The sequence below is a fragment of the Lepisosteus platostomus genome, chromosome 5 (genome assembly GCF_059453375.1).
Source record: "Lepisosteus platostomus isolate fLepPlt1 chromosome 5, fLepPlt1.hap1, whole genome shotgun sequence".
Classification (NCBI taxonomy): Eukaryota; Metazoa; Chordata; class Actinopteri; order Semionotiformes; family Lepisosteidae; genus Lepisosteus; species Lepisosteus platostomus.
Genome location: NC_142615.1, coordinates 63,400,500 through 63,544,678, shown reverse-complemented (window position 1 = coordinate 63,544,678; position 144,179 = coordinate 63,400,500). Strand labels below are relative to the sequence as shown.

At 44.6% G+C, this 144,179-nt stretch overlaps 2 protein-coding genes, 11 non-coding genes and 1 pseudogene across 13 annotated transcripts; 3 read left to right on the top strand and 11 right to left on the bottom strand.

Annotated features, from left to right (window-relative positions):
• Positions 1–16,269: 16,269 nt before the first annotated feature.
• On the bottom strand, positions 16,270–16,351 carry trnal-uag (transfer RNA leucine (anticodon UAG)). The gene has a single exon. It is a non-coding gene; the product is annotated as a tRNA-Leu (tRNA).
• Positions 16,352–39,802: 23,451 nt separating this feature from the next.
• trnat-cgu (transfer RNA threonine (anticodon CGU)) lies at positions 39,803–39,874 on the bottom strand. Its single transcript has one exon. It is a non-coding gene; the product is annotated as a tRNA-Thr (tRNA).
• A 1,827-nt stretch (positions 39,875–41,701) lies between these two features.
• On the bottom strand, positions 41,702–41,774 carry trnak-uuu (transfer RNA lysine (anticodon UUU)). Its single transcript has one exon. It is a non-coding gene; the product is annotated as a tRNA-Lys (tRNA).
• Positions 41,775–42,864: 1,090 nt separating this feature from the next.
• trnaa-cgc (transfer RNA alanine (anticodon CGC)) lies at positions 42,865–42,936 on the bottom strand. The gene has a single exon. It is a non-coding gene; the product is annotated as a tRNA-Ala (tRNA).
• Positions 42,937–62,255: 19,319 nt separating this feature from the next.
• Positions 62,256–62,327, bottom strand: trnam-cau (transfer RNA methionine (anticodon CAU)). Its single transcript has one exon. It is a non-coding gene; the product is annotated as a tRNA-Met (tRNA).
• A 3,757-nt stretch (positions 62,328–66,084) lies between these two features.
• On the top strand, positions 66,085–68,495 carry LOC148670988 (zona pellucida sperm-binding protein 3-like). The gene is made up of 9 exons (XM_088633097.1): positions 66,085–66,679; positions 66,781–66,896; positions 66,972–67,078; positions 67,156–67,330; positions 67,408–67,525; positions 67,724–67,824; positions 67,905–67,978; positions 68,146–68,328; positions 68,404–68,495. The coding sequence occupies exons 1-9, from the start codon at positions 66,122–66,124 to the stop codon at positions 68,409–68,411; spliced, it is 1,440 nt and encodes a 479-aa protein (XP_088489223.1). The 5' UTR covers positions 66,085–66,121; the 3' UTR covers positions 68,412–68,495.
• Positions 68,496–88,671: 20,176 nt separating this feature from the next.
• Positions 88,672–88,780, bottom strand: LOC148670987 (5S ribosomal RNA; annotated as a pseudogene).
• Positions 88,781–89,317: 537 nt separating this feature from the next.
• Positions 89,318–89,436, bottom strand: LOC148670986 (5S ribosomal RNA). Its single transcript, XR_015937887.1, has one exon. It is a non-coding gene; the product is annotated as a 5S ribosomal RNA (ribosomal RNA).
• A 537-nt stretch (positions 89,437–89,973) lies between these two features.
• LOC148670985 (5S ribosomal RNA) lies at positions 89,974–90,092 on the bottom strand. The gene has a single exon (XR_015937886.1). It is a non-coding gene; the product is annotated as a 5S ribosomal RNA (ribosomal RNA).
• Positions 90,093–90,629: 537 nt separating this feature from the next.
• LOC148670984 (5S ribosomal RNA) lies at positions 90,630–90,748 on the bottom strand. Its single transcript, XR_015938611.1, has one exon. It is a non-coding gene; the product is annotated as a 5S ribosomal RNA (ribosomal RNA).
• A 3,185-nt stretch (positions 90,749–93,933) lies between these two features.
• LOC148670983 (U1 spliceosomal RNA) lies at positions 93,934–94,098 on the top strand. The gene has a single exon (XR_015937890.1). It is a non-coding gene; the product is annotated as a U1 spliceosomal RNA (small nuclear RNA).
• Positions 94,099–114,746: 20,648 nt separating this feature from the next.
• Positions 114,747–114,819, bottom strand: trnae-uuc (transfer RNA glutamic acid (anticodon UUC)). Its single transcript has one exon. It is a non-coding gene; the product is annotated as a tRNA-Glu (tRNA).
• Positions 114,820–115,619: 800 nt separating this feature from the next.
• trnai-uau (transfer RNA isoleucine (anticodon UAU)) lies at positions 115,620–115,713 on the top strand. Its single transcript has 2 exons — positions 115,620–115,657; positions 115,678–115,713. It is a non-coding gene; the product is annotated as a tRNA-Ile (tRNA).
• Positions 115,714–129,736: 14,023 nt separating this feature from the next.
• LOC148670980 (uncharacterized) lies at positions 129,737–140,325 on the bottom strand. The gene is made up of 2 exons (XM_088631757.1): positions 139,705–140,325; positions 129,737–132,212 (listed from the first exon to the last, which is right to left on the bottom strand). The coding sequence occupies exons 1-2, from the start codon at positions 140,090–140,092 to the stop codon at positions 130,411–130,413; spliced, it is 2,190 nt and encodes a 729-aa protein (XP_088487883.1). The 5' UTR covers positions 140,093–140,325; the 3' UTR covers positions 129,737–130,410.
• Between the last annotated feature and the right edge of the window lie 3,854 nt (positions 140,326–144,179).

Here is a 144,179-nt window from a genome sequence, read left to right as displayed (position 1 = left end):
GAAGCCCACCTTTTGTCTTACATAAAGCACAATGTAGTGCAGCGGTCCTATTTATTTAAAACCCAGTTCGAAATCAAATCTCATTCCCATAGTCCTGTTTAGTTTGAATTTAAGCAGTTGTAGCAGCAATGCTTGGTAATAAGACAGAATTAAGCGTTGCTGTGCTTTCCTTAATGAGGCCCCATCTCATTCTCCATCTCTGTGGTGCAGCCACAGAGAAAGTATTCATGCAGGCTGATTTAAGATGTTTTCTTTTGATAAGGGACAGCTCCCAAACGGGGATGCACTTAGCTTAGCCTGGCTATCATGATCAATGGTCATCCATTGGCGCCTATCTGTCTAGGGAGTGCCAAATGGACATCTGGACTGCATTCCTAAGTGTCAGGAGTAAGTGACTCGTATCTCACCTTGATCAACCAATCAGAGACTGGCAGGGCGTGGTAACACCACGTGGGTCTCCAATGCCCACCAAACTCTCAACCAATCAGAACACATCTGTGTCTTGGTCAAAAAGGGAGCGCAAGCTCAGGTCGGGGCTCTCCTTGGCCATTTTCGCGCATCCTCAGAGACAATCACGTGACAAAGGCTGTTGTCTGCAAAGGGACTTGGACTTTGTTCTAAGCGCGGGGCCGAGGATCCCGTACGTACTCAGAATTCTACCAACGTGAACGCTCCGCTTGATCAACGGCAGCCCACAGTTGGACCCTCGTCGACAACCTGAATAGCTTATTCAGAAGCAGCGCTGGACTGGGAACAAACCAGCTTCTTCCTGGGCAAAAGAGTGACTTGTGAGGACTAGCGGTCACACTCTGTGCATAGAGACTTTCTACTAGCCAGCCGGACTGCTGGTAGATCCCCTCGGAGCAATGACTGCCCTGCACACCGCAGTCAGATTCCTCCGCCTCTCCTACTCCGAGCTGCACCTCGACTGGTTTGCCGGTAGCTAGAGGACGCCGGGACAACGCCCATTGGACAACCGCTGGAACCGAGGCTGCAACAGAGCCTGTCAGCTGGTTTGGTGTTCATGCCGGGAAATTCCAAATACATACACAGTGGATAAGTAAACCCCATGTTCTACATTGCATCTCGAGAATTCAGTTGTACCTCAACACAAGTTGTTATCAATTTAATTCATGAGTAATGCATTTACTTCCGAGTTTAGAGTAATAGTGGGTAATAACACTGATTAGCGATTTGGTAACCGAACGATATATATTGACATATATTCTCTGTTGTGTATCTTTTTGTGTTTGCATCTCTTCAAGATTATATACCTTGTATATTGATAACCCTCACAGTAAGGTCTGCCGCTTGTATCCAGGCAGACTAGTATATGTTTGGTGTACAGTTTATATTAATAAATGTATCTCATGTATTAATCCAATGTGTGTGTATTGTTAGTTGTTCTGACGATTGATTTCCTAAAAGCCCCAACGAACAACCTCGTGATTACTGCTACAATTAATAATTGTCTCAGTAAACCCATCAAACCACTACATTTAATGGCGTCCCTGTGAAGGCTGAGTTTAGAATGAAATGAGAATCAATCGCACAGAATAACTGATATTGCTGTGAGTTCAAGTTCAGCACAGCACCACAGCTTCTATACGCGAATACCAGGTGTGCTGATAACTGCGTAAAGAAATCCCCCTGTTTTCTAGCTTTTAGTGTAATGTGTGCTGATTGGAAATCCATCTGCTCGGGTGTTTAGATTCCATTCTGTAGTTTGGTGAAAGGAAAAAAAAGTAATACTCTTAAAGTTTCTCTGACGCAATGACAATGGTTGCTAAAATGTCTGAAGTGGAGTCGCTTATAAGTACTATTTCTAGCAACGACAATCCTGGTTACTGGAGCGGTATCGAAAAGTTGAACTTTGATGATATTGGGAAGCTGCAAGTAGATTTAGTAGCTAAGGTAGGGAACCAGCTTAACACAGGAGGGTCTGTGAACGCAGTTCAGGTCCTATCGAGTTTCGCCTTAAATCTAGCCAAACAGCTGGAACTGTCTTTGTCTGAGCTGACAAAGTTTCAAAAGCTTCAGGGAAAGCTAGAAAGATATAAGGCGGAGCGAGTTGAGTTGTTGGATATAATCAGAGAAAAGAGAGTGAAAAATGAGGAAAGGAAGTTTTAGGTAAATTAGATGACTTGTCTGCTAGAGAAACTGCGGCTGAGGTAGCTAGGAGAGACCTGGAAGCGAGCTTGAAAGAAAAAGAAAAAGAAATTGAGAGTTTAAATGAGCTCAGCCAGGAAAGGCAAAAGGAGCTAGATGCTGCCGTACTGGAAGCAAAACAGGCTAGATCCCACTTGCATGCCAGACCACCTAGCAGCCCGGAGCGCTCACCCAGCGCGCCAGGAGGGGGTTTCTCCCGGCCAGGGTCTGTGGTCGGATCGGCATGGGGGAGATCGCCAAGTCCTGTTCGGACGCTTCGGGCGATTCAATTCAGGCATAGACCCCCTGCTCCTGATCACGGCCGTCCTCCTGCCCGCGGAGAAACCGTAAAAATTAACCTCCACTCCCTGAGGCAGTTAGCCAAAGATGAAGAAAGGTTTGACCTGTCAGTGTCAGGAAATAATGTGGAAACCTACATCGATGAGCTGAGATATACTTTGCAGTTTATGCCCGAAGCGTCCGAACAGGAAAAGGCTATGTTAGTAAGGAAAACTACCAGCCGAGCGGTCCACGAGTGGATGTCTAGACAAGGACCGGAGGTCTGTAATAGCTTTGAGGAGCTGTGTCAGGCAATGATCGGAGAATTTTCGGCTTTTATCGATCCCATATCTGCCGTGGCCGCTGCGCACCATATTAAGCACAAAAAAGCTGAAGCCCCTCGCGACTACTATGAGAGGCTTAGGCGCACTTATTTTGCAGGGCGGAATGAAGAGGGTTGCGAAGAGAACGTGAATTTCAAAGGTTTATTCATTGCTAATCTGCATCCCTCAGTCAGGAAAATGATTGTGATGCACACTGATGCAAAAGCGATGAATATTATGGCTGATATTAGAAGGTTGGCTCAAAAAGCCTGGGGAGCTGAAGTCTCTGCTTCCTCAGAGCGAAAACCTGCTAAAACGGCTGTGTTCGCCACTAAAGCCAGCAGGGTTGACGACTCGCCTCAGCTCGAGGGAGCTGAGGCTCCTGAGCCCTATAAACCCCGGCGCAAAATAGGCAGGCAGGACCGCACTAAGCGTCAGAGCCGCCGTGAGTGCTACGGGGAAGGCAAGGGCTCAGGCAGAGCCTATCATAAGGCTGGACGAAGGGAGTCGACTGCAGCCCGCTTGGCCCGGCTTGAACAAGCCCTGCTTGAGAGATCAGGACAGGGTAAACCTTCCGCACCGAATGCCGGAAGCGTGAATGAGCTTAGGGGGACCACGCCCCTTCTCACTGGAGGAGGCGGGGATCCGTCCCAAGCCCCTCCCTCAGTCTATCTGATTGGGTGAGGGGTTCCTGCCTGGAAGAAGGCTGTGACTTTGAGTTGGGCGCTGACCCCGCCCCTGAAGTCAAAGAAAAGGCAGGCTTCCAACAATTCTTAGGGAATCTCAGCCAGAAAGGCAAAGCAAGGCGTATTTCTATCAAGTGGGTAGCTGCGTCAGCATGCGTAGGCTGCAAAGGAACAAGTAATAGGTTTATTCCATGCTGAAAAAAAGAAGAAAGAGAACACAACACCTGAAGAAGGCTCCACGGCCGAAACATTGTGTTCTCTTTCTTCTTATTTCAGCATGGAATAAACCTATTACTTGTATTTATATCAAGGTTTCTCTTGAAAACGTCTTAGATAGAGAAGCACTGATTGACACTGGGGCTGAAATTAGTTTGATGTCAGCCGATCTACTCAGCGAGCTCAAACGAGTAGCGAAAGGAAAAGGCATCAGACTTAAGGTAGAACTGTGTAAGATAGATATTTCCAGCTATACCCAGGATCATGCCAGGATCACACACCGAGTGTGGGTGGCACTTAGGTTCGGGCCAATGAATGTGGTGCATCCTGTTTACATCTCTAGGTTTAAAACAGAGCCACTACTCATTGGCCAAGACCTGCTTGACAGGCTGGAGCCTCTGGTGGACTGCCAGCGTGGAAAATTGTGGGCTCAGGTCAAAAACCCTAAGCCTGTCGCACAGCAAAAAGGGGGTTTCAGTGGTTATGCTGTGATCACACAGTGCCCACTGAACACTTTAGCTGAGTTGGAGGTTCCACCTGGTTCCTCTGGACGAGAAATAAATGTCTTGCTTTCCAAAACTACAGGGAAGTCCTGCCCAGGCCAGCACTCCCACGGTCTCCCAACTACAGGAGCAGTGCTCCGAGCAGCTGCTTGACCCGCCAGGTAAAGCACACCCCTTTTTCATCCCTGAAGAAGAGTGGATCTCCCTGTCCGGTAATGAATGGGAGTCCTTTCTGTGCATCCTGGCACCTAAGGGGGACCAGGACTACCACCCCATGGTGGTGGGAGGGGTCCAGGTGGCAGAAGTGCAGGTTGATGATGTAATTCTTAGCCTCAGCTCTGAGAAGTCCATAATCAGTGAAGTCTGTTCGAGGACCTGTCGCGAAGCCGTCAGGTGACCCTGGTGACACAGTCACAGGTTCTGTGGTGGGCACCCCCACCTCATAGGTCCATTTGGAGCAAAGGAAGCTGTGTAGCTTCAATCTCCATCGGAAAAAGGAAGTTTGCTCACTACTTCCAGGTAGCACCTCAGCTGACCCATTCGGTCTGTATTTAACAGACCTGTTGGTTCAACTGGGCGCCCAGCTGGACACAGTAAACAGTGTGCTGTGGACACGGGTGAACCCAGATGCCCACTCTCTAAGCGGCGACCCCGAGAACATTCGGTCAGGTCAGACGATTCCTCAGGCCTGCCAGGTAGTAAACAAATTGGACCTGATCGTTCCTGCATCATCAGTAGGGTTTCCGGTATGCCTTGTCCTAAAGAGGGGACAGAGAATGGATGCTGAGATGGTTTTCTTTCAACCATCAGCTCAGTTCATCAGACTGAACCTAGCAGTCTGTGGTACCCCCAGACTGGAACGGAATGGCCGAGCCACCTGCCTGTTGGTGCAGAACATAGCAAAACAAGATGTCAAAATCCCTGCTCGCACTGACATGGGACTGGTAATTTACAATGGTTTCTATGATTTCAAACTGGCCATCCCAGTACTGGGGCAGCTCCCTGGTCCCTTGGCCAGGGAAGGGGGAACCGAGCAGGTGTACTACACCTACCCCTGGCGGATGATTGCAATTATGCCAATAGAGGGATTCTGCAACCAGGAGGTGTGCAGGGTGGACCTTAGCTATAAGGATGAGATGGTTGTGTACACAGTACGCGCAAGTGTTCCGACGGACCACTCAGCCGAGAGTGCGACCCGGGATACCGCCATGCCGTCAAAAGCGGGGTTGCTAGAGCAGGTACAGGAACAGGTTGGTAAGGCAGATGCCCTGGAAATGGAAAGCCAGCGTCAGCAGCTGCGTCAGATCTTCCAGGATTTCCAGGAAGTGTTTGCACGGGACGCCTATGACTGCGGGGTGACGGATTTGCACACAGTGTGCATTCCCACGGCCCCTGGCGCCCGCCCAACCTATGTCAGGCAGTATCGCATTCCCCTCACGGCATACGAGTCCATAAAGCAGACGTTGGATGCTCTACTAGAGCGTCAGATCATAAGGGAGTGTAACTCCACTTATAACTCCCCACTGTGGCCGGTGTTGAAACCCAATGGTAAGTGGCGTCTGACCATTGACTACCAGAAGCTGAATAAACAGGTTCCTTTGTCACGATGGCCAATGATCTACCTAGATCAGGAGTTAGCCAAGGTGACAACAGCGAAATATTTCACCACAGTGGATGTGGCCAATGGGTTCTGGACCCTTAAGATAGAACCGACAGACCAGTACAAACTGGCCTTTTCCTTTGGAAACAGGCAGTTCACCTGGAATCGATAAGAAAATAAGGTCTTCTCCCTTGAAGCAGGGTTCTCAGAGCACTGCCTTGGGGCTGCTCTGAGTCAGGAATATGACCAAGAGCGAAGGGTGGTGGCGTATGCCAGTCGAGCCCTGAGCCCAGTGGAGCAAAAGTTCTTGGACTGCGAGAAGGCCCTGTTGTCTACGGTCTGGTCGGTAGAACACTTCCGTAGTTATGTTGGGGGACAAAAGATCATCATCGAAACCTGCCACCAACCTGTGACATTCCTGCATAGCCAGAGACTGAAAGCGGGCAGGGTGTCAAATAGCAGGATTGTGGCATGGATGATGGCCCTACAAGGCTATGAGATAGAGGTACGTTATGCACAGAGCAAGAAAATGTACCTGGGACAGGGCCTGGCTTTGGGCCAAGTGTGTCACGGCTGTGACACTGACATGGAAGCTCCAGAAACAATTCCCGCTGCTGAGCTACCGAACAATCATCGGTACTACGATGAGAACGTGGGCCAGGGCTTACCCATGGCCTATGTTGACGGTTGCTCTTTTCGCCACGAACAGCAGGTGCTAGCAGGGGTAGGAGTAGTCTGGCAAGACAATACTCCCTGTAGGGCGACCCGCTATAAGCTAGGACCAAAGACTAGTCAGTATGCGGAAGTAGCTGGGGTGCTGATCACCCTCCAGCAGGCCCTGACAAATGGCCTTAAACAGTTTGTCATCTGTAGTGACTCGAACTACGCCCGACATAGCTTCCTGTCCCATCTTCCGTATTGGAAGGGTAACGGCATGAAAAATGCCCGGGGCAAGGAAGTAAAGAACAAAGAGTTGTTCCTGGCCAGTGACAAGCTCACGACCGAGGCTGGAATGATGGTTTACTGGAGGAAGGTGAAGGGACACTCCCAGGTGAAGGGACCCGACAAAGACGGGAATGATGAGGCCGACCGGCTGGCCAAATCTGGCGCCTTAGAGGGTGAACCCTGGCAGTTCCAGCAGGAATGGCTACCCCCAGAAACCATGGCTGAGGTCAAGGCGGTCACCCGAAGCAGGGCTAGACAGGATGTCAGAGCTGACCCTCAATCTGTAGTGCTTGGGTCACAGGGTTTTAACACCGATCTTGCGGAAATGCAGAAACAGGACCCAGCAATTGGGCAAATGTATCAGCATATCGCTGACCCAGTGAGTCAACCTCTTTCCGAGCAGGTGCTGAGCCAGTCTCCGGAGCTGAAGGAGCTGGCAGAGTTGAAAGACAATCTAAAAATTATAAAGGGGTTGTTGGTTTGTATACCAGTTGCACAAGGTGTCCCAAAGTGGGTAGTTCCCCGCTGCCATCGGGGGGTCATGATCCAACACGCTCATGACGAGCCCTGTGGGGGTCACCGGGGAATCAAGGCCACATACGACACTATCCAGCAGGTGGCATTCTGGCCTCACATGGGCCAAGACATCGCCGCGTATGTAAAGGGGTGTCTGACGTGTAGCCAGTTCCAACCATCACGGCCCTTGCACCGGGCACCACTCCAGAAAAAGGGCATGACATTCCCCTGGTCCAATCTACAAATGGATTGGGTGGGGCCGCTGGTGAGGTCATCCAGAGGGAACAAATATTTCCTCACTTTTACGTGTGCATTCACAAAATGGATTGAGTGCCTCCCAGCACCCAACGACACGGCAGAGACAACTGCAGTGCTGTTGGTGAACCATGTGTTCAGTTGATGGGGACTCCCCCTGATCGGGGAACCCATTTCACAGCTACAGTAATGGCAACCCTGTGGAATATGCTTGGGGTCAAGGCCCAGTTGCATATCTCCTACCACCCTCAATCCTCGGGCCAGGCAGAAAGGGCAAACCGAACGGTGGTTAGTATGCTCAAAAAGTTTGTCTCCACCAGCAGTAGGGACTGGGACGTTAAGCTGCCCCTGGTTCTGATGGCCATCCGAGCCACGCCCCATTGCTCTACGGGGGTCCCACCTTTTGAGATGATGACAGGTCGGAAGATGACTCTTCCCCTACACTGTCTTTATGGGGTGGAGGACCTGAGCACGACGGGGGCTGCTACGGCCCATCAGTATGTGTCAGACCTGCGAGCACATCTGCAGGCAACCTTTGCTTTTGCCCAGAACAATCTGGGAAGGAGTGCAGAGGGTAGGAAAGCATACTATGACCGAAAGGCAGTTAACCAGGAACTCCAAGTAGGAGACAAGGTCCTGTACTTCCAATTTGCCAAACTCACAGGGGTGGCCCGGAAGTTCTTACCCAGTTGGACAGGACCCCAGGAGATTGTCGATAAGGTATCACCGGTAGCTTATCGAATTCGGATTGAAAAGGGAAGGCAATCTCTGGTCTACAAGTGGGTGCATCACAACCACCTCCGGTTGTATCGCCCACCTCAAATGGTGCCGGAGGACACAGAATAGGGTTAAAAGTCCAAACCCGATCAAAGAGGGGGGTGCCCCTTTGTAGCTGCAGGTAGTTGGGTACTGTAGTGTAGGTCCTGCTAGGAAAATATATTCAAAATTATAGTGGAACTGTACCATGTGCCTCATCTGTGTTCCAGAATGGGAATCCTAAAACTGCCATGGCTGGTCCTGAAAGTACTGTGGATCGCCTCGACACAGGCCCTTGAAGTTGTGGAACCCGGTCCTCCTACTGGCATAGTCCTGCAGGACGCTCCCGGATTGTTGTTAACAAATTGCAGAACATATACTCAGCGAGTGTATGTACGGCTGGACCCACATGATGTGTTTCAGAAGCACATCAACATGAACAGTAGGGTGTCCTATCATGGTAGGTAGTGGGCTGGGGATACTATATGGCATGCCCAGCTAGACACTATACACATGCTCCGCCAGCTGAGGAAGGCAACAGTCACCCAGGAGGAGATGACAGGCCTCAGCCGCCCCAAAAGGTTCTTGGGGGGTCTGATTGCTGCGGCCTCTGCCGTGGGTTCACTATTTTCAGCTGGTCTGTTTGCTGCTAACACTGTCACCCTGACCACCCTGAGTAGGCAGGTGTCTGGGTTACGTAAGGAAATGCCAGAAATTTATGACAGGCTGTATCAACAGCAGCAGCGGCTGAAAAGCCTAGGGAAAACCTTACAGGGCACAATTTTAGCAGTAAACCTTCATGCAGCAGTGTTAAATAACACCCTCCACACCGTGGGCAGGATTGTCGACGTGTTACAGTGGGACTATGCTTATGTGCAACAGGTCAGAATGCTGATGCAGGATCTGCTTAGGGAGCTTAGTGCCACGGTAACTAGCCTAGCCATGGGACAGATTCCAACCTACTTGGTTCCACTGTCCTTAGTAGAAGAAGTACTGAGGACAACCACTTCCGAGATGGTGCAGCCAGTGCAAGTACATCTTGCATACAGTCTAGGCAGTGCCATTCCCATACATGTCAACCCCGAAGCCAAGGAAATAGGTTTCCTGTTGAACCTTCCCATCGTGAGTAGCAAGGATATCTATAGACTCAAGTCTATATCGAACGTTGGCTTCTGGAGGGGGGACATGCATGTGAAGTTGACCACCCCACTGCTCGTAGCTTACCAGGAGGATGATCCGAATTTGTACCTTGTTCCAAACCTTGAACTGTGTATATCAACCAAGGATATCCACTGGGTATGCCCAAGTAAGCCATTCCTTAGGGACACAACTCAGAGGTTATGTGGTATCAGAAAGGGGACTGCCACTGAAAAGTGTAAAGCCACAGTGACGAGCAAAAGTGAGGTTAAGGAACTCCAGGTTGAGCAGGTGGGAAAGATTTGGCTGGTCAGCACACCACAGTTACCTGTTACAATAACCTATGACAGACATGATACAGCTACCGAAGTGCAGCTACCCAACCAAAAAGTTTTTCTACAAGTTCCTGAAGGAGCTTGTAATGTTGCCATAGCCAAAATGTAAATGTAGTGGCTCTCTGAAGGCACCAGTTCTGTAGGGTTTGGGCATTTACTGGAATAATTATTAATTGTAGCAGTAAATCACAAAGTTGATTCTTTTGATGGCTTTAGAATCCAACCATGCGACATAACTCAAACAACGCACACACACAGGTACTAATACACGAGGATACATTTATTAATACATAGAATACGCATGTAAACCTAACAGATCTTATCGAGAGGGTTATCAGAATACAAAAGATATATATTCAGTCAGTTACGAAGTGTTACACATATCAAGAGGACATACGTTCAGTATATCATTCATTAAGACCGTTTCGTAAATGAACTTGGTTATAACTTCTACATTAGATACTCAAAACAAGTACATAACTCTTAGGAATTAAATTGATATCAACTGGTTGGGATAACAATTAAATTCTCGCGCTGTAATGCATTGAAATTAAATACTCATCCAATCTCTGGGGATTCAGATCTCCTGCGGGCACAAAGAAACAGTTGCAGGCTGTTGCTGTCAACCGGCTAGTTAGTGTTGGCTTTAACTAGCAAAGTTTGTGCACAGGAGAAAAGATGACTGTGGGTCCCAGCAAGTCAGGAAGAGGACCGGTTCGTTCCTGATGAAGCGTTAGTTCTGAATAGTGATTCAGCTGTCCACAGTTCCGACCTGTTCACGAGGCCTGCTGCTGGTGCTAACGTCGGGTGGATCCTCTGCTTACTCTCTGGCAACCTCCGCTCTAGACTCTTAGAACAAAGGAAAGTTCTGGCACTCGGACACACTGGCCATTCCGGGGTTGTCCGGGCTGAGTCTCAGGATGGTCAGGAGGCGCGCTGCGAGAATGTCCTGCCCTTGGGAGCCTTCTGCTCCTGGGCCGTCCTGGCCTGGAATTCTCCTTTGAATTCCCTTTAGAAAAGTCCACAGAATTCTCCTGAATCCCTTCTGAATCTTACTGAATCTCTGTGTTGCCTGTTTTTACCTGGAGGAACTTCAGCTCATTGATTGGCTGAAAGTTCCATGGGCATCAGAGTCCCACGTGGGTTACTCGGCCCTACCAGTCCCTGGTTGGTTGATCAAGGTGAGATATGAGTCACTTACTCCTGACACTTAGGAATGCAGTCCAGATGTCCAACTGGCACTCCCTAGACAGATAGGCACCAATGGATGACCATTGATCATGATAGCCAGGCTTAGCTAAGTGCATCCCCATTTGGGAGCTGTCCCTTATCAAAAAAAACATCTTAAATCAGCCTGCATGAATAGTTTCTCTGTGGCTGCACCACAGAGATGAACAGAGAAATGAGGCCTAATTTGGGAAAGCTCAGAAACACTTAATTCTGCCTTATTAATAAGCCTCGTCGCTACACTTTCAATTCTAATAATACAGTGTGTCATTTCCTGCCCCAGTCAGAGGAACAGACAGTGAGCCTGTCTCTCAATAATAATAATACAGTGTGTCATCTCCTGTCCCAGCCTGAGGAACAGTGAGGTTGTCTCTCAATGATAATAATAATACAGTTTGAACTCCTGTCCCAGCCTGAGGAACAGTGAGCCTGTCCCTCAATAATAAAAATACAGTGTGTGATCTCCTGTCCCAGCCTGAGGAACAGACAGTGAGCCTGTCTCTAAATAATAATAATACTGTGTGAGCTCCTGACCCAGCCTGAGGAACAGTGAGCCTGTCAATCAATAATAATACAGTATGTGATGTCCTGTCTCAGCTTGAGGAACAGAGAGTAAGCCTGTCTCTCAATAATAATAATTCAGTGTGGGATCTCCTGTCCCAGTCTGAGGAACAAACAGTGAGCCTGTCTCGAAATAATAATAATACAGTGTGGGATCTCCTGTCCCAGCCTGGGGAACAGTGAGCCAGACTCTCAATAATATTAATAATAATAATACAGTGTGATCTACTGTCCCAGCCTGAGGTACAGACAGTGAGCCTGTCTCTCAATAATAATATAGTGTGTGACCACCTGTCCCAGACTGAGGAAAAGACAGTGAGTCTGTCTCTCAATAAGTATAATACAGTGTGTGACGTCCTGTCTCAGACTGAGGAAAAGACAGTGAGTCTGTCTATAAATAATAATGATACAGTGTGGGATCTCCTGTCCCAGCCTCGGGAACAGTGAGCCAGACTCTCAATAATAATAATACAGTGTGATCTACTGTCCCAGCCCAAACGAAACACAGTGAGCCTGTCTCTCAATAATAATAATACAGTGTGTGATCTCCTGTTCCAGTCTGGGGAACAGAAAGTGAGCCTGTCTCTCAGTAATAATAATATAGTGTGTGATCCACTGTCCCAGCCTGAGGAACAGACAGTGAGCCTGTCTCTCAATAATAATAATACAGTGTGTAACCTCCTGTCCCAGCCTGAGGAACAGTGAGCAGTCCTGATAGTTACCGCTTTCCTGATTTAGCTCAGCAGCTTTTATTTCGCCTGAAGCGCAGGCAACTTGTGAGAACAGGTTGGGTTTGCTGTGCTCAACTGGCTCGGCGTCTTCGTGTCGTAGCGCCGCAACGGTGTGTTTTCCTTCCTTCTCTTTTCAGCCCGGAAGAAACATTTTACTTGTTCCTTTTGTAGCCCACGCATGCCGACGCCTGTGTTGTGTTGTGGATTTTCTCCTTCTTGAATTTGTACTCCTCCTCCCTCTCTCTCCCTACCTCTACCTTTCCCTCTCTCTACCTCTCCCTTTTCCCCTCCCTCTCTCTACCTCTCCCTCTCTCTACCTCTCCCTCTCTCCCTAACCCCCTCTCTCTCCACCTCTCTCCCTCTCCCTCGCCCTCCACCTCTCTCCCTCTCTCTACCTCTCTACAGCACTACCTCTCTCTAACTCTCCCTACCCCTCTCTGCTCTCTCTCTCTCACTCTGGAGTTTATTTTCCAGACAGAAATCCAGCTCCGTCCCTCCTGTGGAAGATTGGTGATGCAGGATGAGAGCCCCTAACCGAGAGCACTGCAGCGGCAGGTTCTGTGGTCTGTTTCAAATCCGCCCGCGATGAGACACAGAGGAGAAATGAAGAGCCCCAGTTGCGCTAGAAAATCACCAGGGAAAGAGACTTTCAATGTAAGAAAAAAAAGTCGTTAGTAACAGACATAATATGTTTGTTTTGTTTTTTTAATCGCTGCGATGTGTGACTAAGCTCATACGACTAAGAGTTGCCCCCTTTGTCTAGATCTGGTAACCTGCTCGTCGCTGGTGGGCCAGATCGTGTCCCCCGTCACTATACTGGTGCATTAGGACCCACGCAGACCGCAGGGTGAGCGCCCCCTACTGGCCCCACAGAGAGGGAGAGGTAGAGGTAGGGAGAGAGGTAGGGAGGGGAAAAGGGAGAGGTAGGGAGAGAGGTATAGAGAGGGAGAGGTAGAGGTAGGGAGAGAGAGGAGGAGTACAAATTCAAGCAGAGGCCTGAGTGGAGCACTGTCGTATGGCCCTGACATCAATCCCTCAACTCTCTGCATAAAGCAGTGGCTTATGGCCATGACATCCCACCCCCACCACTCTCAATGGAAAGCACTGTCATTTAACCATGACATCCCACCTCCACCGCTCTCTACGTAAAGAAATGTCGTATGGCCCTGACACCCACCCCTCCACTCTCTGCGTAAAGCAGTATCGTCAGGCCCTGACATCCCACCCCCGCCACTCTCTGCATAAAGAAGTGTCGTATGGCCCTGACACCCACCCCTCCACTCTCTGCGTTAAGCTGTGTTGTCAGGCCCTGACATCCCACCCCCGCCACTCTCTGTGTAAAGCAGTGTCATATGGCCTGACACCAATCCCTCCACTCTCTGCATAAAGCAGTGTCTTATGGCCCTGAAACCCTCCCCTCCACTCTCTGCATAAAGCAGTGTTGTCAAGCCCTGACATCCCTCCCCCGCCACTCTCTGTGTAAAGCACTGTCGTATGGCCCTGACCCCCACCCCTCCACTCTCTGCATTAAGCTGTGTTGTCAGGCCCTGACATCCCACCCCCGCCACTCTCTGTGTAAAGCAGTGTCATATGGCCCTGAAACCCTCCCCTCCACTCTCTGCATAAAGCAGTGTCATCAAACCCTGGCATCCCACCCCCGCCACTCTCTACGTAAAGAAGTGTCGTATGGCCCTGACACCCACCCCTCCACTCTCTGTGTAAAGCACTGTTGTATGGCCCTGACATCACACCCCCACCACTCTCTACGGAAAGCACAGTCATATAGCCCTGACACCCACCCCTCCATTCTTTGCATAAAGCAGTGACGTCAAGCCCTGACATCCCATCCCCGCCACTCTCTATGTTAACCCCTGTTAACTCGCTTGCTGAATGATCTCTGGTGAGATTCAAGAGGTGTTTTCTTCAACAGCCACTAAAAGTCTGATGACCTTCTCTGGATTTCCTGAATATGACGTAAAATTAGTTCAAATCATTTGGTAGTTAACAGAACAAAATGCTTTGGAGGTACATTTAAAACAGCAGAGCAACACTGTAGCACTTCGTGTGTGACTGAATTTAATTGTGTAAACCTGGCTCTCTATGAACACGAGCAAAGAGTTCTCACTCAACAGAAGACTGCGATGTGAGCACAATAATATAAGACATCTGGAGACACCAGAGATTGAACTCAGGACTTCATACATGAAAAGCATGCACTCTACCACTGAGCTACATCCCCTATGGCACAGATGGTGGAACTGACTTAAAGATGTGCATATGTTTACTGACCACAATCCACCCTTCATGAATAATTGAAATGAATAATTTATTTTTATATCCAGTCACATGGGCGACGGTGGTTGATTCTTCAACGGGGGAGTGCGTTTTCCTACCTCCTTACTCGACTGTCTTTCAATTATGTTTTCTTTGAAACCTTTTTGCATCTTTTAAGTGCTTGCGATTAAATTACGCATAGAAAAACAGCAGTACAGTTGATGTTCATGGACCGATGCACACAACTCCAGTAATAAAGCCCTGTCTGTAAATATTGTAGAAGAACATTAAAGGGCGAAACAACGCTCCAACCACGGGAATGGTAACAAGAAGGATCGTGTTCTTATTTAATATGTGCTTTTGAATTGCCTTGTCAATACACACAGGCTTTAGAGATGGACCAATTATTTACAGTGGTGTTTGTAAACAAAGATGGAACATGTTATTTCTATACCAGGAAGAAAGGAGCAGACTCTTAAACTTCAAGAGACAGAAACAGCACCTCATCACAGCTAACATTAATTAAAACATCGTAACAGAAGAGTGAAGCCTTGAGTGAATCAAATTAGTTTTTGTTGGTCATCTGTGTCTTCATAACTTTGTAGGTGAGAGAGAGGATTGCGAAAATGTGCAGGTGGTTCTCAGAAGTGCGTTGGTGGTATAGGTTCCTTCAAATAACTGAGCCAGTGCATCCCCAAATCTTTTCAAGATGATCTGTGATTTCTGAGTTCTTGACGGATTCAGGCTCCTTCTCAGAGGTCCTTGCTCGCCAAATAACTTTGCATCTGAGGAAGAGCACCACGGAAAAAACCCATCTCAACAAGCGAGTGCGTTGGTTGCTCTTGCTCTTCATGCAAGGAGCTGTTTTTTTTTCCTCGCAATAATCATTATTAACCAGAAACAGCAGCACAGGTAGGTCGCATTTGTGATTATGTCACTTGTCTGCTTCAGCAAGGTCAATAAAAGACTCTGAAAGTAGTAAAGCAAAACTGAACTCAAAATCATATTAGGAATTCTGAGCGATATCTCCATACAGGTAATCCAATAAGAACGTTGAAATATTTGAATATCATCTATCTGTAGATTGCGCTGCTTTTTACCCAGAGTAAAACTATTGGATTGAAGGAATGCTAACCACTGGGTTTAAATGTATAGTTGTTATTTGGAGAAATCTGTAAACTCGTGATCGACAGTGCTGATTATTTTCCGGAGACGGAGCACTGATGACCTATCCGAGCTAATTGATAAAGCTCACCCAGTGGATACTCTAGCAGAACGTCAAAGAACATTCACCTTTGTACCCAAAGAAACCAAAGGAACAACATCAGGAAGCACAATCAATTCCCCTTTTAAATCTTTCCTGTAAGGTATGCTATGTGAATTCATGAAGTTAATCCTCTGATCTCTTTTGATCACGAACAAAGTACTTCTGATGGAGAGCTATGTTCAAAGATTTAATAAGCTTTACCCCTGCCAACGATTCGGGGTGAAGAATTAAAAGTTTCACAGACAAAAGCAGCTCACCACCACAGCCAATATTAAATGTACTGTACTTGCCGGTACACTATCATGTGCACTGCCTCAAAAGTGATCTTGGCAGATGTTGTTCCCTACATAAAGCTGAACTTGCCAAAGAGAATTTCTGTTGAGAAAACAAAATATTTTTTCTGCCTTGATGTTAAGCCTGTCTATTAGAAAGTCTATCTCTAAACACCTCCTGCAGCCTAACAAAAAGCACTTTTACTGATCGTATTACAGGTCTTAAAATATTAACATTTGGCAGCGGTGGGATTCAAACCCACACCCCCAGAGAGACTAGAGCCTAAATCCATCGCCTTAGACCGCTCGGCCACGCTACCTTCCTCCATGTTCATCTTCCTCACATTGCTGGCTTGGACTGGGGGGCTTCAGCTCTTGTCGTCGGATCTAATGATATCATGACATGTGGAAGTGACTGCACCTTCATCTTCCGAGATGCTTTCAATAGCACAAATGCTACTTTCACCGGCACAAACATAGCAATAACGAAGGAGGTGGGTTTCATCCTTTGTGCTGTTTGTAGGGGCACAACTCTACGGTGATCTACTGACTTGAAGAGCAAAAATCAAAATCCTCTGCTACTACTATTGCTTTTTTCATAGTTTCTTCAAATCCTTCATTTGAACGTCGATTTTGAAGGATATTGATGATAATACCACATAAATTGTGGTTTTCTTGTGATCGCCAATTTTATTCAAATACCAGCCTTTTTTACAGTTCCTTGCACGTTTCACAAGGTATAATAGCCCTCCTCGCATCCTCAGCTAACATATTTTAAAATTACAATAGATTATACAGCATGCATGTTTACATTTATATTAAAATTAAAGTAAATATACAAGAATACATACAGTGCTAACCCAATAATTCTTGTCAGGTTCTCCAAAAAATCTGCGTTGTTATTTTAACATGTTTCAGCTGAGGGTGCAACAGGAGTATAAATGAATTTTCCCGCCAGCCATTCAAAGACCAAATTCCATGAGTGAACATTATTTTCTCAGAAGTTGCCGGCATTGGACTTTGCCGGTGGTATTGAATTATTTCCACAACTGTTGTAGTAGTTCCTTCTTGAAATTCGACACGTGCAAAGCACTCGTAATATCATAGGTGTTAAAGTTCGCTGAGTCTATTCGAGTCATGGTGTGTATCCCTGCCTATCATTGGGAGACGGGTAGCTTTTTTACACTCAGATTCCAATCTTCAATGCTTTGTGTGAGAGCTTACATAACTTTCATTTTCTCACATTTTCTGACGACTGCTCCAAAGGGGCACCCTGTCAATTCCGAATACTTTTCAAAAATCTGCCTGCATGTTTGATTATTGTCATTTCATTTAGAAAAAGTTCAATATTGATCATAACTAAAGAAAATAATGATCATGAACAAAAAAGGGATAAAGATGCGAGTCAATCTTGAATCACAGCTGGGTGACACAGGCTTCTGTTCTGATATGGCTGTATGAGAAACAGGAGGAATTGCCAATCTCCTATAGAACATGAGTGGAATCAGGAGTGAGACATTTCGTATACTCGTGCATATGTCAACGCCTGACCTACATCGTAAAACTAACATTAAGTTGTCAGAGACATTCATTTATATACAAACAAGAGACAGACCAAGTAATAATTCTACATTAGTTCAGGTGGGTAAACCTGAACTAACTAACTTATAAACCTATTAATAATTCTACATTAACGTGTCCTACACTGATCAGACTAATTGACATGGTCTGATTCAGAGCCTGTGCAGTTCGTGCTAATTACAACAACGACAGTTCTGAACCCTCATCACCGAACTGAGCACAAGTTCAGCTGTTCTCCAGTTCTGTTACGCATGGTTTTTCATTGCAATTGAGTTGAGAGCTGGAGCTGACCTCCAGACAGTACAGTGTTTTGGGTAAGTTGTCGACGCATGAGGCTGCAGACAACTTACCCAAAGTGTTTTCTATAGCTTTCAGGTGCAGTTCATTTATATAAAAGAATGTAAGTGGTATAAACTCAACAAGCCAGATGGCAGTCGAACCTTTAATTTTCTGACACAAGGCCTAACGCGTTATTCATTACGCCACTGACCCTGCTATTATAGTGTTAAAAAAAACGCGTTTTCTACATTTATGTCTGTTTAAAAATCATTAAAAAAGACAAAGGGTTTGTGTGTCGCGCTAAAATTCCGCTTCATTTGGAATGCAAATAAAAACCGTTTTGTTCCGAGAAATCATACATTTGTCACATCCTTCATACTATACTTCTCTCTTGTATTAGTAAAGCATTTTGATTTAAACTGAACAATATATTGTAACGCCACAGGGGCTCAGGCGGGCACCCTCGCCGCATTAGGTCGGCCCCCCACCGTCGGGGGCTCGAAGCCAGGACTCCCATGTCTCTCTGCAGCGACCCAGCCCGGTGAGCTAAAGAGAGATCTCCCCACAACCCACGGGCACAATCACAGGGAAGGGCAGTGACGTCACCTGCTCTGGTACGCCGGCTCTTACACAGTGCCTGTCGGCCATAAGCGTTACACTATGAAAGGTTTCATCTATACACTTACACATAATAAGTATACGAATAAATACTCGGAAGAAGCCGCAGCTCAGGTATTAGAGAGATTTAAAATCGGATCGGAGGATTTAGAGTCCAGACTGCAAACCAACAGCTGACACAGGTCTTTTATAGAACCGTTTTGATCTCCTCTACTTTGTCCCCGTGACGTCATTGTCCTGCTCGCAGCCGAGCCCGACACACGTCTGGTTTCTGTCGCTGGGCGCATACCCTGCGGTCCATGCGGGTCCTGATGCCCCAGTACAATGACGGGGACGCTAAACTGTAAACAGGTGCCGTCCTTCGGCTGAGACGTAAAACCGAGGTCCTGACTCTCTGTGAGCATTCAGGAGAATGGTGGTGGTGGAGGGGAGTCCCCATTACCTGTAAAGCGCATTGAGTGTAGTATCCAGAACAGTGCTATATAAGTGTAAGCAATAATGATTATTATTATTATTATTATTATTATTATTATTATTATTATTATTATTATTATTATTATTATGTAAAATGCAATAAAAATTAAAACAAAATATCAAACTTTGATTCAAAATAGATTAATATAAAACTGATAAAGCTAATGCTTTTTTCAGGGCTATATCTACTTTTTTTTTAAAAAAGCGAAGTCTGTCGCGACTGAAAGTTATAGAAGGTATACCATCGGGTGCCTACATATCGTGAGCGTCAGCCTCGCCCGTAACTGCGAGAAGGTTAAAAGCGCACAAGTGATTTGTCTTTTGTCAAAGTAACTGCCGGAGCAGTAAGACGCAGAGCACAATCCAGCAGCTGTAGACGATGTTCGGGGAAGAGCTAATTCTGTTTTCAGCACAGGGAGTGAGAATGAGCTCAGTCCGGCCCCCAGCAGAATCCATCCTGGTTTGGTTACAGTGAGTCTGAGGCTCTTTGGATCGTAACGTAAAAAAAACAATTGCTCACATCGTGTGACTTCCACGACAGGAAGGAAAGATATCACTTAAAAAAATCAGAACTGAAGATTTGGATCCGGGGCCTCATACTTATAAAATTATTAAAATAATAATTATCAAAATATCAGATTGTGTTTCTGCAACATTTCGTGCACAGTACGCCATTTTTATCTAAAACAGTCACAACGAGGGCTTTACACGCAGTCTGGGGTATTTTCCCCTTTTATATTTTTGCCACTTTATATCGAACCTGTTATACTCCCAGAAGTGCACAGTAGATTGTACTTAATAAAAATGTACAATTCACCGCTGGTATAAACAGATGTGTGCCGTGTTTGCCTTTGTAAGCATTTGTTTAAAAAATAAGTTCACAATACGATAGAAACACAGAAAGCACAAACTTTATAATACAACGATACAAAATCAATACCAAATCATTATGCCAATTAAGTACCTATCCTTTGAAAACAGAGAACATCTTTACATCTACAAAAAACTTGACATTTGTATGTATTTTTGAATTACAATGCAGACAGTGTAGTCCCTTAATTCAAAGATCAGATCTTTGCCAAAACAAGACAATGTTTTGGCCAAAGTGTTTATTCGGAACAGGAACCTCTACTTCGTCGTTTATTGAGCTTTTGATCAATGTCTGAATGAAACAGATTCGCTTTTTTAACTCCTTGATTAAAGTACACAAAAAGCACCTGCCTTCAATCCGGAATCGAACCAGCGACCTAAGGATTCCCTACTGATTCCACTACACTCCTCGGCTCTAACAACTGAGCTACCAAAGGGATGTCAGTATACTTTCTGGCACAAACTGCCCAATGTAGTGAAATGTTCCGGGTGATATAAATCCCACTTCGACATCAAGTTTCCAACTTGAACTTTATTGCCATATTTAACCGGTACTGGTACAATGGAATTCTTACTTACAGAAAGTCTCTCGATTGTAAAACAAGTGTAAAAAACAAAACAAAGTGTTTTTTACTCGTTTCCTTAGTCTTGTTTACCTTGAATTTAAGCCACGAACCAGGATTCTACTGTATAAACTTCCAGGGATATTACAAAATGTTTGATGGGGCATCAATCATTCCAGGCGGAAATTGACTCCTTTTTTTTCTCGAGGGATCATATTAAACATTTCATTAGTATCGAGAGGAGGATCACCATGAGACACAAAACAAACAGTTTCTTTCTGTCTTTATTAGAAAGTAGCATTTGTGCTACATTAATAATATTTTCGTGGAAATAAAGAAGTTGTAAATTTTAAAATGTATATTTGAATCGAAATGTGGTTTTGAGTTAAATATTAGCGTGTTCATGTAATTAGTTTGTGTTTGTCATTACTATATATATATATCACCATGTTACTAGAATTTGTAACTGAAGTTTACTAGTTGTGTTTTTTAATGATGATTAGACATTTGTTGATTACAATATTGTATATAATGTATAATTTGAACTACATATTTTTCAGGTGTGAATAATTGTATATTTTAAGAATACATTTCTAAAATAATTGGCTTTATTTACTAGTTTCTACACCTATAAAAATCTTTCTTTGATGTATAATAGACCTTTAAGTATATATGTATAATAGTCTTCTAAATGTATCCGTATAATAGAACTCCAACCATTTATGTATAATAAACATATAATCATAGATGTCTAATTGACGTATAACGCTATATGTATATTAGAATTTCATTCTAGACCAGTTACGGAGCACATTTACACGTCTAAGGTATGCGTTTAATAGTCGTATATTCTACATCGTTTGCCCACTGGGATGTGCCGATTTTAACTTAGCAAACCAAGATACACATTTTCTAATGAAGCCTTAATTAAAAGACAGTTTGTTTCTCGAAAGCGTGTTATGTAAAAAAAGAGAAAAACGAAAATATATGGATGGCAATCTTTCAAAGCTGAAGATTTTACTTTTGAAAAAACGACATTTTATGTATGCAGATGCATTCGCTGGTTTTAGAACTTTGCTGTACTTCCTGAATCATTTTCAGTATTATAAAGCGGGTGTAGATTTTTCTTTCAGGTTAGGACGCGAGTGTGTTTGATTTTCGTTTCACTGATTCTCATTGAAGATTTGGGAATTAACGACGAAAGAATCAGTTGCCTCGGAAAGCAGAAGGTTTGGTTCTCAACGATATTGAAGACGCCCATGTAGAGCAGCGTGTGATATTTGTACTATAAAAGACCAAGTGCTCAAAGTGACGTCTGCGTTTACCGTTTAGACTTTTCATCTCGGGCGCACTTTTAGAAAGCAAAGATAGAGCAGTTGTGTTGAATCACACTATGACAGCTGTCAGCAGAGTGGCGCAGCGGATGTGTGCTGGGCCCATAACCCAGAGGTCAATGGATTGAAACCATCCTCTGCTATGTACACTTTATGCACGATTGATAAGCACACCATCAATTTAATGAGGTGCATTAACACTGTTTTTTTCTCTCGTGTGTATGCAAGCTTCACACTTAAGGTACTCTTTCATCTTTACCAATAGCAGATGCCCAAATGTATCTTTGGTTGTTCTGCGATCCTTCATAGTTTCCTCAATTCCTTCAAATGAACATCCATATCAAAGCAATTATGTATATATATATATTACAATTAAGGTACATATTAAAAATATCAACGCACATTTGTATAATGCTCATTTAATAATGATTGTCAAGGATTGTCAAGTTCTCCAACAAATCTGTGTTCTAATTTTAAAATATTTTTGCTAAGGATACAACGGGTGTATAAATGAATTCTCCCAACAGCCAGTTAAAGAAAAATTCCACACGTGAAGATGGTTTCTTGGACATTGACTTAGGTACTTAATTGTTTACTTGTTGTAGTTGCACATGAGTAAAACACAAAGATTTCCTGCAACATTCAAGAGGGTTTGTGAAGAAATCCCTTCAATTTTTAGCAGAGATTATGTTTACATCATCACAATCTGAAGCGCGACCCTGAGTGCGTTTGACCCACCAGCCCTTTGTTTAACAGCTGATTTGTATTTTATCTTTCAGAAGTTGTATGAATTTCTTGAAGTTCAGAAACAACTTGTTCCAGAAAATAAATGAACACTTGCTTCAAAGTAAATCAAGATGTATGTGTCTCTTGCTGTGTGTGCTCTCATCTGTCCATCTCTCTCTCCTCTTCTCTCACTCTGGCAGTCTGTACAGAGTTTCTGAAGGAGATGTAACACCACTTGGAAAAGAAGAAAAATTCTCAGGCAGAATAAAAAATCATTATTCTCTTCTCAGTCAGATTCACAGCTGGGAATTTTATGGATGCCTCTTTTGCTAAGAAGTGGGATATTCCTCTTGCTCTGCTTTCACCCCCTATCTGCATTCAAACGTTGGATGGGTCACCGATCGCTCCTGGACGCATTTCCTGGCAGACCATTCCCCTATCCCTTACTGTTGGTGCCACTCACGTGGAGGACATTTCACTCCTTCTCCTGGACTCCCCTGCTTACCCTGTGATCCTGGGCCTTCCCTGGCTCAAGAAGCATGATCCCCACATCTCCTGGGCCAAGAATGAGATCATTGCCTGGAGCCATGCCTGTCGTGACAACTGTTGTCGTCCTCCACTCAAGGTTGCTGCTGCAGTAAACCCCTTGGAAGAGCAGTCTATTACCCCCCCCCCAATATGCACATTTGAAGCAAGCCTTTGACAAACAGAAAGCTCTATCGCTCCCCCCTCACCGCACCTATGACTGTGCAATAGATTTGCTTCCAGGAACACTCCCACCCAAAGGACGGATCTACCCTCTCACTCAGGCAGAGAATGAAGCCCTGCAGGATTATATCAAGGAGGCCCTGAATTCTGGTTTTATTCGTCCCTCCTCGTCCCCAGCCTGTGCTGGGTTCTTCTTCATAGGGAAGAAGGACGGCTCCTTGAGGCTTGTATTGACTACAGAGGCCTGAACTCCATTACAGTCAAACATCCCTACCCCTTGCCTTTAATCCCAGCCGCTCTGGAGTCCCTACGTGGAGCGTCCATCTTCTCAAAACTAGATCTACGGGGGGCTTATAATTTAATCAGGATCCGTGAAGGGGATGAGTGGAAGATGGCCTTTATGACCACGCACGGCCACTATGAATATCAGGTGATGCCTTTTGGACTCACTAATGCCCCGGCAGTCTTCCAATCCTTCATAAATGACATCTTTAGGGACATTATTGGAAAATTTGTTTTGGTATACTTGGACGACATCCTCATTTTTTCCGCTGACCCTCAGGAACATGTCCATCACGTCCAGGAGGTCTTGTCCAGACTCATCGACAACCAGCTCTACGCCAAGCTTGAGAAATGCATTTTTCATGCTTCTAAGATTCACTTTCTGGGCTACATTATTTCTCCTCTTGGAGTCGAGATAGACTCAGCCAAGGTTGCGGCTATCAATGTGCCTCGCAATTTGAAGCAAATCCAACGCTTCTAGGTTTTGCCAACTTCTACCGGCGATTCATCCGGAACTTTAGCTCCGTTGTGGCACCCATCTCGGTTCTGACCCGCAACCGACCTAGTCTGGGTAAATGGAATCCGGAGGCTAACCAGGCATTCCTGCGCTTGAAACGTCTCTTCAGCCCCGCTCCTCTCCTACGGCATCCGGATCCCTCCCAGCCTTTCATTGTTGAAGTTGACGCCTCTGCCCATGGGGTTGGTGCAGTCCTCTCCCAGCGCCTCGAAGAGGATCACCTTCCTCATCCATGTGCGTTCTTTTCCAAGAAGCTCTCTCCTGCCGAGGTTAACTATGATGTGGGCAATCGTGAACTCCTAGCTATCAAGCTGGCCCTCGAGGAATGGAGACACTGGCTGGAGGGGGCTCATCACCCCTTTGTCATTATCACGGACCATAAGAACCTGTCCTATATTCAATCTGCCAAGCGCCTCAACTCGCGGCAGGCCCGTTGGTCACTTTTCTTCTCTCGTTTCAATTTTGTTATCACTTATACTCCTGGCTCCAAGACTGGGAGGGCTGATGCACTCTCTCGGCTCCATGACCCCCCAGACCTGGACGACACACCTGAACCAATCATCTCTCCCAACAGAATTGTGGCAGCGATTCATTGCTCCATTGAAGATCAGGTCAGGCGTGCCCTCAACGGAACTACAGTTCCTCTGTGCTGCCCCCCGGATAAGCTTTTCGTCCCGAACAACTTGCGTTCTGCCGTTTTGCAGTGGGGACATGATTCCCCGTTTGCCGGCCACCCTGGATGCAGACGCACTCTGGACCTCCTCACCAGGGACTTTTGGTGGCCTTTCATGCGATCTGATGCAGCAGAGTACGTCCGGGCTTGCACGGTCTGTGCCAGGAGCAAGACTCCACGCTCTAGGAAGGCTGGCCTCCTTCACCCCCTTCCAATCCCACACCGCCCTTGGTCCCACATAGCTGTTGACTTCATTACGGACCTTCCTAACAGTCAAGGTCATACGGTAATCATGGTGGTCTCCGATCATTTTTCCAAAGCAGCCCATTTTGTCCCCCTCCCAGCATTGCCCACAGCCCAGGAAATGGCATCTTTGTTTGTACAACAGGTCTTTAGGTTACATGGTTTGCCTGATGATGTTGTCTCGGACAGGGGACCTCAATTTATCTCGGCCTTTTGGAAGGCTTTCTGTCAAGCTCTAGGGACCCATGTATCTTTGACTTCTGGTTATCATCCTGAGGCCAATGGTCAGGTGGAAAGGACCAATCAAAGCCTCCTGACCTTTTTGAGAGCCTTCACCTCCAGCTCACAGGATGATTGGTCATCACTACTTCCCTGGGCAGAATATGCCCACAATTCTCTTACCTCCTCCTCCACAGGTCTCTCTCCCTTCCTTTGTTCATTAGGTTATCAGCCCACTCTCATCCCTATCACACCTCCAGTCACGGCAGTGCCGTCCGTGCAACAATATATTGCCAAACTGCGAAGGACCTGGAGAATGGCGAGGACAGCTCTTATTAAGTCAACCCAGCGCCACGCCAAATTCGCCAACTAACACCGTAGACCAGCCCCTCGTTTTCGGAAAGGACAGTTTGTTTGGTTATCTACACGGAACCTACCTATACATCAGCCTTCCAAAAAGCTTGGGCCTAGATATATCGGTCCCTTCCGGATTCTCTCCCGGATCACCCCGGTTACCTTCCGCCTTGCTCTCCCCCCTACCCTCAGAATCCACCCCTCATTTCATGTCTCCCTCCAGAAACCTGTTTACCGCTCGCCCCTTGTGGCTCCCAAACGTCGCCCGCCACCTCCTCGTCGCATTCAGGGGCGCCCGGCTTATACGGTCCACAAGATCATCGACTCCAGATGGAACCGCGGTACCCTTCAGTATTTAGTCGACTGGGAGGGTTTTGGTGCCGAGGAAAGATCTTGGGTTCCAGAGAAGGATAATTTGGACCCTACACTAATTGGCGACTTTCACAGGGACTATCCTGATCGGCCATCTCGGTCTCGGGAGCCGCCCGTGAAGGGGGGGGTACTGTCACGACCACCAGCCAGCAGAGATCAACACGTAAGCAAGCTAATCAGCACCAGCAGCGGATTAATACTAACAAGCGCCGCCGCGCGAGTTAACACACCTGCAATTGCTCTACCGTGCGGCACGCCAGGTTATTTATACCATTCTTACCTGATTCCCGTTGCTTGGTATTAAGTTCACTACTTGTGGCTCTGCCTAGCGTTCTTACCCCTCTTTTGCCTTCCTGGAATTCTGCCTACACCTTTTGCCTTCGGACTTCGGATCTCGTCACGCCCCTTGGATTGTTTGCTATCTTTGCCTGTTTTGGATTTGACCCTGTAGCTCTCTTTTCGACCACGATTCTGTCTCACGTTTTGGATTGTTCGCCACCAGTGCCTTTACCGGATCTCGACCCACCTTCGCTTTCGGACTACGACTAAGCTCCTGGATTTGCTCGGTACGCTTACTTACCTCCCTGCGACTCCTGCATCTGCATCGGATCCTTTACACCTCTACAAAGCAGTGTTACACACACTTTGTGGGGGGCGGGGGACCGCGTTCGCGCTCTGCCCCCGGTCTCTTGGGCGAGTACTAAATCTCACGGCGCCAGCCAGCGGCCAGGAGACAAGTACAATATCGCGGGACAGGGGGGCCTCGTCATTGATTATTACATATGAGACGGGGATTAGGAGGAGACCCCGACTGGTAAAGGGGAACACTAACACCAGAGTGACACCCCTGGCGTCTCTTTTTGAGAGACGCCCTGGGATTTCTTAATGGCCAAGGAGGGTCGGGACCTCGGTTTTACGCCTCCCCCGAAGGACGGCGCCTGTTTGTGCAGCAAAGTGTCGCCATCAGGATGCTGGGGCATAAGAAAGCCACACAGACCGCAGGGTGAGCGCTCCCTACTGTTCCCAGTCACACCTCTTGCAGGAGCAGCAGCAACCTGAGCTTTTCCGGGGGGAATCTCCCATCCGGGTGCCGGCTAGGCTCACACCTGCTGGGCTGCCTTGGGTGAGCCCAGTCGAGAGTCGCAGGGTGAGATCTAGTCACCGGGGAGAAACGATACAAGCGAAAGATTACTCGGCTCCCAGCACTTGAAAAGACCGACAAATGACTCATTCCCGCCAGAGCTGAATGTACCTGCATGTGTCGTGTCGTCTTCTTCCCCCGCCCCGCTGTGTTTGCTGTATTGTCTTTGAAGCCGGCCCCCGAGATGAGACGGGCTGTTCCTGTTCCCCAATTAACACTTTACAGGTGCCATTCCCCGGCATTGTGGCCATTGTCAGTGGTCACACGCGATAAGATAAGGTGGAGGAGAGCGGGGCATGCCCAGCGCCAGACATTCGAGGAGGGGGCTGTGCGAGGTGAGGTGAGGTGCGACACGCCGGAGCCCCGACGCTGCTAATGCGGAGCACTTGTTGAACTGGCATTGAAAGGACGTGTGCGCACGGAGCGAGCCTTCCCTGCGGCGGAGCGTGGAAACTTTCTCCCCGCGCTGCAGGAGTTGTGTGCGCTGCAGCGGTGCTGAGAGAACAGCACAGAAGGCAGCAGACTCTGGAGAGCGGGTAAGAGACGGAGCCTTGTGGGCAGGCGAGCAGGCCCGTTTTTTTGGAAATTGCTGAAAAGGCTCCGGTGTTTGTTCGGTGTGTGGCAGGCGCACGACGCGAGCTTGCGTAGCGATCTGCCGGTCTGGTGTTATGCAAATGAGGCCGAATTGCGTCCCGGGACATGCTGCGAATGCGCATTGGCGACTGCAGATGTGTAGGAAACGGCGCGCTTGTTTTCTCGTTTTGCCCATCCTTTTGAGTGTTAGTGTGGCGTGTGAGTGTGCGAAAGAGTGGGCCCAGCAGGAGGCAGTGGCGTGCGGGGCGAGGAGCTGGCCTAGGCTGCGCGCTTTGTGCTGTGGGTGCTGGCCGCTTGCAGGGCCTTATACAACTCATACTTACCTGGCAGGGGTGATACCTTGATCATCCTGTAGGTGGAGTAGTTGGATTGTTTTCTTGTTTTGTGGAAGCAGTGTTTGTTTTGCAGTTTACGAAATGGCAACTTTTGGATCCCGCAAGAATGCTGTGCGTTTTGAGATTTTGGATGACCTCTTCATGGATCGTATGCAGTTTAGCAGAAAAGTGTTGCAGAAGGAACTTGGCTTTGAACCTCAGCACTTGGATTTCATCTTCGCTCTCCCAGGTCAGAAAGCATTTGAGGTTGTATTTGCTACCTATCCTCTGTTTGAACAATGTGTGGATGTGTTTGAGGCAAAAAGAGGGAAAGTTCCTGCCCTTGAGAAGATCAACTTGCAGCCTCTGACACAGAGAGAGAGGAAAAAGGTGCATGTTGTTATGTTCTCGGAACTGGCAAAGACGGAGGACATTCACACCTGGCTTAACCAGTACTGCACCGTCCACCATGGAACTGAGGTTAGAGATGTTGACAGTATAAAAACAGGAGCAAGGAAATTCGAGGTTCGTTTGCTACCAGACAATGTAAATGGAGGCTTAAGGCACCTGCCCTCTACAATCCGGCTGGGCGCCTGCAATGGCTATGTTTTTTATGTGGGACAACCAAAGGTGTGTCGGCGCTGTGGCGCTGTGGGACACCTGGCATCATCCTGCACTGTGAAATGCTGCAAGACCTGTGGCAAACAGGGACATTTAGCCTCTGACTGTTCAATGCTGCCAAAGTGCAATTTATGTGGCTCGGAAGGACACGTTTTTAAGAAATGCCCTCACGCCTACGCCAATAAACTCAAAATGAGAAAGGATGAGGCAGTGCTTGTTTCAGCCAAACCGGCCCGAAAAGCCAAAGCAAACAACAAGTCAAACATAGAACCCTTGTTGGACAAAGACTCTCAGCCTCCAGCCAGGATCAGTCCTGCTGTGGCTCCGGGGCCGGTGGAAGAGAAATCCACTACGCCCCCACAACTGCAGACTGCACCAGAAAAGCACGAGGGTTTGAAAACCCCCGAGAACAGCGAGGACCCCTCCCCCACTCCTGCTCCTCAGAACAAGGGCCAGTGTGGAGCCCCCCGGTGGAGCGGGTCCAGCGAGGATACCCAGGATTCAGCGGAGCTGCTTTTCTCAGACTCTGCAAGTGCTACAGATGCCCTCCTCTCCTCCATCCAGTCCATCACGGAGGATCTGCAGCAGCTGGTGGGTGAGGGGGAAGAGGAGACTGGTGCATCGGCTGCACCCCTTTCCCCTCAGTGCTTTTGGACTTGAGGAAAAGAAAAAATGACTCTGTTTTTCCTCCCCCGAGCGAGGAGGAAGGAGAGCATGGTGATGGGGACAGCTGGAACCCCTCCACCCCTCCCTCTACCCCCTTCCTTGAAATGGACTCCGTGAACGCTTTTACTGCTGCCACCCTGATGAAGGCTCATTCAGAGGATGGCTGGCAGGAAATTGGTAAGAAGAAAAAGAAAAAGAAGAAGGTAACAGGTGAGACAGAAGAGAAATGTGTTTTGTAAAGACTGGTTCCACTTTCTTATGTAATATGGCTCTAAACATAATTTCTCTTAACACCAGAGGTATCAATGACAGAGTTAAATGCCAGTCTGTCTTTGATTACCTCCAGCAGAGAGAGGGAGATGTTGCAGGAGTGTGCTTTAGCCTATCAAGAGAGGTATAAAAGCTTTGAAGATAGGTGGGATAAAGGGCCTTCTGTTTGGTCAGGGGACAATAACAACAGAGCCTCTAGTGTGGCCATTCTTTTCAAAGGATGGGCTTTCAAATTGAAAAGTATTCAGAGGGTCATAGATGGCAGGTTGCTGTGTGTGGATGTGGAATGGGAGACCGTTAACCTTCGGCTAATCAATGTGTATTGCCCTACTGACGTGGGACGAAGGATGGAGCTACTCAAGGCACTCTCTCCCCTATTGTTATGTAGCACAGACGTGATAGTGGGAGGGGATTTTAATTGTATCTTAGAGCACACAGACAGGCAGTCTAGCTCTCCGATAAAATTGGATTCCATCTCACTGGCCCTGCAAAACTTAGTTCAAGACTTTAAACTCTCAGACACATATAGATGTATATATCCCACAACAGCAGGATATACATGGTCAGGGAGGAATAGCAGCTCCAGAATTGACTATTGCTTTGTCTCAGAGAGAGTGAAAGTTGTTGGGGTCACTCTTCAGCCTGTCTTCTTCTCAGATCATCAGGCTTTAGGGTGTAGAGTGGAACTCCAGAGCGGGACTGTCTTTGGCCCAGGCCTCTGGAAACTCAACACAAAGCTGCTAGAGAACGAGGGGGTAGTATCCCGCTACAAGGAGAAACTATCACAGTGGCTGTCCTTGCAGTGTCTGTATGGGTCAGTAGGAGAGTGGTGGGAGGAGGTGAAAGTGAGGACAAAGGCCTTTTTCATGGCTTAGGGAAGGAAGGCTGCTGCCAGACGGAGTGCTAGCCAGGAAACAGATAGGAGTGCTAGCCAGGAAACAGAGGCAGCTGCAGCGTCTCTACACGATGCTGCACAGTGGCTTCGATGTGCTCGAGGATATCACCCTTTTAAAAAAGGACATCCGGAGCATAGCCGAAGAAAGTAGTCGAGGAGTGCTGTTAAGAAGCAGAGTGCAGTTCTTGGAAGAAAATGAGAAGTGTACTCGCTTCTATTCCAGGAAAGTGGTAGGCTCCAAGTCTGTCATGGAAAGTATGAAGAAAGATGTGAAGACGGGGGTTTGAATTTAATCCTTTCTGTAGGGGGTTTAGACTTCTAAGTCACAAGCTGGGGTATATGGCAGGAAAGGGGGTTAACTGATAAGGATTGCAGATGCAAGCTAGGAACCCCCCTGGGTGTAATATTAAACTGACCATTTGTCCAGAACATCGTAAACTGGCCAAATACCATGAACCCCCCTCTTTACCATCAGACCGAGTGATGTCAGAAACGGAGAAGAAAACACTATATAACCCAAAAGTTTGTAACAGTACGTTGAACAATACTTCGGTTTTGTTGTTTCTTGCGGGAAACAAGACTTCGGCTTTATTGTTCCTTGCATGCAATAAACTCATCTGTTTTACTTCATCTCGGGATCAAGAACCTTATTTCTTCTGTTACAACAGAAAGTATAGTTGATGAGGAGGGACGAGAGAGAACAGAGCCGAGTGCTTTCCTCTCCTGCACCGAGGCCTTCTACTCAAGACTGTACAGCTCTACAGAGGTAAAGGATGAAGAAATTCATTTTTTTACCTCAAAGCTAGAAAACGTTTTGAGTGAAGAAGATAGGGAAGTACTTGAGGGGGATTGGACAGTAGAAGAGCTGAGAGGCTATGGAGAGCTTACAGAAAGGGAAAACTCCGGGTGCTGACAGGCTCCCTAAAGGGGTGTCTGCTTTTACTACTTGCACGAATGAAGGCAAAAAAAAGCCAATCGATGTAAACGAACGGCGCTTTACAGAGGAGTACTGCCTGACTGGATCGTTGATGAACGACAGAGGCCACTCCGACCTCTTCTCGGTTTTCTTCAATGACTTACTAAGCATTTTCTTCACATTCGACCATACAGGGGAAGCCAGGTACACCAAAGCAAACGCATGAAAGTGCATTTCAAGCAGAGACCAGGAGGGACTTGTTTACACCGAGAGTGGTCGGAGAATGGAACAATGCGCCCAGCCCTGTTGCTGGAGCCGATTCTTGATGAGATCTTGGGCTCACTAAGAGGCCCCCGCTGGATGCTAATCTTTCTGTTGTTCTTGCAGGTCCTGCGCTGCTTTTGAGCCAACAGAGCTCGTCCTGGTCTGTCGGCACAGTGCAATTGCAAATGATCGGCTCCGCGTACAGAAGGAACGTGCGTTTGGTACAAGAGTGCATGAAGGCACCGGAAATACATTGGCAACAAATGATCGGTCGCTCAAGACCTCTGTGAAGTACAGGAGCGTGCAAAACGAGGCTGTTTCCACCCAGGCTCGAACCGGGGACTTTTCAGGTGTTAAGCTGACGTGACAGCCGCTACACTACGGAAACCTGCAGGTACTGCTGCTTGTGTCTCGCTTGCGTTTCAGGCTGAGAAAGGGAAGCGTCACTTTAGGAAGGGGGCGCTGCAGAGAGGAACAGAGGGCTCAATGAAACAAAACGCTGAAACCCGAGATCGAACCAAGGACCTTTAGATCTTCAGTCTAACGCACTCCCAGCTGAGCTATTTCAGCAGTGCAGAAAGCACACACCCACCTGCTCCAGCCTTCCTGTGTTGCGGCATGAGCGCACCAAGAGGAGCGGGAGAGTGTTGCAGGAACGTCACTCAGAAGGAAAGCCACCCAGCTGTGCCCTCTGAGCTCTGTCCAGCGCATCTTCCTCGCATGGACTCCTGCCTGCGACGGGCAGGAAACAATTAGCAAGAACAGAACGACACCCCATGGGTGTCTCATGACCACACCTTAGGTTGTGACACGTGCAGGTGTGGGGGGTTGCCGGGCTACTTTGGAGCAGAGCTTGGGCGGAGGGGGGGTGGGAAAGCAGACAAAGAGGTGACACCTCAAGGTCTGCACGATCACAGCTCTCCGCCGCCCCAGGCTTCCGCTCGATAAGCTACTGGACACACCCGCCCCTCCTCACACAGACCGTGGAAAAGCCCCCGAGTGGGAGGGCTCTCTCTTCCTCCCAGGAGCTCTTGGACACGACGCACAGACAGGGCGCGGGGAGCCGCCGCCTGCAAACACGGCTCCAGGCAGGACTCCACTCCGCAGGAGCCGCAGAGCAGAGGAGATGAGGGCAGCTTAGCTCCTGTGCAGAGACCTGAGCTGTTGTTGCTGCGGACGCTGTCTTTTCTGCACTCGGGGTAGGAGTGAATGTTGAGTTGCCCTTAGAAATGAAGCAGAGCACTTCAACGGCACGGGTGTGTGTGTGTGCGTGCGCCCTGGTGATTCTGGGAGACAGATCGAACCTGGGCTAAAAGAGAGGGGGCTTAGCCCTCTTCCATTTGCTAGTTCAAAGTTGTACAACCCATTTGTATCTGCTAGGCGGCGCAGTCGTCGTGCACAAAGAACGCTTTGACAAGCTTCAAAAGCAAGTCATTCCGAGTTGGTCGTTTGTGTTTTCGAAATGCTGAATTGCTGCGAAATGCTGAAATGATCTCACGGCTCCTCGGATGTCATTTCTGCTCCGTAAAGGAATCACAGCAAGCGTCGCCTTCCAGCACGGTGGGTCGGGACACGATGCTGGGGGTCGGAGAGTGCGATGTCTTCCTCATTAGTATAGTGGTGTTGTAACAGAAAGAATAAGGTTCTTAATCCCGAGATGAAGTAAAACAGATAAGTTTATTGCATGCAAGGAACAATAAAGCCGAAGTCTTGTTTCCCGCAAGAAACAACAAAACCGAAGTATTGTTCCCTGTACCGGTACAAACTTTTGGGTTATATAGTATCTTCTTCTCCATTTCTGACGTCACTCGGTCTGATGGTAAAGAGGGGGGTTCATGGTATTTGGCCAGTTTACGAGGTCCTGGCCAAATGGTCAGTTTAAGATGTAGCGGCGAGGCTTATTAATAAGGCAGAATTAAGTGTTTCTGAGCTTTCCCAAATTAGGCCTCATTTCTCTGTTCATCTCTGTGGTGCAGCCACAGAGAAACCATGCAGGCTGATTTAGGGTTCCTTTGATAAAAGACAGCTCCCAAAGGGGGATGCACTTAGCTAAGCCTGGCTATCATGATCAATGGTCATCCATTGGCGCCTATCTGTCTAGGGAGTGCCAGTTGAACATCTGGACTGCATTACTAAGTGTCAGGTGTAAGTGACTCATATCTCACCTTGATCAACCAATCAGGGACTGGTAGGGCCGAGTAACCCACGTGGGACTCTGATGCCCATGGAACTTTCAGCCAATCAATGAGCTGAAGTTCCTCCAGGTAAAAACAGGCAACACAGAGAGCCTGTGAGATTCAGATTCAGTAAGATTCTGAGGGAATTCAAAGGAGAATTCCAGGGCAGGACGGCCCAGGAGCAGAAGGCTCCCAAGGGCAGTACATTCTCCCAGCGCACCTCCTGACCATCCTGAGACTCAGCCCGGACAACCACGGAATGGCCAGTGTGTCCGAGTACCAGAATTTTCCTTTGTTCTAAGAGTCTGGAGTGGAGGTTGCCAGAGAGTAACCAGCAGCAGGCCTCGTGAACAGGTCAGAACTGTGGACAGCTGAATCACTATTCAGAACTAGCTCTTCATCAGGAACGAACCGGTCCTCTTCCTGACTTGCTGGGACCCACAGTCATCTTTTCTCCTGTGCACAAACTGTGCTAGTTAAAGCCAACACTAACTAGCCGGTCAGTGAGCAACAGCAGCGCACCGTCGCAAGCCGCACAGCACAGCCTGGCACCGAGCCAGAGAGCGCAGATTGGACAGCAACAGCCTCCAACTGTTTCTTTGTGCCGCAGGAGATCTGAATCCCCAGAAATTGGATGAGTATTCAACTTCACTGCATTACAGCTCGAGAATTCAATTGTTATCCCAACCAGTTGATATCAATTTAATTCCTAAGAGTTATGTACTAGTTTTGAGTATCTAATGTAGAAGTTGTAACGAAGTTCACTTTACGAAACGGTCTTAATGAATGATATACTGAACGTATGTCCTCTTGATATGTGTAACTCTTTGTAACTGACCGAATATACCTTTTGTATTCTGATAACCCTCTCGATAAGATCTGTTAGGTTTACATGCATATTCTATGTATTCATAAATGTATCCTCGTGTATTAGTACCTGTGTGTGCGCGTTGTTTGAGTTATGTCGCATGGTTGAACTCTAAAGCCATCAAAAGAATCAAAAGTGACAGCTCAGTCTGTCAGTCTGAGTCTGACCAACAGTGGTTCAGCCAGACTGGAGCTGGATGGTCAAGTCACCCGCCTGCCAGTGCAGGACATCGCAAAGAGGGGTGTCAGAATCCCTGCCTGCACTGACATGGGCCTGGTGAGTGATAGTAAGTTCAAAGACAGTGAACTAGCTATCCCAGTGCTGGGGCAGCTCCCTGAACCCCTAGCGAGGGAAGGGGGGAGCGAGCAGGTGTCCTACACCTACCCCCAGCGAACAATTGTAAACATGCCGATAGAGGGATTACTGCGACAATTAATAATTGTCTCAGTAAATGCCCAAACCCTACAGAACTGGTGCCTTCAGAGAGCCACTACATTACATTTTGGCTATGGCAACATTACATATTTGGCGTCCCTGTGCCGGTTTTCTTACAATAGTATAATAAAGTCTGTGCATGCATTACCTGTAATTCAGCTACTAATACAGATAACATTAAACTTCAGTATTAAGATATTACACTTTTATTAATAAAATATGTATTGATAAAATTCCTTGTGAATAATTGTAGTGTCTGGAAAGCAATTGTTACTTAATGACGATATTATTTCCACTACATTCAGGACAGTTCCAATGTAATCTATTGTTCTGCTTAGTCTGCTTAGTCTCCTACTTTAGGTCTAATGGGCAGCAGCTGTTATTTTAGGTTTGTTGCAATTGAGAACAGGTTTGCTACAGAGCTGCTGACAAATTTCAGCAGCCAGTTTGTTGCAACTGACCCGTTGTAGCTACCAATCAGCAGCAAGGAGAAACAAACATTAGTTTTGCCTTTTTTTTTTAAAAAAAGGAAAACAGAGTAGTAGTTTATGTGGTAATTTCAGGTACAATGTATGAACTAAAGTTAACTAGTCCCACAGTAATGCGTGGGATCCTATCAACAGAAAAAAAAATAGTTGTAACCCGAAAAAACAACAAACACAAAACGAGAAGTCTCCCGGGAACCTAGGTAAATCCCTGTAGTAATCTAGCAACTATAAAAAAACAACCAAACGCAACAACTTTAAAAGAAAAAGAACATTAAAAACAAATCTGGGGAACAACAAAAACACAGAGTCTAATGCGAGAGCTTTTTCAAGTCTTCAGTGCTCCTCTCGTCTCAGTAGACCTCTCTCATATATTTGTGTACAGGTCAGCTGGAGGTACACAGCTGATGGTAATTTAAGTAGGGAGCTGGGTCAGCATGCATGGGCTTCAAAGGAAAAAGTCAAGGTTTATTCCATGCTGAAAAGAGAAGGAAACACAATGTTTCAGCTGTGGAGCCTTATTTGATTGTGACTCGAAGTAAACCTTTACTTCTTCATTTGATGTTAATTTATCTCCATCAGATACCTGATAGTATCTAAACTTGACAGTTGCTTTCAGTAGCTAAAGACACTGCTCCAGGTGAAGCACAAACTCACAGCCTCGGTATAACTCCGCTGTGCACTGTTGTATAAATACCGCGTGCTGACCAATTGCACCACTGGAGCTGTGCAAGGTGTGCAGTAACATAGGGTGAAAACGGTTTCGGTTGTGGATCCATCTATACATGGGGAACACTAAAATAGCAAGGAAAATACAAGAAAAGAAACTGAAAGAATTGTGCTAACAGCAAAGGGGGACGGAGGGAGGTGGTCGGATAAGTAAATCAGCCTCGCAGATTATTTGTATCGATATTTTTTGAGTCAATCAGCAAACAGATTTCTCTTCATGTGCCTTAAACTGTGCAGTTTGTATCTTCGTTGTAGATAGGTTTCTTCAGAAGTCCAGTAAACTGACAATAATGGAGAACTAGCTGACGCACCCCGTCGTGAAGACCCTCTGTAAGGTGATTACACGTTTCATTTTCAAGTCGTCTCCTTTACACGCAATTGCAGCCCGGACACTGAGAGAAAGCATGAGAAATGGCTTCAATTTCAATGTGAAAGCGCAGTACAGGCTCGATGGCATCAGATCTCCCATCAATCAAATTAAATTGCAGTAAAGCGATCTATATATGACTCTGAAGTACTGGGAAAGATGATTATTTTGAGCATGCCTCCCAGGGTCTGCTACGAGGCTGAAGTTACAGTAGCTTCTTATTCGCCAGCTTCTTATGCGTGTTTTTCGTTCCACCTTAAATGCTGCTGCTGTGATGTTATGTCGCTTTTCGCCTGTAGATGGCTCTCTTCAATCAGTACTAATCCGGCTGGAATACTGTAGACATCTTCACTGAAAGGGAATATCCAAATAGCGACTGTCCAAATTATATTTTTGTATGGAATATATTTCAGAAAATAGCAAACCAATTTTAAAAACTCACCACAACACGGACTTACACTGGGAAAAGGTGATTGCACTTTCTGCTTATTGCTACAGCCTTCCCCCCAATTATGAAAATGTCTCACAGTTCTGACACCAACGTTTGAAAGACAATGTAACAGACTATCAAAATCCTGAAGTACAAGAAATTTTAATGCACCAGTTTTTTAAATATGACCCTCTGATCCTGGCATGTCAGAATACATTTCGAAAAAGTATGGCACGAATTGCACGAATTGCAATGGCACAAATTGTTGAGAATATCACTGACCTTGCCGATATTTGCAGGGGATACGAGTGTTTTGCACATGTTGAACTACGACACGTCAAAATTGAGCTCCTTAGTCAAAATCACCGGGAATGTCCAATAATGACGAACATCAGTAGCTTCAAGGAAACTTAGACTCGCACATGGAGTTTTACCTTCGAATGGAGGGTGGGAGAATTCATTTATACTCTCGTTGCTCATTAGCTAAAATATTTTAAAAATATGACACAGATTTGTTTGAGAAACTTGTAATCGCTTTAAAGAGAGTCTTCTTGGAGATGTGCACCAGCTAGCTCTCCACTGTCAATTGACAGGACTTTAGAAGAACATGTTCTCATACAACCAACATACAAATTACACATCTTAAGGAACATGAAGAGAAATCCGTGTACTAAATAACATAAAACTGTCGCTGCAACTTATCACCAAGCTATTTTATGTGTCTGACCACCTCTTTGCTACTTTGCAGCGAGCACAAATCTTTCTGTTTCTTCATCGCTATTTTACTGTCTCATTCCCCTATGTGGAGATGGATCCACAGCCGAAACTTTAGGTCAGTTCCTGTTACTCTGTCCGATTGAAAGAGCTGTATTAAAGGCACTCCCATCTCTGCAGGAAAGTTATTGCTGCTCTCAACACAATATACTGCAGCCAAATATAGCGATACTGTCACTGCCTGTGGGCCACGTGTTCCTGCTGTCAGTCTATTATGTCATGTTCATCCACACCCAGAAACATTACTGCTGTAGCACAAGAGTTATATAGGTGCAGTCCATAGAGCAAAAATCTCTTAATCTCAGAACTGTGGGTTCAGTCCCCCACATTGATTAAAGCTTAAAACTACAGCAGGAGGAGTAACAATAATGGCAATAACATGTTTGGAGTTCGGCATTTCATTTATTCTGCGGAAACATCTTATCGGAATGAATGAATTGCCCGAGATAAAAGAGTAATTTTGGCTTCAGATCGTTTTTACAGAGCATTGCGTTGTTCTGTTCATGCTGACTACACGCTTTAAATTTGTCGTTTACTGCAAGCGTTGCTTTTCCAGGTTTTTCTGAAATTCCTCGCATTTGAGCCAGCACTAAAATATTTAATTCCCGTCGCTGAATACATCGTGGAAACGGTATTTTCAACAGAATGCTGTCACACATGAAATCTTTTCGTTATTCGGTTCTGAAGTTTGAAAATGAAAATAAAACGGGGGTCACTTCATAGGCTTGAAAGAAGTCCAAGCAGCATAAAAACCCGCGAATTCTCACAAAGGCTGCACCTTTCTTCTGCTGCTGTTATAAATCAGCCTTAAACATTTGAATGCATACCTTACTGCTGCTAATCACATTCACGTGTTTACAAAGCTTTTTTCTGTCCGTTATGTTTTTGCTAAGCAGTTTCTCCGTTTTCCTCGTACTGTGATTGTCAGCGAGCACAACAAGACTGAAACAGTGTAAAGGCAGGTAAAAAAGACAGGGTAAAACGCCTGATTGTCGGGAGTGGGATTTGAACCCGTGCCTCTATTTGGAGAGTGAAACACAAAGCTTAAAAGACACGAAGTTGCGAATTTGCTGTTTTAAACCGCTCGACTATCCTGAAGAAATAGGTGCTGACTGCACCAGTTGCATCCGATTTTCCGTAATTTTAGGACGATTGATACGACTGGACTAACAATTTGTGGCGTTTAGTATGACATGGAAAACGGTACCGGAGCATTCGGGTCCGGACTACTAGACTCAGAAACAGTTTTTACCCCCGCACTATCAAACTATCAAACTCCCAGCCTCTCGCTCACTCCTCACCTCTCACCTATGATCTGAACCTCACAGTGCCTTCTTTCTTACCAAAAACCCAAACACACATTGAAAATCTACCTCTACCATACATGTCAAAAGCTCACTCCCCATCATTTCTATCCCTTTATTTCATTCTTTTGATGCATGTTTTTGCACATAACCTGTTACCTTTTTGTTGTTTTGCACGCTGCCTGTTGTTTTTTGCACATTGGCTGTTGTCTCTGTCTTTCTTTTGTTAAACAATTGTATTGTTGTTGTGTTTTTTTCTTTGTACTACTTATGTCCGAGAGCTAGCTAAATAGCATTTCGTTATACCATATACCTGTGTATGAGTATAATGACAATAAACTTGAACTTTAAACTTGAACTTGAACTTGACATAGTCTTGCAGGCAGTATATTATTTTATCGTTTACTTGTTTAAAAAAACACGGTCTTCTCGTTCCTAAGTCAGATTTTTAGTGCTTTCGAGCGTTACTTCCAACCTGGACTGACAGCTCCCCCGATCTGTTTGTGATCAGACCATGGAGTCGGGGGCTGAGGCGATCATTCGGAAGATGGGTGTGAAGAGAAACAAGCTTTGTCGACATAAAAAACAAGGCAGGATATGCAAGAATACTAATCACTGGCGACAGTTAAGTTCTCTTACTATTGAGATCCCTACATTGCGAGTTTTTTTAAGACTTTGAAACTAAAGGAAAGCGGTGACAAATGAAACTGGCACAGGTGGGGTTTGAACCCACGCTCTTCGGTTTACGAGACCAACGCCTTACCACTTGGCCACCGCGCCCTTCAAGTACACATTTCTCCGCGGTGTAAAGGAAGCGTCTAAGGCAGCTACAGTCTTTTTCTCCAGGGAGGTTGGCGAAAATCCGCTGCACGGGAGCCCCGATACAGTGCAGTAATGTAGCACGTCTCACGGCATCCTGAGCTTCTGTAGATCCACTGGCTATTTAAAAAAAATCTGTACGACTCCATCCATATCTTGTATTCCGTATACAAATCCGGGGCTCCGAGGTTCAGTAGAAGCGGTGGAAAAAGCTGGGCATAAGCAAAGCTTCTCGGCGCGGCTACCATATCTTCCATGGCGCAAGCTAAACGAAAAGTCCGAAAATTCAGAAGTTCGTTTCTAACAGCAAGAGAACTAAAATCTGCACTGCACTCGCTTTGAGTCCGTCAAGCACTCATCTCTCGTCGCCTTCAATGTTGTGTATCTTAATAAAGAGACGTTTTTATATTATTTTAACTATTTTATTAACTACACAGATCACGCCCTTACACCATATATTCCTGCCTTCTACTCTCTCGTTCTGTTGTCTGGCGATGTCTACTCACTATACTACATTTAGCATGACTTCTTGTTGCAGTTGAGCTCAAAGCTGGAGATGATCTCCATATTCTACCGCACTATCTAGTCCGAAACGTAGTACACAGTACATACTTTTTTAAGTGAAGTCAGGTTGTTAAAAAATTAAACCAGCGCCCTGTCACAGAAATGTACCCCAGTCTCCCGCGCAACAAGCGGGGGTACTCAGCACTGTACTAACGAGGAGCGCTTGTCTGCAGCTGAGCGTCAGCTCTGTTTACTGTCAGCAGTCATTGCCTCATTTCCAAAGACTTTTTCACCTGCTCTCAGCTTTTAAAGACAGTCATAAACGCTCAAGAAGTAATTCATGTCAGTTGGAAGTCTGTTTCTGTTGTCTCAGCTCTTGATAAAGAAAAGCCGTGCGTGGGAGACTCCCTCTCTGAAGACGTTTGCCGTCACCCTGCGAGGGAGAAGAGCCATCAATCACCGAGGCAACCACTGAGACAGGTAACATTAAACACGTGAAATGCGAGATGTTGTGATTTTTTCCCCGCTTAAGGCTTCTATTGTTTCTACTCTAACGAGAAAGACCTCTTTATTAGAAGTGAGATTTTAACAAACGTCTCCAGGGTTAACTGCGACCTGAACGCAACGCCTTAGACCACCAGCCATCTTGCCTGTGGTACTAAGAGCAGCGCTCAATAAAAATGATCAGAAACCGAAAGCGCTTCTTATGCGGATCAGTATATTCCGATTCCACTGGTTCTGCAGAAGAAATAAGAAAAGCCAAACTCAAAGCACTGCGTTGCCATTACGGGTACTCTGCAGCTACTTTAAGATCTACTCACACCGTGTTGCCATTAAGGCTACCTAGTTAAAAAAAAAACTTATCGTCATCTTTTTGAACGTGATTATTAGACACCCGTTAAATCTCCACCGAGGTTTCTTGAGAGATCTTCAGCGAGCGAGTATTAAAAAACTACGTCGCTTCCAACCTCTGCTGTCACTGTAAACTCGGACATGATGTTCTGCAGATTTTCAGTGTGCCTTTCCTCTTGTCGTATTCAAGAGTACTCACTGTGTGAGCTCCTCACTGCGTGTTCTGTACTCTACTGTGATTTAATTTAGATGATTACGTGGAATAGAGTGACAAGATCTACTTGAACATTTTCGGTTTGTGAAATGAAACACTAAATACACTACTGTAAATACAAGTAATGGACATTTAAAATAACCACAGTACAGCTAGACCAGTGAAAGATAAAAGACTATTTAGAATGACATTCACAATAGATTTAAGAACAGCACATCTGCCCGAACAGGGACTTGAACCCTGGGCCCTCAGATTAAAAGTCTGATGCTCTACTGACTGAGCTATCCGGGCTCTGAAAGAAAATCGACACTGTCGGGATCCTCGCAAGTTACGTGTCTCTTGTTCCGAAGAGCACTCATACCTGACCCGTCTGGAATGACCACTGACAGACTTTATCATGAAGCGACGGCATCACTCCCAGTAGAATGAGTGAGAAATACAGCATGACATGGGTAGTTAAGGGGCTCCCACAATCCATCTTTCCTCACATTACTGATTTTTTTCAATAGCATTTGGACCTTTTTTCACATTCAGATTTTTTCTCATTTAATAAAATCTTTTTATCAACAACATTAAAAAGAAAACAAATGGAACATTTTTTGGAACAATAATTTTTAAAAAAATCTTTCAATGCCTTGGTTGTATACGTGTGCACACCCTTTATAAAGGGAGTTGCAACAGTGCTGAAATGTAAAGAGCATTTCTGTAGAGAAAACAGCATTTTTTCTGCCTTGATGTTAATCTTAGGGAGCCTGTCTTTTAGAAATTCTATTTCTTCACACCCTGCACAGCCTCCCGACAGACTAACGAATATTTTTGGGAGAAATTGGCTCACACACCGGAAGACACTAACGTTTATTTACGTTAGAGTATGTGAATAACAGTTTAACCGAAAAAGTTTGTAATTGTGATTTTGTTGAAATTTAATAAATCGTCTATCATCAGTAAGTAATTATTAAGAAATTGTTTTATTTCATAAACTATAAGACAATTTAGAGAGTTTATAGGTCATAAACGTCGCTTATGTTCTTTTAACTCTAGCGTTCAGGATCCAAACCCAGGTGCGGACGGTTGTGTTTCTTGAATCTCTTGTAATCATCAAAAGTCGATGTGTAGTCCTTCAGTACTTTCTCGAGTTGTGCCATGGATATTTTATACGATCAATACTTGTCATGCTCTTTTGCATTTTCCTTAACTAAATTAGTTCAAATAATTTAGGATTTAACAGAACTAAATGAGGTACATTTAAAACAGCAGCGCAACTCTGCAGCACGTCGAGTGTGCCTGCATTTAATTGTGTAAACCTGGCTCTCTCTGAACACGAGCAAAGAGTTCTCACTCAACAGAAGATTGCGATGTGAGTACTGTAATATAAAGCACCTGGAGATGCCAGGGATTGAACCCGGGACCTCATACATGCGAAGCATGCGCTCTACCACTGAGCTACATCCCCGATGAAAAATTTTATGGAACAGACTTAGAGATGTGCAAATGCTCACTGATCACACCACTCACGAAGAATGCCTGCAGTTTCCCACTTTCGCGTTTCTTCTACTACAGAGTAAATTCATTGGAATGAAAAAATAAGGAAGGAAAAATAATCGCATCGAAGCTTCAAGAGGCTGGGCACAAATTAATCTGTTATTTTTGCATCCAGTTACATGGGCGACGGTGGTTGATTCCCAGACGGGGGAGTGCTTTTTTTTCTACCTCCTTACTCGACTGTCCTTCAATTCTATTTTATTTGAAACCTATTTGCATCTTTTAAGTGCTCTTGATTAAACTATGCATAGAAAAACAGCAGTACTGATGATTTAACGTAAAAGGGTGAAACAACGCCCCAACCACAGGAATGGTAACAGGAAGGATCGTGTTCTTATTTAATATGTCCTTTTGAGATGTCTTGTCAATGCACACAGGCGGTAGAGCTGAATAATTTACTTTTAGTTCTTTCTATACCAGGAAGAAAGGAGCAGACTTTAACTTTAAGAGGCAAAAATGACACCTTGTCAAAGCTAATATTTATTAAAATGACATCACAACAAAAGAGTGGAGCCTTGAGTGAATAAAGCCTTGAGTGGAGCCTTGAGCTTTCATTGGATGTCTGTGTCTCCATAACTTTGTAGGTGAGAGAGAGGATTGTGATAATTTGCAGGTGCTTCTCGGGAGTGCGTTGGTGGTACAGGCGCCTTCCAAATAATTGAGTCAGTTTTTTAATCCCAGCCAGTGCAAACCCAAATCTTTTCAAGATAATCTGTGGTCCGCTAACACATCTTTTGAAACACTACAACAGGTAACACCCCGTGTGAAACATCATGAGCATCTATTAAACCTCTCTACCTACCCGTTCCTCACAGAGACATGACGAGGGTCTAAAGGGACATTTTGAGCCGTAGAAACATTTTAGCATTCCGTACTTTCCTGTGCAGTCAGGCCAGTTCCACTTTAACTGCGCCCGACAACGGAGGTCGTTTTGAAAACTACGAGAGTAAAGGAAGAGTAAAGGATTGGAAGCTAGGGAGTTTCAGGTCTGTGTTTTTATTATAGGTTCTCAAATCTGAATACCTTTTCAAGAAGGATTTCAGAATCCCAGTCAAATCCAGTACGAATGCTGCATAGATCTGCATTGTACAATTAGTATACTGTTTGTCCGTTGAATCAAACACGCCTTATGAAGCATTTCTAAAACAGGAGAGATTGTTAGGGAATGCGTCTTCCTGTAAAAATAAAATGACTTCAAGGGCACTATAAGCAGAGGTGCTCTACAGAAGAACTATAGCCAGAGATGCCAAAGAGGTCGAGATTTCACCACGTGAGAGAAAGCATCTCAGAAAACGAAGTTGCGGTCATTTCCACGCCTCATAAAACCACTAGGTCAAACAACAAGAGCTGAAGAGCCGCTGTTGAGAGTAACACGGCCGAGCGCTCTAAGGAGCTGGCTTAAACCTCCAGCCTCTTCAGGAGCATCTGTTGGAGTCACACTGCTACAGTGTATCGCCTTGTTAAGTATCCCTTTTATTGTTGTGCTACCTCCAGGCGATGTAAACCAGATTCAGAAAAAAAATAATTTGAACCACATTATTCCCACGTTTTTTCGAAGGTGCGGTGGCCAAGTGGTAAGGCGTCAGTCTCGTAAATCGACGATCGTTTTATCAAACCCCACCCGTGCCTATTTCGAAGTCTTCAAAAAAACTTGCAATGTAGGAGTCTCAATAGTAAGAGAACATAACTATCGCCAGTGATTAGTATCCGTGCATATCCTGCCTTGTTTTTTAGTCGACAAAGCTTGTCTCTCTTCACACCCATCTTCTGAATGATCGCCTCAGCATTGGGAAGGAACGTGCGCTTGGTACAGCCCCCGACTCCATGGTCTGATCACAAACAGATCTGGTGAGCTGTCAGTCCAGGTTGGAAGTAACGTTCGAAAGCACTAAAAATCTGACTTAGGAACGAGAAGACCGTGTTTTTTTAAACGAGTAAACGATAAAATAATATACTGCCTGCAAGACTATGTCAAGTTCAAGTTCAAGTTTATTGTCATTATACTCATACACAGGTATAAGGTATAACGAAATGCTATTTAGCTAGCTCTCGGACATAAGTAGTACAAAGAAAAAAAACACAACAACAATACAATTGTATAACAAAAGAAAGACAGAGACAACAGCCGATGTGCAAAAAACAACAACAGGCAGTGTGCAAAACAACAAAAAGGTAACAGGTTATGTGCAAAAACATGCATCAAAAGAATGAAATAAAGGGATAGAAATGATGGGGAGTGAGCTTTTGACATGTATGGTAGAGGTAAATGTTCAATGTGTGTTTGGGTTTTTGGTAAGAAAGAAGCAATCAGCACACATTTTTTTCAGGACAGTCGAGCAGTTTAAAACAGCAAATTCACAACTTCGTGTCTTTTAAGCTTTGTGTTTCACTCTCCAAATAGACGCACGGGTTCAAATCCCACTCCCGACAGTCAGGCGTTTTACCCTCTCTTCTTTACCTGCCTTTACACTGTTTCAGTCTTGTTGTGCTCGCTGACAATCACAGTACGAGGAAAACGGAGAAACTGCTTAGCGAAAACATACAGATGCAGCCATTCAAAATGGGTGAGGTATTTCGCGGCATACCCCGGTGGGCGTGTCACAGTATCACGCGGTATCACGTGTGTCACGTGTGTCACGTGACTAACTATCCGGCGTCGCCTTGTAAAACCGCCAGGGGGAGCTTAACCTCTCATGTACAGCATTTGAGCCTTTAATTTGGAACTGTGTATTACAGCATGTTAATCATCAGTCATTAAAATGTTGGTATATATTATGAAAGCAAGATTGCTCAGTTGGACAGAAGTACACAACCTACCTTTATCAGAAATATTTATGCATCAAAGCCTTTACTGAAGATATTACTAATAGTATTAATAATGGATGACTTTGGACAAGCTGTATACTCAAAGTATAATTTCTTTAGCACATTTGTACAAGCACTTGGAATCTGTCCAAGCCATACTTTGTCAGGCATTTTGTTTTACTTCAACGGGGCATAAAAACTTCCTTGCTTTTAACAGGGCGTTTCATAATTTCTAGCTACGAAAATGATTTAAAATGCGACACCTATCATTCAACTAGAGCTTAAAATATCACAAGGAAAAATACACACCGGTATTCCATTTCTCCCTAAACATTGTAAGCTTCGAAGTCTTTAACTAACGTGAAACCGGAGTCAACAAGCATACTTTTAGAATTTGATTAAAAGGGAATATAATATGGAATCGCATATCTCAATAATTTAATAACGGTATGATTATATCCGTGTACTGCGGCAGAGCTATGTAGGGCTGTTTCGCCTGCCTGATCATGTGAGCTCCCTTGTAGCCTACTGGTCTAGGTGCGTGACCACCAGCTGGTAGGTTGGGTGTTCGAATCCAGCTGGTACTGGACTTTTCATTTTTATTTATTTATTTTTTAATCGCGTAACATAAACATATTACCGTATGCAAACTGTACTGTATACGGTATGTATATGTATATTTAATGTCTTAACTGTGCCCGTTTAATTGAATTTAAAAAAAATATTTAACACGAACATTAAGCTGCTTACATCTTCCGCCTGAGAACAGTCACCCGTTGCTACCCAACGCAGAATGGTGATTGGCTGACACCATCTGACACCCCTCTGATTGGAGAAAAAAGACGTGCTGGTGTGCTATACCAGGAAGAGGATTCTTTCCATTCAAAACGTGTATTTTAAAAGTTTAAGAAGTAAAAACCTTACAGCGTACACAGATTTCTAAACTGATCAGGATCGTTATCTTTGTCTTATGCATAATAATGTTCACCGCTCTGTCCAGCAAATTAATAATAAACTTTATTTTATATAGCGTTTTAAACGAATAAGAAATTAGATTGCTCATAAACCTAATCACTTGCTTTTTCTTTTTATTTAGGCTCAGATTTCAACTATAGATCGTATTATTAATAACCATAATAACAACCAACCAACAAAAACAACCATATAAACATAATGGTGGTGCTGGACCTTCCAGTTTTATTTATTTATTTTTTAATCGCGTAACATAAACATATTACCGTATGCAAACTGTACTGTATACAATATGTATATGTATATTTAATGTCTTAACTGTGCCCGTTTAAGTATTGAATATTCATATCTAATTTTACCACTGAAGGGAAATCTTAACATAAACATACAGTATATGGCTGGTCTCGGTACTTTAAAGAAAAAAATACGCACCAGTATTCCATTTCTCCCTAAACATTGTAAGCTTCGAATGAAACCACTAAATAAAGACATAAATATAGAAATCTTAAGATTTGTTTTATTTAATGTTGGTAGCAGGATGAACTGTCAGAGTGTATATTTTGTCGCAAAGTTGCTACAAGATGTTAACAGTGAAAAAGGTATTTAGAAATGAGTTATTTCAAGATGAAAAAGAAAACATACACGAAACATGGTTTCATTACGACCAGAATCGTTCTTGAGATATTTTTAACTTGATTTACAGTATTTGAGAGGTATGTCTTAACACCGATACTACAGTGCTTAAGTACTGCTCACGTATATGTTTCTAGGTTTATATTATGCATTTCATACGGTCAAATTACTTTTGAGCAACTAATAAGAAGCGCGAAACGGTATGCGTTTTACTTTCGTTTTGTGCTGGGACCCGTGGATTGATTAGAGATATCAAGTACATACAAGTCATTTTTTAAATGTTGTAGTTCGTCTTGAAAAAATGTTACGAGTACATCATCTATCAACAATTACACAGGTTCTGTTTCCATATTGCGGATTTTGGTTAGGTACAGTATTATCAAATCCACTGGCGCTGTGTGTTACTTTACTGAGTCCCAATCTGTGATTGAAACCTGTAAAACCGGTTTAATTCGTCACAGCCAGCACTCTTCAGGTGTGAGGGTCTTCTGCTCAGAATGAAACGCTAAAATGTTTGTGTATATTCTAATGGTAGTGGGGGCAGGGTGTGTGGGAACAGGTTTGTTCTTCACACCTGAAACATTTTCTCTGAAAGGATTTTCTTCGAAGTTTAACCGATCTTGTTACAGCATGTTACAGTTTACTATTATTAACCATATTAATTTTAAGTGCTTAATGTAAAATCTTGTAAAAATATATTTTCATTGTTCAAATATACATTAATATACATTAAGTCTGACTATCATATAATAAGTTAAATACAAAACTAAAGAAAAAATAGGGTTAAATATAATTCAAAATATTTTGCTAACAATGTTAACTGTTTATGAATAATAAAATGTATTAACTAAGGAGTAGGATGGCACAGTTGTTAGTATGTTTTTTGTTTTGTTTCTTTTTCATAAATACAACAGTAGTACCTGATGTCTCAGTGGCTTTCAAAATTAAATTATGCATGCAAACCTGTGAACTAGAAAGATAACTAAGATTTTAATACTAATTAAATGACCGCGGGCACTTCCCACCCCCCCCCCCCTACATTCTCAGAGTAGAACAGACTTACCTTCTAATGAAAGACGGTCCACCCCCCACGGACAGGAAAAGTGCCCACAGGCACTTAAACTTAATATGGTCAGTAACGGTAAACAGTAACATGGTAAGAAGGAGCACGTACAAACGTTTTCGAAATAACCACATGTAAGACTCTGATCCTAAAAATGTTTAGGGAGAAAGTGGAATACTGGTGTGCTTCCAGAAGAATCAGTATGGCTCAGAGATTAAATAAAACTTCACAGACATTAACGAAGAGCATAACGCGTGTACTGTATACACTGCAAGTACAACCCAACTCTCTGCAGGAGTGCTGGCTGTGACGAATTGAACCGGTTTCACGGGTATTTTCAAAGTAGGAGGCGAGATTTCCAGCGAAAGACACCCCCCCCCCCCTCAAAAACCCAGTAAATACAGTACTTACTAGTTAAAGGCTAGGCTCTCGACTACGGCGAAAGGAACCCTTCTTTCATTAGAAGACAATGAACATATTTTAGCCCTGAATGAATTAATAGCAAACATGGTTTACATAGAAGACATTTTTCCAAGAAAGTTTAGCCTTTGTCACTAATGAAACCACTAAATAAAGACATAAATAGAAAAATCTTAAGATTTTTAAAATACATGACTTTGCTAAAATTTATTTGAAAATAAAAACAATTACAACCGCCAGGGGAGAGAGAGAACAGGGGAGGGATGTTGGTTTTGCATAAGGGGCGGGGCTATGGAAAGTAGGTATGTTTGGGAATGTGTAGTTACATGTTCTGGCTGTTTGTGAATTATCGTTGTTGAGTATGGAGTGTTGAGGTATTGATTTTGTGTAATGCTTTATGTTGAAAATTGAGGTGGATTTTGTTTATGATAAACAGGATAAACTGGGATGGGAGGAAGGTTTGGTTTTGCATAAGGGGCGGGATTATGATAATTGGATGACTTTGCGAGTGTAAAATGGTTTGATTATTTGATTTTGTATTGTGGTTGTTATCTATGTTTTTGGTTGGTATTATGTTTATATGGTTGTTTTTGTTGGTTGGTTGTTATTATGGTTATTAATAATACGATCTATAGTTGAAATCTGAGCCTAAATAAAAAGAAAAAGCAAGTGATTAGGTTTATGAGCAATCTAATTACTTATTCGTTTAAAAAGCTATATAAAATAAAGTTTATTATTAATTTGCTGGACAGAGCGGTGAACATTATTATGCATGAGACAAAGATAACGATCCTGATCAGTTTAGAAATCTGTGTACGCTGTAAGGTTTTTACTTCTTAAACTTTTAAAATACACGTTTTGAATGGAAAGAATCCTCTTCCTGGTATAGCACACCAGCACGTCTTTTTTCTCCAATCAGAGGGGTGTCAGATGGTGTCAGCCAATCACCATTCTGCGTTGGGTAGCAACGGGTGACTGTTCTCAGGCGGAAGATGTAAGCAGCTTAATGTTCGTGTTAAATATGTTTTTTAAATTCAATTAAACGGGCACAGTTAAGACATTAAATATACATATACATACTGTATACAGTACAGTTTGCATACGGTAATATGTTTATGTTACGCGATTAAAAAATAAATAAATAAAAATGAAAAGTCCAGTACCAGCTGGATTCGAACACCCAACCTACCAGCTGGTGGTCACGCACCTAGACCAGTAGGCTACAAGAGAGCTCACATGATCAGGCAGGCGAAACAGCCCTACATAGCTCTGCCGCAGTACACGGATATAATCATACCGTTATTAAATTATTGAGATACGCGATTCCATATTATATTCCCTTTTAATCAAATTCTAAAAGTATGCTTGTTGACTCCGGTATCACGTTAGTTAAAGACTTCGAAGCTTACAATGTTTAGGGAGAAATGGAATACTGGTGCGTATTTTTTTCTTTAAAGTACCAAGACCAGCCATATACTGTATGTTTACGTTCCAAAATTAATATCGTTTATGGCCTTCACACGCGTTACAGTATGCTCCTATTCTTTTTATGCTCAGCTACTAAGATTTCCCTTCAGTGGTAAAATTCAATATCTACAACGGGCACAGTAAAGACGTTTACAGTACAGTAAGTCTTTCTACGACAGACCAACGGACCACGAGTGCCCCTGTCGGTCAACCAATCACGCACCGCGGTATCGCGTGTCATCTTACCTGCGGTATCTGTACTGCGGTGTCTTTACCGCGCACTTTGAATGGCTGCATCTGTAACGGACAGAAAAAAGCTTCGTAAACACGTGAATGTGATTAGCAGTAGTAAGGTATGCATTCAAATGTTTAAGGCAGATTTATAAAAGCAGCAGAAGAAAGGTGCAGCCTTTGTGAGAATTCGCGGGTTTTTATGCTGCTTGGACTTCTTTCAAGCCTATGAATTGACCCCCGTTTTATTTTCATTTTCAAACTTCAGAACCGAATAACAAAAAGGTTTCATGTGTGACAGCATTCCGTTGCAAATACCGTTTCCACGATGTATTCAGCGACGGGAATGAAATGTTTTAGTGCTGGCTCAAATGCGAGGAATTTCAGAAAAACCTGGAAAAGCAACGCCTGCAGTAAATGACAAATCTAAAGCGTGTAGTCAGCATGAACAGAACAACGCAATGCTCTGTAAAAACGATCTGAAGCCGCAATTACTCTTTTATCTCGGGCAGTTCATTCCGATAAGATGTTTCCGCAGAATAAATGAAATGCCGAACTCCAAACATGTTGTTGTCATTATTGTTACTCCTGCTGCTGTAGTTTTAAGCTTTAATCAGTGGGTATGTAATGTTGTAAAGGGGCTGGACTGCTTTGTTCAGTCCAAATTCCACTATGTGAATTTATGCTTTTTTAATATAAGCATTAACAATACAATGCGTGCTCAAAAACCGTTACTTATTAGTTTAAGAAGCGGCAGTGTTTTGACAAACTGTGGTATTCGAACAGTAAATGCTGAAGTGTTTAATACTTGCTTGTGAGCAGATCTCCCTCGATTTAGCCAAACTCTTGTTCGGCCGATGATTTCAGATCAAAATCTGAATCAAGTGGAAAGAAAGCTGAATTACGCTGGGTACTGGGTATCACTGTTACGCCATCAGGTCATGCTAGGAGGATTGGGGGGATGAAATTGACACAGAGGGACCCAATGTGGGGGCTGAACCCACAGTTCTGAGATTAAGAGATTCTTGCTCTATGGACTGCGCCTATATAACTCTTGTGCTCCAGCAGTAATGTTTCTGGGTGTGGATGAACATGATATAATAGACTGACAGCAAGACACGTGGCCCACAGGCAGTGACAGTATCGCTATATTTGGTTGCAGTATATTGTGTTGAGAGCAGCAATAACTTTCCTGCAGAGATGGGAGTGCCTTTAATAAAGCTCTTTCAATCAGACAGAATAACAGGAACTGACCTAAAGTTTCGTCTGTGGATCCATCTCCACATGGGGGAAAGAGACAGTAAAATAGCGATGAAGAAACAGAAAGATTTGTGCTCGCTGCAAAGTAGAAAAGAGGTGGTCAGACACATAAAACAGCTTGGTGATAATTTGCAGTGACAGTTTTATGTTATTTAGTACACGGATTTCTTTTCATGTTCCTTAAGATGTGTAATTTGTATGTTGGTTGTATGAGAACAGTTTCTTCTCAAGTCCTGTCAATTGACAGTGGAGAGCTAGCTGGTGCACATCTTCAAGAAGACTCTCTTTAAGGCAATTACAATTTTCTCGAACAAATCCGTGTCATATATTTTTTAAATAGTTTAGCTAATGAGCAACGAGAGTATAAATGAATTCTCCCAACCTCCATTCGAAGATAAAACTCCATGTGCGAGTCTAAATTTCCTTGAAGCTACTGATGTTCGTCATTATTGGACATTCCCGTGATATTGACTTAGGCGCTCAATTATTAACTTCTTGTAGTTTGATTTGTGCCAAAAGTTTGAAATCTCTGCAACTATCAGGATGCTTAAGGACATCCAAAGAAACCCCATCACATTTAGGGGAGACGGTGTTGAGGTCGGATTAATTTGAAATGCGTCTCTGGGGACTTTTGATTTACCAACGTTATGTTTAACTGAAGGATACGCTGACTGACTGTGCCATAGAAACTAACGCACATCACCTTTCTTCTACATTCACAGGTTTTTGGCTAAAGACAAAAAAATCTTTTTCGTTTCCTTGCCAGCTGGCAGTAATTCCTCTGCACTGACAAAACAGATGAGTATTTTATCTTTTGCAATTTGTATGGATTTTTTTAAAAACAAGTTGCTCCAAAAATTAAATGAACACTTCCATTAAATTTAATGTAGAAGCATGTTGCTGTCCATAATGATAAACTGTGTGGCAAGACAGGCACCACTGGGACTCAACCCCAGGATCTCCTGTTTACTAGCCAGGCGCTTTAACCAACTAAGCCACAGCATTCTCGCATCCTAGTGTTAATCCTGCATCAGCAGGGTCAGCTTGTCGGCACGCCCGTCTCCATTTGGTGGTTTGAGCTGACGTTGCCATGACGTTGCCATTAAATGCGACCGAGAATACTCCAACCAGAGAACTAAGCCATGGCATTGGCATCAGATATCCCTTTTACAGCCACTTGGACACATCTCAATTGCTCTGAGACACCTGCATTCAGTGTGCGCTGAGCCTGCTCGCTGAGCAAGTGACGAGAAATGGCTTATGTCAAAGGAGTTCAATATGCTTTTTATGTTCAATGGGCTGTCCACTACAGCTAACACTGAAGCGCAGCACAGGCTCTGTGGTTTGACATCTCACAAGGTAAATGTTGAAATTGTAGGTGGAAGAGGAAAATTACCCTTGAGTATGGGGAAAGAGGCCAACTCATGTCCGGAGGGGGATAAAGTGTGTATGGAGGTGGCCTAGTGGTTAAAGCACTCTCCTCTTAGTACATGATACTCTGCACAAGTAGGTTTGAACCCCATCCTCCTCGAGGAAGGGCTTTGACACATTTTGACCTTTTTAAACTTGGTGTGCTTTCGTTTTGTTTCTTCGCTCCTGTACTACAGCAATAATATTTCTATAGGTGTATGATCATGGTAGGCTGACAGCAGGAACATGTGGCCCACAAACAGTGACAATATCAGAGGTGTCTGCAGTGTGTTGGTTTGTGAGCAATGATAAAATAACTTGACATGGAAGCAGGTGTGCCTGCATTAATACAGCTCCATTGAGAGGAAAAAGTAACACAAGAACCAACTTAAATTCAACAGCACGTTTCTGCAGCTGAAAACGGAACCTACTCCACGTGATGATTGAGCTCACAACCTTGGTATGACTCCACTACAAAAGCACCACAACCTGACCAATTGCGCTACTGGAGCAGCACAGCACAGTAGCACATTTTCCTCATTGCACTCAAACAGTGCTTCTTCCCTAGCCTACCAGCTTCAAGACTTTTTTAAATCGATCAAAGATTCATTGGAAAAGGTTTGTCGATGGGTCAGGTGGGAATCACACCCGGATTCACTGCTTGCAAGGCAGCTATGTTCATCATTATACCCAGGACTAGCGCCAGGGGAATGATCTGTAGGGGGGGGTCTGAAATCCTGAGGGGGGCAGTGATATTTTGGTTTAAACGGAGCCGTTGTAACCATCCAAGTGAATTCTCGTAAGCATGCCACTGATTAGTATTTCATGTTAGAAGATAACGACAAGCAATCTGGTATTTAGTGAGAAAGAACAGTTCCACGTTCATCAGAACTCACGTGATTATTTTTGCCTGGAGCATCAACCATATGTGTTCATTTTTTCAACAACATCAACGGTAACGAGGATCTGAATCATTAAGAAATCATTGTAAAACCAACAGAAAGTACAAACTTCTATAACTACAGTCCTAGTTATATAACGATTGTAAGTATAAGGATAAACTACTGCAAGGCATTGGTCCACCTGAGCAAATAAGGTCATAATAATGTTGACACCCCAAAACATAGACACTATGTAACGTGATGTTCCTGGATGGATAGCCCCCTGCACATCAAACAGTCTGATGTAGTAACTGTGAATTCGGGGTTAGTATAGTTATCTGACCATTGACAAAGTACAACTATTTTTTACGGCTCAAGTTAAGTAAGTGAAAGTGTTCAAAAACTTTTTATCCAAACCTTTTATCCAAAACTGAGGGGGGTGGAACTGTTCAGTTGAGGGGGCGATTTTGACATGCCAGTAATATTTTCACAAAACGTCCAAGAGTTACGAAAACACTTACTTTATGTATAAAGTACATTGTGTACACACTGTAAGTTCACAACGCGAGAAATACTGCTCAATATGGGATCCTGTCCAGGAATATCAGGGCTGTAAGGGGGTCAGATCTATAGATGTAGTAAACACATTAGTGGAGACAGTGTGTCTGTTCTCTGTATGAGAGCCGGACAGGAAGAATAATCTGTGGTCTGGGAAGAAGAGACCCTCGTTGGAAGAGCGACGCTTCTCACAGGAGAGAATGAAAAAAAAATCTTTTTCAGGGACGCTGATTTTTCTCCTTGGGGGAATTAAAAGCACTTACGGGGAGTGACCTTGTGGTGCAACGGTAGTGCATCTGATACCACATCAGAAGGTTGTGTGTTCAAATCATGTCGAGATTGGCTGATGTATGTTCAGGTTCAGCTGGTGCCGAACCCGGAAATTATACCATGCAGTTTGGTTTTATCTGTACACCACATAGATAATCTAAATGAAATAACAGAGCAGTACAGAACACGCATTCAGGAAATTACACAGCAAGTCATTTTGAACACGACAAGAGAAAGGGCACACTACACATCCGTGAAACATCACGTCCGACTTTAGAGACAGTTACATCACAGAATGGAAGTTTCAGGCCCCTTTTTCATTACAGGTTCAAACTAACCTGAAAGTTACAGAGTTTTAGGTCACTTTTGTATTAAAAAGTGTCTGAAGCCTGTAAATATAATTTGCCCTTTTTTAAATTGTGGATGAAATCCAATCCCATGTACCAAGACCTTACAGTATATTCATGTTAATTAAAATGACTAACGCTATTGGACATTAGCTGGTGCTTTTTGTAACGATTTGCTATTTCATGCTGGAAAGAAGGAAACCTGACCAACGTTTGCTTTCAGGTGCGGTTCATTCACATAATGGACATCTATTTCTGAGTAGCCTGATTTAAAAACACACGAACCCGGTAGAAGTCGAACCTACAATCTCATGATGCAAAATCAGACGCGTTATCCATTAAACCACTGGCCAATCATGTAACTGAATTGCACCATGGTAAGTTCAGAGCTGGAACTAGTAATACACCATCCCATCTAAAATTTCTAAGTGAGAAACGTGTTTTCTACATTTTTATCAGTTTTAAAATATCATCTCTTTAATACAGACAAAGGGTTTGTGTGTCACTTTGAAATTCTGATTGATTTAGAATTCAAAGAAAAAGATGTTTTCTTGAACAACGCAGTGAAATTATGATCTTTCACTCTACTTCTCTCTTGTAGTAAAGCAGACCTTGCAGTGTGAGCATTTACTCCAGTAAATTAGGTCATGTATCATGTTAAATCACTTCTTCAAAACAAAACATTTCCTGGTGCAGGTTTTCTCCATGAAAAAAAATACATTTTTCCCTTACATGATTTCTTGTTTTTTTTTTCCCATCAGAGTACAGAAAGAAGAAAAAAGGGAAAAGCAGTGTCGCAAAAAAACTCCATCGCCCTTGGGAGATGTCAAGCTCATCGGATATGAAAAGTGCCCAATAAAAGCAATTTCTCTTCATTTATCTTAGTTTCAGGGCTGCTATTGTGTGTAAAGGAAGCAACTTGCTCAGCCAGCAGACTCAGCGCTTACTGAATACAGGTATGTTTTGAGTGTCATGCTGATCGTCTTATAAATGCAAAAGAAACTTTTAAAGCTGATAAAGTAATTTGCATGTGGCTACAACATCCCTGGAAGAGAGATTTTATCAGTTGCACATAATCGATATTTTTTACTTTTTGTTCAGCACTGGAAATCTATTTTTTTAAGTTTTCTTAAGAAGATCTCATGAAGTATTGCCAGGATCTACCTTTAGCACTCAATAGCGATATTAATGGAGTAGAAATGTAAGATAAATTGATGATCTGAGCTAAAATAGTCCTTACGCGCCTCCTGTAACAGTGTTCGTATTCATAGCAAGTAATATTCTTTTTCAACCCCAAACGTTGCTATTGCATTAAGCTTTGTGCGACCATTGGAGGTTTCGGTAGCTTCTGGAGAGCGCACTTTTCCAAACTGAAACCTATAAGAACATTATTCAAGGTACACCATGTCCCAGAATCGTTCATCGGGACTAGGATTAATATCAATGGAAAGTACTTCAAGATTTAACTGAAATATTAAAAGAGTAGGAAAGCATTTAAAATAGAAAAAATCAGTTCAGATGATATTTAATTTTTGAGAAATGGGCACATACTGTACATCAGCTCAGTGAGCAGTGCGAGGTGCTCTCCTGGAGATGATGATAAATTAGTTAAAATCATGTGATAGTTGAAAAAGCTTAATACTTAGTGAAACAGCCAGCACAAATGGTTGTGTTTGTGATTATGTCACTTCTCTACTATAGCAGCGTTGATAAAAGACCCTCTGAAAGCAGTAAAGCACTGCACAACTGAATTCGTTGCTATTTGGAGAAATCCACAAACTCGTGTTTTTCATGTGCTTTAAAAGACAGCCATACTCACCGACAAAATAACGACACTGCAGCTGATTTTTTCCGAAGCACAGTTGACCTTTCTGAGCCAAATGATGAAGCTCACCCAGTGAATACTATAGCAGAAGGTGGAGGAAAGTGCAACTTTGTAACTACTGCAACCACAGGGACAACTGCAAGAAGCAGAATCAACTTCCCATCGAATGGTGTTGTTGTCTGAGGTACGCGATGTGAACGTGTGCAGAGAATCCCACAATCTCTTCAAAACTTGGACAAAGTATTTCTGATGGAGTGCTGTGCGCAAAGATTGAATAAGCTTTGCTCCTGCCGATGATTCTGCGTGAAAAAGCACAGCATTCAAGTTTCACAGAAAAATGCACCATGCCTACAAAACCAATTTAAAAAACAATTGCGGCACACTACGATTCACACTGACTCAAAAGTGATCACGGCAGATGTTGTTCCCTGCATAATGCTGAAGGGACCAAAGAGCATTGCTGTTGGGAACACAAAATGAGGCTTTTTTATGCCTTGATGTTAAGCTGACAAAGACTATCTTGAAACACCTAGTTCAGTCTCTCGACAGACTGTCAAGCAAAGCTTTTACCCATTGAACTCGCAATAGAAGGAAGGTCTTAACCCACCAACACTTAGCAGCGGCAAGATTCAAACCTAACCAAGCGAAGAAAATGGAGCACAAACCCAGCACTTAGACCACCCAGCCACACTCCCAACACCTTACTCTTTTGGAGAACGTCGGGTGGGTTCAGCTCTTGTTGTGCGATGCTTGGAAATGACTGCACCTTCGTTTTCCGAGATGTTTCCTATCACTTCTTTGTCAGCTCTGAATATAGTGCTTCTTTGGAGCAGGCTTCAGACCTTTTATTTTATTTATAAAGGAGGGCGCATTCAGAAACGTGTAATTCCTGTTTTAGAAATACTTTGGGCGGTGTGTTTTATATAACGCACAAACAGTATTCTGATTGTATACTGTAGACCTGTGTAGCAATCATACTGGACGTGACTGGGATTCTGAAATGTTTCTTGAAAAGGTATTCAGGGCTGCTTGAATCTATAATAAAAAAGTGACCCGAAACTTCCTACCTTCCAATCACTGATGTAGCTCTCCCTAAACCTGTATGTGATGTTTTGCAGATGTGCAATGTGCCTTTACTCCTGTATTAAAACTGACCTCTGTTGTTGGGCGGAGTTGAAGGAGAACTAACTGCACAGAAAATGTAACAATAAAATGTTTCTACACTTCAAAATGTCCCTTTAAATCCCTGCTCACACACGTCGGTGTGGGGAGTGGGCAGGTAGAGAGCTTTTACAGATGCTCATGATGTTTCTCATGGGGTGTTACCTGCAGTAGCATCTCTCTCCACGCCTTTGGAAAGAAAAGAGTGGCTCCAGTGCAAGGTATGGTCAGAACAGCTGGTCTGATTGTCTTAGAAAACAAGAAATTAAAATCAACAGGGAAATTGAACAATACAGAAATCAGTTCAGTATACAAAAGGAAGCAATCAAACAAAATGCTCAGCAAAAATTGTAGTTGAGTAAATTGGTGGAAAAAAAATATTTGTAAGCAAAGGAGAGCCCGCATTTCTGAAACATTTCATTGAATTGACAAAGAAGAGCCTTTAATGAACTATTCTTTACCCCTCTGTTCCTACTGTATTTAATACCACCATCTATTGTCTCCTCTAACTGTGTATTCTCATCCTGCTTATCTTGTTTATTTTTTTAACTTTATTGGTTTCATTCTGTAAAGCGCTTTGGAAAGCCACCTTTAAAGGCACTATATAATGTAAAGATTATTATTATTATGATTAATAATAATGAACAGTGCATTTAACACTGAGCACATGCGGTCCTTCTTTGCAAAGGATTGCAAAGGTTGGGAATTAGCCTTTCACTCGTGTTGTTGAAGATCGTATCCTGGCTTTGTTGCAGGAAATGTCTGGATGCCATCACTGGATCAAGGAGAGGATCAGGGTTTTGGGAAGTCTTTTTGATGCCTGACACTGTGTGTTGTAACGGGTGTCATTCTGGACCTAAACAACAGAGAACACTGTTGAAATCGCTGAACTGCCTAGCGGACACTTTGTCGCCTTCTTCTGACCTGTATTTAATGCGATTCTCTGAAAACGTGGCACGTTATATCTGCTACCTTTATGGAGGGCACACTCATAAGAATCATAGATTCGATCACAAGCATCTAAAAATGAGCATGAGAAAATGACATCACGCTATAAGGCTAAATGGCACAAATTCTCCTGTTACTTCTGCAGCAAATGTGTGTTTTTTGCTTCTTAACACTGAGATAGTTGGAGATATTTGGCAGCAGTGGGATTCCAACTCACACCCCCAAAGAGACTAGAGCTTTAATCCAGCTCTAAATTAAAAACTGGGTGACTTGTAAGGGCTGGTAGGAGAGGAAAGGTATAAATGCTTCTTTTTTGGACAAAGTCTTTATCTTTACTAAAAGAAGGAAAGAAATATTTGATTATTATTTTTTCACCAGTTGTTTTGATCAAATTATTGTAACGCAGTGCCATATTAAGGTATAATATGTACATGAACGTCATGTCTGAGTCGATGATGGCAGCTGAGTATCACTGGAGGACAGTTCATCATGAGTGGGTAAGCCTGCATAATGAGGGAGAAGAGATCGGCCTCTCTGACGCAGTGTCCAGTGACACTAACCTTCTGTCCTACTGTTCTCTACTTATGTAGAGGGTGAATGTTTATTTAGGTGAATGTTAGGTTTCATTCTTGTAAAATATTTCCGAGCACTTTTTTTGTTGCTGAAAATTAATCTTGTGCATTTGAATTAATTCCGATATTGTCACCTAATTCTATACATTGTTTCATCAGACTAGAACATTTAGAGGAGCTCAATTGCATTTATGAATTGCATAGTGATATTATTTCTTTCCGTTTAAATACTTCAGTCAAAAATGTAGAGAAGGTGCTCCTGTTTTCACCATTATAAGAACTGTGATGCACCAGTAATATTTACTCTCACAAAAGTATTGTAATTGTATTGTTCTGTTCTGTAACAATCTTGAGTGACACAAACCTTCTGTTTTACTGCACTACACTTCTCCAGAGGCCAGTTCAGCACACAAGGATCCTCAGTCAAACAAACACTGCAATCGCTTGATAAACGCCATTTCTCATCCTTTCTCTTAGTGTCGGTGCTACTATTGTATGCAAAGGAGGCGACTTGACAATGAAATCTTAAAGAGAGTCTTCATGAAGGTGTACGTCGGCAAGCTGGGCAATTGACTGGGCTTGTGAAGAAACCAATCTCATTCAACAACCATACAAATTGCACAGCTTAAGGCACATGAAGCGAAATCTGTGAGCTGATTGACACAAAACAATGTCACTTCACATTATTTGCAAAGTTGTTTTGCTTGTCTGACCACCTCTTCCTACTTCACAGTGAGCACATATATTTCAGTTTCTTTCCCCCATGTGGAGATGTATCCACTGCCAAAACTGCTGTCTGATTATTTATATTATCTGTAAAACTGTTACATGACTTCATCTAATTGTAAATTTATAAGACGGTCTATGAGACATTTGTTAGAGTAGCTGAATCCCAGGGCTCGTATGGAATCACACACAGACGGGTCTTCTGTGTGATCTGAGTCCCACTGCCCAGAGCTACAGACTGGTCAAATGGTCACTATTGTAGACACGACCATCGGACCATCGGCTACAAATAATCAATATACTGATCATAGTGTCACTACTGGTGTTTATTACATAAATACTATATATAAATAATACGATAATTCCACACTCATATGTGTTATAAAACATTTATAAACATTTTGGGAGGCTGACATACAGTAAAGAAAGTAATACTGAAGGGCTGGAAGTCCTGGAAAGCGTTTATAGAACCTTCTTGCTTTCAACCTGGAACAGAGCCCACAACTGCCAGATCAGTGACCCCTGAGCCCAGTTCACAGAGAGGAGAACCAGGAGGTCTTTTATGTCTCTAAGAGGGCTGGGAGGAAGGATAAAAGGGGGAAATGTGACATGAGTCCAGGCTGTTCTGTCTGATATTGTTCATGTAGCAGCACTGATTGTCTGAATATCTTCTAGTTCTGGATTGTGAGGATAGAGAGCAGTACGGAGTTGAGCTTCTGTCTGAGTGTGAGTCTGAGCTGTGAATCTGACTGAGAAGAGAATAATGATTTTTTATTCTGCCTGAGAATTTTTCCTGAGAATTTTTCTTCTTTTCCAAGTGGTGTTACATCCCCTTCAGATACTCTACACAGACTGCCAGAGAGAAGAGGAGCGAGAGATGGACAGATAAGAGCACACACAGCAAGAGACACATACGTCTTGATTTACTTTGAAGCAAGTGTTCATTTCTTTTCTGGAACAATTTGTTTCTGAACTTCAAGAAATTCATACAACTTCTGAAAGATAAAATACAAATCTTGCTTCTCGGGACAGAAGAAATGCTGCAAAAAAATGCCAGTGATTTGTGAAAAGCAATGGGAATGTGTCCCTGTGCAGCTGTTAAACAAAGGGCTGCTGGGTCAAACGCACTCAGGGACGCGCTTCAGATTGTGATGATGTAAACATAATCTCCGCTAAAAATTGAAGGGATTTCTTCGCAAACCCTCTTGAATATTGCAGGAAATCTTCGTGTTTTACTCGTGTGCAACTACAACAAGTAAACAATTAAGTACCTAAGTCAATGTCCAAGAAACCATCCTCACGTGTGGAATTTTTCTTTAACTGGCTGTTGGGAGAATTCATTTATACACCCGTTGTATCCTTAGCAAAAATATTTTAAAATTAGAACACAGATTTGTTGGAGAACTTGACAATCCTTGACAATCATTATTAAATGAGCATTATACAAATGTGCGTTGATATTTTTAATATGTACCTTAATTGTAATGTATATATATAATTGCTTTGATATGGATGTTCATTTGAAGGAATTGAGGAAACTATGAAGGATCGCAGAACAACCAAAGATACATTTGGGCATCTGCTATTGGTAAAGATTAACGAATACAGTAAGTGTGAAGCTTGCACACACACGAGAGAAAAAAATCAGTTTAAATTCACTTCATTAGACTGACGGTGTGTATAGCAGAGGATGGTTTCGATCCATCGACCTCTGGGTTATGGGCCCAGCACGCTTCCGCTGCGCCACTCTGCTGACAGCTGTCATATTGTGATTCAACACAACTGGTCTATCTTTGCTTTCTAAAAGTGCGCCCGAGATGAAAAGTCTAAACGGTAAACGCAGACGTCACTTTGAGCACTTGGTCTTTTATAGTACAAATATCACACGCTGCACTATATGGGCGTGTCTTCAAGATCGTTGAGAACCAAACCTTCTGCTTTCCCAAGCAACTGATTTTTCCTCCTTAATTCACAAATCTTCAATGAGAATCAGTGAAACGAAAACCAAACACATATGCACACTCGCGTCCTAGTGTGAAAGAAAAATGATGGAAGCATTTGAGAAATAAGAAGAGTAGTCTGAACAGCTCCAGTCTATCAACTGCTCTACAAAGTGATCGCTACTTCCACACCCAGTTTATAACACTGAAAATGATTCAGGAAGCACAGCAAAGTTCTAAAAGCAGTGGTTGAAAAGCGTCTAGATACATAAAATGACAATTTCTCAAAAGTAAAATCTTCAGCTTTTAAATATTGTCATCCACATATTTTCGTTTTTCTCTTTTTTACATAACACGCTTTCGAGAAATAGACTGTCTTGTAATGAAGGCTGCATTAGAAAATGTGTATCTAAATTAAAATCGGGTTTATGACTTCTGCGTTTTTCAGCTTTCTTAGCGCTTGGGTCTCGATTCAGATATTGCAATGAAAGCAACAGGGGAGTAAGTTTTCCTTTTCTAAATCAAAGGTGATCTGCTCACAAGGAAGTATAAAAACTTCAGCGTTTACTTTTTGAAGACCGCAAATTGTCGAAACACTATTGCTTCATAAGCTAATAAGTAACGTTTCTGAGCACGCATTGTACTACTAATGCTGTTATTAATTAAAAAAAAGCTGAAATTCACATAATGGAATTTGGACGGCTCAAAGTAGTCTATTCCTTGTACAACTAACTTGCCCGCTGAGTAGAGTTTTAAGCAACGGCAGCAGATATAGCAGTAATAGCAACAGCGTAGAGTGTCACAAGAATTGCGGCTTCAGATCGTTTTGTTCTGTTGAAGCTACCTACAGGCTCCGAATTGTTGACATTGGCTGTGATCTTCTTTTTTCAGGTTTCATGAAATTCTTCACATATTTGAAATATTTCATTCGGGTTCGCCCAATACATGGTGCAAACCGTACCTGCAGCAGAATGCTGTGGTACATGAAGCCCTTTTGTTTGCCGGTTGTAAGGATTGAGGTGCGTACTACAAATCGAGCAAGCGAAAAGAAAATTAAACAGGAGTCACTTTTTGGATTGCTAATCCATTGTGCTCTGCTCGTTTAGGTTCAAGTCCCATCCTTGTCATGGTTAAGGCCTGAGACGTGTGTGTTTTTTCTAAACGGTGTTTGCATTTGTTTCTTTTTTTACTCCTGTACTAGAGCAGTAATATTTCTAGCGGTGGAAGAACATGGTATCACATGCTGACAGCAGGAACACGTGGCCACAAGCTGCAGTACATTGGTTTGGAAACAGCAATAAATGTCCTGTGGAGACAGGTGCGCCGGTATTAATACAGCGCTTTCGAGCGGAAAGAGTTACAAGAACTGACTTAAACTTACCAGTTATGTTCAATAGCTAAAAACACAAAACCAACCTCTTCAGTGGTTGAATCTAAATAACAGAAGCCAATGCTGCCATCAAGGGAAAAAAAATCCTGAGTTATGTAGTTTTGAGACTACATATCTGACTTTCAGTTTGAAGCGGTACAATGGATTCTAGGTCACATTCGTTCTTGATTCAGGATATATATGAGTGTGGTAATAGTTAGAACTGTGTTTACATGAGGTACAAACGGTAACATTTTCATTGCGAGAAGAAAGTCAGTCCGTGCGCATTTCTCAGCATGCACATTGTCAGGAAAACTAAACCCACAGTGCCAGCAAACCTTTCGATAGCCTGTAGGTACTGCCATTGCAAATGTAACAGGTTGTTCATACACACAAATTACATCGTTGCTATCTCGTAATTAGGAGATAATTTGGTATTTATTAATTAAGATTTTTTTCCTGGGTGGCAACAATGCGCTTCCGCAATAAATCATAGACTCTGCTTTCAAAATAGCTGCACCAGGCACTTGGACACAGGGATTTAAACACAGGGATTTAAACACATGGATTTAAAATTCAGGAATATGAATGGTCAATTGCTTACAGTTGGGTTTTTACCTTTTCTTATTTAGCAATTTGTGTATCAATCTTTTAACAATTCATTAAAATGCTAACAACATGTAAAATAAAAACAACAGCAACGTTAAATGAAGGGGAGACAGGTAGTTTTTTTTTTTTTTACAATCAGATTCCAATCTCCAATGCTGTGTGTGAGAGCTTAGGTAACTTTCCTTTTCTCACATTTTCTGACGACTATTCCAAAGGGGCACCCTGTCAACTCCTAATACTTTGTATGTTTGATTATTGTCGTTTTATTTAGAAAAAGTTCAATATTGATCATAACTAAAGAAAATTAGGATCACGAATAAAAAAAGGGCTGAAGATGCGAGTCACTCTTGAATCAGAGCTGGGCGACACGGGCTTCTGTTCTAATATGATTGTACGAGAAGCAGGAGGAATCGCTTCTCTCCTATGGAGCATGAGCTGAATCAGGAGGGAGACATTTTGTATGCTTGTGCATATGTTAACGCATGACCTACATCGTAAAACTAAATTAAAAACTAACATTAAGTTGTCAAAGACATTCATTTATATACAAACAAGAGACAGACATAGCAATGGTTCTACATTAACTTGTCCTACACTGATCAGACTAATTGAAATGTATGAAAGCCCGTTTCTGCCAGGGAGTTAAAAAAACGCGCTATGGTATCGCAGAATTCCAACTAAGTAACTCAAAATTGCGACTTGGTAACTCAGAACTCCGACTTTATATCTAAAATGTTCTTTAGCTCAGCTAGCAAGGCCTGGATTCAAGCCAATACAGTGAGGCACGAAGTAGGGTGGGAGCGGCGAGGGCACAAGCCCTAGAACCCGAATCCGTTACAATAACAAAAGGACAGACAATGAAATAGGGGCTATTTCGAAGTCGCAAATGTGAGATATAAAGTCAAAATTCTGAGTTTTTAGGTCGCAATTCTGAGATACCATAGTGCGTTTTTTTTACTCCCTGGCGGAAACGGGCTTCCATTGGTTCTCAGTGCTGCGAAAAGCAAAAGCAATCTCTGAGAAATCAGACAAATTATTATCAGAACATGTCAAGCTGATCAGTATTTCTTTACTGGGAAGCAAAGAAATGCTTGTATTTCACATTTTAATATGACATGCAATTACACATGAAAATTAGTAAAATTATCATTGTAAAATTACGTGTTGATAGAACAGCCCCCTCGATAAAAGAAAGTGTGGACGGACGTGTCGCATGTTCCGTACTCTGTCTGACAGCGAGTTTAACACACTGTCCTTGGAAATTAGAAACGAATTGAACAATAAATTAATCTGAGCAAATTTTACACGTGTGGATGATTTCATTCTGTCGAAATTACGTGGAACTCCTCCGCTGGGGTCAGATACACACGGGAAAGTGTTCAGGCGGCTTCACAGAGTCCCGCCTCAGACTGGAAGCAGGTTCTAATTAGACGCTGAGAACAATTCGGGTCTCTGTGTGTAATTGATTGTGTTGATTGAGCGGCAGTGCGACCATGTGTGTGGTAGCATAGTCCTGCTAGTATAAAAACCTAGTCACCGCGTTCACACTTTATGCTCTCTTGCTTCAACACAGTTTGGTGGTTTAGGTGTCTTACTTCTGTAGCAGTTTAGCGGGACGTCAATTTGGCGATGCGCTCGTTTCTCTTTGTGCTGTGCCTGTGCGCAGGGGCCGGGCTCCCCGCACTGATCTCCGCCGGACCGGCTGGCTGGGACTCTCGGGAATTAGCGCTCCAGGCCGACCTCCCGGCTCCTGAAGACGCAGCCCAGTCGGAGGATTTGAACCTGGCAGATGCGCCCTCCGAAGACCTGTCTGCAAGCGAGAACGACTCGCGGTCCTTAGCTCCCGACTTCCGCCGCCTTCCCGTGTCCAGAGACGCGTACTCGCCCTACTTCGACAAGGAGAAGATGAAGCCCGAAGCCGGCAGCCGCCCCTTACCCGCCTACATCAAGAGCGTCCTGTTTCCTCCCCAGCGAGGGCGGCAGCCGGCTCGCCCGGCCATCGGGGGCACCCGAGGAGTGGCTGTGTGGTGCGACTCCAGCAGGATGTACGTGAGGGTCAGTCGGCTCCTGTTCGGCTTCAGCTGTCGGCCATCGGAGGTGACCTTGGGCAACTGCAGCGTCAGCCGAACCACACGCAGTTACTTCTACTTCATCTACGGGCTTCACGAGTGCGGCACCGAGCGATCGGTAAGCGGGTCTTCATCTACAGGCAATGTATCGATGTGAGCAGTAGGGCCAGTGTCGGGGTTGCCTTTCCTGGGAATATCCCTTCCTCTGTGACCCTGCAGGTTGTCCAGGGCCGCCTGGTGTACTCCAACACTCTCCGCTATGCCCCGCCCTCCTCCAGTGCACCTGTGCATCGCTTCATTCCCTTCTCTGTGCCTGTCAAGTGCTCCTACAACAGGTAGGCAGGGCTCTGCTGCTGCTGAGAAGCTGCTGGGAAAGTGTCCAGAAGCCCCTCATCCCCTCTGTCCTGCAGGTTCCACTACTCCTACAAGGTTGGCTATGTCCCCACGTGGGCCAGGAGAAGGACCTTCTTCAAGGACCTGAAGAACAAGCACAGCTTTGTCCTGCTCACCACCAACTGTAAGCTGCTTGAGCGAGTGGCTCCACCTGCCTGCAGGGGGTGCTGTGTGCAGGTGTAATGCTGCCTCTCTCTCCAGCCCACTGGGTCCGGCTCTCTCCCAAGGATGAGTACTTCCTGGGTCAGCCCATGTACTTCCAGGCCACTGCCTACTTTGCCACAGCGGAGCAGAGGCTATACATCCACTCGTGTTACGTAACGGAGAAACCAGACCAGCACTCCCAGCCCCGTTTCCCCGTGATCGACAACTTGGGGTACGGCCCCTTCTGGGAGGGGAGGTGGGCAGGAGCCCCGAGAGCCTGCAGGGGTTCATCCTTGTCCTTGTCCCCAGGTGCATGGTGGACAGCAAGGCAGATGGCTGCCTGTCCAGGTTTGTCCCCTCCAAGCAGAAGGATGTGCTCCGCTTCACAATTGATGCCTTCCTCTTCCAGAAGAAGCTGTCCAGGAAGGTACTGCTCTCAAAGGCTGCTCAGCCTTCTCGCTCTACTGATCCATTGTCTGCTTTTCCATCCATGATCTAGATGTGAACCAGACTGTGGCAGCTCTAGTGCCTAGAGCTGCCAGCTTGCCTTCACTGATGGCAGAAGGTCTTTCTCTGTCCCTCTATTGGCCTTGATCCCTTAATGCTGTGACCTTCCCTCTTGCAGCATGAAGTGACTGAGCTGTACATGCACTGTGTCATGGCTGTGGCTCCTGCTAAAGCAACACCAGGGACCAAGTCCTGCACCTACAACAGGGAGGCTAAGAGGTACTTCTGCAAGAAGCCTGCTGAGGGTGCTCTGGGACATGCCAGGTTTAGGCCTCACCTGTCCTCCTCCTCTCCTCCAGGTGGGAGGAGCTGTATGGTGACCATGAGGTCTGTGCCTGCTGTGAGTCCAGGTGTGCTGGCAGCCGGAATGAAGGTGGGTCTGGTTCTCTATCCCTTGTGGATGCATCTCTGCCCAAGAGACAACCATGCTTGGACAACTGAGGAATGATCCCGTGCTGGACAAAAGGACTGTGTAGATGAGTAGACTGTGGGTCTCTGGGTATAGCAGATCCCTCACTCCTGGGTGCTGCTTGTCCACAGGTACCAGGAGCCTGGTGACCAGAAGTCGGGTGGCTGTGGCACCAGTAGAAGCTCCTCTGGATGTGGGAGCTGACTGGACTGAAGATGAGGAAGGAGACCCTCAGAGCTCCAGTGAAGATGCTGAGAGCACCAGTGAGGATGTGGAGGGAGCAGAGGACTTTGGAGATGTTGGCCAGTGGAGAGGTAGGGTCTGGCAGGAGGAGCTCCTGTAGGGGTGGTGTCCTGCAGTGTAGCTGGATTGTTCTCCTTCCTCCCCAGGTGCCTGAATGAAGGCTCCAGCCTGGCCCTTGTGACTCTCCTGCCTCCACTTGCCTTGTAATGGCAACATCTCAATAAAGCTGTGAAAGACCCTTCTGCCTGCCCTTGTTTCTTTATGGTTTATAGGTTTGAATGGGGTGGAGGAATTCAAGGGAAGTGAGACCCATTAATCAATGGAAGTATTTGTGGGGGGGGTTCCCCTTTCAAGAATGCTTCCCATATTGCTGCCAATGAGGACTGAAAATGGCTGGAGTAATAAAGCGTTGTACTGGGGGAAGATGGCCGCACTATTCCTTGGGCAGGTCATTGTGACTTTTTTATTGGGGGAGAGACAGGTGTTCAATATACTGGCAGTCCTCCCATTTCCGAGAGGGGTAGTGCTTATGGAGTGTCAGTTGCTACTGTAGTGCCCAGTAAGAGTGAGATCTGGTGTCCTATTCTAGGCTGCACAAACTGACTAAAAGAAACACAAGGAAGGGATTGTCAACAGGGGCTTGGTGTAAAGTAGGCCTTCCCTTCCTTAGCAGAGGAACAATTCTGGTGCCCAAACATCAGTGAATAAAGGTACAGTTAGAATCTTGGAGGTCTTGTCTTATGGGTGTTGGTTTCACAGTATTGGACAGTCACGGGAAGTATTAGGATTGAAATTGGAGATCCCAGCACTTGACTGGGAAGACAGGTGTTCACAACCACCTCTACCAGCAGCACAGACTGTGTAGATTGAGACTGAACGCTTACTACACAAAGCCTCTCCCCTGTTTCAGTGTCCCATGTCATGAATTTCAAGTGAATCCTGGTCTCCCGTTGTGACTACCTATAATTTGCACAAATCCTGCTGGCCCACTAACACTATTAATTTTTAGCCCTACTGCAATGCCCTATTAAAGCTTCAAGGTTTTAGGATAAACTATTTTATATAATGGTTCCAAAGGTGGCTTCGCAAAGCACTTGAAATAATTACAATTAGAGCTTCTTACAAAGAACGCTTTGAAAAGTGTCAAAGGCAAGTCATTCCGAGTTGGTCGTTTGTGTTTTCCGTTCAGACGCGAAATGCTGAAATGATCTCTCGGCTCCTCGGTTGTCATTTCTGCTCCGTGAAGGGATCACAGCACGCGTCGGCTTCCAGCACGGTTGGTCGGGACACGATGCCGGGGGTCGGAGAGAGCGATGTCTTCCTCGTTAGTATAGGACCTGTCAACCTGTCACCTGTCCCCAGCTGTCACGCGGGAGACCGGGGTACATCAGGACGCGCATTGAAGTGAAAGCAGGATGCGCTGGACGTGCACTGTGCAGATCCCGCCACACTAAGAGGTGAGTTGGTCTGTTCGATCACAGCGCTAGGCGAATCCCCAATCCCCTTTTGTGCCTGGCGACAAAAGATGTCTGTTTCCGCCCAGTTTCGAGCCGGGGACCTTTCGCGTGTGAGGCGAACGTGAGAACCACTACACTACGGAAACGGTGGTAAGACGTGCCCAGCGGCCCAGCGCTGAGCTTCGCCAATGCGATTCAGCTGCTTCCAGTGCCTTTATTGGAGTGCGCTGATGGACCGTGCTCTCTCTCCAGAGACCAGCACGCCTGTCATGGACGGAGCAGGAAAGGCGGCGCCACATTCTACAGTCCTCTCCACGCAATCGACGAAATCGGGCTACTGAAGTGGAGAAAATCGCCTCTCCAGAAAGTGCAAATATCATCTTGGAGACTATAAATCCTATTGCCGAAGGTCAGCACTGTCTACCAGAGTAACCCTCCCACAGCGATGATCAGCTCGTCTCACACGCGAGAAGTTTCGGTTGGAAACAAGCGCCCCCTCTTCTCGCACGTTTTGCACGTTCGAGTAGTTTTAAAACGGCTCTTTCGTACACGGTGCTGATCTTTTGGAAAGCAGGAGGCAAAACCGAGTCGAACCGCCTGGGTGAAAACCAGGAACCCTAACCGCTAGACTATATGGCAGCGAACAACCATGCGGTTCCCGGCATCATGCAAGCAAACTACATAAATATGAGAAAACACGCAAGAGAGTTGTCACTCAGAGTGTCGAAGGGTCGATGTATACTGGGGCTCAGTTGAAATGCAACGTCAGGACTTTTCCGAATTATGTCACACGAAGAGAGCACAGCCCTTTCCGCCCTGCCGCGTGTGTCTCGGTAACTCGCTGTGATCGTATAGTGGTCAGTACTTTGCGTTGTGGCCGCAACAACCCTGGTTCGAATCCGGGTCACGGCAGAATAGGGGCGTCTGCTTTTACTACTCGCACGAATGAAGGCAAAAAAAAAGCCAATCGATGTGAACGAACGGCGCTTTGCAGAGGAGTACTGCCTGACTGGATCGTTGATGAACGACAGAGGCCACTCCGACCTCTTCTCGGTTTTCTTCAATGACTTACTAAGGATCTTCTTCACATTCGCCCATGCAGGGGAAGCCAGTTACACCAAAGCAAACGCAGGAAAGTGCATTTCAAGCAGAGACCAGGAGGGACTTGTTTACACCGAGAGTGGTCGGAGAATGGAACAATGCGTCCAGCCCTGTTGCTGGAGCCGATTCTTGATGAGCTCTTGGGCTCACTAAGAGGCCCCCGCTGGATGCTAATCTTTCTGTTGTTCTTGCAGGTCTTGCGCTGCTTTTGAGCCGACAGAGCTCGTCCTGGTCTGTGGGCACAGCCCAATTGCAAATGATCGGCTCCGCGTACAGAAGGAACGTGCGTTTGGTACAAGAGTGCACGAAGGCACCGGAAATACATTGGGAACAAATGACCGGTCGGTCAAGACCTCTGTGAAGTACAGGAGCGTGCAAAACGAGGCTGCTTCAACCCGGTCTCGAACCCGGGATCTTTCGTGTGTTAGGCGAACGTGATAGCCGCTACACTACAGAAACCTGCAGGGACTGCTGCTGGTGTCTCGCTTTCGTTTCGGGCTGAGAAAGGGACGCGTCACTTTAGGCAGGGGGCACTGGAGAGAGGAACAAAGGGCGCGATGAAACAAGATGCCGAAACCCGGGATCGAACCAGGGACCTTTAGATCTTCCTGAGGAACAGACAGTGAGCCTGTCTCTCAATAATAATAATCCAGTGTGTGATCTCCTATTCAAGCCCAAGCGAAGACACAGTGAGCCTATCTGTCAATAATAATAATACAGTGTGTGATCTCCTGTCCCAGCCTGAGAAACAGACAGTGAGCCTGTGTCTCAATAATAATAATACAGCGTGTGATCTCCTGTCCCAGCCTGAGGAACAGACAGTGAGCCTATCTCTCAATAATAATAATACAGCGTGTGATCTCCTGTCCCAGCCTGAGGAAGAGACAGTGAGCCTGCCTCTCAATAACAAGCCAATGTGTGATCTCCTGTCCCAGCCTGAGGAACAGAGAGTGAGCCTGTCTCTCAATAATAATACAGTTTGTGATCCTCTGTCCCAGCCTGAGGAACAGAGAGTAAGCCTGTCTCTCAATAATAATAATTCAGTGTGGGATCTCCTGTCCCAGTCTGATGAACAGACAGTGAGCCTCTCTCTCAATAATAATAATACAGTGTGTGATCTCCTGTCCCAGCCTGAGGAACAAACAGTGAGCCTGTCTCAAAATAATAATAATACAGTGTGGGATCTCCTGTCCCAGCCTGGGGAACAGAGTGCCAGACTCTCAATAATATAAATAATAATAATACAATGTGATCTACTGTCCCAGATTGAGGAACAGACAGTGAGCCTGTCTCAATAATAATACAGTGTGTGACCATCTGTCCCAGACCGAGGAAAAGACAGTGAGTCTGTCTCTAAATAATAATAATACAGTGTGGGATCTCCTGTCCCAGCCTGGGGAACAGTGAGCCAGACTCTCAATAATAATAATACAGTGTGATCTACTGTCCCAGCCTGGGGAACAGACAGTGAGCCTGTCTCTCAATAATAATAATACAGTGTGTGATCTCCTGTCCCAGACTGAGGAACAGACAGTGAGACTGTCTCTCAATAATTATAATAATACTGTGTGAGCTCCTGACCCAGCCTGGGGAACAGACAGTGAGCCTGTCTCTAAATAATAATAATACAGTGTGTGATCCTCTGTCCCAGCCTGAGGAACAGACAGTGAGCTTGTCTCTCAATAATAATAATACAGTGTGTGATCTCCTGTCCCAGCCTGAGGAACAGTGAGCCTGTCAATCAATAATAATACAGTATGTGATGTCCTGTCTCAGCTTGAGGAACAGAGAGTAAGCCTGTCTCTCAATAATAATAATACAGTGTGGGATCTCCTGTCCCAGCCTGGGGAACAGTGAGCCAGACTCTCAATAATATTAATAATAATAATACAGTGTGATCTACTGTCCCAGCCTGAGGTACAGTGAGCCTGTCTCTCAATAATAATATAGTGTGTGACCACCTTCTGTGGTCTGTTTCAAATCCGCCCGCGATGAGACACCGAGGAGAAATGAAGAGCCCCAGTCGCGCTAGAAAATCACCCGGGAAAGAGACTTTCAATGTAGGAAAAAAAAGTCGTTAGTAACAGACATAATATGTTTGTTTTGTTTTTTTAATCGCTGCGATGTGTGACTAAGCTCATACGACTAAGAGTTGCCCCCTTTGTCTAGATCTGGTAACCTGCTCGTCGCTGGTGGGCCAGATCGTGTCCCCCGTCACTACACTGGGGCATTAAGACCCACACAGACCACAGGGTGAGTGCCCCCTGCTGGCCCCACTGAGAGGTCGTATCCCACCTCCTCCGCTCTCTCCGAAAAGCAGTATCTTCAGGCCCTGACATCCCACCCCTGCCACTCTCTGCGTAAATAAGTATCGTCAGGCCCTGACATCCCACCCCTGCCACTCCCTGCGTAAAGAAGTGTCGGATGACCCTGACATCACACCCCCACCACTCTCTGCGGAAAGCACTGTTGTATAGCCCTGACACCCAACCCTCCACTCTCTGCATTAAGCACTGTCGTATAGCCCTGACACCCACCCCTCCACTCTTTGAATAAAGCAGTGTCGTCAGGCCCTGACATCCCACCCCCGCCACTGTCTACGTAAAGTAGTATCGTCAGGGCCTGACATCCCACTCCCACCACTCTCTGTGTAAAGTAGTGTCATATGGCCCTGACACCAATCCCTCCACTCTCTGCATAAAGCAGTGTCTTATGGCCCTGAAACCCTCCCCTCCACTCTCTACATAAAGCAGTGTTGTCAAGCCCTGATATCCCTCCCCCGCCACTCTCTGTGTAAAGCACTGTCGTATGGCCCTGACATCACACCCCCACCACTCTCTGCGTAAAGCACTGCCGTATAACCCTGACACCCACCCCTCCACACTCTGCATTAAGCAGTGTTGTCAGGCCCTGATATCCCACCCCCGCCACTCTCTGTGTAAACCAGTGTCATATGGCCCTGACATCTCACCCCCACCACTCTCTGTGTAAAGCACTGTTGAATGGCCCTGACATCACACCCCCACCACTCTCTGCGGAAAGCACTGTCGTATAGCCTTGACACCCACCCCTCCATTTCTTGCATAAAGCAGTGTCGTCAAGCCCTACCACTCTCTGCGTAAAGAAGTGTCATATGGCCCTGACATCCCACCCCCACCACTAACTGTGTAAAGTAGTATCGTCAGGCCCTGATCACCCCTGCCACTCCCTGCGTAAAGAAGTGTCCTATGGCCCTGACATCACACCCCCACCACTCTCTGCCGAAAGCACTGTCGTATAGCCCTGACATCCCACCCCTCCACTCTCTGCCGAAAGCACTGTCGTATAGCCCTGACATCCCACCCCTCCACTCTCTGCATAAAGCAGTGTCGTCAAGCCCTGACATCCCACCCCCACCACTCTCTGTGTAGAGCAGTGTCATATGGCCCTGACATCCTAGCCCCACCACTCTCTGTGTAAAGCAGTGTCATATGGCCCTGACATCTCACCCCCACCACTCTCTGTGTAAAGCACTGTTGTATGGCCCTGACATCCCACCCCCTCCACTCTCTGAATAAAGAAGTTTCGTATGGCCCTGACACCCACCCCTCCATTCTCTGCATAAAGCAGTGTCGTCAGGCCCTGACATCCCACCCCTCCACTCTCTGCGTAATGCGGTATCGTCAGGCCTTGACATCCAACCCCCGCCACTCTCTGCGTAAAGCAGACATGTTACAGACATTTGAAACAAAGGTATATTATAAAATATTGACATATACTGTAGGCGGCTGGAGCATTATTGGGAGACAGACTCACTGTTCCTCAGGCTGTGACAGGAGATCACATACTGGGCTGCCAGATCAACTGAGTTCCCTCCTCCCTCTTCCAGTAGGATTGGGACCCGTTGTGATTCTGGAAGGTGTGGGAACTCTGGGATTAGATTTCTGAATTTCGGGAAGAATGTTTCTCTAATCCCAGAGTATCTGTCACAGTGCAGTAGGAAGTGCACCTCTGTCTCTATTTCTCCCCGCTGGCAGTGGGAGCACAGCCTGTCCTCTCTGGGCAGCCAGGTCTGCCTGTGTCGCCCAGTTTCTATGGCCAGGTTGTGGTCACTGAGCCTGTACTTCGTCAGGGTCTGTTTCTGTTTGTTAATTTTTATTTTGGTCAAATATTCAGCTAGTGTGTATTGTCTGTTTAAGGTTCTGTAGCATTCCAGTTTATGTTGTGTTTGTGTGTGTCCCAGTGTGTGAGATATTGCTGTTTGATCTGTGCTGTGATGTGGTTGAGTCTGGGTTGTGGTGCTCTAGCACTGCTGTCCTGAGGCTGGTTAGTGTCGGTGTCACTCACTGCGAGTGTGATCTCAGCAGAGTCTCTGTACTCTTGGGACACTTGACTCACCTGTCTCTCTCTTTCTCTCCCTGTGCTGTCCCTCTCCTGCCCCCTCTCTCCCTCCTCGGACTCCAGCTGGAGGAGGTCCAATCACCACCTCCTGTGAGACAGAAGAAAAAGAAGGTGGGTAATGCTCTGATCCTCTCTTTACTCCTGTCCAGTGTCCAGTCAGTGTCCAGTCATGTGTCTGTATGAACCCCTCTCTCTCTCTCAGTGCAGTGTTCATGTCCTGGAGTGTCCAGTCCGACTCTTAAAGTGACACTCCTGTCTCTGCTTCAGAAGCGCTGGTGCGTCTTTTTAAACTCCCTGAGCTGCGTGTCAGTGGAGAGAGATGATCAGGACGAACCGATGGAGGCGGCGGAGACCGTGGATCAGGAGAGGAAGAGCGAGGGAGAGGAGGAGCAGGCTGCCGGGAAGGACAAGAAGAGGAAGAGGAGGTGCAGGTGAGCAGACAGGGGGGCGCCGCCCGGTCGTGTCTGTGATTCAAGGAGGAGTCTCCTCTTGCTGTTTGATGTCATGGTGACGTCTGTGTCTGTGTCCCTCACACCTGCAATAACAATATTCTTTCCAGGTTCCTTTCCTGGTTCTGTGCCAGCTAAGATCTGGACTGGACTGGACTGGACTGGACTGGAGCTGAGGGACACCAGATGACTGGACTGGAGCCTAGGGACACCAGACTGGACTGGACCGGAGCTGAGAGACACCAGACTGGACTGGACTGGAGCTGAGGGGCCCCAGAGTGGACTGGACCGGAGCTGAGAGACACCAGACTGGACTGGACTGGAGCTGAGGGACCCCAGACTGTGCTGGACCGAAGCTGAGGGACCCCAGTCTTTGCTGGGCCAAAGCTGAGGGACACCAGACTGTGCTGGACCGAAGCTGAGGGACCCCAGTCTGTGCTAGACCAAAGCTGAGGGACCCCAGTCTGGACTGCACTGGAGCTGAGGGACACCAGGTTGGACTGGAGCTGAGGGGCCCCATACTGGACTGGACTAAAGCTGAGGGGCCCCAAACTGGACTGGACTGAAGCTGAGGTACCCCAGACCCCAGTCTGGACTGAAGCTTGTAATTTTTGTTCTTTTGTTAAGCATCAATAAAAAACTTTTAAAAAAAATCTGTTTAGCTTTTGGTTTTTTCCCTCCCCCCCCAAAGTTGCTGCTGGGAGAGGTGTGAGTGGGGCCAGCAGTGGGCGCTCTCACCCTGCGGTCTGTGTGGGTCCTGATGCCCCAGTATAGTGACAGGGGACACTGGACTGTAAACAGGCACCGTCCTTCAGATGAGACGTCAAACCAAGGTCCTGACTCTCTGTGCTCATTAACAATCCCGGGGTGTTTCTGGAGAAGAGTAGGGGTGTTACCCCAGTATCCTGGCCTGATTCCCCCCCTGGTCTTGACCCATCATGGCCTCCTAATCACCCCCCTTTCTGAACTGGCTCCATCCCTCTGCTCTCCTCCCCACTGGATCCCCCTGACCTGGGAGGAGCTCTGAGTGGAGAGTCCAGACGGATTAATTATTATTATTATTATTCGTGCTGCACTGGGCTTCAGTCCTGGCAGTGAGAGGGGGACTCTGTGATCAGTACAGATACTTATGACTGTATAATAATACACGATAGAAATGGAAAACAGGGTAGCGCTGTAGTCTCTTCGAAACGTTTTGAACTGCCAGAAGAAGTTTTCACAACCCGGACTCGTGAAGGTACAGGTCTTCTCCCATCGTCCGGAGCAAGGTGTATGGTGTCCTGGTGATTTCTCCCGTTTTGAACAGAGTTTAATGTTAAGTTTGTAATTTATTAGAGAGAGGCACTGAACATCCTGTGATGGACTGGTGTCCTGTCCGGGGTGTGTGAGTGTGTGTGTGTCCTGTGATGGACTGCTGTCCTGTCCAGGAGGTGTGAGTGTGTGTGTGTCCTGTGATGGACTGGTGTCCTGTCCAGGGTGTGTGTGTGTACTGTGATGGACTGGTATCCTGTGAAGGACTGGTGTCCTGTCCAGGGTGTGTGTGTGTCCTGTGATGGACTGGTGGATCACAATATTAATTCTCCTCCTTGATTCCCTCCTTCATCGCCAGAGTGAAAGCGGGACACGGCAGTAAAAGCTCAGCCCTGCGGGTGGTGGTCCTCTCGGCCACACGGGGGCGCTGTGGCTCCACGGGGGGGGGGGGGTTATGTTCAAGTCCCGCTGGGAATCGCACCGACGCGGCGGAATTCGTGAACGTCCCAGACACCAAGAAAACGAGAGAGAGAAAAAAGGTCGTTTTCGGGGTTCAAGAAGCAACCCCGAGATTCAGGGAGTTTTCCCGCTGAGCTTACTCTGCCGAAAACACGCAGGTTTTATTTTTTTCCCGTGCCCCCCCTCACACAGGCCGTTTCTGTAGCGTGAAGTTGTGTTTTTTTGCACGGCAGTCGGTGAGGGGCGAAATTGTATTTATTTTTTTCCCACGGTCTGAAACAGAAACGGCCGGGTGGTGTTGTAGAGAGGTCGACGTGCCTGGTTTTCCTCGTCTCTGAAGCCCGTTTTTTTGGGGGGGGGTCATGAGGTCCCACGCAGCGCTCGGAAAAGAAAATGCCGTCTCTTTTCCCCGCAGGACGGGGGGGAACCCGTGTTTTTTGGACGTGGCATGGCCCGAAATTTCCGCCCTTGGCCGCTAGAGGGGTGTGGAGGTTGGTCTTTCTTTGACTTGGGGGTAGGGGGGGTACTAATTTCACTGAACCCCACCCCACGGAAACCCATGTTGGACGTGGGGGTGCTGAATGCGCCCTCGACGTGATCTTGTCTTTAAATTCAAGTGCAGCTTTTGTAACCCTTGGGCCGGAAACAGCTGGACCCGTTTCCCCTGCCTGTCCGAGGTGGCAACTACCGGGGTCGTACAGGGACACCCGGCTGGCCGCCGAGAGTTGGAAAAATAAAATGTCCACCTCAAAAAAAAACAACCGCGAAAAATGTCGGCCATTTTTTTTTCGCGGCTGAGCCGTGAGCGCGTCGGGGGCGACGTCACGGGGGCGTCACAATGAGCCGCCTGACGTCACAGAGCAGCGGATTCTAGCGGGGGGCGGCGCCGGAGCCCCGGGAGCTCAGAGGAGTGAAGAGAGAGGAGGAGGAAAGGACTATATAGCGCTTTCTAAACACGTGTTTCTTCTAAAAAAGATTCGCGGGTTACTTCGACTTCAATCAAATAATAGTTTAAGCTTCAGATTCACTCTGAAGTATCCCCGTGAAATCGGTAAGTCAGTTAAAAATGCCGCTGTCGAGAAATAACAAAATAAGTTGAGAAATAATTTGTTTTTTTTCCCGTTACTCCACTCTTATGGGTGTGATCGTGCTGTAAAAAGATATTGAGAGGAGGTGCACCTCTACACAGAGAGTGGTGGGGGTGGGGAACAAGCTGCCCAGCCCTGTGGTTGAAGCCGATACCCTGGCTTCTCTCCAGACACAGCTGGGTGAGCTCCTCCAGTCAGGACAGGAGGGTCTACTGTACACAGAGAGTGGCGGGGGTGTGGAACAAAGCTGATACCCTGGCTCCTCTCCAGACACAGCTGGGTGAGCTCCTCCAGTCAGGACAGGAGGCTCTACTGTACACAGAGGGGGCGGGGGTAGGGAACAAGCCTCCCAGCTGTGTGGCTCCGCCCCCTCCCCTCCCCTCTGTGACTCTGCTTGTCTCGGCAGGACGATTCACCAACAGAGATGCCGCACGGCCGTGCGCGGTCACAGCAGGACCCGGGCCCAGCGAGGCGTAGTAAGTCCACCCCGCCGTCCAGCGTCCAGTGTCCAGCGTCCAGCCCTCCTCCGACTGGCCTCTCCGCCCCCAGCAGCGCTCACTGTATTATAATAATAATAATAAACTTCACTGATAGAGCACCTTTCACACACATAGCAGCGCAAAGCGCTTGACAGACCAGGTCTCACGGTAACACCTCCAGACGAGGAGAGACACTTCCAGTGGTGATCTTGACTGAGGACACGCCTCGGCTCAAGAGACAGGGTCGCGGGTCCGAGGAAAACCAAGCTGCAGGTCCATTATGGCCTTTTGAGAGCACAGATTGCCTCTGGACGTCCTACACTCTTCCTGGACACACTGTAGAGACTCACCTGTCCGGACTCTCACTGGACACACTGTAGAGACTCACCTGTCCAGACTCTTACTGGACACACTGTACACACTCACGTGTCCAGACTCTTACTGGACACACTGTACACACTCACCTGTCCAGACTCTCACTGGACACCCTGTAGAGACTCACCTGTCCAGACTCTTACTGGACACACTGTACACACTCACCTGTCCAGACTCTCACTGGACACACTGTAGAGACTCACCTGTCCAGACTCTTACTGGACACACTGTACACACTCACCTGTCCAGACTCTTACTGGACACACTGTACACACTCACCTGTCCAGACTCTCACTGGACACCCTGTAGAGACTCACCTGTCCAGACTCTTACTGGACACACTGTACACACTCACCTGTCCAGACTCTCACTGGACACACTGTAGAGACTCACCTGTCCAGAGTCTTACTGGACACACTGTACATACTCACCTGTCCAGACTCACACTGGACACACTGTAGAGACTCACCTGTCCAGACTCTTACTGGACACACTGTACACACTCACCTGTCCAGACTCTTACTGGACACACTGTACACACTCACCTTTCCAGACTCTTACTGGACACACTGGTCAGACTCACCTGTCCAGACTCTCACTGGACACACTGGTCAGACTCACCTGTCCAGACTCTCACTGGACACACTGTACACACCCACCTGTCCACACTCTCACTGGACACACTGTAGAGACTCACCTGTCCACACTCTCACTGGACACACTGTAGAGAGTGCCCAAGGCCCCTAGTCTCAACACGACTGGGCTGGGCTATTTGGTCAGAGCTGTCTCGGAAATGGGCTGTTTGGCGTCTTCACAGGTCACACCGGTCAGGCCGAACCCGGACTGGCAGCGGGAGAGGTCCTGGCCCAAGTCCCGGTGCTTTTCCGTAAGTCTGACCCGGTCGCCTTCCGCGAGACTGGACCGGCCGCCCTGTGGTGGGCCCGGTGCCCCACATCTACCCTACAGCTCCCCCACTGACCCCTAAACTCCCGATACCCTACAGCTCCCCCCACTGACCCCTAAACTCCCGATACCCTACAGCTCCCCCCACTGACCCCTAAACTCCCGATACCCTACAGCTCCCCACACTGACCCCTAAACTCCCGATACCCTACAGCTCCACACTCTGACCCCCACAGTCCTGATGGCCGAGAGGTCTCTGCTTGCTGTAGTGATTGAGTGAGCTCTGTGGAACTAACCTCTGTCTTGTGTCCTCGTTTCCAGCATCTCCTAGTGGTCCGGCATTTCACCAGAGCTGAAGGTGAGATCTGGGTAGGAGACAGAGCACCCCCTAACACCCCTGAGCTAGGTTACAGGGTAAGACAGCTTCTTACTGTTGGACACACCTGTCCACACTCTTTCTGGACACACTTGACACACTCGCCTGTCCGGACTCTTACTGGACACACTGGACACACTCGCCTGTCCGGACTCTTACTGGACACACTGTACACACCCACCTGTCCAGACTCTTACTGGACACACTGTACACAACCACCTGTCCAGACTCTCACTGGACACACTGTCCACACTCACCTGTCTGGGCTCTTATTGGACACACTGTACACACCCACCTGTCCAGACTCTCACTGGACACACTGTCCACACTCACCTGTCTGGGCTCTTATTGGACACACTGTCCACACTCACCTGTCTGGGCTCTTATTGGACACACTGTACACACCCACCTGTCCAGACTCTCACTGGAGACACTGTCCACACTCACCTGTCTGGGCTCTTATTGGACACACTGTCCACACTCACCTGTCCAGACTCTTACTGGACACACTGTACACACTCACCTGTCCACACTCTCACTGGACACACTGGACACACTCACCTGTCCAGACTCTTACTGGACACACTGTACACACTCACCTGTCCAGGCGTAGTCTCTGCTCCTCATCCCCCCTGCGTTGTGTCTCCCCCTCTCCCCGCTGGACAGAATCCCGTGGTGTCTTCGTGTTTCCCCGAGCTCGTCCAGAAGCTGGAGAGGGTGGCCGAGCTGAAGCTGGAGCTCCCGGGGTCGTCCGGCTCGTCCCGCTCGGGCTTGCCCAGCTCGTTCCGCTCGGTGTCCCCCCCCTCCTCGCCCGAGAGCCCCCTCCGCTCCCCGGCCCCGGTGTCCCCCTCCGGCCCCCTCAGGCCCCTGCCCGCCCCGCCCCGCCGCGCCCCCTTCCTCCCCGCCATGCCCCTCGAGCCCCCCCTGCTGCCCGGGGCGGTGCCCCTGCCCCTGCCCCCGCCCGTCCTGCCCCCCATCGCCCGCCCGGCCCCGCCAGGCCCCGCCTGGGGCTCCCCGGTGCGGAGGGCAAGGAGAGAGGCTGAGATGTCTGACGAGGCAAGTGTGACAGAGTCTGTCCGTCTGTCTGTCTGTCTGTCTGTCCATCTGTCCTTCTGTCCGTCTATCCTTCAGTCCATCTGTCCCTCTGTCCATCTGTCCCTCTGTCTTTCTGTTCTTTTCTCTGTCCATCTGTCCATCTGTCTTTCTGTCCTTTTCTCTGCCTTTCTGTCCATCAGTCCATCTGTCCTTTTCTCTCTCTTTTTGTCCGTCTGTACTTCTCTCTTTCTGTCTTTCTGTCCTTCTGTCTGAGTCTCTCCATGTCTCCCTGCTCTCTGTCTGTCCTGCGTTGTCCCAGCTGGGTCTCTCTCCCTGTGTCTCTCCGTGTGTCTCCCTGCTCTCTGTCTGTCCTGCGTTGTCCCAGCTGGGCCTGTCTCCTCTGCTCTCTGCCTTCAGCTCTGTTCGCCGATGTCCCGCCAGCCCGTCACTCTCTCAGCCTGTCTCTTGACTTGCAGGAGGAAGAGGAGGTGGAGACAGCTCTTCCGGCAGGAGAGAGGAAGGAGGTCAGTGCTGGTCCCACCCTGCCCCCTGTCCTGTCTGTGGTGGAGTTTTGCCGTCTTGTCTGTCCCTGGGTCTCAGTGTCTCTCTCTCTTTCAGCCCTGTCTGTCAGTGTCTCTCTCGGCCTGCTGTCTGCCTCTCCCTGCCTCTCTGTCTCTCTCTCTTTCAGCCCTGTCTGTCAGTGTCTCTCTCCTCCTCCTCTCTGTCCTCAGTGTGTCTCTCTCCTCCTCTCTGTCCTGTGGTGTCCAGTGGGTCAGTATTAGTGGGCTACACCCAGGCTCACTCACTGCGAGTGTGATCTCAGCAGAGTCTCTGTGCTCTTGGGACACTTGACTCACCTGTCTCTCTCTTTCTCTCCCTGTGCTGTCCCTCTCCTGCCCCCTCTCTCCCTACTCGGACTCCAGCTGGAGGAGGTCCAATCACCACCTCCTGTGAGACAGAAGAAAAAGAAGGTGGGTAATGCTCTGATCCTCTCTTTACTCCTGTCCAGTGTCCAGTCAGTGTGTCTGTATGAACCCTTCTCTCTCTCAGTGCAGTGTTCATGTACTGGAGTGTCCAGTCAGTGTGTCTGTATGAACCCCTCTCTCTCTCAGTGCAGTGTTCATGTCCTGGAGTGTCCAGTCAGTGTGTCTGTATGAACCCCTCTCTCTCTCAGTGCAGTGTTCATGTCCTGGAGTGTCCAGTCAGTGTGTCTGTATGAACCCCTCTCTCTCTCAGTGCAGTGTTCATGTCCTGGAGTGTCCAGTCCGACTCTTAACGTGACTCTCCTGTCTCTGCTTCAGAAGCGCCGATGCGTCTTTTTGAAGTCCCTGAGCTGCGTGTCAGTGGAGACAGAAGATCAGGACGAGCCGATGGAGGCGGCGGAGACCGTAGCTCAGGAGAGGAAGAGCGAGGGAGAGGAGGAGCAGGCTGCCGGGAAGGACAAGAAGAGGAAGAGGAGGTGCAGGTGAGCAGACAGGGGGGCGCCGCCCGGTCGTGTCTGTGATTCAAGGAGGAGTCTTCTCTTGCTGTTTGATGTCATGGTGACGTCTGTGTCTGTGTCCCTCACACCTGCAATAACAATATTCTTTCCAGGTTCCTTTCCTGGTTCTGTGCCAGCTAAAATCTGGACTGGACTGGACTGGACTGAATTGGACTGGACCGGAGCTGAGGGACACCAGACGACTGGACTGCAGCCTAGGGACACCAGACTGGAATGGACCGGAGCTGAGAGACACCGGACTGGACCGAAGCTGAGGGACCCCAGACTGTGCTGGACCGAAGCTGAGGGACCCCAGACTGGACTGGACAGGAGCTGAGGGACACCAGACTGTGCTGGACCGAAGCTGAGGGACCCCAGTCTGGACTGAAGCTGAGGGACCCCAGACTGTGCTGGACCGAAGCTGAGGGACCCCAGTCTATGCTGGACAGAAGCTGAGGGACCCCAGTCTGTGCTGGACCGAAGCTGAGGGACCCCAGACTGTGCTGGTCTGAAGCTGAGGGACCCCAGACTGGACAGCACTGGAGCTGAGGGACACCAGACTGGACTGGACTGGAGCTGAGGGGCCCCAGACTGGACTAGACTGGAGCTGAGAGGCCCCAGACTGGACTGGACCAAAGCTGAGGGACCTCAGGCTGTGCTGTACCGAAGCTGAGGGACCCCAGACTGTGCTGGACCAAAGCTTAGGGACCACAGTCTGAACCGAAGCTGAGGGACCCCAGTCTTTGCTGGACCGAAGCTGAGGGACCCCAGACTGGACCGAAGCTGAGGGACCCCAGTCTGTGCTGGACCGAAGCTGAGGGACCCCAGACTGGACCGAAGCTGAGGGACCCCAGTCTGTGCTGGACCGAAGCTGAGGGACCCCAGACTGTGCTGGACCGATGCTGAGGGACCCCAGTCTGGACTGAAGCTGAGGGACCCCAGACTGCACTGGACTGAAGCTGAGGGGCCCCAGACTGGTCTGGACTGAAGCTGAGGGGCCCCAGACTGGACTGATGACCTTTTTTTAAGCATCAATAAAAAATTTTTTTTAAAAATCTGTTTAGCTTTTGGTTTTTTCCCTCTCCCCCCCCCCTAAGGTTCCTGCTGGGAGAGGTGTGAGTGGGGCCAGCAGGGGGCGCTCTCACCCTGCAGTCTGTGTGGGTCCTGATGCCCAAGTATAGTGACGGGGGACACTGGACTGTAAACGGGCGCCGTCCTTCGGATGAGACGTAAAACCGAGGTCCTGACTCTCTGTGCTCGTTAACAATCCCGGGGTGTTTCTGGAGAAGAGTAGGGGTGTTACCCCAGTGTCCTGGCCTGATTCCCCCCCTGGTCTTAACCCATCATGGCCTCCTTATCACCCCCCTCTCTGAACTGGCTCCATCCCTCTGCTCTCCTCCCCACTGAGAGCTGCTGTGTGCTGAGCGGACTGGAGCATCATCCAGGTAGGGGCTGCACACTGGGGGGGCTGGAGGGGATCCCCCTGACCTGGGAGGAGCTCTGAGTGGAGAGTCCAGACTTATTAATTATTATTATTATTCGTGCTGCACTGGTCTTCAGTCCTGGCAGTGAGAGGGGGACTCTGTGATCAGTACAGATACTCATGACTGTCTAATAATACACGATAGAAATGGAAAACAGGGTAGCGCTGTAGTCCTTTCGAAACGTTTTGAACTGCCAGAAGAAGTTTTCACAACCCGGTCTCGTGAAGGTACAGGTGTTCTCCCTTCGTCCGGAGTAAGGTGAGAGGTCACCCCCTCGGGGCGCAGTATCCTCGATGCACCCCCCCCACCACCACCCAAAACGACACACACTTCTGTGACGATTGGGAGACCCCGGTTCGACCAGCCCCCACGGTGGAGGAAACGACCCGCTGGAGAGAACACGCAGACTCCACACAGAAGGGTCACCTCGGCATTTATTCCAACAGCAAAACAACACCAGAGAGAAACGGTCTCCGAAAGATAAGCGCACACCGGGAAAAACACGACGGGGTCATTACAAATGGGAATAGGAGTTCTTTTTTTCTTTTCCGGACGTCAGTTGTATCGTGTCCTGGTGATTTCTCCCGTTTCGAACGGAGTTTAATGTCGCGTTTCTACTTTATTAGAGAGAGGCACTGAACTTTGGGGAACGTGACATCCACCCAGTATTACTAGTAGGTTGATAAAATATAAATGTTCTTTTTCCCCCCGTATGATACCTCGCGAAATATAACGATGGCCAACTCTATAAGTCGAAATTTAAACCCTTCTCACGCTACAAGACAGTTCGTCAACATCACCGCGGCCCAAAGCGCGACCTTCGGTATGATGTTGGCGGAAAAGGGGGTAGGGTAAGTGCGTCACAGCCGGGGGTAGCCCCTATCACGTGAGAGGGGTGCGGCGGGCGACGAGCCCCCGGGGGCGAAGAGAAGTTGATTTGCGTGGGGTGTGGAAACACTACACGACCGGGCAAGCGAGCCGTTTTTTTTTTGTTTTGTTTTTTCCAGAACATCAGAACAACCGCAGAGATGACCATCGATCCACCTCCAGACGTTTCCTTTTTTGTCCTCTTTGGCCTCCAAAATAAAAAAAAAAACTGGGATCCATCGTGGCGTTGCCAAATTAAAACGTCAACCACTTTTCGGGCTTTCGTGCTGTCCATGATGAAACCGTCATGGTTGTGTAAGCATACGTTACGTCACAGACCGGCGGCGCTCGGACGTGAGGAGTGTCGTTACGTTTTTGAAATGGCACGTCAGACAAGATCTCTGACAAGATCTCCGAAAAACCCAAACCTGTAAGATTCAATTTCAATTCAGTTTTTTTATATAGCACCTTTCACAACAAGAATGCCCCAAGGCCCCGAACAAAGGAGTTGTTCCACACCCCCGCCACCCTCTGTGTACAGTAGAGCCCCCTGTACTGACTGGAGGAGCTCACCCAGCTGTGTCTGGAGAGAAGCCGGGGTATCGGCTTCAACCACAGGGCTGGGCGGCTTGTTCCCCACCCCCACCCCCTTCTGTGTACAGAAGAGCCTCCTGTCCTGACTCCAGTAGGAAATGTCACCTGGAGGCAACACACCGGCTTCTTTTAACAGATCACCTCTGGAATCGGGAACAACGGAGCTGTGTGCGGCCGTCTGTACGGAGGGGTTCAGCGCGGGGGGGCTTCGGGCTCGGGTCTGGACCCGGGGGGGGGGGAGACTGTCTGTGTGGAGTCTGCATGTTCTCCCTGTGTTCTCCGGGTCCAAAGACAGGCTTTTGGGCTAATTGGCTTCTGGGAAAACTGGCCCTGGTGTGTGTGTGTCCTGTGATGGAGTGCTGTCCTGTCCAGGGTGTGTGAGTGAGTGCGTGTTTGTCATGTGATGGACTGGTTCCTGTCCAGGGTGTGTGAGTGTGTGTGTCTGAGTGTCCTGTGAGGGACTGGTGTCCTGTTCAGGGTGTGTGAGTGTGTGTGTGTGTCCTGTGAGTGACTGGTGTCCTGTCCAGGGTGTGTGAGTGTGTGTGTGTCCTGTGATGGACTGGTGTCCTATCTAGGGTGTGTGTATGTCCTGTGATGGACTGGTGTCCTGTCCAGGGTGTGTGAGTGAGTGTGTGTGTGTCCTGTGAAGGACTGGTGTCCTGTCCAGGGTGTGTGAGTGTGTGTGTCTGTGTGTCCTGTGATGGAAAGATGGTACCAAGCCTGGACACCCATGAGACACTGGCTTCCTCAGAAGACTCTCACGGAGGGCACACTGTCCCTAATCCGGGTCCAGAAGAAACTACAGTGATCTATAATTCCTGCGCCTCGGAAGGGTTTATGACGTCTATGTCCGGCGCCCGCGACCGTGGACCGGCGGTTTGGCGTCGTCCTCCGCAGCTCGAGCTTCGGTGCGAGGCAGGGCGGGAGGGAGTCGATGTGGCCTCGGTGCCATCTTTGCTGGTGAGTCAATTGTGACCGTTGCGGTACAATAAACCATCAATAAACATTTTCCCACCCCGTCCAGTATTTCTGTCGCGGCCCAAGTCCCTTACAATCGACAAACTATTAAAAAAAAACAGTAGCCCTTCGCAACATTACACGCCATTTTTTTATTTTAAACGTCCGCTAGATACGCAGGTGGCTCGATACCTGTCTTATCCTCGCCGGCGTCTTTATACCGGCAAGTGAATTTTATTTGGGGTCCCTCAGAATTGTGACAGAAATGTCAGTGAACCACAATAAAAAACGAAACTTTTTTTTGAAAGGCGGTGAATGGATTTTCTGAGTAACCGTGTAGCGACTAACGTAAGGAAAAAAAAGTTGTCTTTCCCTACGAAGACGTTTTGGTACAGGACTTTCTTTAAATATCAGTTGTGCATAGCGTTTTACAAAAAGTTGATGATGATCTTGGAGATAATTGCAAAGGAAAATTGAGATAACTACCAAAACGTTACGTGTGAAACGACAGGACAGAACTTTGAACCCACAAAGAAACAAAGGTATGAAATATTGCCTCGTCATGGGGGTTGATAATTGTAGTAAGTGTTCCTAATTTTCGTAAAGAAATGTATATTATGGGAGTCACACGTGAGATTTAGTGTATATACGTTTCATATTGTGCATATATACAGGGTTAAAAAGTGGAATGAGTATGATTATAAACTCGTGTGTCCTATAATCAGATAATTTTTTGGTGAAAAACAACATCAGATCCTTTTTTTAATATATTCTCACGTCTGAATATAAGCTTCTCCCCTCTGGCCAACATTTCAGGGCTCCCAGGTGTAGATCCCAAATTGAAACAAATATTAATTTGTTACCCAGTTAAACAGTTAATAGAAGTGAGTGATCAGGGTAAATAAAGGTGGGTCAGTGTAAACTGTTTATTCTGGACCAGACTTCGTCATGTGTGATATGTCATGACTTCTTATATTAAGTTTTATCTTTATATTTAGTTCTACATGTGTAATAGATGCGATGTGTGTCCATAAAAAGGTTTCTCCAGGGGAAAATCAAGTTCGTTTTAAAACCGTGTTTCCTTTTTAGGGTACGTTTGCATTCCAAGTGTGGGGTTTTTCCCTTTTTATCATATTTTGGATGTGAATCCGTGGTATTTTTGCTGAGACAAGTTGCCTTTCTTATACGCGGAGGGATCTGCTCGTGAGATGTCCGCTTGGTCCATTTCTGAGCTCAGTATAAGGTGTAGAAAGCATGACTGTCATCATAACCCGCCTCTCACCCAGGTGTGGAATAATGTTGTGACTATTGCTTCAGCAATAACATGCTGATTGCATGTTTCTAGATGGGTATAACAGAGATCTCAACTACTGAGGGGCCTTATTAATAAAGTCTCCACAGCCGAAGCGCTGTGTGGAAAACGATGTCAATACAATTCTGAAAAACGCGACTCTCCGAACGCCAGCCGAACAAGTCTCCACAGCCGAAGCGCTGTGTCTCTTTTCAGCTGGCGATAAACCTTTCCTCGATCCTTTGCGGACTTGTAAAACTGTTCCTGATCAGAATAAAAAACGCTCACGCTAATACACAAGCACCCGTGTCTCGCGGACAAGCCGCACTGCACGTGTGAACAGGGGAATGAGCGAGCGAGCGGGGATAGGGCGCCTCCTGCGCTTAAAAGCTTACAGCACCTGGTATTCCCAGGCGGTCTCCCATCCAAGTACTAACCAGGCCCATCCCTGTTTAGCTTCCGAGATCAGGCGTGCTCAAGGGGGTGTGGCCGTAAGCGAGAGTAAGGCTCGCTGGCACCCTTCTTATTGAGAGGACAGCTCCGTCACCTCTTTTACGACGCTGCTTTTTTTCCCTTGCGTTTTTCTCTTCTTCCCACGTTCTCTCTCTTCACTGCCTTCGTCCCCGCTCTATTTCACTTCAGCCTTTCACTCTTGCTTCCTTCCAATGAGGACGGAGCTGCGGGAGAAAGGGCGCTATAGAGGATCGCTGTGGAGAGCTGCTGCTGTGCTTTGACATCTGAGCTCTGTGGAAAAGGATCTCAATACAATTCTGAAAAACGCGACTCTCCGAACGCCAGCCGAACAAGTCTCCACAGCCGAAGCGCTTTGTCTCTTTTCAGCTGGCGATAAACCTTTCCTCGATCCTTTGCGGACTTGTAAAACTGTTCGTGATCAGAATAAAAAACGCTCACGCTAATACACAAGCACCCGTGTCTCGCCAAAGCTGACAAATAAACAGACGGACAAGCCGCACTGCACGTGTGAACAGGGGAAGGAGCGAGCGAGCGGGGATAGGGCGCCTCCTGCGCTTAAAAGCTTACAGCACCTGGTATTCCCAGGCGGTCTCCCATCCAAGTACTAACCAGGCCCATCCCTGTTTAGCTTCCGAGATCAGACGAGATCAGGCGTGCTCAAGGGGGTGTGGCCGTAAGCGAGAGCAAGGCTCGCTGGCACCCTTCTTATTGAGAGGACAGCTCCGTCACCTCTTTTACGACGCTGCTTTTTTTCCCTTGCGTTTTTCTCTTCTTTCCACGTTCTCTCTCTTCACTGCCTTCGTCCCCGCTCTATTTCACTTTAGCCTTTCACTATTGCTTCCATCCAATGAGGTTGGGGCTGCGGGAGAAAGGGCGCTATAGAGGATCGCTGTGGAGAGCTGCTGCTGTGCTTTGACATCTGAGCTCTGTGGAAAACGATCTCAATACAATTCTGAAAAACGCGACTCTCCGAACGCCAGCCGAACAAGTCTCCACAGCCGAAGCGCTGTGTCTCTTTTCAGCTGGCGATAAACCTTTCCTCGATCCTTTGCGGACTTGTAAAACTGTTCATGATCAGAATAAAAAACGCTCACGCTAATACACAAGCACCCGTGTCTCGCCAAAGCTGACAAATAAACAGACGGACAAGCCGCACTGCACGTGTGAACAGGGGAATGAGCGAGCGAGCGGGGATAGGGCACCTCCTGCGCTTAAAAGCTTACAGCACCTGGTATTCCCAGGCGGTCTCCCATCCAAGTACTAACCAGGCCCATCCCTGTTTAGCTTCCGAGATCAGACGAGATCAGGCGTGCTCAAGGGGGTGTGGCCGTAAGCGAGAGCAAGGCTCGCTGGCACCCTTCTTATTGAGAGGACAGCTCCGTCACCTCTTTTACGACGCTGCTTTTTTTCCCTTGCGTTTTTCTCTTCTTCCCACGTTCTCTCTCTTCACTGCCTTCGTCCCCGCTCTATTTCACTTCAGCCTTTCACTCTTGCTTCCTTCCAATGAGGACGGAGCTGCGGGAGAAAGGGCGCTACAGAGGATCGCTGTGGAGAGCTGCTGCTGTGCTTTGACATCTGAGCTCTGTGGAAAAGGATCTCAATACAATTCTGAAAAACGCGACTCTCCGAACGCCAGCCGAACAAGTCTCCACAGCCGAAGCGCTGTGTCTCTTTTCAGCTGGCGATAAACCTTTTCTCGATCCTTTGCGGACTTGTAAAACTGTTCATGATCAGAATAAAAAACGCTCACGCTAATACACAAGCACCCGTGTCTCGCCAAAGCTGACAAATAAACAGACGGACAAGCCGCACTGCACGTGTGAACAGGGGAATGAGCGAGCGAGCGGGGATAGGGCGCCTCCTGCGCTTAAAAGCTTACAGCACCTGGTATTCCCAGGCGGTCTCCCATCCAAGTACTAACCAGGTCCATCCCTGTTTTGCTTCCGAGATCAGACGAGATCAGGTGTGCTCAAGGGGGTGTGGCCGTAAGCAAGAGCAAGGTTCGCGGCACCCTTCTTATTGAGAGGACAGCTCCGTCACCTCTTTTACGACGCTGCTTTTTTTCCCTTGCGTTTTTCTCTTCTTCCCACGTTCTCTCTCTTCACTGCCTTCGTCCCCGCTCTATTTCACTTCAGGCTTTCACTCTTGCTTCCTTCCAATGAGGACGGAGCTGCGGGAGAAAGGGCGCTATAGAGGATCGCTGTGGAGAGCTGCTGCTGTTCTTTGACTTCTGAGCTCTGTGGAAAACGATCTCAATACAATTCTGAAAAACGCGACTCCCCGAACGCCAGCCGAACAAGTCTTTAAGTGGAAATCTAATAAGTAAATTGATTCTTAAAATGTACAGAGCTTTGCAAAGAAATATATTGGGGCTTTTAGATAATATATTTCAAGGATGTAATTGCTGTGCTACAGTACGTGCAGAATTTTAGAAAACAGTGCGTCAACAAAGTACACTGTTTAGGTTACTTTAGAAGACAATGTACCAAAACAATATATGCTGTCTGGGTCGTTAGAATTAGCTGAAAGTAACTGATAAGCTTTGAATAACATATCTAGTGCTTCTTCTTTCGCTTTTTGATGTAATCTGTTTTCTCTTAGGGAAAGTGGAAGTTTTAGAAGGGACAAAGCGCTGAGCTTTTTTACAGCGCAACGTCTTATGAAAACCCTGTACTGCTTGGAACAAATTGAGTCTCTGGGTGCTCCCAATATTGAAATAAAGACCTTACTCAGGTGAGAACTCTCTCTTGTGGCTTCCTTGATAGTTATATTTCCATGACACCGGTTTTAATGTCTGTAGATTGTATCTTATTTTTATTTTTTGTTTTGTTTCATGTTCATATTATGTGTTTTCACCCAGTTGACTCCAGTTAATAACAGTTCACCCAGTTAATAGCCACTTTTTATGCGCGAAAAACGGGTGATCTTTCTATCTCGTGATCAGCTTAGTATCTTTCTGTAAGTTTTTTTCTTCTTAATTAAACGTTTAAAATACATGAATTTCATAAAGACAACACACGTTTCGAACAGAAAAAAATCATATTCTGTTCTCTTCCTGGTATGTATAACAGATCAGCAGGTCTTATTTTCCCAATTGCTTTTTTCCACTGTATTTATCATAATGGCTAGCCAATGTCCTCTCTTAGCTAGGTAATGTTACTTGTGGATGTGCTTCTGCGTTGCGTAGAAGCACATGTATCCATAGAAAGTGTATTATACTACTATTTGAGCTACAGTACATAAAAATAATTATATCGTTATTAATTTCTTTAGGTTCGTGATTCCATATTATATTCCCTATTAATCAAATTCTAAAAGTATGCTTTTGTTTACTCTGATAACGAGCACATTCACAGAAAATGTGAATATCTTATGACTTTTCACAAAGTATATAAAGATAAGATGGTCAGAAGGAGCATGTAAAAACGTTTCCGAAACGTGGTAAAATCTTACTACATGTAAGACTTTGATGCTTAAAATGTTTAGGAAGAAAGTGGAATACTGGTGTGTTTTTTTTCTTTAAACTACCAATACCAGCCATATACAGTTTACACTATATGTTTATGTTCCTAAATTAATATAGTTTATGGTGGTGTATCGTGGTTGTAGAGGTTTGATGGGTTTACTGAGACAATTATTAATTGTAGCAGTAATCACGAGGTTGTTCGTTGTGGCTTTTAGAAAATCAATCGTCAGAACAACTAACAACGCACACACACGGGTTCAATACACGAGATACATTTATTCATATAAATTGTGCACCAAACATATACTAGTCTGCCTGGATACGAGCGGCAGACCTTACTGTGAGGGTTATCAATATACAAGGTATATAATCTCGAATAGATGCCAACACAAAGAGATACACAACAGAGAATATATGTCAATATATATCGTTCGGTTACCAAATCGCTAATCAGTGTTATTACCCACTGTTACTCTAAACTCGGAAGTAAATACATTACTCATGAATTAAATTGATAACAACTTGTGTTGAGGTACAATTGAATTCTCGAGACACAATGTAGAACATGGGGTTTACTTATCCACTGTGTATGGATTTGGAATCTCCCGGCACGAACACCAAGTCACTCTTTTGCCTGGAAAGAAGCTGGTTCGTTCCTGGTCCAGCGCTGCTTCTGAATAAGCTATTCAGGTTGTCGATGAGGGTCCAACTGTAGGCTGCCGTTGATCAAGCGGATCATTCACGTTGGTAGAATTCTGAGTACGTATGGGATCCTCGGCCTCGCGCTTAGAACAAAGTCCAAGTCCCTTTGCAGACAACAGCAGTTGTCACGTGATTGTCTCTGAGGATACGCGAAAATGGCCAAGGAGAGCCCCGATCTGAGCTTGCGCTCCCTTTTTGACCAAGACATAGATGTGTGCTGATTGGTTGAGAGTTTGGCGGGCATTAGAGACCCACGTGGTATTACCACGCCCTGCCAGTCCCTGATTGGTTGGTCATGGTGAGATATGAGTCACTTACTCTTGACACTTAGGAATGCAGTCCAGATGTCCATTCGGCACTCCCTAGACAGATAGGCACCAATGGATGACCATTGATCATGATAGCCAGGCTAAGCTAAGTGCATCCCCATCTGGGAGCTGTCCATTATCAAAAGAAAACATCTTAAATCAACCTGCATGAATACTTTCTCTGTGGCTGCACCACAAAGATGGAGGGTGAGATGGGGCCTCATTTAGGACAGAATACCACCGCCTAATTCTGTCTTATTAACAAGCATTGCCGCTACAACGGCATCTCTCCTGTCAAACTTCCTCCTGACGTGTTTGACAGGATCTGGGCCGTGGTGAACAGTGGGAAAGACGCCCTGTGGAGAGTGAGGAACATGGGGCTGTTCAAAGGCATCGAGGTCCCAGTCAAGGCAGCAGGTAGCCTGGCCCTGTTCATCACCCGAGAGAACTATTACCTCAGAGATCTGTGGAGAGAAGGGAGGGAGGAAGCAGAAAATCTGTGGGAAATTGAGAGCATAGGTCAATATCTCAAGAAACTGTGAAAAACATTATCATGTTTAAGTAAAGAATGTGATTTGCACCAGAAAAAAATAAATTGTTGCTATATAACTGGTACCGTGTCAATATGTAATGAGATGTGATTATATATACTGTTTTAAGTATGTATATTAATGTAAAGCTTTCTAATTTGTGATGTCCTGTATTTTTTTGTGAAAAGAAAATAAAGTTCTTAAAAAATCGGTTCACCCAGGGCGAGGCTCGGCCATTGCACTCCGGCTGTGCTGACCCCTGCGAATTCCCCAAATGTGGGAATCTCGACTGCATAATTTCTGGTAGTGGGGGACTGCGTTCGCGCTCTCTCCTGATGTGCTTGGTCCAATATCAGATACGGGAGAGTTAGGACACCACGAGCTGCGATAGGATCCCAGTTCGAAAGGAGTCGATGCCACTGCTGGTTCCCGGTTTCTTTTAGTTAGAGGTCCGGAGAAGCATTTCAAGCTGGTTACACTACTCCTTCCGGACATTCATTCCCTTTTCAAAGTCAGTCGTTTTGCTGTTGTCTGCATTATTTAGGCTGATTATCGAGGTTAGCCTTTATTTGGTCATGGGGACCTCGGTACTGTATGCTAATTCTCAAGACAGTTTCACCCGTTTTCTGATTGCTAGGTTCTGTACCAGTGCAGACATGTCAAACAGTGAATGGCTGTACCTCTATTGTATCCGTGCTCAATGAATGAAATCAGTAATAAATGAATATATGTATAGTTATACGAAAAACAAGTGGTTTATCGACTCATCTTCATTTGCAGATTTAGAGGCAGCTTCGATATTCGGGGGAGGCGTAAAACATGGTGCTGATCTTTGGAAAGCAGGAGGCAAAACTGACACGTTCTCATACAAGGAGCTGAAACCAGGCCACCTGGGTGAAGATCAGGTATCGTAACCGCTAGACCATATGGGAGCATACAGCCATGTTGTGCGTGCGTCATGTAAGCAAACTGTAATTGCTGCCTTCATGACCTGCTTGATGGAGAAAACACACAAGAGTGTTGGCACTCAGAGTGTCGAAGGGTTGATGTATACTAGGGCTCAGTTGAAATGCAGCGTCAGGACTTTTCCGACCAGTGTCACACAAAGAGAGTACATCCTTTCCTACTGGCTGTGTATGTCTCGGTAACTCGCTGTGATCGTATAGTGCTCAGAATTTGTGTTGTGGCCGCAACAACCCCGGTTCGAATCCGCATACTGGCAGAATAGGAGGAGTACTGCCTGACTGGATCGTTGATGAACGACAGAGGCCACTCCGACCTCTTCTTGGTTTTCTTCAATGACTTACTAAGGATCTTCTTCACATTCGCCCATGCAGGGGAAGCCAGTTACAACAAAGCAAACGCAGGAAAGTGCATTTCAAGCAGAGACCAGGAGGGACTTGTTTACACCGAGAGTGGTCGGAGAATGGAACAATGCGCCCAGCCCTGTTGCTGGAGCCGATTCTTGATGAGATCTTGGGCTCACTAAGAGGCCCCCGCTGGATGCTAATCTTTCTGTTGTTCTTGCAGGTCCTGCGCTGCTTTTGAGCCGACAGAGCTCGTCCTGGTCTGTCGGCACAGCCCAATTGCAAATGATCGGCTCCACGTACAGAAGGAACGTGCGTTTGGTACAAGAGTGCACGAAGGCACCGGAAATACATTGGGAACAAATGACCGGTCGTTCAAGACCTCTGTGAAGTACAGGAGCGTGCAAAACAAGGCTGCTTCCACCCGGTCTCGAACCGGGGACCTTTCGCGTGTTAGGCGAACGTGATAGCCGCTACACTACGGAAACCTGCAGGGACCGCTGCTGGTGTCTCGCTTGCGTTTCGGGCTGAGAAAGGGACGCGTCACTTTAGGCAGGGTGCGCTGGAGAGAGGAACAAAGGGCGCGATGAAACAAAATACCAAAACCCGGGATCAAACCAGGGACCTTTAGATCTTCAGTCTAACGCTCTCCCAACTTGGGCGGAGGGGGGGCGGGAAAGCAGACAAAGAGGTGACACCTCAAGGTCTGCACGATCACAGCTCTCCGCCGCCCCAGGCTTCCGCTCGATAAGCTACTTGACACACCCGCCCCTCCTCACACAGACCGTTGAAAAGCCCCCGAGTGGGAGGGCTCTCTCTTCCTCCCAGGAGCTCTTGGACACGACGCACAGACAGGGCGCGGGGAGCCGCCGCCTGCAAACACGGCTCCAGGAAGGACTCCACTCCGCAGGAGCTGCAGAGCAGAGGAGATGGGGGCAGCTTAGCTCCTGTGCAGAGACCTGAGCTGTTGTTGCTGCGGACGCTGTCTTTTCTGCACTCGGGGTAGGAGTGAATGTTGAGTTGCCCTTAGAAATGAAGCAGAGCACTTCAACGGCACGGGTGTGTGTGTGCGTGCGCCCTGGTGATTCTGGGAGACAGATCGAACCTGGGCTAAAAGAGAGGGGGCTTAGCCCTCTTCCATTTGCTAGTTCAAAGTTGTACAACCCATTTGTATCTGCTAGGCGGTGCAGTCGTCGTCCACAAAGAAGGCTTTGAAAAGCGTCAAAGGCAAGTCATTCCGAGTTGGTCGTCTGTGTTTTCCGTTCAGACGCGAAATGCTGAAATTTTCTCTCGGCTCCTCGGTTGTCATTTCTGCTCCGTAAAGGAATCAGAGGACGCGTTGGCTTCCAGCACGGTGGGTCGGGACACGATGCCGGGGGTCGGAGAGAGCGATGTCTTCCTCGTTAGTATAGTGGCAAGTATCCCCGCCTGTCACGCGGGAGACCGGGGTTTTCTTTCACCTCCTTAGAGAAAGGACTGCCTTTCACTTCTCTGTTTTCTTTCACAGCGTCGTGCACCTTTTCATTGCTCTCGCTTTCAGAGCCTCCGCACGGCACACGACTCGACATCAGGAAGCACATTGAAGTGAAAGCAGGAAGCGCTGCGACATGCACTGTGCAGATCCCGCCACACTAAGAGGTGAGTGGGTCTGTTCGATGCACAAAGAACGCTTTGATAAGTGTCAAAGGCAAGTCATTCCGAGTTGGTCGTCTGTGTTTTCCGATCAGACGCGAAATGCTGAAATGATCTCTCGGCTCCTCGGTTGTCATTTCTGCTCAGTAAAGGAATCACAGCACGCGTCGGCTTCCAGCACGGTGGGTCGGGACATGATGCCGGGGGTCGGAGAGAGCGATGTCTTCCTCATTAATATAGGACCTGTCACCTGTCCCCACCTGTCACGCGGGAGACCGGGGTACATCAGGACGCGCATTGAAGTGAAAGCAGGATGCGCTGCGACATGCACTGTGCAGATCCCGCCACACTAAGAGGTGAGTGGGTCTGTTCGATCACAGCGTTAGGCGAATCCCCAATCCCCTTTTGTGCGTGGCAACAAAAGAAGGCTGTTTCCGCCCGGTTTTGAACCGGGAACCTTTCGCGTGTGAGGCAAACGTGATAACCACTACACTACGGTAACGGTGGTAAGATGTGCCCAGCGGCCCAGCGCTGAGCTTCGCCAATGCGATTCAGCTGCTTCCAGTGCCTTTATTGGAGTGCGCTGATGGACCGTGCTCTCTCTCCAGAGACCAGCACGCCTGTCATGGACGGAGCAGGAAAGGCGGCGCCACATTCTACAGCCCTTTCCACGCAATCGACGAAATCGGGCTACTAAAGTGGAGAAAATCGCCTCTCCAGAAAGTGCAAATATCATCTTGGAGAGTATAAATCCTATTGCCGAAGGTCAGCCCTGTCTACCAGAGTAACCCTCCCTCCTCCTGCAGCGATGATCAGCTCGTCTCACATGCGAGAAGTCTTCGGTTGGAAACAAGCTCCCCCTCTTCTCGCACGTTTTGCACATTCGAGTGGTTTTAATGCGGCTCCTTCGTATGGTGCTGATCTTTTGGAAAGCAGGAGGCAAAACTGACACATTCCCATACCGGGAGTATGGAGTTTTCAACCCGGGCCGCCTGGGTGAAAATCAGGAATCCTAACCGCTAGACCATATGGGAGCACACAACCCCGCTGTTCTGGGCATCATGCAAGCAAACTACATAAATATGAGAAAACACGCAAGAGAGTTGTCACTCAGAGTGTCCAAGGGTCGATGTATACTGGGGCTCAGTTAAAATGCAACATCAGGACTTTTCCGAATTATGTCACACGAAGAGAGCACAGCCTTTTCCGCCCTGTCACGTGTGTATCGGTAACTCGCCGTGATCGTATAGGGGTCAGTACTTTGCGTTGTGGCCGTCCTGATGTACCCCGGTCTCCCGCGTGACAGGTGGGGATACTCGCCACTATACTAACGAGGAAGACATCGCTCTCTGCTTAGTGTGCAAAACACTTACTTGCAGCATTGTGGGTGCTGTGGTTTAAATGCTATTGGTTTGTGAACAGAATACCCTTATCCCAGTGCATTGTGCCACATTAAATAAACGCACGAGAAAAAGAGATTCAGAACGCAAAGCTGTGTCAGTGTTCTGTGTAAAAAATCGGTTTGAACATCACGGGAGCTGTTTTTAATAAGCTGCTGAGTAAAGAAAATTGTAGCATTTACAGGTTCTTTTCAGAACAACGGACGAGTGGAGACGCGATTAACAAACAAGCGCTTTGTTATTAATACTCACACTTTGTTATGAACACTACCATTAAAACTACCAGTTGTACTCTCACTAATGTTAAAATGAATACACTAGTAGTAGTATTAGTTGCTGCCCGTGACGTCACATACACTCTCTGTGACGAATGCGAGACACCTAGACACATACAGTGACGTGCCGGCTGTTGCCATGGTTACCATACTTATGATTTATAAACACTGAAAAAAATTCATTTAAACTGTTACTTACATACATTTATCAACTTGGAATATAATTTTCTAGCTCTAGGATAGAGTTACCTAAATAATAATATGAATAATCATTGTTTAATTTCGGATTGAACATTATTAACACTAAACGCACTATGGTAATTGATCGATACAGTCTTTATTGACTGTTTTCTAGATATTTAAACAGGGTCAAGAAAAGAATCAGTACTCAAGAATCAGAGAAGTTAATCGATTATTCTATGGTCCTTCAGTTGAATAAATTGGTTGTCGATACATAAGTGATCAATAATTCTCCTCCGTTCCCTCCGCGCGTCTCCCGCGGTCTCGCTCTCTGATCCCGGCGCTCTGGCTGGTGTGTGTGACGTCACAGCGCTCTTTCTGACAAAGCAGAGCTGGAGAAGACTCCTGTCCGGAGCCCGGGGGGCTTTTCTTCATATAAAATCTCCCCCCCCCAAAAAAAACACACCGGACTGTGAAGAGAAGCGAATCATCACAGTTGGAGAAGGAGAGCGACAAACCTTGGAATAAAATTCATTAAACAGAAAAAAAAAGTTTACATCGCAGATTATTGTGTTACAAAGCGTACCCGTGTGGAGCAGTAGAGGACAAGCACGAGTCCCTGAAATAAGCGCTTTTAAGAGTTTTACACGAATCTTCAGAGTAAAGAAGCCAGGAGGATCAGACTCCTGATCCTGGAGGTTAAAATGTGTATCCTGGTTTTATTTCCACCCAGCTCTCAGTTCCATTAGTGGTCTGATGATTTAAATTAACTGTAAAACTGTTACCAGACTTAATCTAAATTGTAAATTTATAAGACTGGCTACTAATAATAAATATACTGATCAAAGTGTCAATACTGGTGTTTATAAAGTAAATGCTGTAGCATTTGCAGGTTCTTTTCAGAACAAAGGACGAGTGAAGACGCGATTAACAAACAAGCATTAACAGAAAACCAAACACAGGATATACACACACATGAGGAGACTGACGGAACACGTACACATAGTTAGGGTGGTAATTACCTAACAACACACTATACTTTTACAAGACTACACAGGGCACTAGAACTACTAGGACATTATTTACACAGGTAGGGTCAGCCGCTGGTCATCGTGCTGACCTTCAGACTCTCCCCGGCTACCACTCCCAGCATGCCCAGCGGTTTCTACGAGCGCCTAGGGGCGCTTCCTCCTCACCACCAGGCGAGGGCGTTACAATATCATACAAATTGTGCTTTTCTTTTTAAAGCAAATTTTATGCTTTAAATTAAATAAATTTTATTTATTATGAATGTGCCTGAAATTTATCAGTACTTTAGAGGGTTCTACCATTTTAGACGTTACCTGGTTATGCTGTTCCTGTCTGATTTATCAAATGTGTCACTTAAATCTCCAGTCATTTCTATATCAGTCTGAAGGCCTTGCAGTAAGGATTGCAATTCATCCAAAAATGCCAAGTTTTCCACTGGTGATACATACAAGGAAATGAATGTACATTTTCCCCCAAAATCAAAAAAAATTAAAATCAAATACCTCCCTCATCTGCAGGTGGAGAGAATAATGTCAGAATAAATACAGGTTTAAAAGTCAGGAGCATTGATAGTCCTATTTTAAAATGACACTAAAATGCTCACAATATATTGGAAAAAAGCTCTGTAAAATGCAAAAATAATAAAAAATCCACTTACAGTATGCTAAAAATGGCAAGAATACTTAAAACAGGTGTGTAAAATTAAAATAAATAAAACAAATTAAAAATACATTCTAAATGGGTTTAAAATTCAGGAATGTGATTGGTCAGATGCTTACGATGAGTGCTGTTGGTGTTTCGTGTGATATACCGAATTGAAAAAAAAATCAATTTATAAACGGCAAGATCTCGTATGAAAAAAAAGTTCTTAAGTATCTTTGTTGTAACAGCTGCGCCAGAACTATTCAGATACATCAGAAAAGTACCTGAACTTGACTGGTTTATATTCAGTTATGTGCATTGGGAACGAAAGGGAGACTTAGATGGATTTTATTAGGTTTTAGGAATCAGAAAATTTATTTTTACACGTTTATGCCTACGAGCAGAAATAACTTCCTGCTTTCAGCGCCGTTTTTGTTTTTGCTTGTAACCTCGAACAGAGAAACCCAGTACTGACTCACAGAAACACCCCGGAGTTTCTGTGTTTCTGGGATTTAAGAGGGATGTATGCACCGGTGTTAGGAGTCTGGAAGGAGGAGACGCGCATTCCGCACGGGGAGCGTAGAGCAATGAGCCGCACCTGCAGCTCGTCGAGTCCTGTCCTATATAACCGCAGAGCCCGGACACACACAGCCTCTCCAGCCAGTGTTGGAGTTTCATGATTTCAATGATTTTTTCTTTTGAGCAGAAGCTGGGTTTCTTCCTCTAATTAAAGTTATTGGAGTTGTGGTTACTGTGCTAGACTGTTGGGAATAGCGCTTTTATTTATTTTTTTCTGCCAAACAGTCTGCTGTATACGTGAAATAAAGATGAGTGCTTTCTTGATACTTCACAAGAGTATACATACCTCATGAGCTGTATTAAAAAAAAATGAACTGGAAGAAAAGCAATAGGGCTGGAGTTTATAGACTGTGATGCAAATATAAGAGTAGGAAAGGTGGGGACTAATTCAGGAGCACAACCGCCCCTCCCCTGCCCATTCTCCCAGTAGGGTCTGTTGTAACCCAGTGTGAAATTCAGCTCCTTGCAGTTCAGCTTTTGATCACTCAGCTGAGAAGCCCTGAGAATATGGGGCAAATACAGGAGATACCAACCAGCCTGGAGGGAGAGTTTTTATTCCCAAGGGCTGACTTGTTTTACAACAAACAAACAAAAACCTCTGTTCTGCTGCTCCAGACTTGTTCCACTGTTTTATCTTGTCTCTTGTCCAGCCAGAATGTGACAAATTGTGATCCCTTAATGGAGGAAACTTTAGCTTTTGTAGGTTATTATACCACTTGACAGTGTTACAGGTGTTGGCGGGGGGGAACCCCAGTGATCTCACAGTCTTACATAGACAATGGCCAGTCTGCACAAACCTCCAGTCAGCACAGCCCTGATCCCTGTAGTGTCACCCAGGTCTTCACTGTGGGACAATGATTATTCAGGAAAACTGAGGAATGTATTCCAAAGCAGTCAATGGAAGTATGTAATTAAAAAAGTCAAGTCTTGATAAGTAGAGTATATTATCTATTTACTATACTTTTACATCGTGACAAACAAATTTCAAATCCACCACGAACACATGCAGCATATTAAAGATGGGTCGCTGCAGTGCACAGGAATCTCAGTTCACTTATAAAAACTGCCTGAAATGTCTTTTTTTTTTTTTTTTTACTGCTTGTTCTTTAAGGTACTAACTCATTGACATTATGTAAATCAAAATAAGACTATTCACAAAGAAAATGTTATCTAAAAATAAAAGTTATATGAAAAATTAATCACAATTGTATCATGCCAAATAATCTCTAGTAATCAAGAGCAATTAAGAAAAGAAAACAAAACCATCTTTTGAGAATGACGGATAGAAATGTAAACACACACACTTACACCTGGGGCCAATTTTACCAGAAACCAATTAACCCACCAATGATCTTGGACTGATGTCTGAAAACCAGAGCAAACAGTACAATATTAAAGTACTACAGCTATTAGTAGAACGGATCTAGCTTCTCAACATAATACTTATGTCTGAACTTCATAGAATGGTGACACTTCAATCTTTCAGATTCAATGTTTTTCACAACATCAACAGCTGAGAATAGACCGTCATATACCTTTATCCAGTGGTTTTCAGAGCAGAGACATCCATGTGAGCAAGAGTTCTTTCCCTGTGGTCTGCCGCACTTCAGTTAGCCATGTTTTGGCTGGGTCATGTGTACTCCTCGGAACGTGGGTTGTATTGAATATCGGGCACTTTGTACAAATGAATAATGTGAGCATATTAATATAACTTGTGTTGAAGCCAAACAGAGAATCACTGTTAAAACTTGAATTCAACCTCCAGTGTCAGTTTTTGAAGTGCTGATCATCACCCATCTTCTGGCTTCCAGATGCAGGTGTTAATGGATATTTCTTGTCGTCTTTTTTTTTTTCCCCCCCATATGCTCTTCTCTGCATCATTAAGTACTTCTGGGTCATTTCATGTACCTCGTGGCATCCTGGCTGGTGGTGAATGGCAGGCGGCTGCTATAAAAATAACATGCCTATTAGTATGATGTTGAAGACAAAACCAAAACAATACAACTTTGTTTTGCACTTTAAAATTTATCACAATTTATCACAAGCTTGTCATCTGATTTAGGCTGCTATTCCTGTGAAAAATGTCCTTTGTTTAAGAAAAAGATTTAATTTGAAATATTTAGATTTTAAATATAAACCACTGACAATATGGTAATCACTTTTACAACTTTTAAAAAGTTGCAAGATAGCTTTACAACTATGTTGTCCTTAATCTATTCAGAAACTACCACTAAAATTGTAAGAAATTGTTCTCTAGACTCATCTTGTGGACTCTGTTCTCAATTAATTGGATAGGTGTCGTTCATGAAGTCCAGTACTCCGTCGATCTCTCTCTTACCAAGAGACTACCCATCTAACGCTGCTGAGAAACTCCGGTGCCTGGTCTGGGAATGCTGTGCTACTCAGATTCTGTCAATAAATTTCAAAAATGAGGTTCACCTCTCAAAACTTTTTTTTTTTTGTTTACACTATGTGGCATTTCTTTGCAGTAGCAATTGAGTGGGATAGTTATTTGCCTTCTATGCTCTTCTGAAAATCATGTATCTTTTTGCCAGTCCCATATCCCTTCCTTATAGCCTTGCTAATGAGAATGAGAAATGCAATTTTTAAGACAATAACACAAACATAATTCTAACATTAATTTCAAGCTACAAGAAAATGAATATCTTCAGAATATGCCCTTTAATATACTTACTAAGTTTCTTTTTTGGAAATGGTCAGTGATCCAACCACTCCTGAGCTTGTCCTTCACCTTGAAATGTTGAGAGAGAAGAGCTCCTCTTTGATTACAACAATGTCACTTTCTGTCACGGACAGAATTATGACAGGCTGTTCATTTATTATAAATGACCCTCTTAAAGCCTTGATGTTGTCTTTTCTCTTTGGATTTATCCACCTTCTGATAGTCTCCATATCCGTGAGGCAGGCACAGTGTTCTTCACGGGCATCAATGCACAGTTTTTGTGCAGATCCATCAAAAAAAAAAAAAATATATATATATCTCTCCCTCTGCCATCTGTGTCGTTAGGGCTTTAGCGGCTGTCTCTGTGATGACCTTGCCAGGATAATCACACACCACATCTCCTTTCTGGAAACCTGGAAGTCACAACCTTCTTGCCCTTCACAGGATTCTCGGTGATGCTCAGGCCTCTCTTGGTTTGACGCTTTACTATCTTTTTAAGTTGCTGGTCATTTGGTGGTAGCCCTGTGTTAGGCTTCCACTTCTCAAAAACTTCAGACACTGTTGATGCATTGGCTGACCAGTCCATCTTTTGAATATAGTAGGTTACCTGGCAACTATCTAGTGTTAAGATCTGGAAGGAAAACTACAATATAAATCCTCAGAATATGTTCCAAACTTAGTGTTTGTCGGTGAAGATAATTGATTTGTAAACTTGCCATTAATGGTCTGCAGACATGTAAATCCTGCAGTGGCTGTAGTGGATCTTGGCCTTGATTCACTGTTGTAAAAACTTAAAATATCACAGGTCTCTGTAACACAATGTCAACACATAACTGAAAGGTTGCATTGTATTCAAACTTATTCTATAGCAGGTGTGCATTCTTGTGCAGGGTCTGATTGCTCCCCTGAACTTAAAAAAAAAGGAATAATTGTTGTTTTGTGAGGTATTGATTTTGAGATCGTGTTGATGCTTACTAAACACCTTCTTCTGCGAAGCCTTCAATTACTTCAATTGCTGAGCAGATGTTGGGATGTGTCGGCATTCTATAATAGTTCTCCACGGTCACATTGGAATGGGCTAAATAATCCACCACAATGTTCTTCTGTGCATTGGTGGCAGCGGTGGGGATGTCACCGGGAGGGCAGGAGGGGTGCCCAAGTGAGTCCTTTCAAAACAGAATGATGGCTCAGCTGCAATTGCACTTAGGTGCAAAAGTGATGGTATATTATGAAATTGCTCCCCACAAACAATTATATATATATAGCAAAACAAAAAAAAAAAACCAACAAAATAGAACTAGTACACACGCACAAAAAACAAACCCTTTCTCTAAGAAGAAGTCTCTAAGAAGACCAGGAGTCCTACCACACTTAGGTCCTATCAGCTCCACACTGCAGCTATAGCGAGACTAAGCTGTCAACCCATCGGCTGGCTCATGTTTTTTTACTGAAGTCCTGGTGTCATAAGGGAGGACACCTAGCAGCTGCTCCAAAATTATGGCCTTGCCAATCTCCTCTTTGGAACACTGTTCTGGGCGAATCCATCTTCTGTACAGACCCCTCAGGCGGTAGTAGGTTTCCATTGGCATTTCTCCTGGAAAAACTGGTCATCCTGAAGAGCTGTCTGTATGTTTCTGGGGATATGTCAAATTTAGTAAGTAGCGCCTCCTTCAGGTCACTGCATATGTTAGATCGGTCTTCATCCATGGCACTGTAAGCCTCCAAGGCCTTGCCTGTAAACAGAGGCACTAGCCGACAGGACCGCTCCTCCTCCTCTGGCCACTTCCAGGTTCTGGCCATGCGCTCAAATCGCAGGAGATGTCCTCGCCTTGCTGGTAGGGGGGCATCTTAGGCTCTTTCTGGAACATGCCCTCTGTTGAAGCACGTGTAGCAGACATGGGTATTGAACTTGGCGGAGCTTGGTCCTGACCTGATGTCACTGTAGTGCGTTGTCGTGGTGCCGGTGTAGGAAGAGCAAGCCGTGGACTTTCTGCTGTCTCCATGCTTCCTGGCGATGCTCCCTGAGCCTGCGATGCCGGTACAATTTAGATCTCTTGAAGGGAGGTTTTAAGTCCACATAGTCTTCAAACAATCCCTCCTCTCTCTTTTTTGCCCAGACTGAAAGTCTTGGAGCAGGCTCACCATCTCCCCTTGACGTTCTGTCTTGGACGCATGTCTTACACCTGTTACTTATTGAGAGGTGACTCTAGGTTGAGCTCCCAGCTCTTCACAGCATTCTTCTTCCTCTGATGAGGCCACCATGTCCCAAGGCTCATCTGCTTTGAGCTGTTGCAGTGCCTTTCCTTGTGAATGAAGGTCTGCCCGTTTTCTCCAGGGATGCACTGTCTTGCGGCTATCCATCCCACGTTTTTTGCTGCCATCTCTACCTCAGGGCTGGTAATGAATGGCAGGTGGCATCTACAAAATAAACAAGCAAGCATCTGTGATTGTTTCCAACCCACAGAAATTGAAGTAATATATTATTCTGCTTACTTCTCATGCAGTCTTCTCAAGTCGTTGGAAGGACTGTGAATTGGCCCTCCCGCAGATGAAATGAAAAACTTCTCCGTCTGCTGACCTGGGCATTACAGCGCAGTTTAGTGAAGTAAAGATGAAACATCCGATAAAACACAAATAAAATGCAATTAAGGTGCATTCCAGATTTTCTTAAATACTGTTCATGATGGAAGCTATGGAGGTGGAGGTCTTTTGCTCTGTATTGACATGGATTTTAATGGGCTTCTATGAAATTGGCTGTGGTGTGAGTGAGTCCTGTAATGGACTGGTGTCACATTATGGGTGATACAGTGCTTTGCACCCACTGCTTGCCAGGATGGTTTCAGTTCTACCACAACCCTAAATCGAGTGGAGGGGTATATTAATGTACCCATCAACTTGCATGTTCCTCTTCTTCACTCAATGCAAAGGAAGCCAGCTGCTGTTTGAGGTTTTGTGCTCTTTAACAGCAATTATGACCATTTTTGTGCCCACTTGTTGAAACGACACTTTCTTTACATTCATTCCTAGACCTGTAATAGCGAGAAAATAAAAATGAATACACCAAACTGTAAAAATCCCATATATGTAATTTATTACTTTTGTTGTATGAAAGTATCCTTACTGTCATGTTCTTTACCACCCCTGGGTGCTGCAGGTGCTTCAGCTGGAGAAAGGCCTGCAGGTAATACAGTACAAGAAGCTGCTCAGGCAAGGTGATGTCTTGCCCAGTCTGTGCAACACATCTCTCTTTGCAACCATCAACACCTTCCAGCAATCTTTCGTACTTGGTTCTGGACTCTGCAACTGTCTATATCTGTGGGAGGGATTAATGCTCATAAACTTTTTTTTGTATTCAAATTAAAAGTACAACTGAAAGAAGTATTAAAATGAAAATGACCTATTTCTAGTAATCTCTTGGCAACATTCTTACTGTTTTTCTTCTGAATATCCTTTCCTTTTTCTTTCTTCCAGTTGGGGTTGCTTTCCAGTCCCGTGGTTCCCGATGTACCTGTGTTGTGCCAGTCGGGTTCAGATGGAGTTACCCGTTTCCCCAATATAGGTCACCCTGCACTTTTTGCACTGGATGCTGTTGCAACCTGCAAAACTTAAATTTCTTTAGTTTTGTTGTTTTGGATCATTGTTTTCTGTTTATGAAATGTTCAGCTCTTGGTGTATATGATCTGTTTTGTACAGGTTTTAGCTTGCTTTGGACTAAATAAAGCTGAAGTTTTTTGGTATTTTTGGTATGCAGATATGATTTTGTGCTCCCTTTTGTGTTTTCTAATATCATGGTGATTGTAGACTTTAGTTTTTGGTTGGTGTTTATGCTGAGTTGGGAATATGATGTGATGAGGGGGATTTTTCTGTCATCTGGAGTTTTTCTGTTTAGAAATATTTGGGCCACATTTTTGAGGAAACTTTGTGTATCCGCTCGGGTGTAGAGCTTGGAAGAGTGTGTATTTGGCTTCCTCAAAGTCTTGTTGTTGTGTACAGATTTTGTGGAAGTGTAGGAGTTGTGATTTTACCAGTCCTTTGAAAGTATGCTTTGGGTGGAAGCTATCCTTGTGCAGTAAGCCATGTGTGTCTGTATCTTTTAAAAATACTTTGTAAAAAAAATAAAATATAAAATAATAATATATATATATATTATAAAACATTATATAAAAATCCTGTTTGTCTGTTGTTGAAGGAGAAACCCTTGTGTGGTGGTGTCTAGGAAGCCTATCTGGCTGTCATGCTTGGTGTATTTGAATTTAATGGACCTGTTGTGTGTTGTGGGCGTTAATGATTTCTTGAAAAGTGCAATTTGTGATCTTGATATGTGCTGCCTATATGGTTATTGGCAGCACTCTTGCACAGTGGTGCAGTGGTCAGTATTGCTGCCTCAGCCTTGGGGCCCTGGGTTCAATTTGAGGCATCAGCTGAAGACTGATCACAGATGCCTGGGACTCTCGTATATATGCTGTGGCTCTTCATTTGAAGAAGATTTTATCTGGAATTTTGTGTCTGTTTAGAGGAGTCTTAGGAAGCTGTCTGAGTTCTTAGTACTTAGTTTTGTTCTCCCTGTGTTCAAGTGGGTTTCATCTGGGAGCTCCAGTTTCCTCCCACAGTCCAAAAACATACTGGTAGATTAGTTGGCTTCAGGTAAATCTGGACCTCGAGTTAGTGTGTTTGTGTCGTTGCCCTGTGATGGACTGGTGTCCTTTCCTGGGTGCATCCTGCCATGCGTCTACTGCTTGCAAAGTTTTAAACTGAAATTACAATCTTACTATTTTTACAGTTTTAAATTAACATATACAAATGTATATTGAAGTAGTTTGATTCAGGTGGGGAGCTGCATCAGCATGTGTAATCTGAAATGGAACAAGTAATAATAGGTTTATTCCATGCTAAAAAGAGAAGATAGAAAATACAACTTTTTTCAGGTGCGAGAAAGACGAGGAAGAAAGCAAAGACTAAACAGCACAGAAGAACAAAAGCTGGGAGAGGGAAGGAGGCAGGAGGGGCAGAGATGCCACTCAGGAAGTGCAAAGTGGAGAGGGTGAAGAAAGGTGTGAAGTCGAAACCTGCAAGAGGTTAGTGTAGATTACATGAAAATAAGTCGGTCATTGAGAGAAGGGTGAACCTAGTTTTACGATGAGTTTAGTTTCTGTTGTCTTTCTGCTATGGAGTTGAGAAACCATTCTTTGAGAACAGAGACCGAGAGCTTAGTGTGATCATGGCCATTTGAGGTGAAATGAGAAACTACAGGATTGGAAATATCTTAGGGCTGTGAAGGTTAAAGATGTTCTCTGAAGCATTCTCCTAGTCTCCTTCTGGAGAACAATCAAAGTCAGAAGTGTGGAACAAACAACAAAACACACAGACCACACACTGGGACGTAACATGTACGCTCCTTCACCTCCTCTCACCACTGTGCTCTTGTGCCAAACAGGTTGTACAAAGACTGCCATTCCTTATATCTTTCCCTGAACCTGCCCGTCACTTTCTCATCTTCCAGAAGTGAGATATTCAGCTTCCACACACCCTTCCCCACAGTAACAGCTGTTGGAATAGAAAGTGTACATGACAGTAAACAATGGTCAGAGGAAAAAAAACAGGAGTTAAGCCTGCGGTTGTGCAAGTAAAATCACGTATCAAAACAAAATCTATGCTTGAGGCTTGGGTCCCATTAGACTTGTGCCATGTGAAACCTGCCCTCCCCTGACTATGAAGTTTGAGGGCATCTTTCAGTTTAAAATCTTTTCATACCGTTTACAATAATATTAATGATCTATCAAATTGGACCCATCTCTTGCCCCTCATTCTGCCCTCTTTCTAAAAGGCAATTAAAATCCCCAGCTAAAACCCACTGTTTCCCATCCCAATAAATAATCTCTCAATTCCTGAATTAGAACATATTTGTAATGTGGGCAACTCAGACAATACACATTTAAAAGTTGAAATTTGACATTCATGAAACCCAGATACACCACCAGTGCTCTCCCTGGTTTCACTACAAGGTGCAGACGTACTTCTACCATCTTATTTTAAATTAAAACAGCTATACCATCAGATTTATTCTCATTGGACCTACTCCAGATTGATAGGCACAATGTCCACAGTTCCTCCATATCCTTATAGCTGTTTTTAAAAGGTTAACCCACATTTCTGTAACAACACAATATCATTTATATAATTTACCTTACTCACAAATGATAGTATAGTCCTTGCCCTTAACTTGGAGCGAATGCTTCTCACTTTTATGGACACGATATTAAGAGCCATACTTATAGTAGGACCAGGGTAGACAAAGCTCTGGCTATTATCATTCAGTCGGTGACACCTGCTATACAGGCCTCCCCCCACCATTTGCTTTCTTGTCTCCTCCTCCACCACCCCCACACTCCATAGGATGGTTCTCCACCTGCCCTTCTTGAGTCTCTGGTCAGTAGGATCACATATCTGAGATATCTAAACCCCTGGGAGAACCTACCTGAGGACTCTGAAAATTCTTCCCTCACTTTTCCACTCAGAGTTAAATCATTTTCTAAATCCAATGTCTCAGCAGACCTTTAGACTGCACCCTCTGTTCTGTACATTCCATTTGAGTGCTTTCAGTCTCCACAGGTGGCAGGCGATTTGGAGAGATGCTACCAATCAATTCAGATTCCACCTCACTTTTTGCAACATTATCATTCTCTTCTACCCCACCCTTATCCCCTTCACTCCATTCTGAACCCTCACTCTCCTTTTCACTAATTTCTTAAACCTCAACCACATCCAGTTCCTGATCCAGAACCACTGCTCCAACCCTAAATACCTCTTCAAACTCTTCCTGTTTTTGCATCGGTCTTCCCAGTTTTGTTCTATTTGCAAAGGAATTTGGACAGTCTTTAAACACATGACCTTCACACTCACATAGATTGCATTTCCTCACGCTTGTACATTCAGTATATGCATGTCCAATTTCCTTGCACTTACCACACACTACATTTGTGCAGGCATCCACAAAGAGACCCAGCTCCCCACAACTCCTGCACAGTTTTGTCTGTGCTTGGTAGAACACAAAACCTCTATTTTCCACCTAATCCAATCAAAGAAGGAATGCATTTAAAACTGCCATAGTTTACTCTCCATGCACAGTTCCAGATGCCATCATCATCCCAGAGTTTCTGAGGTTCACCTTTCACTAAACAATACTTAGACAACCATGTCACAATATCTTCCTTCATCAACATCTCATTAAACATGCAAACAATCACAGTCCTATTAGAAAGATCCATCAGCTTCTGCCATTCAAACATTCCAATCAGACCCACATCTTTTTTCTCCTCTACTTTTATCCAAAACTCTTCCAGTAACTTAACCAACTTGAAACCAATGTCGAAACCAATGTCAAAACCAATTCCCTTCTGCAAAGTGATTAAACAGTTAACATCCAACGCCTTAATCCCTAACACCTTCCTTGAAAAGTCCAACCGTGAAATATCACCCGAGTGAGCCGAGCCCTCACCACTCTTGCTGTATAACAGCATTACAAATGTATCAAACTCAAATGTATCTCAACTTCTGGGTTTAACCCTTCACATCTCCAACACTGGGTAGAGACTCTGTGTATCTGGACTCAGCGGTTAAATAGGACAGGACTCAGGGCGCAGCAGGTGCGACTCATTGCTCTGCACTGCCCGTGCGGAATGTGCGTCTCCTCCTTCCACACGCCACCGCCTCCATACTCCCCAGCGGCAATAACATTTACTACATTTATTCTTCCCTCTTAACCCAGAAAACAGATGCGGGCTGGAGGGGCTTAAATACTGCACCCTGCCCCACGGTAGGGCGTCTGATGTTGAGTTTAACACGTGCAGCGGCGCTTGTAATTATCGCCCTGCTGCTGGTACTGATTAGTTCTCTTAGGGGGTGGTCTGGGCGGGTTGGTGGTCATGACAGCGAGCACATCTGGGTCCAGACTTCCGAAAACTCCTAAAAGTGAATTTCTAGATTCCTGAAAGCCATGTTAAAGTCCCCCATCTGTTCGTTTCAAATGCATCAATTAGAAGAGTTCGGGTATGTTTCTGATGTATTTGAATAGTTTGGCATTGTATCTTGTTAAATATGTTACAAGTAAAGTTTAGCAACTTCATATTCAAGCGAGGTTTTGCGTGGATGCAAAAACATTATATGATATCTATAACACACGTGAAGAGTGAATCTGAATTAATCAGAATACCTCACTGCACCAGAATTGTTATTTACGTATTTTTAAAATACATCTTGTGCATCTGAAGACAGAATAAAACCCGGAACAGTAAAAGGATGACAGACCCTTAAACTGTCTGGTGATATTGCTGCACAAGATCACAATAAAACACGTTATTGTAAAAAAGTTAAAATTCGTGAATTAGTTTTTTTATATTAAAAAAAAACATTTACTATGTATGCATTTAACTTACTTTTATAAAAAACATTACAGTACGGTTGATGAAAATTGTTGGTCAGCACTCTTGTATGAACTATACTCTACCAGCCTTTTAAGTCATGTGTCAGAAATATAAAATATATTTCTTTATAAAATTTGCTCAAGCGCTACGAAAAAGAAAAAACTGTGTTTATAGTCCCATATTATCTCGGGTTTTTTTTCTATGGGCTCTTACGGTTAGGATTCCTGATTTCCTAATAACATAGAAATGTGTCTCTCTTACCTTTTGGTGTCCAAATGATCAGTTTAGTGTAGAAAAGAGCACTGTAAAACCCCGTCAGGCGTGCAAAATGTATAATAAAAGAGATCGCTTTGTTTCTGGTGTTTTAAGAAAAGGTGATAACCGCTACACTGCGCGACATGGGAAGGGGTGAATTGCAAGGAGTGTTGACCTTCGAAAAAGGACTCGTCTCTGGAATATATTTCCACATTTTGAAGAGATTTTCTCCATTTCTGTAGTCTGACTCCCTCTATTGCTAGAGAGCTGTAGAATCTGGAATTACTTATCCAGCTCTGGGAACAGTGGGTAGCTGAGTGACTTTCTCATGAGCATGGTATATGAATCCATCAGATTAAAGACACTGAGCATTTGAATAAAATTAACGATAGTCTGTCCCAACTCGCCGTGATGGTATAGTGGTCAGTACTTTGTGCTGGGACCGCAATACCCGCGCTTCGAATCCAGGTGACAGCAGCCTAAGACTAGAGTTTCCTTCGTCTATGTCACTTCAGTGAAGGGAAGAGGGGACATATGTGTACAGCAAATGGTCATCGAATTGATGTGTTGCCCCCATACAAGCAATGTGAAGAAAACACTGCTTTACAGAAGAGCACAGTCTGAGCTTATCGTTGGTAAACTGGAGACCAGACCGACCTCTTCTCTGACGAGAAGAAAAGGACAGGAGCCACAGTATTTAATATAAATAACAGATTTCAACTTTCTGTGGCGCAACTAGTACCAAACTCTTAATCTCGGGGTTGTGAATTTGAGCTCCACGCTGGTAAGAAACCCTATAGGTAATGATAAATTTACATTTTTTTCTAATAAAAAGTACTATTATAAAACTTTTCCCAATACCAGTTTTACTGTGAGTTTGCAGGTGACGTTCTTTATAAAAATAATCTTTCGTATGGGATCAATAACCGCGCCAGAACAAATATCAGAAAGAAATGGCCAGTCACTAAGGAAATAAAGTGAAGTAGAGACATAATCAGAAAACCTACATATAGGAAATGTTAGTCACATTGTATATGCTTTAGCGTTTTCTTTTATATACCGAAAAAAAGTTCAAGGCATTCTAGTCGCTGTACTCCTCGTAAATAATCTCAACGAATTCCCAATACAGTACAGGACACGCAGTGAGGAGCTCATGCAACGAATACATGACAAAACATGACAAGAGTAAAGGCACACTGCACATCTGCGGAACATCACATCCTAGTTTAGTGACAGTGGCACTGGAAGACTGGAAGCTAGCAAGTCTCAGATCACTTTTTTATTAAAGGTTCAAGAAAACCTGAATACCTTTGCAAAAGACATTTCAGAATCCCAGTCACATCCAGTACGATTGCTGGATCTTAGAATTCAGCTGAGCTATAGCACAGATCTGCAGTCCACGATTAGAATACTTTAGGTGCGTCGTGTAAGACCGCCCAGAGCATTTCTAAAACAGGAGATACATTTTCGTTTTGAAATGAGATATAGGTAGAGTGAAATGGTCTGAGTCCTAAGTTTGAACAGTTCACAATAGACGAAAAGAGGTAATTACAGACTCTTTCGAAATGTAAGAACATTAAAGCTGTGTGGACCTTGTCTTTATTTACCTATTTTAATTGTTTTTTAGAAAGTGTAACTATTATTTTATGTGTCCCTGACGATTCTACTGAATCTTGTTTATATTGAATCTATTTTGTTGTACAAATAAAAAGTAAAACACAAAAACGTTCCGTGTGTGTGCTTCCGTAAAAATAAAATGACATCAAGGGCACTATACGTAGAGGTGTGAAGCCTGCTCCACAGAAGAACTAAATCAAGAGGTGTTAAAGAAGTCGAGATCTCGCCATGAGAGGGGAAGCATCTCAGAAAAATCAGGTGCAGTCGGTTCCACGCCTTTTACTAGAGCGCTCGGCCGGGTTATCCTTGAGAGCAGCTTTTCAGCACTTGTAGTCCGACTTTGTGACGCGTGGAAGCAACTGCACCTCCTTTTTCTGAGATGTTTCCTCTCACTTGGTGAAATATTCACTTCTTTGGCCCTCTGAATATAGTTCTTCTGTTAAGCAGGCTTCAGACTCTGCCTATAACGTCCGCGTAGAGATTTTATTTTTACAGGAAGACGGATTCCGAAATGTAACTCTCCAGTTTAAGAAAAGCTTGCCATATTTTATACAACGCAAACAGTATTCTAATTGCAGACTGCAGATCTGTGCAGCAATCATACTCGATTTAACTGTGATTCTGAAATACTTCTAGTAAAGATATTCAGGTTTCCTTGAACCTTTAATTAAAAAAGACTTCGCTTCCAATCTCCGATGTCGCTGTAAACTCGGACGTGATGTTCCGCAGATGTGCAGTGTGCTTTTCTCTCCTCACTGCGTGTTCTGTACTCTACTGTGATTTCATTTAGATTATCTACGTGGAGTGCAGTGACAAGATCGCCTTGAACATTTTTGGTTTGTGAAAGGAAAAACTAAAGAAAATACAAGTGATGAACATTTAAAATAACCACAGTACAGCTAGAAGAAGAAAGATAAAAGATGATTTATAATGACATTCACAACATATTTAATAAAAGCACAAATGCCTGAACAGGGACTTGAACCCTGGACTCTCAGATTGAAAGTCTGAGGCCCTACCGACTGAGCTATCTGGGCTCCAGAAGATAGTCGACACTATCGGGATCCTCGCAAGTCACATGTCTCTTCTTGTGCCGAAGTGCAGTCGTACTTGACCCGTCTGGAATGACCACTGACGGACTTTATCCAGAAGTGACGGCGCCACTCCCAGTAGAATGAGAGAGAAATACAGAACGACATGAGGAGTCAAGGGGCTCCCACAATTCATCTTTCCTCACATTACACATTTTTTCACTAACATTTTGACCTTTTCACAATCAGATTTTTTCACATTTAATAAGATCTTTTAATCAACAACATTTAAGAAAGAAACAAATGGAACATTTCTGGAACAATAAACAACAAAAAACTTTCAATGCCTTGGTTGTATACGTGTGCACACCCTTTATAAAGGGGGTTGCAACTGTGCTAAAATTTAACCACTCACATTCCAGATCATGTACAAAGGTTATTTGCCTTCACCAGACATCAATTGTATTGATTCTGATTAGTCCTCATTTATATCAGCTGATCTCATATAACCAACCGATCTGGGAGAACAAACGTTCAAACTGCACAGCGGAACATGAAAAGAAATCCGACTGCTGGTTGTCAGCAAAGAATGTCGTTACAAATTATCCACCGAGCTGTTTTATGTATCCGGCCACCTCTTTCCTTCCTACTTTGCAGTGAGCACAATTCTTTCCGTTTCTTCTCTTGTATGTTCTTTTCTATTGTACTGTCCCTTTCCCCCATGTGGAGATGGATTCACAACCGAAACCCTGTTTTCACCCTGTGTTTCTGCAGCGTCAGTCTGTATGAGGAGTGGGTGTTCCACAGCTCCAGTGGTGCAATTGGTCAGCGTGTGGTACTTATACGGCAGTACACAGCAGAGCTATGCCGAGGTTGTGAGTTCAAACCTCACCTGGAGCAGTATGGCCTGTGTCTTTAGCTACTGAAAGCAACTGACGAGTTTATGTGCTGGAGATGAGGTTTAAATTAATTTGAAAGAAACAAGTAAAGGTTTATTCTATATCACACCCAAAGAAGGCTCCACTGCTGAAACATTGTTTCCTGCTCGTTTCAGCATGGAATAAATAGTTGCAAGAAAATCAGCCGCCTGAATAGGGACCCTGAGATGAAAAGTTCGATATTCTACTGACTGGGCTATTCCCGTCTACTCAGTTTCTTTCTGAAACAGCGTTTTTCCAGAAATACTTACAATTTGTGAAATTTGAAATACAATCTTGCTTAAAAATGCAGATTATTTTTTTCCCAAAAACCGTAAATGGAGAAAACCGACCCATATGAGTCTCTGTGGTACAATCGCTTAGTGTGGTCAGGTTGGGACTAAAATGATAGTAAGTTGCTGGTTCAAGCACAACCTGGCATGCCTTTCTCACTGATCCAACATGAACATCATCTAGGGAAGAAGTGGCATGTAATGTTTAATACATTATTGACTTTATTGATAATTGGAGGGAATGCAAATGCTTCGCATGTATCGAATTACAGCACGTAACAACTAAGTACCTGAGTCGATATCACTGGGCATTTCCAATAATGACCAACATCAGCAACTTCCAGGAAAATAAGATTCGCACATGGAGTTTTATCTTGGAATGGAGGGCGGAAGAATGAATTTATACTCCCGTTGCATCTTGAGCTAAACTATTTTAAAAATATGACGTAGATTTGTTCAAGACACTTGTAATCACTTGTAGAGAGTTTTCATGAAGGCATACGTCGGCTACCTCTCCACTGTTAATTGACAGGACATTTGAAGAAACTGTTCTCATACAACCAACATACTAATGACACATCCTAATAAACATGAAGGGAAATCCGTGTTGTGAATCACATAAAACTGTCACTACACATGATTGAGTCCACATGAGTGTGGCACCTTAGAGCACTCAGCCATCCTGATGAGCAGTGGAGGTTGGTGTGTTGAATGCACCTGATGCTTTATCGACTCAAAAGCACGGCAGATTGTACTAGAACAACAGGATTATTAACCACTACCGATAGTTCTTTTCTTCTTATTACAGAGATTTCTACATTGCAAGACAATTGACAACTTAGGTAAAGCAAAGTTATGATAAAACAAAACAGGCACAGAGAGGGCTCGAACCCTCAATCACCAGTTTATAAGGATAACATCAAGGATAACACGTTTTTAATATATAAAAAAATAATCTTTGTGTACACATTGCAATGAGAAGAGGAATAAAAAACTGATTATTATTGTTGTTCAAATGAATTCTATTGAAACTGATTAAATCGCACGGAGGCAACAACAACAAAACCGTAATTCTTAACAAGGAGATATTTGGCAGCAGTGGGATTCCAACTCACAGCTCCGTAGAGACAGAGCTTTAATTCAGCTCCTTAGAGCACTTGGCCGGGTTACCCTTGAGAGCAGCTTTTTAGCACTTGTAGTCTGACTTTGTGGTGTTATGACACATGGAAGTGACTGCACCTCCTTTTTCTAAGATGCTTCCTCTCACTTGGTGAAATATTCACTTCTTTGGCCCTCTGAATATAGTTCTTCTGTGGAGCAGGCTTCAGACTCTGCTTATAGCACCCTTATAGTTATTTTATTTTTACAGGAAGACGCATTCTAAAACATATCTCCTGTTTTAGAAAAGTTTTGAACGGCGTATTTTACACAACGTACAAACAGTATTCTAATTGCAGACTGCAGATCTGTGCATCATCGTACTACCAAAGGTATTCAGGTTTCCTTGAACCTTTAATAAAAACACGCCTTAGCTTCCAATTTCTGATGTCATTGTAAACTCGAACATGATGTTCAGCATATGTGCAGTGTTCCATTCTTATTGGCGTATTCATGAGCTCCTCACTGCGTGTACTTTTCTCGACTGTGATTTCATTTAGATTATCTACATGGAGTGCAGTAGAAAGATCACCTTGAACATTTTCGGTTTGTGAAAGGAAACGCTAAAGAAAATAAAAGAACATTTAAAATAACCACAGTACAGATTTATAATGACATTCACAATAGATTTAAAAAAGCACAACCTGCCAAACAGGGACTTGAGTCCTGGACGTTCAGATTAAAAGCCTGATGCACTACCAATCAAGCTATCCAGGATCTGGAAAAAAAAATGACACCATTGGCATACTCGCAAGTCACATGTCTCTTCTTGTGCCAAAGCGCAGTCATCATACCTGACCCGTCTGGAACGACCACTGCCAGACTTTATCCAGAAGCAATAGCACCACTCCCACTAGAATGAAAGAGAAATACAGCACGAAATGGGGAATTCATCTTTCCTCACATTACCGATTTCTTCACTGACATTTTGACCGTTTCACAATCAGAGCTTTTTTCACATTTAAAAAGATCTTTTAACCAAAAATATTTAAGAATTAAAACCAAATGAAACATTTTTAGAACAATAATAAAAAAAAAACTTTCAATGCCTTGGTTGCATAAGTGTGCACACCCTTTAAAAAAGGAGGTTGTAACTGTGTTGAAATTTAACCAGTCACATTCCAGATCATGTACAAAGGTTATTTGCCTTCGCCAGACATCAATTGTATTGATTACAATTACACACCTGAAGAAGGCTCCACTGCCAAAACGCTGTGTTTTTTTCTTTTTTTCAGCATGGAATAAACCTATTACTTGATCAATTGTATTGATTCTGATTAGTTCAGTTGGGTAGCTGCGTCAGCATGCCTAGGCTGCAAAGGAACAAGTAATAGGTTTATTCCATGCTGAAAAAAAGAAGAAAGAGCACACAATGTTTCGGCCGTGGAGCCTTCTTCAGGTGTGAGAGAGACAGTGCAGTAGGCAAAGGTAAAGTAGCGGGAGAACAGAGGAATGAGGGGCGGGAGCAGGGGACAGAAAGAGAGCCCAATCAAGAGGTGTGAAGTCAGAATGGGTGCAGAGAGGTGTGAAATGAAACTTCCAATGAATCGAGAAAATTTAAAATAACAGTAGTCTGTCGTTAAGAGAAGGGAGAATGTGTGATCCTAGCTGCAGAATAATTTTGGTTTCGGTGGTCTTTCTGATGTATGAGTTCAGGAAAACCGTCTTTGAGAACACAGACGGAGAGATTAGAGTGGTCGTGGCCGTCAGAGGTGAAATGAGAAACAACGGGCTTGGAGAGATCTTTAATTTTCACAGCCCTGACATGTTCTCTGAAGCGGTCTCCGAGTCTCCTTCCTGTTTCTCCAATGTAGATGGCTGGGCATTCACTGCAAGAGATACAGTAAATAAGGTTGCTGGAGGTACAAAATGCTGTCTGGGTGATCCGGAATTGTCCTGAGGGGCCTTGAATGAGTGTGGTGGTGGATGTGTACTTACAGGTGATACAGCGAGCTCTGTTGCAAGGGAAAGTGCCTGGTGTGGATGGTTGTTGGGGACGATCAAGGGAGCTGTGAACAAGGAGGTTACGCAGATTAGGTGGTCGGCGATATGAGATGACAGGGCGATCAGAAAAGAGGGCCCCAACAGAGGGATCATCCTGTAGGATGGAAAAGTTGTGGTTAATGGTCCTGGGGATAGGAAGTGTGTTAGGGTGGTAAGGAAGCACCAAAGGAATGCGGTTGCTACGGCGGGAGTTCCTGATTGGGTTGATGGTCCAGGGGGTGTTTTTGGCTCGGGCAAGGGCCTTGTCAATCACACTGCTGGGGTATCCTCTGTTGATGAAAAAGGAGTACATTTCGAGGGCTTGGTTCTCGAAATCAATGTCGTTGCTGCATAATCGTCGTAGCCTAAGAAACTGTGAAAAAGGAAGAGAGTTTTTAGTGTGGTTGGGGTGAAATGAGCTGTACAGGAGGTAGCTGTATGAATCCGTGAGTTTGTAATAAACTGAAGTGGACAGTCGGGGGTAGTTGATGGAGAAGTTGATGTCTAGAAACGGAAGAGTAGTGGAAGATATGTTAACCGTATATTTGAGGGACGGGTGGAAGTTGGTGAAATGGTGCAGGAAGAACTCAAGCTGATCGTTGGAGCATGTGGCGGCACCGACGCAGTCATCAATATATCGTTTGTAGAGGTCAGGGACATAGCTAGTGTAGGAAGCGAAGAAGTGTTCTTCTTCCCAGCCGACAAAAATATTGGCATAGCTGGGTCCCATTCTGGTGCCCATGGCAACTCCACTGACCTGTTGGCAAAAAAGATTATTGAAAGAGAATGCGTTCAGTGTGAGAACCAATTCTGCAAGGCGTACCAGGGTGTGGGTGGGTGGATCAAGCACTGTGCGTTTGTCCAGCGTGTGCTTGAGGGCTGTAAGGCCGTCATTATGGGGAATGACGGTGTACAGAGATGTGATGTCCATGGTAAAAATGTAGCATTCGGTACCCTGAAATTGGAAATCATTAAAAAGTTGGAGCGCGTGGTTGGTGTCTTTGATGTATGAGGGAAGATATTCAACCAGCGGTCTCATGAGGCTGTCAAGAAAGGCTGAGATGTAAGTAGTTGGACAGTTACATGCTGATACGATGGGGCATCCAGGGGTGTCCGGTTTGTGGATTTTGGGGAGGAGGTAAAATTGAGATACCTGTGGATGTTCCATGATGAGCCGGTTCGCCTCCTGGGGGAGCTCATTACTGCTGATAAGAAGAGGAATGGTGGATACCACTTCCTTTTGGTAGTCAGTGGTAGGGTCCTGTTGGAGAGGGAGGTAGGCAGAAGTGTCAGTTAGTTGTCTAGAGGCTTCAAAGATATATACATTCTTACGCCACACCACAACAGCGCCTCCTTTGTCCGCTGGTTTGATGACGATATCATCCCTGTTTTGGAGAGACTGGAGTGCCTGATTTTCTCCTTGGGTGAGGTTAGACCTATGTTTACTGGGTATAGAGAGTGCCTTGGGAGCTTGATTAGGGCATTGGTTGATGAAATAATCAACTGGTGGAAAACAGCCAGAGGGGGGAGTCCAACAGCTTTGTTTTGATTCTCATTAGTCCTATTTAATATCAGCTGACCTCATATAACCAACCAGTCGGGGAGAACGAACGTTCAAACTACAGAGCACAACATGAAGAGAAATCAGTCTGCTGATTCACTCCAAAGAATGTCGTTACAAATTATCCACCGAGCTGTTTTTACATGTCCGACCACCTCTTTCCTTCTTATATTGCAGTGAAAACAGTTCTTTCAGTTTTGTCTCTTGTATTTTCCTTCGTTTTTTACTGTTCCTTTCCCCCTTGTGGAGATGGATCCACAACCCAAACCCTGTTTTCACCCTGTGTTTCTGCAGCGTCAGTATGTTTGAGGAGAGGTGGTTACAGAGCTCCAGCGGCACAATGGGTCAGCGCGCGGTACTTATACAGCAGTGCACAGCGGAGTCATGCCAAGGTTGTGAGCTTGAACCTCACCTGGAGCAGTGTGGCCTCTGTTTTTACCTACTGAAAGCAACTGAGTTTAGGTGGAGATCAGGTCTAAATTAACATGAAAGAAACAAGTAAAAGTTTATTCCGTATCACATGTTGTGTTTCCTTCTCATTTCAGCATGAAATAAACCTTTACTTGTTCCTTTGTAGCCCATGCACGTTGACGCAGCTACCTACTTAAATTACCATCAGCTGTGATTACTGACGGTTGTTCTACTTTAAGTAATCAACAAAGAACACAGTGTGCTTCACTAGACTCCGGTCACCACATGATTAAAAGCAAGCAAGTATCTTTTCAAATTGACGTCAGCAAGGATTAGTGACCCCCAGTATTAGGCGTCCCCCTTGCTCAGGCGGTAGAGCATGTGATTCTTAATCTCAAGGTGGTGGGATCAAACCCCACATTGGGAGTTACAGGAACCTTTCTAATCCTCAGGTAAGGTTGAGTGGTCAACCCAATTTAGAGGAAAGAAAGCTAACCTCTTCTTATTGTCTGCGAGAGAAAGATTAAGCGTCTGGATTTGGAATCTTCAGGGAAAGAAAACAAATCCTGTAATTTGCTGGTGTCTTGGCCCCTCTAGTAGTGACCAGCAGTCTTTGATCACATAGTATATTTCTCACCGCTGCTTCACACCTTCAATCTTCTCAACCGTTTGTAGCAGGTATGTGGTGAGATAAGCCTCTTGCATTCTTTATTTCCACCTTCCCAAATATTCACTTTGATTGGCAGAGCCAATGTATGCACTTGTCAGTGTCGAGAGCAAAGAGTATGTCGATGGGCAGTCTGGGAGACCTGCTAAACGAGATAAAAGGGAGAATATCCTGTCACTTCACACCTCGTGCAATTGTAAGCATAGATCAGTCTGTTGAGAGACTCTTTCCAGTTCGATTTCTGCTTTTCTGTTGTCAACATTTGCAGCAATGTCCAATTAAACCTTTCCACCTGCCCTTTCCCTTGTGGGTGGTAGAGTGTGGTTCTTGATCCTGCTGTGCGACTATATATCCTAAGTTGCATAAAGAGCTGGTTTTCAAATTCACCCCCTTGGTTGTGGTGAATTCGAGATGGAAGTCCAAACTTCATAGCAAAGTCATTGAAGAGACGGTCAGCGACAGTTTTTCCTGACTTAGAGATTGTAGCATAAGCCTTAGCAAACCTTGTAAAATGGTCAACAACTACAAGAATGTATTTGTATCCACCTTTGCATTTGTCTACATGGAAGAAGTCAACTGAAACAAGTTCAAATGGCTGTGTTGTTACAAAGCTCTTAAGTGGTGCTCTTGTCTCATGACTCGGCTTCTTCTGTTGAAGACAGCTGCAAGTTCTCAGCACATGGTGTTCAATATCTCTCTGCATATAAGGCCAGAAAAAGCGATCTCTTATCAGGTTTGCTGTTCAGTCGACACCTTGGTGCCCCATTTCATCATGAAGCTCTTTCAGAACTATGCTCTTAAACTTCTCGGCCAACACCAAATGTGTTCTCTGAGTGTTTTTTCTACAAAGGATACCATCCTCATCCAATATCAGCTTATCCCATTCTCTGAAGAGGCACTTGGTTAAGAGACTTGCTGTCTGCAACTGTTGGAACAAAGGCTTTAATCCGAAACTGATGTAGTCAATAACCATATTTATGTTGCTGTCTTCTTTCTGAGCTTGCTGTATCTCTGATTTTGACAGTGGTGTAATGGATGTGTTCCCCAGAGTGAAATCTCCTGCTGCACACTGAACAGGTACTGTCATAGACCAAGGTATTTCTGAAGTCTGCTGTACTTCAATGGCTTGTACTGTTGCTCCCACAGAATTGGAAGATAACTTTTCTTTAAACTCTCTCATGGCTGTCTCTATGTCCACTTGCATCCTAGATAGGGAGTCAGCATCAACATTTTCTTTACCTGGGTGGTAGCAGATGGTGAAATGGAAGTCTGACAATTCAGCAACCCATCGGCACCCAGTGGCGTTAAGCTTCGCAGATGACAAAACATAGGTCAGGGGGTTATTGTCACTGAAGACTGTAAAAGTTGGAGCATAGTAAAGATAATCCCTACATTTTTCAGTGATTGCACATTTTAAGGCGAGAAACTCCAGTTTTCCACTGTGAAGATGATAATTCTTCTCTGAAGCGGTCAACGTTCTCAAGCCGTAGGCTATCACTCGCAACTTACCATTTTGCTTTTGGTATAATACAGCTCCTAAACCTTGGTTAGAGGCGTCAGTGTGGAGAATGAATGGCTGAGAGAAACCAGGAAATCCCAATACAGGTGGCTGAAACAGACAATTTATTAACCTCTGTAGTACTTGTTGATGCCCCTCCGTCCAGGTGATGGGTTGATGGGAGGGCACACTGTCTCTGTTATTGCATGTCTTCCTTCTGCGATCTCTACTGGGTTGACTTGTCTCACTGTCAGGTGTATGCTTCAACAGGTCATACAGAGGACTGGGAATACAAGAGAAATATTTAATATACTGCCGATAGTAGCTGAGTAGACCCATAATCTTTCTTAACTTGCCAACTGTACCAGGTCTTTTCTCTTTCAGAGCGGTTACTGCTACCGTGTCTGCCAGGTCCATTCGGCTTCCCTCTGCAGATACAATTTTTCCCAAATAGCGAACTTCTGCTTTAAACAACTCACACTTGTGGGGTTTGAGCTTCACTCCATGAGTCTGCAGCCGCCGAAGCACTTTTCTCAAAGTGTCAACATGCTCATCAAAGGTCTTTGTAAAGACAAGGATGTCATCTAGGTAAGGCACATACACTTTGTCTCGCAACCCTTCAAGGCATTTCTCCATGCAGCGTTGGAATGCTGCAGGTGCATTCATGCAAGCCCCAGGGAGTTATGAAAGCTGTCAGCGGCCTGCTGACATTGGCCATAAAACCCTGGTGGTTGGCCTTTCCTTGATCGAGCAATGAGAACCAGGCATTACCTCCCAGGCTGTCCATAATGTCCTGCACTCTTGGGCTCGGTTGACGGTCAGGCAGTGTCTTTCTATTTAGGTTCCAATAGTCAACGCATAGCCACAAGCTACCATCTTTTTTTCTGACACACACTATTGGCGAGGTGTAAGGAGAAGTGGACTTCTCCACCCAACCCTGAGCTATTAAGTCATGCAAGTAATCTTTCATTTCTTGATACAATGGTTTTGGGACTGAGATGTAAGTGCGAGCAACAGGTTCACTGTCTTTTGAAGTTATGCTCAGCTGCAGGTTTGTGATACACCCAATGTCATCTGTTTTCGAAAATGCATGGCACTCTTCTTGTAGCATCTGTTTGACTATTTGTTGCTGGTGTATGTCTAGGTGGCCCACATCAACAGGAGGGTCCCATGCGTCATCAGTGTTGTTTTCTTCTCTACCTTCCCTGGTTTGAAGCTGTGCTACACAGGCTGGCCTAGTGCCTTCTTGTGAATTGACCAGGAACACAGACTTAACTGGTTGTACTGTCCCAAGAGTGGTTTTCCCTGCCGGAATGATGTCATGGTCTGTTCTGTTCTGCACATCTATAGTGGTGTAGGGACGGGTACCTCTCTTAGTCTTCCCTCAGTGATGGAATTTGTACATGGCACTGGATCTGCATAATGGTACGCTTTGGAACGTTCAGGCTCGCTTTTGTCATCCTCACCCAGTACTCACAGGGATTCTCAGAATTAACCAGATGAATGAAAGCTTGAATTTGATTTTTCTTGAGGCTTGGAAATGCCAACCTTAATACATTGTATAGGTATACCTTACTTCTATCGTAAGATCTTCTCTTGTCAGTCTGCTTTATAATGTGCTCAATAACGTTAAACCCGATAACTGGATGGGACAAAAACAATAATGACTAGTTCTCTTGGGTTATTACCAAGTGACGCCAACTTGAATGAAATCTCAACCCATCCCAGATATGGCATATTCATCCCATTAGCAGCCACCAACTGAAGTGTGTCAGGGGACTCTATTATGTCAGAAACATCTCTCAAAGAAATCTCAGACAGGTATGAATTTCTCCACTACTCATCTATAATACACACTTGGGAACCTGTGTCTCATAATGCTTCGCTCTCGTGTCCTTGTAAATAGCACTTCACGAGGCACTGTCTGCCAACCAGTGAGGTCACAGAGGAATGCTGATTAACTCGACATTGAGCGACTGCAACTGTACTGGAAGGACCCAAGTCTGTTCATAGCTGAGCTTTACAAACTGTTCCGGTGCTCTTTCCAGTGATCTGTCTGGCATTGCTTTGAGCAATAGTACACAACTTTACATCTGGAACATCTGGCAGTCGTTTTCTCTCTACTGCAGCTAGCATATTGGTGGGACACTTCGACAGCATTAGTTACTCCTTGTCCCACGGGGGTAACGTGTTCTCGTTTAAAGGAGCCTCTCTGTATGGTTTAGTTCCTCTGACCCTACAACCTGATGAAAAGTGTTCACTACTGCTGCAGCTATAACAGTGTGATCAAGGATCCACTGCCCTTGTCTGTTGACAATGGAAGCACTGTCTTGCTTGTACTGGGCGGGGCTGTCTTGGCAGGGCTAAATAATTCCCTGGTTCAGCATAGTGTGATGGTTGAACTGCATACTGTGGTGGTGGTGCATACTACTGAGATGGCACCGTATATCGTTGCTGTCCGGCTGAGCGCTGCTGTATTTGAGTTTTTGCCAGGTATGGCTGCTCTACTGTGTATTGCTGTGATTTCCCTGGGAAGTACAGTGGTGCCGGACACTGCTGACACCTGAAGAAGGCTCCACGGCCGAAATGTTGTGTTCTCTTTCTTCTTTTTTTCAGCATGGAATAAACCTATTACTTGTTCCTTTGCAGCCTACGCATGCTGACGCAGCTACCCACCTGAACTACTGCTGGAGCTGTACTGAACACGGCGGTGAGCATAAATACGACTACGATTGTATTTGTTGATGCAAACCTCTGTCAATTATGTGACCTTGCAGCCCTGTTTGCTGCTCTTGTTCCATACTCGGTCCCCTTTGCCATTCATATCTCTCTGTGTATGGACTCCACAACTGTTCCTGCATTTGCTGGTAACCAGGTTTTGGATATTGTGACTGCTGATGGGCTGCTGCAATTGTATGTTTTTCACTTTACTTTAAACTATACAGCATTTTTGAGGCGCTGACCCAGACTGCTGTGTTGTAATAGTCTCTTTGATCTGTGCAATGTCTTCCCCAAGGTTTTTCAGTTGTGACCACATGTCTTGTTTTGTCTGTTTAATTTGGCATTTATGTTCACTGGATGTTCATCTAATTGCGCTGAGTTAACAGTTAACAGTGACAGTACGATCAGGTCCATATCAATATCGCGAGACCACGTTAGTATTTCTTTAAAAATGTAACATTTACTACCAATAGAAATGTGATTGCATTTTGGTTATTAATATAAAAAAACACTAATAAATATAGAAAACCAGGAACAGTGAAATAAACTAAGGCTATTACTGAACATGAACTAAATTGCTAATCACTAAAACATTCACATTTAACATACCAAATACATGGCCTTTATGCTAACCACGAGGATTCGCGCTACTAACTTTGTTCTAATAACTCGATATAATGTAACAAATACACTCAAATACGACCGGAAATAACTTTTGTCATAATAACAAATCATTGATAACTTTTCTGCAAATAATTGTGTTTTATACACTTTTTACCTGAAGAGGGAAATGATTTAATAATCAGTCACTCCACTCATTGTTTGCTCATCAGTGGCTTTTAGTGTGAATGAGGAAAGGCAACGGGAGCTCCCTCTCACTGTGTTTCACAGACATAAGTAGAAAATTATCGATTAAAACTGTAGACTCTACGGGTAGATAACAGATAAAAAGATTGAACGAAATAACATCCCAGTGAAAACTATACGAAATTACAGCATCCATTACAACCCATTACATGAACGCGGTATGCATTTTACTTTTAAGTGTATCTATTTTAACAGCTGTGTAACTTTTAATAAACACAGTATCACGTATCCCACTTATTATTATTATTATTACATTTAGTTTTTTTCAACAAGCAATGTCTGTCACTTCCAATCAGGTTGCAATCCATTTTTTTTTTACTTATCGTACTTTTGAGCACATGTTCTGTGCTATTGTGTGCTGTACTATTCTTTCTCACCTCACCAGGGTTATGAGGTGGAAGGCAGAAGGTTATTAAGTTGTTTGACTTCTTTTCTTGACTTAGCATTGCTAAACAATATTCGTATGAATTCCCTTTCCATATTCTCATAACCTAAGAACACTTCTATTTGCATTTATTTAGCAGCAGCCATGTCACCCTGCAACTCACAACTGGCAACCCACTGAAGCTAAGCAGGTGTGAGTCTGGCCAGTACCTGGATGGGAGACCTCTTGGGGGAAAACTAAGGTTGCTGCTGGAAGAGGTGTTAGTGGGACCAGCAGGGGGTGCTCACCCTGCAGTCCATGTGGGTCCTAATGCCCCAGGATAGTGACGGGGACACTATACTGTAAACAGGCGCCGTCCTTCAGATGAGATGTAAAACCGAGGTCCTGACTCTCTGTGGTCATTAAAAATCCCGGGGCCTTTCTTGAAAAAGAGTAGGGGTGTAACCCTGGTGTTGTGGCCAAATTTCCAATTGGCCCTTACCAATCATGGCCTCCTAATAATCTCCATCTAGGAATTGGTGTCTTTCCTCTTGTGTTCTGTTCTGGTCCAGGTGGATGCTCCACATTGGTGGTGGTGGACGGGAGTCCCCATTACCTGTAAAGCACTTTGAGTGGAGTGTCCAGAAAGTGTAAGCAATTATTATTATTTTGCTTTATTTCAATCTTAATACAAAACTTTTGTTTTCATGTTCCCTTTAGTCCTTATAATACTCTTCCTTAAGTGCTCTAGAACCGATCCTGTTTTATCTGGACTAGATACCATCTCCAGATCTATCAGTGCTGCCAGCACACTTACAAGTACCCTTGTGAAGCAGTCAGTGAATATGAGTCTGGTGTTAGCATACAGGGCCAACTCCTCGCTTAACACTCAGCTCAGCAGTCACTGGTGATTAAACTGCTAGCACAACTGGTCTATACTCATATTATTGATAATATAATCTTAATAATATTATTAACCTTAGCTTCCTTAGGGGTGCCCACCCGGACTCAGAGGGAATCTTGCTAGCACAATATCGTCACTCAGCTCACCTTGTTCTGTTTAGGGACTTTGCCTCGCCCAAGGGGGAAAGCGCCCTGGTTTAGAGACCCGCCCCGAGCTCAGAGGAACCATGTCTTGTCTTGGTTTCGAAACCAAGCTCAGAGGAATCGTGTCTTGTCTCGGTTTAGGGATTTTGCCCTGAATCGCACAGAGACGTGTCCTTACTCTTTTCCCTATAAATGATTCTTTATATTCTCCGTATGTTTCCGGTCTTTCCCTTACGCCAACCTAATTGGGTGGTAACATAAAAAATATACTCACCCTGTGTGCCGTCTGGGAATTACCGGAGTCAACTATGCCAACTGTTGTGGGAAATTCTTCATCAGAAGAGCAGGACACAGTCTTGTACAGATTCAGTTTTATTGAGCTCAATAAGTTCAACAACGCATACCGGGTCTGCTCCACAGAACAGACAAACTGCAAGGGTTTCCCAGCTCTTAAATATACAATCAGAAGAAAGTTTCACAATCTGAGTGCTTGTCATGTTCTTTGATATGTAATTACTTCTTGTACTACTCTGTCCTACTCTGTCTTGCTCTAGGTTCTGTCCTTTGATATGCAGCAGACATTGGTCTGGTTTATCCTGTTTGTGGGTGTTGTTCCTTCTTTTATTATGTAGCATTAAGCCACTGGGGCTGCTAAAGCAGGTCATCTTTATGGCATCTTAGTTTAACTTTTGTTTGAGGCTAAATTAACAGACCCCATCAACACCTCTCACAGTGTGCTTAAGTGGTGATACTGTGATGCTGGATAAGTGAGATATATACATGTCCCACTTCAGTTACAATGGACTTCACTGGGCTCCTAGGAAGGGTTAAAGCTTTGCCAATCTTTTTATAACCTTCTCCAGCTTTTCTCCTCCTAACAACTTCATCTCAAAGCTCCACAGGTAGCTCCTTGGTCTTCATGACAGCAGGACTGATCTGATCTTCTGTTTTAGTTGTGAGACCGCACAGTCAGTGATATTTATCATACAGTTTATCAAGCAATTGAACACCAGTGAAGATAAAATGAACAGAGGTGTACCTTGTTAACATATTTAGTGTGATCTCTCAAGATAATTGACCCAAATTAGGTTGTTAAAACAAAGGGCGTGAATACTTAATTAAGTAATTTTCCATTTTTATTTTTGATAGATGTCTTCAGAATTATAAATATTTAATTTCATTTTAACATTAAAGAGAATTGCTTCTACAGGAGTGGAAAACTTTCTTTGAAAAATGTGAAAAATGATTTAATTTGACTTTGCAACACAGCAGAACGAGACATAAACAATGGGGCATGAATACTTTCTGAAGGCACTGTATATATTGCTTGTCTTGTTTAAAAAATAGTTTGCATTGAAAAAATAACATAAAAATATGGAATTATTACTAATGGTGCCAAGATAGATTTTCTTATTAAAAGAGATTCATACAATATCTTATCCTTTATTAATTACCATTTATTGTATAAATATTTATTGTATTTGATATATATCCTCTCTGGGGGAAAATACACTTTAGATTGTGCAACAAAGACTTTGAGCTTTTTTGTAGAATCAGATGTGTGACTTTTATTTTCCTTAAGAGTGACAGTTAAGGATCCTAACCTGTTTTATACATATTTCTTGCTTAACATGGTAAGTTAAAAGCTGTTACACAATTACAGGCCTATCCAATGAAAACAGTCTTAATTGCAAATTAAACAGGACTAAACTTAATTTCTAAATTGAACTGAATTCCTTTATAGTCTTGGAATGTTAATTCAATTTAGACCTCATTTATTTTAAAATTGAATAAAACTAAAAAAAATTATTATACACATAAATTAAACTCTGTGACAAGAACTATTTCTGTTTTAGTCAACTGTAAATAAGAGTATAGTCAAAATTTAATTGACCAGATGAACTCAAAAGTGGGTGACTACAAAGTGACTATGACTAATTGACATTTTGGGAACAAGTAAAGGTTTGTTCCATCCTGAAAAGAGAAGAAAATAAACGTTTCAGCTGTGGAGCCTTCTTCAGATGTCACATGCTGACGCATCTTCCTACTTGATCTAAAAGACATTTTAGTTGAAATGACTAAGATTATGATTAAATAAAAAACCTGGTGATTAAATTGGTGTTTTTAAGTCACCTGACTGGATAAAACTCTTCCCGCACTGACTGCAGCTGAACGGTCTCTCTCCTGTGTGAATGCGCTGGTGGGTTATTAAGTTATTTGACCGACCAAAATTCTTCCCACACTGACTGCAGCTGAATGGTCTCTCTCCTGTGTGAATAAGCTGGTGTGATTGTAAGTGGCTTTTCAGACTAAAACTTCTCCCACACTGACTGCAGCTGAATGGTCTATCTCCTGTGTGAGTCCGTTGGTGGGCTCTTAAGGTACTTGAATGATTAAAACTCTTCCCACACTGACTGCAGCTGAATGGTCTCTCTCCTGTGTGAATCAGCTGGTGTGATTGTAAGTGGCTTTTCAGACTAAAACTCTTCCCACACTGACTGCACCTGAATGGTCTCTCTCCTGTGTGAATGCGCTGGTGGACTTTTAAGCTACTTGACTGACTAAAACTCTTCCCACACTGACTGCAGCTGAACGGTCTCTCTCCTGTGTGAATGCGCTGGTGGATTATTAAGTTATTTGACTGACTAAAATTCTTCCCACACTGACTGCAGCTGAATGGTCTCTCTCCTGTGTGAATAAGCTGGTGTGATTGTAAGTGGCTTTTCAGACTAAAACTTCTCCCACACTGACTGCAGCTGAATGGTCTCTCTCCTGTGTGAGTCCGCTGGTGGGCTCTTAAGTTACTTGAATGATTAAAACTCTTCCCACACTGACTGCAGCTGAATGGTCTATCTCCTGTGTGAGTCCGTTGGTGGGCTCTTAAGTTACTTGAATGATTAAAACTCTTCCCACACTGACTGCAGCTGAAAGGTCTCTCTCCTGTGTGAAGGTGCTGATAGGGCTTTGAAATGCTAGACTGACAGAAACGCTGCTTCTCCCTGTGCCATAATATCAGTTTGCCCACTCCATCTGAGCAAGGCCTTGAGTGATTCTTCCTCATCCCCTGATCGTGCTGGGGTCTCTTATTCTGCAAATGCTCCATGAAATGGCCTTGCTCTGTGTGCTGAAACTGAGCTGTGTTTTCTCCACCGTGTCCTTCAGTGTGCTGCTCAGCAGTGTGAATCATCTGGGGCTCCTTCTCCAGCTCTCTGAAACTAAAACCATCCAGTTCATTCAGTTGTTCCTCTCTTTGCCCAAGAACAGACATAGACTCTAGTTCATTAAAACTTTCAACAATTTTCTCAGTAACCAGATTATTAAACCTGTGTGTAAAGTCATCAGATACTAAGGGATCATATGATTGTTTTAGACTCTGCAATGATAGTCTCTCCACTTGAACAGAACAAGGCCTAATTATTATCAAGCCCTGTAGGAGCTGCTGTTGCTCCTTCCTGTACTGACTCTTCTCAGTGTGCTGTGACTCAGTACTGTTCTCTTCACCAGGTACATCAGTCTGCTGCTCTGCAGGGTCAATCAACTTGGGATCCATATCCCGCTCTGTAAGATTTAAAACATCCAGTTCTTCACTGTGCTCTTGTACAGAGACACAGCCCAGTTCATTACAACCTTGTGTAATATTGATTGTGTCCAGATTATTCATCTTCTCTGTAAATTCATCACATACTAAGAACCCAGGTGTCTCACTCTCAGGCTCTGTCTTCATCATGGGTACAGAGTCCAGATCCTTGACACTCTGTCTGCTCTTTGTGTGCTGCTCACTGGATTTCTCTTTCCCTTCTGTGGCAGTGAGCTCTGTCTCCTGCATCAGACTGGAGCCCCACTCCTCCTCACTGTGCTGCTGTTCAAGAAGAGCCCTTTCCCCAGCGTCGGAGAGAACACTGGCCTCTGAGCCTGTAAACACAGGACAAGAAAACAAGACCTCTATAATAATAATAAAAAACTATTTTAAATAGCTTCTCAAAGCGTTTTATAGAATGACAACAACAAAAAATACACAATATAAGCACGATGAGAATACACAGTTAGAGGAGACAGTAGATGGTGGTACTAAGTACAGTAGGAGCAGAGGGGTAAAGAACAGTTAAATAAAGGCTCTTCTGAAGAAGAAGGTTTTGAGTCTGGATTTGAAGGAGTTTAGAGAAGGCGACTCTCCGATATCCTTAGGGAGAGAGTTCCAGAGCTTGGGGGCAGAACAGGAGAAGGCCCTGTCACTCCTAGAGTGTAGAGGGGCTTGGGGGACAGTAAGGAGAGCAGAATTAGAACAGTGAAGGTTGTGAGGTGGGGAGTAGGGTGATAACTCAGACAGGTACCGAGCCATGGAGAGCCTTATAGGTGAGCAGGAGGATTGTTAAGTCGACAGGAAACTTGACAGGAAGCCAGTGCAAGGACTCCAGGATAGGAGTAATGTGAACACTTGCACTAGACCTGGTCAGGATTCTGGCTGCCGAATTGTGGACATACTGGAGTTTGTTCAGTGGGGATTTAGAAACCCCAGGGAGTAGAGCGTTACAGTAGTCGATTCAAGATTAGACAACACTTTTCAGCCACAGTTAGTGATAACATAGGGCGTAGTCGAGCAATATTTCTGAGGTGAATGAAAGATGTTTTGACAACATGATGCACATGTGGGTCGAATGTCAAATATCATCCCCAAGTTTTTCAATTTAGACTGAAGCTCAAGTACAGGACCATCTACAGATAAGGTTACAGCATTGGTTTTACAAAGTTAATGGGTGGTGCCAATAAGCATGACTTTAGTCTTTTAACAGTTAAGATGAATGAAATTGTGAGTAATCCAAGTTTTTATATCGGAGATGCAACTAAATAGAATAGAGACAACCACATCAGCGTCAGGTTTGGTATGGATGTATATTTGAGTATCATCAGCATAGTAGTGATAGCTGAGGCCATGTGATCTTAAAAGCTTTAAACTACACACATGCGTACTAGTACACTCACAATCAATTTGGGTTGTTTTAACATAGCGGAATAAGTGGGTATAAAGGGGGTGTTCTGATTTATCTTTGTCAGACGCCTAACTACCATGTAAAAAGTAAGTCTACTGTAATAATATCACTATTACATTACATTAACATTAACACTGCACTCAGAAAGAGAGGGGTTAATACAGACACACTGACTGGACACTACAGTACATTAACACTGCACTGAGAGAGAGGACTTTATACAGACACGGACAAACTGGAAATAACAGCATATTAACACTGCACTGAGAGAGGGGTAAATACAGACACACTGACTGGACACTACAGCACATAAACACTGCACTGAAAGGGGTTAATAGAAAAATGCTGACTGGACACTATAGTTCATTAACACTGCACTGAGAGAGGGGGTTTTATACAGACATGGACAAACTGGAAATTACAGCATATAAACACTGCACTGAGAGAGAGGGGTAAATAGATACATACTGACTGGACACTGCAGCATATTAGCACTGTACTGAAAGGGGTTAATATAGACATGCTGACTGTACACTACAGTACAATAACACTGCACTGAGACAGAAGGCCTAATACAGACACGGACAAACTGGAAATTACAGCATATTAACACTGCACTAACAGAGGGGTTAACAGACACGCTGACTGGACACTATAGTACATTAACACTGCACTGAGAGAGAGGGGTTAATACAGACACTTTCTGGACACAACAGTACATTAACACTGCATTGACAGACACAGTGACTGCACATTACAGTACTTTAAAACTGCACAGAGAGAGGCGGGTTAATACACACAGACTGCCTGGACACTACAGTACTTTAACACTACACTGAGACAAAGGCATTTATACAGACACGGACACATATCTGACAGTAAAAGAAAAAGAAAAAGAAAGTAAAAGAAAAGTACATTAACACTACACATAGAGAGAAGGGTTCATACAGACACACTGACTGGACACTCCAGTACATGAACACTGCACTGAGAGAGAGAGGGGGGGGTTAATACAAACACACTGACTGGACACTACAGTACATTAACACTGCACTGAGAGAAAGGGGTTCATACAGACTGACTGGACACTACAGTGCATTCACACCGCAATCAGAGAAATGGGTTAATAAAGACACACTGACTGCACACAACAGGATATTAACACTGCACTGAGAGAGAGAGAGGAGCTAATACAGACACACTGCATTAATATTCAAGAGGAGTTAATACAGACAGACCCTGGAGAAACGGTAAAACTTAAACCAATTAAAATAGTTTTTATATACACAATCATTAGTATACATATAAAAATTTAGACCAATACAACGTAAATACAATATTTATAAATGTTGTTTCCTAATGACGTTGGAGTACAAATTGATTCAGTGAAACAATTGTTGAATGTGAACGAGGTTTTTTCAGCACCATAACCGGACAAAACAGTTCAGTTTCCAGTAAAGAATCCTGTTGCTACAGATGCAGCCATTCAAAATACGCGGGCGATACCGCATTATTTTGCAGTGCGCTTTACGCAGTCTACCGGGAGTTACTGTAAATTTTCCTATAATACCGTAAGTAAAATAATAGTATCCAGATCTTCCGCAAGGTGGAGCTAATAAAGCTCAACCTCTCATGTTTGAGCTGTCGCCATCAAAGTCTTTAACAAAGATATTACTAATAGTATTAATAATGAATGACCATGGACAAGCTGTAAACTCAAAGTATTGCCCTGGTCCACATTCTTTTTTTCATTGACCGTCTTTGTAAAAGTAACACCACAGCATTTCGCAATCACGCATTTGTTTCCAATCATGCAAAGTACAGTAATTTTTGAGAATCGATTCACCATGCCTTTCACATGCTAATAAAAGAGATTGATTTCGGAACATAAACATATTACTGTATGCAAACTGTACTGTGTACAGTATGTATATGTATATTTAATGTCTTTACTGTGCCCGTTTAAGTATTGAATATTTATATGGAATTTTACCACTGAAGGGAAATCTTAGTAGCTGAGCATAAAAAGAATAGGAGCATACTGTAACGCGTGTGAAGGCCATAAACGATATTAATTTTGGAACTTAAACATACAGTATATGGCTGGTCTCGGTACTTTAAAGAAAAAATACACACCAGTATTCCATTTCTCCCTAAACATTTTAAGCATCAAAGTCTTTAACTAACGTGATACCGGAGTCAACAAGCATACTTTTAGAATTTGATTAAAAGGGAATATAATATGGAATCGTGTATCTAAAGAAATTAATAACGATATAATTATATTCATGTACCGCAACACAAGAATAGTACACGCTGTACATTGTCTGTTGATAATGTTTCTGTAGTGCTTTTTCAGCACTCTGCATACGACCTTGCCGGTGGTGCAGTGGGTTAGGTTCCTGACTCCCATGTCACACAGCCTGTGATCGAATCCCGCTGGAGCCATGAATTTCCTTTAACAAACATTTCTTCGAAAAAATGAAACGTTTCCCTGAGTCAGAGATTAAATAAAACCTCACTCGCACCAAACAAATTTATATTTCTAAATATCACAACATGATCAAATTTAAGTCATTTTAATAACAATGAGAAGTCACCTAGGCGTTACAATATAAACATTTATATTGATTTAAATCACTTTTTGATTTAAATCGCAAACGCGGGTTTAAGTATGTGGTTTTTGATTCACAATCAGACAAATGCAACATAAATTGATATCTTTGTCTTCTAAGTATCTTAATAAACTTTCAGCATAGCTTTCTCCCCGTTTAGATTTATTTTTCTTGGGATCTTGGGATCAAACGTGGAAAGATTAGATTGTAATCGTTTTTATTTTTTAAATACATTTCAGAAAAGTGTAATCTATACTAAAAAGCTGTACACCACCTGCTATAAAGGTACATATTTTAATACTTTCGGGTTCGGATAGGACAGACACAGGAACTCAGACTTGCGGAGTTAAAGCCTTGATTTTATATATCACCTTTAAAAGTGGCATCTCAAAGCAAAGTAAATACCCAACACTGATTGTACCCATCTGTCATGCTAATAAAGCACCTTGAATTGAATTGAATTGAGGGAGAGAGGGGGGGAGGGCGAGCCAGAGAGCCAGGACAGACAGGCAAATAAGATACACTCCAAAGACATTCACAACAGCGACATATCTTAACGTTTTCACATATAGTTAAGTTATTACTTGGTTTTGCAATGAAATACAATATTGTTGTTGTTGCTGTTATTGCTGTTTTTATCCTGTAAAGCGTTTTGAGAAGCCACCTTTAAAGGCGATATATAAAAGCGCTGATTCTTATGGAATGTGTTCCGTCCGGGGATTCAAAATTTTTTTTTTTATTATTTTTAATCGCGTATCTAAGGAAATAGCAGTATAACCTTATTCATGCACAAACAGTGGCATATTACATTATTAATTTGGGTGTCTCCTCTTGCCAAAAAGCTCTAAATTGCATTTTGAGTGCGGTTTTTGACTTTTTTTAAATTGCAACCCATAAATAAAGCTGATACTGTTTAGACTTTGAATTATTTTAAACTGTATTACAGCAGCACAATGGACAATGCAACGTAAATTGCAAAAATGCACTTGGAATCTGTCCAAACCCTACTTTGTCAGGCATTTTCTTTTACTGCAACGGACATAAAAACTCCCTTGCTTTTAACAGAGTGTTTCATAATTTCTAACTACGAAAATTAGTTAAACTGTGACACTTATCATTCAACCAGAGCTCAAAATATCACAAGGATCCCCAGAGCACAGCAAAGACTGTATTAAAAGTATCGCGTATCTAAAGAAATTAATAAGATATAATTATATTCGTGTACTGCGACAGGGCTGTGTAGGGCTGTTTCACCTCTCTCTTCATGTGACTATTCAAAAGCCATTTAGCAAAGAGGGGATGAAAAGAGTGACAAACTAGTATACTTTAGATCTTTTTTTCTGAACCGGGGAAAATCTGATCATGTTTCTCTATAACAATAATAAAAAACATTGCCACACCCGGACTGTTAAACCATTAATTAACTGCATTAATTACAGAAATCGAGTTCCTGCTCTTTGCAGACGACCTGGTCCTCCTGTCGCCCACAGAACAGAGGCTGCGGCAGAACCTGGCACTGCTGGAGCAGCACTGTCAGACCTGGGCGCTGACAGTCAATCTGGACAAGACCAGAGTTATAGTTTTCCAGAAAAAAAGCCAGACCTCAGGGAAACAGGTACAAATTCACACTTAACAACAACACATTAACACCAAACAACGGGAGCAGGGCCGAATTAAAACAATAACAACAATAGTGTTAGGCTGGGCAAACGATTTTTTTATAGAAATACAAAATGAGATATAATGATGTGTTCCGGCTTAGACATTAACGAGTACAACCCCCCTCTCTGCGGGAGTGCTGGCTGTGATGAATTAAACCGGTTTCACAGGTATTTTCAAAGTAGAAGGGGGTGAGATTTCCAGCGAAAGACACCCCCCCTCCAAAACCAAGGAAGTACAGTACTTACTAGTTAAGAAAGCTAGGCTCCTCAATGAAATCGCTTTAACATGCTAATGCGTTGGTGTAACAGTCCGGGCGTGGCAAGCTTCTAATGTCAGCTCGACTCGATTGGAAGACAATAAACATATTCTAGCCCTAAATGAATTAATAGCAAACATGGTTTACATAAAATACATTTTTCCAAGAAAGTTTATAATAATACGATCTATAGTTGAAATCTGAGCCTAAATAAAAAGAAAAAGCATTTTCAGAGAGCAATTACGCTGTGTTTATGTAGAATAAGTGATTAGGTTTATGAGCAATCTAATTACTTATTCGTTTAAAACGCTATATAAAATAAAGTTTATTATTAATTTGCTGGACAGAGTGTTGAACATTATTATGGATAAGACAAAGATAACGATCCTGATCAGTTTAGAAATCTGTGTACCGCCTCGCGGTGGCTTGTGGGTTTGTACCGCGCATTTTGAATGGCTGCATCTGTAGATACATACTGACTGGACACTACAGGACATTAACACTGTACTGAGAGAAAGAGGTGAATACAGACACATTGATTGACTGGACACTACAGTACATTAACACTAGACTGAGACAGGGGGCTTATACAGACATGGACAAACTGGAATTTAGAGCATACTACCACTTCACTGAGAGATGAGTTAATACAGACACTGATTAGACACTACAGGGCATAAAGTCTGCACTGAGAGAGAAGGGTGAATACAGACACATTGACTGCACAATACAGTACATTAACACTGCATGGAGAGAGGCGGGATAATACAGACACCGACTTGACACTACAGGACATTAACACTTCACTGAGAGAGAGGGGTTAATAGATACATAATGACTGGACACTACAGTTTATTAACACTGCACTGAGAGAGGGGTTAAACACAGACTGACTGGACACTATAGGACATTAACACTGCAATCAAAGAAAGGGGTTAATACAGACACACTGACTGCACACAACAGGATAATAACACTGCACTGAGAAGAGGGGGATTAATACAAACACACTGACTGCACACTACAGGTAATTAACACTGCACTGAGTGAGAGGTTAATACAGACACTTTCTGGACACTACAGTACATTAACACTGCATTGAGAAAGAGAGAGATTAATAGAGACACACTGCACATTACAGTACTTTACTCTGCACAGAGAGAGGTGTGTTAATACATACACACTGACTGGACACTACAGTACATTAACACTGCCCTGAGAGAGAGGGGTTAATACAGACACACTGACTGACTGGACACTACAGTGCATTAACACTGTACTGAGAGAGAGGGATTCATACAGACACACTTACTGCACAGTACTGTATATAAACAATGCACTTAGAGAGAGAGGGGGGTTAATACAGACACACTGGATTAATATTCCAGAGGAGTCAATACAGACACAGACCCTGGACGACAGTAATACTTAAACCAATCAAATAATGTTTATATACACAATCATTAGTATACTTATAAAAATTTAGACCAATACAACGTAAATACAATATTTATAAATGTTGTTTCCTAATGACGTTGGAGTACAAATTGATTCAGTGAAACAATTGTTGAATGTGAACGAGGTGTTTTCAGCACCGTAACCGGACAAAGTTCAGTTTCCAGTAAAGAATCCCGTTGCTACATCACACAAGTCTTTCCCACGTCGCTATGCATCTCTCCACTATATTCTCACCTCTTTCGGAAAGTATTTGATGACAGTTTGATACTTTATTAGAACGCGTACTGATAATGAGAATCTTTACTATTGTGAGATGTTTTCTTTAAAATAAAGTTTGTTGTTTAAAAAAATCTCACTATTGAGTTAGTTATAGACACTGGTTTTTAACACACACACACTGACTTCATACAAGTCACCACACTGACCTGAGAGCTGCAGTTCCGTGTCCATTTCTTCTTTTATTTCTGCAGTGACTTCACAGAGAAGCGTATGTCCAACATGATCTGTCTGTCCCTGATCTCCTCCTGCTCCCGAAGCCTTCTCCCACAGCTGCAGTCTCCACTTCAGGCTCTCGTTTTCCTTCTTCAGATGCGCCATTTCACTCCCGACACTGTCCTCCACACACTGTGTGATTTTAAACACGGCACGTCTCACCAGGACCTGGGAGACGCTGCGGAGTTTGTATTGAAACTCGTCCTCAGAGTCAGAAATCCTGTTTCCAAAAACTTCTGACATTTCATACACGATCGATTTGAGCAAAACCTGCATGAACGAGTCAAGCTGGGTTTGCAGATTTAACAAGCACTCCGCCATCCTTCTTCAGAGTCGATCAGAAACAAAGGCTGACTTGCGATGTTTAAACAGAACTGCTTCTTTATTTTTATTCTTCACAGATTCTATTGTCAGGGCTGTGCTCTGTTCAAGCATAAACACAGTTGACAAGATGCTACGTTTTCAGAAACTGAAGTTATTAAAAAAAACAACTTTCTTCTTTATAGAAAGAAAATCATTCAAGCACCCACGGGTATGCTGTGTAGCGCCGTGTGATGACGTCATTCGTTAGCGCGGCCGCGGCTTCAAAACAACCGAGAAGCGGAGCTGAGAAAGAGGAGTTTCTGCAGACGGATATAAACTTAACTGCACCTCATAGCGCCACCTAGTCAAGAGGAGTGAATCACCTGCGACTTGCACCGTTCGTAAGTGAATTTTGTGAAACGGAACAGATTTATTGTTTTGCCCTACCACAACGAAAACGTCTCCCTTTGCAGGTTTTTGGTTAAAGAAAAAAAATGCTGTCATATTCTTCCCAGCTGGCAGTATTTATTCTGCACCATAAGCAAAATTTGTATTTCATATTTCGCAAATTGTATGCATTTCTCGAAAAACACGTTGTCCCAAGAAAGGAAATAAATACTTCCATTAACAAAATCAAGCCATATGTGATTGTCCTTAATGATACATTCTGTATGACAAGACAGGAAGAAACGCACCTCAGGATTCCAGACACAGGATCTCCTGTTTATTGAGAGAAGTTTTAACCATCTGTCAGTTTTCATGTCCAAGGAGCTCAATTTGCATTCCATGTACAACAGCGTGTCCTCTACACCCGCCACTGAAGCACAGCACAGGCTCAGCATCTTGACATCTCCCTAACAGAGACACGCAGAGACCTTTTGGTGGGCAGTGGCTCAAAAGTGGAGAAGAGACAATTTCTGGAGCAGGATTAAGTTGTTAAGTTGGAGTATTCTGGACACAAATCAGTGCCCGCTTGTATTTCTGTGTTTTTTTTTTAATTTTACAGAAAGTTTAAATGTGACTTTTAAGGCATTATAATTCACAACCTTGGCAAAAAATGGTTGTCCATAATTGTTGATTATGTTTGATTATGTTTGAACAGACAAAATATGACAACCCCTCTACTGAGCATATACTTTATTTTCCTGATGTAACAGATCTTAACAAGAGGGCAAAGTAAATAAAATAATTAGCATCTAATTACATGCAATACCAAATGCAATCTCTTTCCATCTTAAGAGCAAGGGTTCACATGATACATCAATTCAATTTTTTTTTCCCAAAAAAGTGTGTATTGTGGGACAAATAATCAGGAAGTCGCTATAAATTATCATCTGGTACCAATTTATTTATGTATATCAGAATCAATGATGCTCCAGGAGATGCTGGAACTCACAATCTCAACATGACTCTGCTGTATAAGTATGCTGACCTATTGCACCACCGGAGCAGCGTGAGTCCCTCTCCTCACACAGACTGACGCTGCACAAACAGGGTGAAACAAGCAGGGTTTTGGCTGTAGATCCATCTCCACATGAGGGAAGGGGACAGTAATACAGCAAGGAAAAGACAGGAGAAGACACAAAAAGAAATGTGCTCACTGCAAAGGAGGAAGGAAAGATGTGCTCAGACACATAAAACAGATTGGTGGATAATTTGAAGCGACTTTTTTATTGTCAATCAGCACACGGATTTCCCTTCATCTGTCTTCCTGTGGAGGACATGACGGGAAAGGGAGAGGACATGAGGCTCATGTACAGGGGGATCATGAGGTGTGTCAGGGTGAATGGTTCCCTCACGATATTCTTTCCCGTGACCAGGTAAATGTGGCAGAGTTGTCCTCTGTCTGCCCTGCTCTACTCCTCAGTGGCTGAGCCCTTGGGCCTGGCGATTCTCAGGAAGGAGCGGGTGCACGGGTTGCCTTGCCTGGGGGCGCTGCCACCTCACTGATCTATTAATATGCCAACGACACCATAGGTGGTGCAGGCCTACTGCACTGCCTCGGGCACCAGGGTAAACCTGGAGAAGTCTGAGATCATGCCGGTGGGGAGGGCAGACACTGCCCCGCTCCTTGGATACCCCTTCAAGGTGGAGACGGGTCACCTTAAGGTCCTCGCAGTCTATATTGGTATTGATGAGTAGGCCACTGGGCTCCTCCTGTGGAAGGAAAAGCTTGTTAAGATGAGGGTCAGACTTGGCAGGTGGAGATGCAAGTCCCTGACCTCGAAGGGAAGGGTCTTATTGGTCAAAATGCTGTGCCTGTCCCTCTTGTGGTACCTTCTATCTGTGATGCCTCTTCCCTAGAGGATTGAGAGAGAGATTCAACAGCTGGTGGTGGGCTCTGTTTGGAGAGGGGACCCTCCACAGGTCACCTACAACACCCTTATTGGAGAAGTCTCCATGGGTGGGCTGGGGCTGTCTGATATCGGCCTGAAGATGAAGAGCATCCTTAACACGGATAATCATAGCATCTCTATGGGACGTCACCTCAAGACCTGCAGGGGTGTAGGGTGGGAGTCTCTCTTGATGAGGCTGACTCTGGAGCTGGTGGAACACCTGCCCCACTTTTACAGGGAAGTCTTGCTGGCATGGGGGGAGTTCATGTCTCCTACATGCCGAAGATGAGAGCCCCGCTGCTTGAGCAGCCTCTGTTCCTCAACCATCCGGCTCAGGTCTCGATGGCGTAGATGTTTCTATGAGGCTGAATTGTCTAAGTTCAGGGATCTTCTTTACGAAATAAAGGACGGCTTTCTACCTGCTCAAGCTATTGTCGACACTGTGCGGGAGGTTGACGATGAGCTGTCTGGCAGTTAGATCCGCCAGGACTTTGAGCAGCTCAAGCTCAGCCTCCTGGACAGCTGGGTGGAGAAGCTGTGACCGGTGCATGGCTCAGGGAGATGACAGTGAAGTGGGGGGACCATGGGGTAAGCCTCCTGGGGTGCACCACCAGCGTGTTCCACAGGCTGATTGTGGCAAAGCAGTTCAGGGCACCGGTCTTGGAGGTGATTTGGGGAAAAATCTTCCCCCACTTCGAGCCGGCGTGGCTGTGGGCATGTCTGAAGCTGCCTTTCCTTTCCCAGAGGTTGAAGCAGCTCGACAATTTCATCCAACATAATTGCATTTTATGAAAATGGTGCTGCAGCACCTTCTGTATGTCTGTTGTGTCCCATGGCTTGTGAGAAGAAGAGAAAGACCCCTATCTCTTTTGCCTTCCTGCATTGTTTCTGGTTTGTAAAATAACTGTTTTTGACATCAGCTTCTCCGGTGCTGTTAGAAATAAATATAAATAGGTATGTGGAATTTTAACAAATCTGGTGTTTGAATCAATTAAGGGGTGGCTCCATCTGCTTTGTAGTTATAAAAAAATAATAAAAAATGTTAGTGAAGCTTGATATGAGGGTATTCTGTGTTTTTACGAGTTGGGTACTTAATAGACTTTTGGGTTTGGATTTTGAATCATTATTGTCATGCTCAGGGTGGGACCAGCTTCTTTCTTCATAGAAATGTTTACACACTATAAACAAGTAAACCATGTACACTCAGGAAAATTTCTCATCTAATCTATTTTGATCTTACAGAAGATTGATATTATTGATATATTATCTTATCTGTATTATTGATAGAGCTCATGTATTTGTTGTAGAGTATTTATATTCTTGAGAGATCAACTGTACAACTGTAGTATTAACAGGGACTCTGCATTAAATACTATCTCCATTTTTTTAACTGCTTCAATTCAGAGTAGCGGGGTAGGCAGAGCCTATCCCAGCATTAAATGGGCACAAGACAGGATACGCCCTGAATGGGACACTACAGACACACATTCACACCAGGGCTGGTTTTCCCAGAAGCTAATTAACTAAACTCAAGCGAACAATGGTACATGCACATACCAAGGGAGCAGATAGAACGCCAGGAACTGAACCAGCAATGCTAACCACTGCACTGCCTTGTCACCCTGACAGAGATTTAATATAGAATAATCCACAACACAAGTCATTGATCTCCCTTCTTCCTTTATTTCTTATCTACACTCTGGTTTATCGATTCTCTCTTCCTAGTGTAGTGACTCCTTTCCTCTTGATTCTCAACTTTATTTCAGTAT

Excerpts from the sequence above, each read along its gene's own strand:
- LOC148670980 (XM_088631757.1), bottom strand. The coding sequence starts at position 140,092 with ATGGCGGAGTGCTTGTTAAATCTGCAAACCCAGCTTGACTCGTTCATG. Across the intron at positions 132,213-139,704 it reads CACGGAACTGCAGCTCTCAG|GCTCAGAGGCCAGTGTTCTC; the intron begins GTCAGTGTGGTG and ends CTGTGTTTACAG.
- LOC148670988 (XM_088633097.1), top strand. The coding sequence starts at position 66,122 with ATGCGCTCGTTTCTCTTTGTGCTGTGCCTGTGCGCAGGGGCCGGGCTC. Across the intron at positions 67,079-67,155 it reads TGTCCTGCTCACCACCAACT|CCCACTGGGTCCGGCTCTCT; the intron begins GTAAGCTGCTTG and ends CTCTCTCTCCAG. Across the intron at positions 67,526-67,723 it reads AGAAGAAGCTGTCCAGGAAG|CATGAAGTGACTGAGCTGTA; the intron begins GTACTGCTCTCA and ends TCCCTCTTGCAG.